Below are 144,179 nucleotides of genomic sequence, written 5' to 3'. Positions count from 1 at the left end.
GGGACGACCTTTCTGCCTGAGCCACCAAAGATTTCCCCCTAAGAAATAAAATTAAAGAAAGGGTTTTTTTTTCTTTCCACTGTGCAGAGGGTCTTCACATAGTCATTAGGGTACAGTCTACTAACCCCTTTGTCACGTTAAGTGTTTGTTTTCTTTCGTCTAAATGTTTTCTCTTTTTCTTCTTTCTTATGCATTGGCGGTTCTCTCTTTTTTCTTCTTCATGTTGCGTCAGCGGGGAGCCGGGGGTCCATCTTTTGGGGGGTTAGTGATTCCACTTTCTCCAACCCTTTGTTAAGCTCCGCTTCATTTACCTCATAGAGGAGGGTTCTCCATGAGTCAGAGGGGACCCCCGGCCAAACCCTTCCATCTGCATGTATGTTTCTTTTGGGATTCTTCTTTCAGGTCTGATGCCTCTATGTGAGGGTCCCCAAGCGGTGGCATCCCTCGTGTTTGTCGGGTCTCCTCAAAGACGGTGGCCCCTCTCCTGTTTGTCGGGTCTCCTCAGCGACGGAACCCCCCTTCTATTATGTTGGGCTTTGAAGAGGCGGAACACCACACATTATATGTTTTAACAAATACTAACTTTATGTTTTCTTTCCGGTTCGCGAGCCTCTTCGTATGTCGGGTAACCTCAGAGACGGTGCCCCTCTTGGTATGTCGGGTCACCTCAAAGACGGTGGCCCCACTCCTGTTTGTCGGGTCTCCTCAGCGACGGAACCCCCCTACTGTATATGTTGGGTCAGGAAGAGCCGGAACCTCTTTTGTGTTATCAATACTAATTCATGTTTTCTTTCCGGTTCGCGAGCCTCTTCGTATGTCGGGTAACCTCAGAGACGGTGCCCCTCTCGTATGTCGGGTCACCTCAAAGACGGTGGCCCCCCTCCTGTTTATCGTGTCTATCGATCAAGTAAATGTTGGGCCTTGAAGAGGCGGAGCCCCTCTCTCCATGTGTATATGTTTACTAACTCTGTCAATAAACACTATCAGGTGGCATAGCTCCGCCCTGTGAAATGAGTGTAGTTGCCATGACATCCAAAGCATATAAGTACCTCCACTGTTTGTTTTCAAACACACTCTCCCTTGACTAAGGTATGTAAACATACCGAAACATTGGGAAGTTGGCTCTTTTGAGCAAAAAATATATATATATTGTTGTGTTGCATTATAATATAATAATATTCAATAAAACAAAATACAATTATTGTCTAAGATTTAAGAAAAGAAAAAAAAGTAACCTAAATTCTACAGTCACCATTCCTATATTAAAAACAATTCTGGCTGCTGAGAGGAGCCCAGAGAGGTTTTGTTTTTTTTCCTCAGAGGAGGCAAGCTTCCGTTATAAACTCCTATCTGTTATTTACCACAGTACTCGCAATGGCAAATTACATCGTCTGATCCCTCACAATCTCCTGCCCCCTGCTGTACTGAGTGAGGTGTTGCATCATTTGGTTTCGCATCCAATTTTCTGAAGGATATTTTTTAAAAAGTGACTAGAAAAAAAAAAAAATCCATTATAACAGTAGGAAAATTTAAATATTTGAACACAGCTGTTTTATCTTCTTATTAGCCCTTGGGGCTTGTCTTGTGCAGGCATTTTTAAAGGTTGAATGGAGGATAACATTGTTGATTGGCTGATGAAGACCCTGTTTGCCATGCTAGATTACAAGGAAAAACTATGTATAAAATCTGAAGGGAGGCCACTACCAAAAATGGACCATTCTAACAAGAACAGGTAATTTCAAAGTGGTTGGTATGAGAGAGTGGATTGGCTTTACTAGGATGTCAAAACATACAGAATTACTTGGTTTCATCCATTTTCATTTACTGTACAAGAAAAGGCCAAGAAATACAGTAATGAAGCTCCTTTTTTGCATGGCAGATTGATGAAACAACAGGTTTGTAGTTGTGCCTCTTCTCACTTAGTCACTGGCCCCACTGGTATAGAACGGTATATAATTATGTTCTTGGTCATTTATTTAAGTTTAGCAAATTAAGTCTATAGGATGTGCTTGATTTTTGTCTGCCTTTCTCCTGCCTTAACAACTTTGTTTAGAAAATATTTTATGTAAGGTGTATTAGTGATGTGGTCTTGAAATCGAAATGCTTTATTAATGCTGCATAAAGTGCATTTTTAAACATACACCGTCAATGTGTAACAGTTAAGTTTACTAGAATAAACTGTGATGGGTTACTGTTTTCTCTTCTCTGTTGGCTAGTGGAGAAAATGTGTTTAACAGCCAAATTGGGGTAAAACGTTAAGAAGATATGAAAAGTGTTGTCAGTCAGAATACAACAATAAGATTCTACTGCTGCTGGGGGCTTAAGGGGACCCCAAACCCTCTTCCTTTTTTCTGCCTTCCTATTTTTTTTTGGCCACCAGCCACCACTGATGCAGTTATTTTGTATTGCTTTTAATAATGTGTTTTATTTATTTTCAAAAAGAAAATGTGTTTACATAAAATATTTGTAAACAAAAAAACAGGTACAAGAGTGGCGATTGCTTCCCGTTTTTGAAAAGCAGGGTTGGCACAAGTCATTTTTCAGATGTTATGACTGAAGTGCTAGATGCAACCTTGAAGAATAACCATGTAATATTTAACCTTGTAATTGCCTTCCACTGACACAAGCTCAATTATGCCATCATTCAAAAAGATCGTAGCAGTGTCCTGTACTGTAATATGACTATATGGCACACAAAACTATTTAGCAGGGAAATTCATGTTAAATAAAAAAAAATGTACATTATTGTAAAAAGCTCTTAATTAAAAACAATATCCTTGTGTAAAATAGCTTACAGAGATTATGGCATGTGTGGTGGGGCTGAGGCCTGCCCCTCTAAAATAATATATTTGTGTTGGGTGGGGGTGGGGGTGGTGGTGGAGGTGGAGGTGGAGGTGGAGGTGGAGGTGGAGGTGGAGGTGGAGGTGGAGGTGGAAGTGGGGGTGGGGGTGGGGGTGGGGGTGGGGCTGGGGGTGGAGGTCCCGGTCATAGTCCCATGAGGAACCAGGGTGAGACCGGTATCTTTAAGACAATAGGTAGGGATTATTTTATAGGCTTTTTAATCCTACCAAAGTTTATTTAGTTGATGCAGGGAGAGCGTTACTGAAGCGGGGCCTCCCTTTTAGTGGGAGTAGTGCTCAGTCTGAGCTTGGCCACCTTTTGTTTCTTAGTATTTTTTGTACAGTGTTTTGTTTTTGGAATTTGTTATTCATGTACTGCATTGTGTCTGTCCTCCTCCACTAGGGCTACCAATGCTGGTACCCTAGTGGTGGCCACCAACCCTGCAACTGCCTGTAAATAAATACAACCTGGATGCCTGAGCAGCGTTTCAACATCACACTCTCTGTCTCGTCTATCAGCAGACACCCACACAGTAACAGAACACCCCTGTTACAGCATGATTTTCATCATGTATTTCTTATTATGCTAGATAATGAACTATTTGTCATTTTGCCAATACCTCTGGTTGCATTTGGTATAGTCAATGTTGTTATGATGATCCAAAGTTGTAATGGCATTTAATGAAAGCCTAATGAGTTAAAGGCTTTTTGTTTACCATTATGCAGTCAAGCTATAAAAACATCTTCTAGTTCTTGCTAAGCATTCTTTAGTCCATGCCACCATTAACACCATTAGATATTTATGTTGATTCTCAAACAATTTATATATATATATATATATATATAATGCATGTACTGTAAATGTGTATCCCATAATTTAAAAACTCAATTCTGTCCTAAATATTATAAATTATATTGTAAATTATTCAATGAATGTTTATTTGTTTTGAATGTTATACAATCTGTAGCATGTATTTAACAACGTATGGGTCAACACATGAAGCACTCCAGCTGCTTTGGTGTCCTCAATACGTTTGTCTGCTATTAAGGCAATCAGCTGAATATATTACATTATATGAGCCACATGCGTTATGAAAAACTAAGTATGGTTTTTGTGCTGCAGCAGGTTTACCCAAATATGGGATTTAGATAGTAGGCTACTCAAATTTCATTAAGATCGCTACATTGTGCTTTAAACATCAGTGTAGGAAACATTTCAATCCCATTTATTTGCAAGTTCTTTGCAGTGCAAACATATTATAGGAATTATAGTTGATGAAATACTGGAATTCCATAAATCTTGCAAATGTAACTGACTACATGAAAGTAAGGCATTCAGACTAAGTGCTTTCTTCTAATTCATGGGACAATGGATCGCTAAAAAGCTTCTCTAGCTTATAGCGAATAAGGGGAATAATGTGCTTGTGAAAGGGAGTGTTTAAAGGTTAGGGTCTTCCCTTGGCACGCTTGGATCCTGCGCTGCCGGGCCTTCAAGGTGGATGCATCGCTAAAGGTGGAGGAGGAAGAGAGGAAGGAGGAATGAAAAGCAAGACAGGAAAAAGGGGGTGTACTGGGGATTACACAGAGAGATTGACAGGGCGTCGGCAGGGGGAAGGAGTCCTTGCTGAGACTCAAACTCAAGTTATTCAGTGCTTCAAAGTCTTGTCATTTGCAGGTGACACCTAAAATGATAGTGCTTTATAATTTAGTGGTTTTATAAGCAAAGTTATAAAAAGAAATACTGAAGCGACTATACAGCAAAAAAAAAAAAAAAAAAAAACAGCCCATTGCAAAATAATAATAACAAAGCCCTTTGCAAAGCATAGAAAGATATGTTTTATCCTTTGCATCTTTGATATTTTCATGTTTGGTGACTGCTTTATGCTTAGACTTTTCTGTCCTTGGCAGTAAGAGCAAATGCAATTCATGTAAAACTAGTCTTAAGTAGCTTCTATCATGGGTACCTACTAAGAACAAAAAAGATGTCAAGCTTGTATCCAAAAATGCATTCCATTAGTATAACAGGGAATTCTAGGTCTCCTATATTATTACTGCGGGCTACCGACCTTGGCACCAGAATTCAGCGGCCATGTATAGCGTTAAAGTAAAATCTCTTAAACCTAATTTGTAGGGCAAGATTTGTTTCACAGAATCAAAAGCCTGTTGGTTCCATGAATTTGTTCAAAAAGACAAGTATAGGCTTAATATCAGCTTGCTGCAAACTTACAGAAAAAGTTACAAAAGATGCCCGGATGGATCAGCATCTGCTGAGGCATTTGTTGAACTTGTATGGGCTACCAGTATATTGGATCAATAACAAAAAATATAACATTTGGTACTGTCCCTGAGGAATTTGGTTTCAGGTATTATTATTATTATTATTATTATTATTATTATTATTATTATTATTATTATTATTAGAACATTATGTAGTGGGAAATGAAGGGTAGCCTATTGTAGTTTAACTACCGGTATTTTGAAAATGTACTGTACCAAACATTTTGACTGGACATTTTTTTTTATTTTAGCTCCACTCGTAGATTACCATAAGGATCAGAATTGCAGAAGCTTCCGTTCTGTAGGAAACCTTGGATATATGATATATGCATGTGTATAATATGTATATAAATACATAGTCAAAAAATGTTTAGCAAATAATGCATGGCTAGTGCAAAGTGCTGTCAAAGTTATTTTTTATTTTTATATTATTATTTTTGGGGGTATTTGTGTAAATCTATTTCTGGATTTTTGGATTGTTCCCTTGCTTTTTTTATTGCATTTTTTGGGTGGCTAAATAAGACAGGCTGCAATCGAGGTTCTTCAACACAACTTAAAATCTTCTTGTAAACCCAGTTTAATAAAGTTGCACAAATTCAGTTATTATTATTTATTATTATTTATTTCTTAGCAGACGCCCTTATCCAGGGCAACTTACAATCGTAAGCAAATACATTTCAAGTGTTACAATACAAGTAATACAATAAGAGCAAGAAATACAATAACTTTTGTTCAAGTGTGACAAACCACAATTCAATAATACAGCAGATAGTGATAGTTACATTAGGATATGATTAAATAGTGATAGTTACATCAGGATATGATTAAATACAAAATACTACAGGTTAAACACTTGGCAGATTACAGCATTCTGAAGTACAGGATTAAATGCAGTAAAATAGGGGGCAGATAAGAGCAAAATAAAGCACATTTAAATGAAGGGTGATAGTGTCCCAGGATACAAACAGAGGAGTTCTACAGGTGCTGTTTGAAGAAGTGAGTCTTAAGGAGGCGCTGGAATGTGGTCAGGGACTGGGCAGTCCTGACATCTGTAGGAAGGTCATTCCACCACTGCGGAGCAAGGGTGGAGAAGGAGCGGGCTCTGGAGGCAGGGGAGCGTAGCGGAGGTAGAGCCAGTCTTCTAGTGCAGGCGGAGCAGAGAGGTCGAGTGGGGGTGTAGGGAGAGATGAGGGTCTGGAGGTAGCTGGGTGCAGTCTGGTCAAGGCATCTGTAGGCTAGTACAAGAGTCTTGAACTGGATGCGAGCGGTGATCGGGAGCCAGTGGAGCAAGCAGAGTAGTGGAGTAGCGTGGGCGAAGTGAGGCAGAGAGAACACCAGGCGGGCAGCAGAGTTCTGGATGAGCTGGAGCGGACGGGTGGCGGACACAGGGAGGCCAGCCAGGAGGGAGTTGCAGTAGTCTAGGCGGGAGTGTACCAGGGCCTGGACCAGGAGCTGGGTAGCATAGTTGGTGAGGAAGGGTCGATTCTTCGGATGTTGCTGTCTTCCAAGGCCAGAAGACAGAAATTTAAATATACCCTCCCGTATTTTAATATTAATTGGACCATTTGAATCTTGAGGGAGAATTTGTCACCTTAAAAGAGAACTACATGCCCAAAAGGTACTACCAAAATACCATGCCAAAAAGGTGTGACTTATTTTTATTTTTGCATGTAAACCAAGCCATAGATGATGGATCTAACAAAACATGACATTAACATGTTAAAAAAAAAAAAAAAAAAACTGTATATAATTACCAATTTTCTATGTTTCTGGATATTTAGAGGTAATTGTTCACCGCACACATAATACCACAAGTCAACCAGAAGACCTGTAATATTGCAATAAGAGTGCATAAATCTTTTGTATTTGTCTGAAAAGGTTTATTGATTTGAGAAACATTGTACTTGATGGGATATGATATACAGTACATTGCCTCACGTAAAAAGGCAGACTCAAATATGAAAATGTAATATAAAGGGAGCAGCTGCCCAGTTTAATGGATGAGCTTATTTTATTTATTTATTGTTAATTACAAGCTCTAGATAAATTATTCAGAAACCTAAAGTATATCGGTGCTTTCAGAGCAAAGGAAATGGACCAGACCTCCTCTAATATTGACTCACAAAGTGTTATATGCAGTAGTGCAGTATTACATTTTAAATATTCTGATCTTAATCTTTACATTACAGACAATAAGTCTATTGATTACAGACGCTTTTTCCCCCACAGTGAAGGCCATTTGCGGATATCAGCAACTGTCATTCTGAGAAATGCACTATTGCGGCTAGTTTATCATCTTGTGCAATGAGAGGCTTCCAGAGCTTATCTCACCAAATTTTGGCAGCCTAAAAGCCAATATGTAATTCTAATTTTACAGAAACATTAAAAGATTACTTGACTTGATTAAATATGGATTTATAAGGGGTTATTCTCTACTAGTTGAACCTAGAATAAGATGTTTCATAACTATGATGACCAGTAAAATGTAGTACCACTTTCTATACAATTAAAAATTACATTTTATCTTTTTTATTTTAATATTTTATTTTATAATATAAATTGCATGTATATTTCCTGTTACTTATTATTTTACTATTATTTTTGCAACCCTGACAGAAAATAATCCTTAACCAATTATTTTGATAATAGTTTTCAGTTGGAGTGTGAGTAACGTGGTGTACATTTGCAAGTGTAGTTGCAAGTTGCTTACATACTAAGACTAATAATAATACTATCTTTATATAGCGCGTTTCATAGTGGACCACCATCACAAAGCGCTTGACAGAGATAGGCTGTGAACTGTGCATTATATGCAGAGTCACTTACAATAGGACATTGATTTAACAAGAAGGTTAAGTGACTTGCTCAGGGTCACACAGTGAATCAGCCAGTGGCAGAGGTGGAATTTGAACCGGGGATCTTCTGGTTACAAGCCATGGACTTTAATCACTCGACCACACTGCCTCCTATAATATATGCATATACAATCTGTAGATATATATATATATATATATATATATATATATATATATATATATATATATACTGACACTTGCATATGCAAAATAAAAAAAGGAATGTGTGAAATATGGAACATGGAACTGAAAGCTTAAATCGGAATCAAAGGTATAGCAAAATATTCAAAGAGCATTTGCAATAGTAAAACTCATTGACATACACCACAATATAATGTAGCCCAAAGTATTGGACATTGCTTTATATTACTGCAAGGCACAATAAGAGGCAAGCTTTTAAAAGTGAAGCCTCAGAAATATGATCGCATTAAGCTATAACACTGGTCTGTGAGTCATTTAAAATCTACCACAACCATTTTAATAGTGGGCATGTACATGCATTTATACTTACTTTGACTTTATGTTTTTAGTTAAATAGTAGGATTCTGAGCTATTTTCTTTGAGAAGCATTTGGTTGTAAAACATTACCTTGCTTTTAATTGAACATCAGCCTTTTAATGGCACACTGGATTACAAACTGGCAAATACAATGGTTGTGTACTAAAAGACTATTTGAGGAGTGTTGGCAATATTCACAGAAGTTTATTCCCAGCCTCAGCTAAAAGAAATCCAACACAGTGATTTAGAAATGAAATGTGTGGGGGCTGCTTGTACACCCAAATAGCAAAATAATATCGATATACTTTTTTAAAAAATTGAGATGGAGACTACACCAGATGTTAGTAGGATACATATTACTGGTACTAGTTTATACTTTTCTTTATTCTCTGGGATATAACACAATCAAATAAATACAAAAACTGTACATTATATTAAAATGTTCTTAGAAAACAAATACAGTTCGTTCTTAATGTTTTCTATCCTTTTAAATCAAAATGAGTGTTGCTGAGCAGATATGTGTAGCACACAGCTAGAAGCATTAGGAACTATGGTTTTGCAAAAAATCAATACTTACTATTGGATATAAAATTAATTTGATGACCACTGTGAAAACACAAGCTGCTCCAACCATTTCTCACGCCATTATTGATTTTCTTCCTTCCATTTCTATGAAGTAGTATTTCCTGATAGTTTGAAAAATTCCCTCTGTTAATACTCTGGGCAGTGGACAGAGAGATGATAAGCAGATTTGTTCTTGGGATCCTTCAAGAAGCTGCTTGATAAGATTCTGGGATCAATAAGCTACTAACAACCAAATGAGCAAGATGGGCCGAATGGCCTCCTCTTGTTTATAAACTTTCTTATGTTCTTGTCAAAACCAAGAAACGGTCATGTGTTTTTTGGGGGTCCACAAACTGTACTTACATCTTACAACAGGCCATAAAGATAAAGGCACTCTTATTTTTTTCTTTTTTGTTTGTTTGTTTAACATTTCTATACATATATAGATTCTACATTTCCTATCAAATACCTTTAGGGTTTTCTTTAAAAAAACAAAAATAAAACAGAGGTGTTCATAAAAAAACAATTTAAACCTAAAAAATAGATAGTTTTGGCTGGTACTCGACAACCTAATTTTAATGCTGTGATATACCCATTAGAAATGTTGAAACTTAAAAATGTCCAGCCAGTTATTAATTATTGACCTTTAATTATTGATTATTGCATTTTTTTAAATTACTGGGAATGTACAGTACTTGTATGTATTGTACAATTATAACTGATCCAAAGCTGCCATTTTACACACAGATTAATTAAAAATGTTTTCTTTTTTTTTTCCAGGACCCCCTTGTAAATAAGGCCTCCATGTAAATGGCTAAATACATACAAACACATTAAAAATAAATACATCAGTATAATTTCTTATAATCGAACATTAAAGCTTTGGTCCCCCAGAGGTTTCCTGCTCTCTTTTTGGGAGGAAGTTTTTCCTTCACCTGGTGGAACCCTACCATATTTGGGTGATATCCGGTGACTCTACAGTCTTCGTCACAGTGGCATGGCTCACCATTAAATGCACCCTTCCCTATCATTTTGTACATTATTTGCATTTATTTTAATAAATGTTATGCTGGAGGTATATTTTTCTGTGCTGCGACGTCAGATGGTGGCATTCCATACAGCCATAGAGATTGAAACACACTGTTTATTAGCTGAGGCGTCCACTAATCAACAACTTTCATGCCATTACTTCAGATGGGGAAAGGATCTAAATATTTCTACCCTTTAACTCTATGTTAATCCTGCTGGTGTTTTCCCCATGATGATTTATTTACCCACCTTTTATCATAACTGAATACAAAAAATACAGTACACTGTTTTATCAATAAAATATACATCTTGGTTTTTTATCATATATTTTTAATCCAATTGTCATCAAACATAATGTAATGTATTAAATTGTTGTTGTTAATTGTTATCTAAAAACCTTTTTAAATGTTCTGATACCACTTGCAGTAGTAGCATCTAAGTGAATATTCATTCAGGTGAAGGTATGATTCCTGACCATAGACAAATTGACAATTCATTGTTTCTATGCATTTTAAACAGAATACAGTAGAAGCCTAGGTTTTCCACATCGCTTGTACAGCTTCAAACGATCAATATACTATGCCAGAAACAAGGTGGAAGAAGTCCAACCAAGTTAAACCATGTTATATTCCATGATATAGTATAATGTACAGTAGCTCAACTTATTTGTGTCATATAATAAAATTAAGCTCCATAGGATATTGGAGTGGAAAGAGAGGGATGGAATATGTGTAAATCACTGCTTAAAATATTAATAATGGACATTTTCATTTCAATTTAGGTTTACCTGAAAAAGTATACACTTTTTAAGCCATCAAAGGCAGCATGACTAAAAATGTAGTGCCTTCATATAATCACTCTTCCTGTATTGTTGCTGGAGAGTAAATAAACTCAAACAAAGTCAATCAGAATCAACCCAAGTGTGCGTGTTTCTGTGCGCTGAAAAAGGGTTTAATTTTAATGCAAAATAATAAGGAAACTATTTAAAATACTGCTGCTTAGATGTACGAGTTGGCCTTTTTATTATTTTGTTTTATTAAATTTATGCAAAGCTTTTTTTTATTTTATTTTTTTAATTGGACACTTTTATGACAAAGATGTATTATTATTATGCATACTTAGCCTTTTCTTTATTCACTTTGCAGGCAGAAAAGTCATTGGAGACCATTTATTCTTTTGCAGGTTATTAGCCAGCTTGCTCACTTAGTGTTTTCAGTTGTAATTCTGCTGCCTAGACTTTTACTGGTATCTAGGGCTGTTCAGTAGGCAATACCAGGGCTTATATAATACAATTTAGAAATTAAAAAATGCAAGCATTTCTGTACTATTAATTTGTGATCTAAAGAGAAAGGTTGATATGTGGCTTGCCTGAGAGCCTCCTGGATTTGGCTTACTTATTTTTACCATCACAAGTAAATGCTACATCTTAGAAATGTTTCAATCATGTTAAGAATGTGTATCTTTTAGTTACAGTGTGTCATGTGCCACGTATGTTTTAGTTAGCATTCCAGAGGAATACTTGGCTGGTTCAAGGACCATCCTTCTCTGTCTTTCTCATCAAATTTTCCTTGAATTTACCAGTTAGTTGTTGCATCCTAATTTTATAACCTTGACTCCCTGGGTACTCTATACATTTAATGAAATACACTAATAAATCTAAAATTCTACCAGAGCAAGCAATCTTGCTGCAGACTCAGCTCTCTCAGTTGACTTTGGCACAGACCAAATAAGATTTGTGTTCCGCCGTAGGAAGCATTTACTTTATCGGAAAGCATATTACTGCTGGCATGTAAATTGAAATCAGGAGTATGACTAATTTGTTCTGTTATAAGGTGGAGGATAAATTAATTGAGGGACAAGGAGACACAGTGGCGGGTGCTTCAAGAATTACAGGTTAATGCAACTCATATTATGTCTGCTAGATTTTAAAGCTTGTATACAACAAGTGACATTTACAAGAAAATATGTTGCTTTTCAGAAGAACACAGATTTATTTGCTGAGGATAAAGGTGAAAAAAAGATAAATGTGTTTTGGAGTTTTGGACATTGGCTTGCCAGTTTGCTGAATAAAGGTTCGATCATCATGTGTCCTTACTATGACACCACAAGCGTAATACAGTAAAAACTACTATTTGTGTTTCTTATAAAGCAAACTATGAAAAAAGTTTGAGTTTGACATTAAACAGGGGACATGCTGTGTGTTTGAGAAGGTGTAACTGAGTGTTTTGATGGGGAGAGTCTACATACAGTATATATGAAATCCATGGATAAATGGAATGATATTCTGACTGTAACTTATCATTAAAATCACTTATAATGACTGAATAGACTGTAGACAAAGCAATTTTCCTGGAGGATAATTTACATTCATTGACTTCAATTAAAATTCTCTGTCTACCCAAGGAATGGTCAATCTCGGTCGAGAGAGGGAACAGTGACACAAGATGATACAGACTTTTTTTTGGCTCTTGTCCTTTGTGGCACTCTATAGCACTCGAAGATTTCACCATAATAAGAACCTCATACAATTAAATTTGGTATGTTCTGGGAATCAGGATTTGGCATATATATATATATATAATATATATATATATATATATATATATATATATTGTGAGGGAAATAGGTGATATTCCTTTAAGAAATGGTGGCCGCAACAAAAAACTACACGGCCCAGACTGCCTAGCGCCAACAGAGCAGAGTAATCGGGGTGTTGTTTGGGGAAGCACCGCCTGATTTCTTTGCTGCATACCGGAGTTTGCTGGAGTTCCTGCTGTTACTTTTGTCTTGTAAGTACTGCTGACACACCGTAGTTAGTTTTAGAAAGTATAGTTTAGTTCAAAGAACCGTTTTGTGCATTCGCTTTTGTTTATTTGTCGGTTTTCTGTAAAAATACAGTCAGGTTCAAACGTTGTGTGTTTGTTTTGTTTGCCTGCGTTATTTACCACGGTGAGGCAGAAGAACCAAGGTCCGCTGGGCCGGAGCGAACCTGTGAAAACCTTTTGTTTGTGTTGTATGAAGAACGGGAAAAGAAAACAAAGACACCACGACCGTAGAGGGGGACTGTGTATTGTATGTACCACACTCATCACCCAGTGCCTCACTGTTCCTGGAGTGGGAGCCATTTCCCCAACCTTCCTGTATTTCACTGTTCCTGGAGGGGAAGCCATTTCTCCAACCAACCTGTGTTTCACTGTTCCTGGAGGGGGAGCCATTTCCCCAACCGACCTGTGTTTCACTGTTCCTGTAGGGGAACCCTTTCCCCAATCTTACCTGCTTTACTGTTCCGGGAAGGGGAGCCATTTCCACAGCTTACCTTCCCTTACCTGTGTTCCTGGACACGTCATCCAGGGGAGCCTCCAACCTTCCCTTACCTGTGAGGCCGGAGTGTCCCACGAGGGGGGAGCCAGTGGCTGGGACCAGTGTAACCGTCTCCTCTTCATCACCTACAGTTAGCTAGGGTCAAAGAAGTGAGCTAGTAAGTAGCCCGTACAGGGCGTGTCCTGACTATAAACATGATGTTTGTAAATACTTGTAAATAAAAAGCAACTTACCTGTGAATGCAGCGTGTCCTTCTGATCCATACCTGGGGAAAAAGCACGCCCTAGTGGTTAGTACAAGTAGGTTCTTTCACATATATATATATATATTGTGAACGTTGCGCTTACGGTTTAGGTGTTTTATAAAAGAGCAAGCAGGAAGCCAGATGAAGGAGAACAGGAATGTGTTTTAATTGACCGCAAATCAAAGAGAAAATAAAACCACTCCAAATTAAATGATGCCCGCAGGTTGGGCCAGTTAGTAAATGCACAGTCCCAATTCAAACAAGCAATTGTAAAAGAAAAGAAAACCTAGCCCACTCATCAGGGCCCTATCTTATACTTCTTCAAGGCTAACTAAAGATCTGAGGTTGGCTAATCCAAGCTCACATACCACACGTATAGAACTGAACATTCCCGGCAATTTTCACCAGCACAATGATCTTTAGGGTCTGCAGCATTTCAAACCTCCCGTACAGATTTGACACTGTACACAGATTAGTCATAGTCAATTATTCATTCAGCCCTATAGTAGTTTCCTTCTTTTGTTTCCCAAGTTTAATTCCTTTCTTCCCACAGGATTCCCAGGTAAGTAACCAATGCTGTCCAAAGTCTCTGTTTTGTCTTTTCCCTGTTTAGGGTTCTGGCGCCATCTGCTGGCCAGTATTAGTTATCACAGTCCTTAATAAAGAAAAACTCTTAACCCTTTGCAGTCAATTTATTAAGTGCGCGTCAGGTCCAATTTATTTTCACACGTGCAGTTAATTCTAGACACGCTGTTTAAAATTTTTCCACAGTCAAACGGGTTTAAAAGGCCCTGAATATCAACAAAGCACTCACTAGGCATCTCCAGCCCTGCCCCACCCTTTCATTCGCTATAGCTTTCACATATTCTAAGAAATAAATAATAATAATAATAATAATAGTCATACATACCGATCAATCATCTCCTGATCACTCGTTTTATCACCAAACGCCTCAATAATGCGATCCAAGTCATTATTTTATTACTATAACATCTCAAAAAAACTCTGTCAGATGCCAGGGGCAAGTATGACTATTCATGAGATACACCCTTTTTTTTCGGCTTGTCTCGGCTCCTGTTGCTCCCACTCGGCCATTGAATGGTTTTCTCGGCTTTTTCCGGAGAAAAAACGACTAAAAACCTGTTTTTTTGCGTTTTTTTGATGATGTCGGATAGGGTCCGACATTGGACCTGATAGGAATAATTGCAATGTCGGACCAGGTCCGACATAGGACCGTTGGTTTGTTGTCTTTTGTTAAGGTGCATTTTCCTTTTACAGGCAGGGACAACAACAAAGTGTTTCACTAGGCTCAGGCTTCTTAGTAACAAATGGCTGTTCCTAAATCCACATGTTCTCCTGACTGAAACAGACGTAAACGACCAGGCAGCAAATGCAAACGGGAGCTTGGAATCTTCGTCTTACAGACCAACGTCAATCCTAGTTTACTGAGGCAGACTTTAGCGTTTAGCCAACCTGCCGTTTAAAATGCTGTTTAAAATATTAAAACCTTGTTACATTTAACAGTTCTACATTGTAGCAAATTATTTAATAACAATGTTAATATCCCCAGTTATTTCCATTGTTGTTTTATTTTTACATCCCTCCATTTGCTACTATATATATATATATATATATATATATATATATATATATGAAAGAAAAGGTTTTTAAAAAAATATACACAAAAAGTTTAAAAGATTAAACCATCTTTTATTTTCAGGACGTTTCGGGCAAAAGCCCTTCAGCTGTTTAAAAAGAAAAGTAAACACAGTGCAGTAAACTCGTTGTTATTTAAGAATTGTAATTATACCAAAATTCTATGGCTGATGTCATGATTATTAGAATAGAATATTCATTCCCAGAGGTTCCAAAGTTCCCAGTTTGAAGATAAATTCTCATTCCTTTGTATCCAAGCAACATTTGTACCATAGCACTGATTGATCACACAGACTGTGATGTCTTCAGCAGTGTGATCATCACTGTTGAAGTGATAGGCTACTGGAAATGCAGTGGTGTTAATGCGAATGCTTCTTAAGTGTTCTACAAACTGGTCTGCTAAACACCTTTTAGTTTCCCTACATTTTGTGATACTATATTGTGCTTGCTGTTTTATTTTCCTTGCTGTAAACTGTATCTAACCATTATACTTCTGTTGCAGGTTTTGTAATTTGTTGGCCCCAACAGTACTCTCGACTCAACTGTGCAACAGAGCATTATGAAACCCTTTTCAGGTTAGCCTGGCTGTGCACAGCACACAGCATCTGTTCAGAGACATCCTCATCACTCTTTTCATAATTAGCTAAATGTGTTATTGGAAAATACAGAATCTAACAGTTGTAGGGGTGGGTATCTGACAAGGGATGCTAAGTGCAATCTAAACTACTTCTATGATCCAGTGGGAAGACAGGCAACAATTACAATATTATAAGTTTCAGTAAAATGTGATATTGCTTTTTTATACAATATTTTCTATATACTGTTTAGTCATCTTTCTTGATTGATCAATACACATTTGTCTATTTGTTTAACATATGTCTTTCCATGTTTATCTAAAATAGGCATGCACTAATATAGACAATGCATACTGTATATTTAAAATGCTATTTATCCAGGAGACCGATCTCATTAAGAATGAAGCCTGAGTGCAATTATATAATGGAATTACAGTCAAGAAAATCTAACAAATACAGACGTGCTCAAATTTGTTGGTACCCTTACAGCTCATTGAAATAATGCTTCATTCCTCCTGAAAAGTGATGAAATTAAAAGCTATTTTATCATGTATACTTGCATGCCTTTGGTATGTCATAGAATAAAGCAAAGAAGCTGTGAAAAGAGATGAATTATTGCTTATTCTACAAAGATATTCTAAAATGGCCTGGACACATTTGTTGGTATCCCTTAGAAAAGATAATAAATAATTGGATTATAGTGATATTTCAAACTAATTAGTTTCTTTAATTAGTATCACACATGTCTCCAATCTTGTAATCAGTCATTCAGCCTATTTAAATACTGTGCTGTTTGGTATCATTGTGTGCACCACACTGAACCACACTGAACATGGACCAGAGAAAGCAAAGGAGAGAGTTGTCTGAGGAGATAAGAAAGAAAATAATAGACAAGCATGGTAAAGGTAAAGGCTACAAGACCATCTCCAAGCAGCTTGATGTTCCTGTGACAACAGTTGCAAATATTATTAAGAAGTTTAAGGTCCATGGAACTGTAGCCAACCTCCCTGGGTGCGGCCGCAAGAGGAAAATCGACCCCAGATTGAACAGAAGGATAGTGCGAATGGTAGAAAAAGAACCAAGGATAACTGCCAAAGAGATACAAGCTGAACTCCAAGGTGAAGGTACGTCAGTTTCTGATCGCACCATCCGTCGCTTTTTGAGCGAAAGTGGGCTCCATGGAAGAAGACCCAGGAGGACTCCACTTTTGAAAGAAAAACATAAAAAAGCCAGACTGGAATTTGCTAAAATGCATATTGACAAGCCACAATCCTTCTGGGAGAATGTCCTTTGGACAGATGAGTCAAAACTGGAGCTTTTTGACAAGTCACATCAGCTCTATGTTCACAGACGAAAAAATGAAGCTTTCAAAGAAAAGAATACCATACCTACAGTGAAACATGGAGGAGGCTCGGTTATGTTTTGGGGCTGCTTTGCTGCACCTGGCACAGGGTGCCTTGAATCTGTGCAGGGCACAATGAAATCTCAAGACTATCAAGGCAGTCTGGAGAGAAACGTACTGCCCAGTGTCAGAAAGCTCTGTCTCAGTAGCAGGTCATGGGTCCTCCAACAGGATAATGACCCAAAACACACAGCTAAAAGCACCCAAGAATGGATAAGAACAAAACATTGGACTATTCTGAAGTGGCCTTCTATGAGTCCTGATCTGAATCCTATCGAACATCTGGAGAAGGCACCCATCAAACCTGAGACAGCTGGAGCAGTTTGCTCAGGAAGAGTGGGCCAAACTACCTGTTAACAGGTGCAGAAGTCTCATTGAGAGCTACAGAAAACATTTGATTGCAGTGATTGCCTATAAAGGTTGTGCAACAAAATATTAGGTTAGCGGTCCCATCATTTTTGTCCATGCCATTTTCATTTGTTTTATTATTTACAATATTATGTTGAATAAAAAATCAAAAGCAAAGTCTGATTTCTATTAAATATGGAATAAACAATGGTGGATGCCAATTACTTTTGTCAGTTTCAAGTTATTTCAGAGAAAATTGTGCATTCTTCGTTTTTTGTGGAGGGGTACCAATAAATTTGAGCACGTCTGTATACAATTTCAGTATAGACACAATTAGTGTTCAGCCATATATATATATATATATATATATATATATATATATATATATATATATATATATATATATATCAAAATCAGCAAAAAAAAAGCATGAAGGCTTAAATAGACTATTATAATATTTCAAAAGAAGAAATGTTGAAGCATTGAAACTCTGATTTAAAATAAACACATAAACGTGTATGGAAATAGTAATAATAACACCGTGTAACAATTATTTTTTTATTTTTTTTTGTTCCTGGGTAGTAAGTGTTATTTCCTAATTGCTTATGCCTCAAAAGTATAGAAAATGGCTATTATTCCCCACAAACTTTACTTTTGTGACCAGGACAGTGATATTTTGAAATGTACCTATTTTCCAGAACATTCCAGATAGATTCAGTGCTGAGTAAACTTGGAGTAACTTCTAGAACTTTCTAGAACTTTCCAGTAATATAAATAGTAGTATAAATACAGGGGCCTTAAGTCCACCAGTTCAGTTTAGTTCCAGCTGCCTAAGTGGATACATATCTGCATTTTTCTGAGATGGCATCAAGAGGCTGCAAGCATCCGGCAGACGCATTTTGCTATGTCTGCGGCCAATTTATCAAGACAAGAACGAAAAAGTACTCCGTGGAAGCATCTGCTAAGATGTGTGAGGCCTACAAGGCATATTTCGGCATGCCTGTCAGGGATCAAGACAAACCCTGGGCACCTCATTTCACCTGCGAGCACTGCAAAAAAACTCTGGAAGGTAAGATGGACAATTGTTGCTCGGAATTTTATGTTATAAAATGTGTTAATTTTTAAAATTGTAAAAGTTTTTAATTTTAAAATGTTTTACAATTTTCAATGTTATTGAAAAAATATATCATATATGAAAAATGTTGCGAGAATCTCTTACACATTAGTCATGTGTGAAATAAATGTATTTTTGTAGGATGGTACAGAGGGGAAAAGAGAGCCATGAAGTTCGCTATCCCAAGAATTTGGCGGGAACCCACTGACTACTCAAGCAACTGCTACTTCTGCATGGTGGACCCTTCCAAACGTCGGACTGGCAAGAACGCACCTGCTATCACGTATCCGGACCTTCCTTCATCCATCGCCCCGGTGCCACACTGCCATGAGCTCCCCGTACCCACTCCTCCAGACAGAGAGCAGCCGTCTTTAGAAGAGAGCAGCAAGTCAGAGAGCGAGGAAGACGTTGTAGATCTGGATGACAATTTCAGAGGTGGAGCTGAGGAGAGAAACCCATACTACCCCAACCAAAAAGACCTCAACGACTTGATTAGAGATCTTGGTCTCACCAAGTCCAATGCCGAGCTTTTGACGTCTAGGCTCAAGCAGTGGAACTTGTTGGATGAAAGTGTGCAAGTCGCAGATCAGAGGAAGCGTCGCCAACCTTTTTCCAGCTTCTTCACCTGTCAAGATGGGCTCTGCTTCTGCCACAATGTGACCAGTCTGTTCGAGGCAATCGGAATCGCCTGTAACCAGAATGAGTGGCGCCTCTTCATTGACAGCTCATCCAGGAGCCTCAAAGCCGTGCTGCTCCATGATGGTAACAAGTACCTGTCTCTTCCCCTGGCTCACTCGGTGCACCTCAAAGAGGATTACAACAGCATCAAGACCTTGCTGGACGCCTTGAAGTATGATGAGTACGGTGGGGAGGTCATAGGAGACTTCAAAATGGTGGCATTCCTGATGGGTCTCCCAGGCGGTTTTACCAAGTTTCCCTGCTATCTTTGCCTTTGGGACAGCAGGGACACCAAGGCGCACTACCACAGGCGGGACTGGCCACAGCGGACCGAGTTCTCTGTGGGGAGGAACGTCGTCAAGTGGGAGCCACTGGTGGACCCCCGGAAGGTGCTGATGCCACCACTGCACATCAAATGGGGCCTTATGAAACAATTTGTCAGAGCTCTAGATAAGGAGTCGGCAGCCTTCAAGTACCTTCAAGACTTCTTCCCTAAGCTGTCTTAGGCAAAGGTCAAAGCCGGTGTCTTCGTCAGACCATAGATAAAGAAGATCCTGGAGTGCAATGAATTCCCCAAGAAGCTCACTAGTAAGGAGAAAGCGGCTTGGAACAGCTTTGTCGCAGTGGTTCGGGACTTCCTGGGCAATCACAAGGCCGAAAACTATGTGGAGCTGGTTGAGACTCTGGTGAAGAACTACGGCACAATGGGCTGTAGGATGTCCCTCAAAGTCCATATCCTTGATGCTCATCTTGATAAATTCAAGGAGAACATGGGAGCGTACTCGGAGGAGCAAGGCGAGCGCTTCCACCAGGATATACTGGACTTTGAACGCCGCTACCAAGGACAGTATAACGAGAACATGATGGGAGACTACATTTGGGGGCTGATTCGTGAAAGTGATTTACAGTATAATCGTAAATCTCGAAAAACTACTCACTTCTAAATCTTTTGTAGTCATTTTTGTATTACTTTAGTATAAATACATGTTAATTTGGATTCATATGTTGTTTTTTCTGACTTTATGTGAATGAAAAGACACAAATTCGCCCGTTTTCTCATTGGAAATAGGTACATTTCAAAATATCACTGTCTGATCACAAAAGCAAAGTTTGTGTGGAATAATAGCCATTTTCTATACTTTTGAGGCATAAGCAATTAGGAAATAACACTTACTACCCAGGAACAAAAATTGTGTTACTTAGTGTAATCTTTCTTAGCACGGTATATTATTGACTAGCATTTGTAACAGGATGGAGGCTGGGCACAAACCGACAACCCCATGCATGGCAAGCGAGCATCTTAACCACAATGCAACACTGTCAGGCTCATCAGCATTCGTTGTTTTAGAGCTTTTAATCTCCTCCCATCTCACCAACATGGGACAGGACACAATCCTTAATGGCAGTGTATCACACAACATTGCCTGTTACACATAAACGCTTTATATGGTACTATATGTGATTATATCTTTCTCATATTTGATGTGTTTTTCAAGGGATTATGATAAACCTGCCCTAGGACTGTGTGAAGCAGGCTAAGAACTAGAGATCTGCTTAATACTTTCAGAAACCCAAGCACACCGCAAGAAAAGGCAATTAAGCTAATGTAAGTTGGGTGTCACAAGGTTGTAGATATTTAAAGAGTTGAGCAATTTACCGTCTGGAAAAGGAGGAGAGCTCTTGCATAAAATGTCCCCCAGTTCAGATTTATTATGCTTTTAGTTGTGTTATATGTGATACAATTAGCAGGAGGTGCCAATAAGGCATTCTCTCAAGGACGTGGTCATCTCTTGCCATCTGTCATTAATTGCATTGTCCTTTACGCAGTAAGCTAGAGGGGAAAAAGTTCTGCTAGAGCTGCAAGACACATGCCAGCACAATCACAGACCCTGCTGCCTTGCATTTCAAAAGAGCCTGTCCAAAAATACACATTCATGTTTGAATTTCTACCCTTTTGACATGGCACATGTTTCCACTAAAATTGAAGATACAGTAGCTTTGCATTGAGCTGCCAAATTTATTTTTAAATGCACTACTAATAAGAGGGATTTCTTAGTTTCATTTTCATTAAATATTTTGCCACTGACAAGTCGGGATATAGCCCTGTAAAACAAAAATACCCAGAAGCCTTGCTTTCCCAACCCCATATTTTATACCAATTTTGTAAAGGGGTTTCATTTTCAGTGGAAACCCCAAATCTGCTGCATTTTTTCCACCTTTTAACCCGTTAAAAAATATACTTCTATTTACTCTGTTTTACCAACTGGCGGATTGCATTTCATGAATAATTTTCTGCGGTTCTTAAGTAAGTAATGAGCATTTAAACGACACAATGCGCCACAGAAATGGTTCCACTTTAAATGCATTAGCACTGTTATATAAGCACAACTGAAACCAGTCTCAAAACAGCAGAAAACAACGAATCAAAACACAAATGCAAACATATATATTGTATTTTTTTTTTTTTCTTATTATTTTTGTATGTAGGCTACACTCTTAAGAAAATCTGTAAACTTGCAGGACAGTGCAACTCTGTAATATTACCAGATTGTTTTGAGTGAATGTAAATTGCCACGTATATAATATTTTGGCATTTACCAATAATAATGTGTATGCAAATATACAAATGATCATTGCCATTTATTACTCTGGCAGCCAGAAGCACCCGACTCTGTGGGTGATAGAGCATCCCAGGGACGTGCATCAGTAACTTTTTATAGGCTAAAAGAAAAAAAACAAACATGCATATTAAAATGATTTCAAAGAATTCCTGTCTCCCTTTCATTTTTGTCTGAAACAGCTCCTCATATGAGAAACGGTGCATGTATGCCTACTTTCTTTATATTAATAAAGCAGCACCTCAGTTTGCCGTATTTGTGACGAGCTGATTTTAGTATGCGGTGCCGCTGAGAATGTACAGATGTTCTTTTTAGGACATTTTCAATAAGCGTTCTATTCAAGCTTCTAACACGTACACAGTGTCAGTCTGGACAAGCTAGCGCAAGTCAATCTGTGGTGCTTCGGACTGTCCTTGTCAATGATGACTGTAAATAAAATACAACTGTTCAGCCTGTTTTTACAAGTAAACATTTATAAATTGCAGTATTTAAATGGATCACAACAGGATACAATTTGTTTGCTCTAAACATTTTATGGTAAGCATGTTGTAAACATTGAAAAAACATATGCAAGATGCCACAGTTAAATCAGATGAATTATAATAATAATACATTTAGCATTGTTTTGCACTTAACTTTTTCCTCTTAAGAATCAAAAAGTTATAATAAAAGCAAACGGTAGCCTCTTTTTTAAAACTTCTTTCTGGTGTAAAATACAAATGCCCTCATTGTAGCGTAACCTACAAGGATGGCTGTCGGGGTGACCAGGAAATGAAACCACAACACAGGCAATTGCGGGGTGTAACTGAAATACAGTGGCACTCAGCTTTTATTTAACAAAATAATAAAAGACTTAAACAAACTCAAAATAAATGGCACCTGGGCCAAAATAAACAAACACGGAACACAAATAGTAATAAGTAGTATGCTGGTTACAAAAACAATTGTTATATCCTGTAGTAATAGTTTTTACAACTCGTTTTTGTTCTGCTTGTACACACTCCTCCGTGCAGCCAAAGCTGCAGGTCTTTTATATTATGGCCGGGGGATTAACTGGCTATTAATTAGCTTATTACCACTCTGCCATAGTTTGCACAAGTTTAATACATCCACGTGGCTGTCAGCTAATTATTATTATTATTATTATTATTATTATTATTATTATTATTATTATTATTATTATTATTAATTATTTCTTAGCAGACGCCCTTATCTAGGGCGACTTACAGTCGTAAACAAAAATACATTTCAAGAATCACAGTGCAAGTAATAATACAATTAAGAGCAAGATAAAAATACAATGACTTTGGTTCTAGCAAGTACAAGTATATGACAAAATACGATTCAATAACAGAGCAGATAACAGTGTCAGTGATAGTTTCATTAGGATATAATTAAATACAAAATTCTACAGATTAAATAACACTTGGCAGATTCATTATTTAGCTGATCAGCCACGTGTTCTCATGAGAAGTACTAAATCACACAAAACAATAACACGTAATGGCAGATGGCATTTCCGCCTGTCCTACATTAAAACAATAATAAGGGTTTTTCGCCATCATATAAAAATACATTATTATTATTATTATTATTATTATTATTATTATTATTATTATTAATAATAATAATAATAATAATAATAATAATAATAATAATAATAATAATAAACCAATATAAAATAACACAAACACACAGGGGTGGGGTGTACCCCATCACAGACACAAAGAGAATATTCATAGTCTTTATGGGCGCACAATTTTCCCTCCCTAGCCTGTGAGAGCGCAAAAGTTAATGAAGTTCTCCCCATATGTTCTAAACCAGGATTCAAACCAGCAAGCTCAAGGCCACGAATATTAACATGAAGCCACTCGGTTTATCCAAAACGTTAAAACTTCATAAGAAATTCCAGTCATGATAGATTATTGTATTATGCTGCATGGCAGCAGCAAGAGATGCCTCAGGCTGAAACCGGTACGTCTAAGTGCCAGATGGGGCCTCATTCTGTTCCAGCAGGCTGCCAGGGCCCTGCAAGACTATGTGGAATGGTCCCTTTGAGAATGAAGAGAAGCTGGTGACTTGATTTTATGCTGAATGGTCTGACATCTAACGAACTGGAAAGCTGGTAGTGTTTCTTCTGCAAACAACAAAAGGCATCAGGTGTGCCATCCGAGTTAATTGGAGATGGAAAGGTGAGCATCAACACATAATGGAAGCAACCATGCAAAACAAGTTAGGACAACAGAAAACAGAATGCAACAGATATCTTTAAAAGAGGATGTTGCAAAGTACAAACAAAATGACAATAAACATTTGCTTCAAAGACAATTCAAACCCCTTTACCTTATATCGTCTTTTGCAGCGTTCTAGTAAATGGCAGTACATCTGTGCATCTATATTTGTTTTCTGCTGTAGTTTCTATAAATTTCAAATCTTATACAGTATTATAGTATACAGTTGTACTGTAACGCATTGCCCAACTGCAGACATAAAGATTGATCCCCCACCTTCACCATTACACACACTACACGGAGAGTCTGCGGAAGCCTATCAGTATAAAACTATAAATAATATTTTATGAGTATCCTTAGTATGCAGGAGCAGTTCAACAGTAAATAATTTACTAAATAATAGTGAATTCAAGGATAGGATGGTGGCGCATCAGTTTTCATTTAAATAGTTACGTTGTCAGACCATTTAGAACTAGGATAAATGAAACCTTCATAGAATCATCTCCAAATACATGCCCATCTTCCATGCTAATATGTTGTTTATTTAATATGATTACATATTTTTTTGTATTCCAAACTGTCAATCTACATCAGATACTGATATAGTTTTTATTTACTATGCAATAATTTACTATGTATTTTGTGTCTATTATTTACCTAGGAAATTGACATAAAACTGATAACCTGTTGTCTCATAGTTTCGAAATACACACAGAAATACTAATTTTGACATTTGCATCTATATACAGTAGGCTGCAGACTTAGGAACTCACCTACAGCAGTCTGGTAGGCTGCCACATGAACAAAAGCAGCAGAAGCAGAAATAGAAAAGCATCAACCAATACTAGAAAGGTTTAGAGAAAAGAAAGGTTTTAAGGGGAGCATTTGGCTTTATCTCTGGGACTATTTGTTGCATTGACTTTTTTTTCATTGTTTTTTTTTTTTACATCATGATTGATCCAAAACGACTTTCTTTCAAATTTTATTGAGCAATAAGCATTCATTTAAAGATGTGCTTATTACATTTTGAACGTGATCTGATCAAAAGTGACCAACTAGTGGTGATGTTATTCCATATTATGCTGATGGACGCAGCAATGATGCATCAATCCAGGACAGCCATCTGAGGAGTGATGTTGCTGGGTTGCAATCGTGGGTTACTGACCATGGCTCCAGAAACTTTATTGAGGCTATGTTTATGTGTGGAATTTTTGTGAGCTGTTACTTTTCTTAACTGCCTTAGCGAGACATGACAAGATGAAATATAAGGACACGGCTGTTTATGACAAAAGTAATTTGTATTTTTTTCACAAAATCTTGTTGGACACTTAGCACTGACTTACAACTAAGTTTACCAGCAGTACGTTTACATGAGAGCTAAATGAAAGCAGACAAGCAGCCTCAATGTAAATTAACATCTGGCTGTAGACAACCTACCATCTCCATGTCAGTGATGTTTTCAAGCTTAATGGGTTTTGATATATATTTAAGGGTGCTGTGCCTAGGTTATGGAACACAGTATTTAAAATTAAAATTGAGATACCTGTCTAAATTGCTGCTTTGCATACCTTTTGACAATGCGTCATTAAGCAGTACTCATACCTGCCATCCTGTGAGTGGCTCTATTTTAAGATGTGAGAAGAATAAGCCCAGGCATCTAATGATCCTTGCATAAATAGTCAGAGAGCATCCTTCAACAAAGTTTTAGACAGCTAGAAAGACACATTTTTGACTTGCTGGTGGAAGTTGACAGGCCTCATTTGCTAAATAAAGTGGTGGATGTCAATTTAAAATAAATGTAAATTATCACCTTTCTCCTCTTTCTAATTAAAGCTTGATTTATGCATCTAAGGTAGTGACTCCTGCTAAACATGGGTTGAATTGCATTTGTCAGAAGTAGGATAAAGCACTGGCAGCACTTTATAAGCGATGTGGTAGCTATATCAAGACAAAACATAAAGGATTACTGCTAGGAACAAGCCTTTTTGGCAATAGCACATTTTTTTGTCTGAAGTGGTAAAGGGTAACAGCTGTTGATAATAGAACATGTTATTTTTTTTCAGCCCATAAAGCCAGCAGCGGTAAAGACTTAAGCTCAGGCTATGAGAGATCTAGGAAATCTTATTGCTGCAGTTAAAGCTTTCTGCCAGTATCAATGTGCGTGTCAGAGCCACCCTAGGGAGCGCATGCTCGGCTGGTGTCAGAGAGGCATTTCCATCTGCACTCCGTGGGATGGTTGCCAAGGCGATTTCTGTGTTACTGTTCTAGAAAATGAGCAAGGTTGGGGGGGAGGGGGGGGGGGCCGTGTCTCTTACTGACTTAGTATGGGTCCTTTAACTTTGTCTATTTCACTCAAGGTAAAATTAAAAAGGGGCTGGATGGAGGTTTAATTAGGTTAATTCAGAACAGGGTTAAAACTCAGGACCCCCCCCTCCCCAAACACTAATTTTATTTTATTTTAATTTAATTTAATTTAATTTAATTTAATTTAATAAAACTTGTGGTGCATTAATAGGAATACATATTAATACAAGAAGAAAGGATTTTATTTTAGGTTGACTTTCAAAAATCTGTAAATATTAGAGACAGCTTATGATTTGTAAATATTATGAAATGGTTTGTACATTATAAGGGGATTATAAAAAGAATGCAAATAAATGTTTTCCTAATGTGCTGGGAATAGACTGCAGCAGTTTGCCATCTGTGTCGCTTCACATAATCTGGGCATTTGAATTGCAGATCGGTGTAGTTAAATATAAAAGGGAATAATGGAATTTAACTTTTGGAATAATTTAAAGAAAATTAGAGGTGTGTTTAGCAAGATCATTCTTATGTGTAAGAAACTGTCTGTTAATTTAATAGCGCATAAAAAGATGTTACCCATTGTGTTAGGGGTCGTGGCTTACCCGATGACAGACTGGGAAAAACACATGGTGAGCAGAGGATTTTGGCTTTAAAGGTCAGTTGTCCGGGTAGCATGGATGGTTTTGGTCCTTTGGCTTCTCAGCAGCCTCAAGGTGTGTCAGTTGACCCCTTTCATTGTGAAATGCTCCTCTAAGACACATCCCCAGCTGCTTTTCTCCAATACCAAACATAGCAGGTAGCATATGACATAAGGCGTGTCTGACTCCAATTCAAAACAAACAAACATAAAGCCTGAACGAAAATAAACAAAACAAAAACATTCCTATTTCATGTGCAGGGCTTCAGCCCTGCAACACCCACTTAAAACAATCTTATTGACTGGTTTATTGTGTAACTGATTGCTTGTTAAAACCATAAAGAGTTATAATTAGGAGGCTGTGTCGTCCAGTGGTTAAAGCAAAGGGCTTGTAACCAGGAGATCCCCAGTTCAAATCCCGCCTCAGCCACTGGCTCTTGTGCTCCGTCTTTTGGGTGAGACGTAATTGTAAGTGACTCTGAAACTGATGCATAGTTCACACACTCTAGTCTCTGTAAGTCGCCTTGGATAAAGGCGTCTGCTTAATAAACAAATAATAATAATAATAAAGTATGGTATCAGGGCATATTATGATAGTAAACAAGATTTTTTTTTTGAATGCTTTAATGGCCAGGAAAAAAAAAATAGAAAAAACAAACTAAGGAACATAAAATAAATATGGCACAAGCAATACTTTAAATAGAAGCATGATCAATGGGAATCCCTGTCTACAGCTAATTAAGGATGTACTTGGTGTAAAACCATCATCTGAGTATTGCTTCATTTAAGTCATACAATAATTCTAAGAAGTCTGTTTCCCAATCCATTCTGGATTTTATCCATTTGAAAGACTGTTATCTCCCTGTACACTTGACGTGCCCAGTAGTAACCACTTAATACATTTATTCTAGCAAACGTTCCCCTCACCCTCTCTGCCTTCAGGTCACTTAACGCTCACACTGGCAGTGTCTCAATTTCATCAGTAAGTCGACATTGTGTTGACTTTGCATTTGCATTTTCAATCTATGTCCAATGTTCGTATGAATATGTGTTTATGTATTAAAAGTTGATTTGTACTGTTGATGTTATGAGCGAGTTGCCGAAGCTCGGCAGTTCACAAAGGCCCAAGTCATTCAGTGGGGGGCCAGTGACATTATACAGACAGCAAAGTCACGTTAAATGTTTTTTTGTCTTTGTCTTCTGCCCACACGCGCCATTTAAGTTTTGGATTTCATATTTACCAATAATGTTTCAATAGTAATAACTGTTTGTATAATCAACAGTTTATTTGATTATACCTAAAAGTTCAATAGGAGGTTAGGAGACTATTATAAAAGTTTGGAAACAGCATTTATTATGTTAACCATGAAGAGTGTGACAAACAGACTGACAGACAGACACAATAAGGGGCCGCGTTTTTTATGAGGACCGTAAAGATGACCTTACTCTCGATAAAGTTATTTGTTAATCATGACTTTAATTATATGTTATTGGATACATTATTTTTTAGTTTTTCTTTTATGAAACACTAACCCTATTCTCTAAACACCTTCAATTTATCTTGTAAATTTAGTGCTCATGAAAGGTGAGTGACAATAGACAGCTAAACTAATTTTACTGGAAAATTGAGCTGGTTATGAACCCGGGTGTCAGATAGAAATGCATTAAAGACAAATGGTGAACCTGCTGTGCTACCTAGCCGCATCAATCCCACTCCTAATCCTAATCTTAATTAAATCAACATTTAATTATTACTGGGACACTGAGAACATTATCTTATTAATTTCTGTCATTTGTTTCATTTTTTTTTTTTAAAGGTTAATCACAAAGAGACAATGATCCGAAACAAAAATACTTGAACATATTTTGGGTTACCAAATAAAGTTAGCAATTCTTGTGAATTTTAGTCTAACAAACTTTACAGATGTCACAATTTGAGCAAATAAGCCACAGTTATCCTGCTGTTGAAAAACTGTTTAACAGCAAGCAAGGGGCTTGTTTGAACAAAAATGTGTTGTTAAATACCCATAAAGCATTTATACACGCAGTGTTGTGTAACATCATTTCCACAAGTCAAGCTGTGGTGGTGATCAGTTTGGTGTGAAACAAAACCGTTCTGAATGTACAAAGTGCCTAAGTACCACATCATATGAGGTTGACTGGCTTATCCAACAATAAAGTGAAGACAATAGTGATGTAGGTTTGAAGTCAGGGAAGATCATAAGAAACAGATACAACAGATATAATAAATCCTGGGGAGCAATTAACTGAACTTAAATAAAACGAGCTGAATGAGCAGGAGAATAAGAAAGGAGCATATTTCGTACATTCACTTTACATTCAAAACGGTGACAAAATTTACCAATACAGTAATCAGTAGCCTAGCCTACTACTGTATAAGCAGTGTCTTTGATATTGAAATCTATGTGATATAGATGTGGACGGAACCTTGTATGATCGCAGGGCGTTTTCCATTGTTGTAGTACCTCGGAAAGCGCCTGCATTGCACTTCAGTGATTGGGTGAGTGAGTGCTGGAGTGATGTGCGCAGAGTTAAGGTTTGCTTTTTAAAAGCTTTATTTTGTGCCTCGCAAAACTGGTTTTGTGCTTGGCGTATACTTTAGATAACAGCAGGATCACACAAATTGCCGGTCACTCCCCCCATATTGCACTTTGCATACATTATATTTGTGCACGGTGCAGAACGGATTGTAGCATGCAAAAAGATGTTTGGAATATGACAAATTCTGTGCATTCACGCATAATGGTCATTTGCGATGCACAGATCATGATGCACAGTGCGCAAACCTTTTGAATATTGGGGCCCATGACTTTATTTGCAATTCGGGATGCAGAATACTGAAATTAGGCTTCTCGTCCATCCTTCACACTGTAAATCTCATGATAAGTAGGTTATAGAAGTCACTGTCACCCAAGTAACCTAAGAACTGTGGGAAGCCTTTGACTTTTAACCTCCAAGTCAAGACAAGTATCATTGACCAAGAACCAAAACCATTAATTCAACAATAAGCAGCTAAAGATTCTTATATTTTCAGCAGGAGTTAATTGTGAAAACACTTAGGCCCCAATTGTGATGATGGGGAAAACCTCTAACACTAGGGCAAAACGTATTTTTCCCTGATTTCGATTTTGGTGACGTGGTTTGCCCTGCTGTTTACTGTGTGCGTTAATGCCAGCGGTCATAACTGTAGTGTGTGGCTTCATTTGCTTATTACCTTTGAGTGATTTCGATGATGGCGCAGGCGTGGACAGTTGGATCTCAAACTAGCCAGATAAGGGGATGTTTATTTAAAACGCAAGCGCAGCCAAAGCATTACGAAAAGGGAACAGCAAGAAGTGAAGGAGAACGAGAGAGAACACACTTTGTCAAAAAAATGTTCTATGTTATGTATATTTCTTAGATTTTAAAATAAACCATAAATAATATAGTTGTTGTGGGAACTGTGATGAGGAATGTGTCTTTGTTAACTTTAATATAGACTAATATGGGGAAAAATGCATAAAATATATATCATACTTTATAATTACTGGAAGCAATTTAATTTATTCCAAATGTTTTACATTTGAATATGCACAATTTGCTCAGTGGGGTCTTTTGGTTTCAAGCCACACACAAGAAGAAAATAATCTCTGAAAAAAATTCTTGATCTGGAATACATTATTTCACACAGGTATTTCAGACTTATGTTTTTAAAAGTGTTTTTTTGTTTAGGAAGAATTACCATAAATGAGCTAACCAGGTTTGAAAAGCTTATATATATATATATATATATATATATATATATATATATATATATATATATATATATATATAGTATATATATATATATATATATATATATATATATATATATATATAGCTGAATGCAGAAGGGTATGAGCAAAATAAATAAAAAAAAACTTAAATATTGACAAGAAAATAAGAAAAGTATACAGGCTTCATATATGATAGTTAAATCAATACAAATGATTTTGCACTCAAAATAAATGCAGCAGTTTTCAGGCATATTCTGGGAAATTGCAGAACGGTCTTATAAAAATGTTCTTCAGCTTAAAGTGAAATACTATGAATTGTACATAATACTTACATTTTTAAAAACACAAATTCAGCACTGTATCCCTTCAGCAATCAATAGCAACAGAATAACCAAATGAGCACAAAGCTCTCTCAAGTGTGGTTAGACAGAAAAAGCGATTCAATACTGTAAGGAACAAAGGGTTCAATAAAATTGTGGCAGTGTCAAGAAGGACACAAGGCAAGATTTCAAGGCTAAACTTTTTATTTGTTTTAGTATCAGTTATTGCTTAACAATGTTAATGTCAGCCACAGCTCACGCTTCTACTTGTCGGCTCTTCTCTTTAGCTCTTTTTCTCTCTAGCTCTTTTTATCTTTAGCTCTTTCTCTCTTTAGCTCCTTTTCTTCATTCTGTTTGCCTTTTTTCAGTCCAACCCTGGTATCCAGCTCCCACTCCCTTTTACAGGGGAGCTGGAGGAAGGCAGTGCCTGCTCCAGCCAATCCAGGGCTAGATACCTCACCTGGCAGGAAAGTCCCAGGCTGGAAAGTCCCAGACCGAAAAGTACCAGGCTGGCAACTGTGGTGAAATTCCCCAGCCCAGGGATCCATAGAACCTTCTAAAAGGGAGGGGTCAGAGCCCCAGCCTGACTGAGGGTAACCTCGCTCGGTGGAAAAGTACAGGCTGGGTTGTCCCGTCCACTCCAGCGCGCTAGCCCCGCCCCACAGGGATCAGTATTAGGTCCTCTGCTTTTCCTGATCTACATTAATGATCTAGATTCTGGTATAGTAAGCAAACTTGTTAAATTTGCAGATGACACAAAAATAGGAGGAGTGGCAAACACTGTTGCAGCAGCAAAGGTCATTCAAAATGATCTAGACAGCATTCAGAACTGGGCAGACACATGGCAAATGACATTTAATTAAGAAAAGTGTAAGGTACTGCATGCAGGCAATAAAAATGTGCATTTTAAATATCACATGGGAGATACTGAAATTGAAGAAGGAAGCTATGAAAAAGACCTAGGAGTTTATGTTGACTCAGAAATGTCTTCATCTAGACAATGTGGGGAAGCTATAAAAAAGGCCAACAAGATGCTCGGATATATTGTGAGAAGTGTTGAATTTAAATCAAGGGAAGTAATGTTAAAACTTTACAATGCATTAGTAAGACCTCACCTAGAATATTGTGTTCAGTTCTGGTCACCTTGTTACAAAAAGGATATTGCTGCTCTAGAAAAAGTGCAAAGAAGAGCAACCAGAATTATCCCGGGTTTAAAAGGCATGTCGTATGCAGGCAGGCTAAAAGAATTGAATCTATTCAGTCTTGAACAAAGACTATGCGGTGATCTGAGTCAAGCATTCACAATCCTAAAAGGTATAGACAATGTCGACCCAGGGGATTTTTTTGACCTGAAAAAAGGGCCCTGGGCACCAGCACCTGCCAGCAGTCTTTCTGTCCAGCTGGGGCTTCCCAGCGATGCTGCAGGACTCCCTCCCTCACGGCCAAGCGGGACCACTGTGCCCAGTCCCTTCACAACTGGAGAAAGCCGGGCAATGGCTTCCCAGGACAGGCGCTGCTGCTGTTTCACTCCACTCACGTTATTACAAGAAAAGCAACACTACAAGAATATGATCAGCCAAAATGGTACAGATTAAGAAAAATAGTTCAGAAAATGAAGAAGGATTTTAATATTGTTTCAAAAACTCATGTTTAAAAATGGCTGTGTTTTATGCAACCTCTTTTATTACTGTTTTAGTCTGTTGGTTTTACTCTTTTTAGCCATGATGGAAAAGTGAGTTTTTGTTTATTTTAATCTAAACGGCTGTAGACAGTCTTTTAAGAGGGCACAGTTTTTAGAGTTTTTAGAGCAGAAGCAGACAGGGGTGGTGTTTCTGCAGGAAACACACTCTGATCAGGAGAATGAGGCGGCATGGCGAGCAGAGTGGAGGGGGCTGTGTGTGATGAGTCACGGTGCCAGCACTAGTGCAGGGGTGGCTGTGCTTTTTAAACCAAGCCTAGGGACGGTTTTATTAGACATGGAAGAAATAGAGAAGGGGAGGATTTTAAAAGTAAGAGCCAGGCTGGGCAGTACAGTGTATGTTTTTATTAATAAGTATGCCCCCAACAGAGGGGGGGAACAAATTTTTTTTTTTTAAGAAATTGAAGCTATTTTTAATTTTAATAGTGATGATGTGGTGGTCTTGGGAGGAGATTTTAATTATTCTGTTAATTTTAATATCGATAGAAATAATGATGAACCACATCCTCAGTCCTCCAGAGAGCTGGATGCAGTGTTAGAGTCTAGTGACCTGGTTGACATTTGGAGATGTCTGCACCCCAACTCAAGATAATACACCTGATCTCAGTCCTGCACAAACTGGACATACAGAGCGAGACTAGACCAGTTTTACGCTTCTAAAAATAGTTTAAATAAATTCATTAAAGCAAGAATCACCCCCAGCAGTCTCTCTGACCACCATGGTCTAATTACAGGAATAACCCAATCAGAACCCCACAGAACATATATAAAGACTTAAGACAGTGGTAGGACATTGGCAAAATACAAATAAAATGTTTTTGTCAACAGTATACTGTAAATGCAACCAGGTCACTGAATGCAGCTGTGAGAGAGCTGGAGTCAAAAATCCTCCTCCTAGAGGAAAGTTTAAATTCAGAATACAAAGAACAGACCCTGGAGAAACTCACGCTGGGGAGCTTGCTGGAGGAGAGGGTGAAGGGGGCGATCGTGCGTTCCAGATTTGTGGAGCTGAGAAATATGGATGCCCCCACCAGCTTCTTTTTCAACTGGGAAAGGAAGAGAGCAACAGCTGTGATGTGTCAGGACTCCTGGTGGGAAGGAACTGCACACCCGGGAGGAAATCAGTAGGGAGGCAGTGTGTTTTTACAAGGAACTTTACGATAAACCACTGTGCAACTTAAAGAGCACTGAGCAGCTGCTCCATGGGTTACCCAACCTCAGTGAGGAAGAGCAGATTCAGCTGGATGCACCACTGACCCACCAGGAGCTGACTGCCGCCGTCAAGCAGCTCTCCAATGGAAAGGCTCCAAGGATTGATGGACTGCGAGCAGAATTTTATAAAACTTTCTGGGACATAATGGGGGAGGATTTGCTCTAGGTTCTGAGAGAGAGACTCAGCCACAAGGAACTGGGCAGTGGTTACACTGCTTCCCAAGAAGGAAGACCTTTGCCAGCTTAAAACTAGGAGACCTGTGTCACTTTTATGTTCCGATTTAAAGATTTTATCTAAAACAATGGCCAACAGATTAAAAGCAGCTATTGGAACTGTGGTGCATATGGACCAAACATATTGTGTACCGGGTCGCTCCATTTTTGATAACTTGTTTTTAATTAGAGACTTTTTTTTATCTGTAAATGATATTTGTGATTTTAATGTAGGACTGGTCTTCCTGGACCAAAAGAAGGCATTTGATTGAGTCGACCACATCTACTTGTTTAAAACCCTGGAGGCCTTCGGGTTCAGCCCTGGTTTTATCTCCTATATTCAGCTTTTATATTCCAACATTTTTAGTATTTTAAAGATCAACAATGGGCTGAGTCAGCCCTTCCCAGTGTGCAGGGGTGCAAGACAGGGCTGTGCTGTACTCGCTGGTCATAGAGCTGCTGCTGTATCTGCTGAGGGTCAGGTTGGCTGGCTGGACAGTGTCCTCCTCGCCCTTCACACCCTCCCCTGCTGCAGTGAAGGTGTCTGCCTATGTAGATGATGTGACTGTGTTTGAGAGTGGGGATGCAGATGTCCGAGCACTGCAACAAAGTCTAAATGAGTTCTAGAGAGCATCGTCTGCCCGAGTAAACTGGGCAAAATGTAGCACCTTCCTGTCGGGCAGCTGGGATGACGGCACCTCTCCTGTCCTGCCTGAGGGGCTGGAATGGAACATAACAGGCTTCAAAGTGCTGGGGGTGCCCCTCAGAACAGAGAACTACATGAGGAAGAACTGGGAGGGCCTGCTGGACAGTGTTAGGGGGTGGCTGCAGAGGTGGAAGGGACTGCTGGCCCAACTGTCCTTCTAGGGCCGGGTGCTGGTCATTAACAATCTGGTGGACTCTAGCATGTGGCACAGGCTGGTGTGCCTGGACCCACCCCGAGGCCTGGTGGAGGAGATCCAGAGAGTGCTGCTGGAGTTCTTTTGGAGCGTGAGACACAGTTTGAGGCCGGCGGTCCTGTACCTCCCCACTGATGAAGTGGGGTAGGGGCTAGTCAGCATTGCCAGCAGGGTGGCAGTCAGACTGCAGGCAGTTCAGAGACTCCTGTACACTGGGGAGGAGGCTCATTGAACGAGGCTGGCCTGTTTCCTCCAGTCGGGGTGCTGGGGTTAGGAAAACACCTGTTTTTAATTGAGAACACCAGTTTTGGTAAAGCAGGACTTCCCATATTTTATCAAAGTATTTTAAATGTTTTTTAAACATGCCCTGTTTGAGGAGCTCCTATTTTTTAATCCACTCTTTCCAGTTCAGTTCCTCCAGTCGATGACGCTCTGTACCAGTTTTTTAAAAGCAGGTGTGACCAGGATGGTCCACCTGTTAAACCTTGAGCTCTCATGCTGGCTAACTGCCTCCCAGCTAGCTGTACAGCTGGGCTGGCACTCAGAGAGGCTCGCAGAGAGACTGATGGGTGAGCTGAGGAGCTGCCTCTCCCTGCGGCTCAAGGAGGTCCTGAGGGAGGAACTGTCTAGAGGCACAGAGCAGAGACAGCTTTATTCCCAGGGATGATTGTATCACCAGCAGGAGGTGAGGAAGGAGAGGGGGGTGGAGAGAATGGAGGGACTTTACTTAATTTAGACAGTGTTTAGGAAATTATCTTTCACACAATGAATAGCAAAAATGTATACAAATTGTGTGTTAAAGCCATGGATATAGTAGGCTAAGGGGTCTGGTAGACTCCAAGTGGAGCGCTCACCTGTCTGTAGAGGAGGGACGGAGGCCGGTGTGGAAGGTGCTCTACAAGCTGCCCCTCACCAAGAGAGTGGGTGACCTGCAGTGGAGGATTTTCTACTTCGTTGTGTCAACAGGCAGGTTTCTCCACAGAGTGGACCCCAGCATTAGTGCACAGTGCTTTCTGCTCAGCAGAGGAAACTATTTTTCATGCCTACAGTGAGTGCGAGAGGCTGCGGCCACTTTTTAATTCACTGGGAATCCTGAATGATTTATGGGTTGTTTTTAGTAAAGAGCTTTTTATTCTGGGGGTTCCGTACAGTTTTAAAATGAAAAGCAGGTGTGTTTTAATTATTATTTTTTTTAATTGGACAGGCAAAATTGGCCATTTAAAAGACTAGTTCTGGACTAACCAGTTTGGTGGTTCAGTTTAGGGTGCTTGTGGTCAGCCAGATCAGAGTAGAGTTTGAGTATTTTAAACTGGTCAGTAACCTGGAGAGCTTCCAGGCGTGGTGATGTGTCGGAGGGTGAACTACAGTTTATCTTCTAGTTTTCATTTTTCTTTTGTTTCTTTTTGCTTTACAGTGTTTTTTTCATCTGGTATTAATCTGTTTTTACAGAAAGAAAATGCTGTTTCGTTATTATTGTAGCTTTTTATTATTGTGTTTGTATGGATATTTTATGATCCTTTTACTTGTTTAAAATCTGTTTTTAAGGAAAGCATGCTTATTTTTAGGATTTTATGCTGATGCAATGGGGAGGTTTCGGCTGATCCCCATAGCCAGCAAGAATCCTAACTTTGTTGTGTTTTACCTTATTGTATTTTATGGATTTTAATTGGAATGATTATTAAAAGATCTTAAAAGTCTCTCGGTTTCCTTGTTACAACGAATCAGCCGGACTCAAGTGTTTCCCGAAAAACAATTACGTCTTGGCTGAATCACTGGGTTATTGGAACTGAAAAAATGTCCAGAAAGGATCATTGCTTGTCTGGGTAGTTGTGTTTAGTTTTAAAAAAACGACTACGTTTTAGTAAAAAAAAAAATCCTTACAGAGAAAACTATTTATTTCAAACTATGTCATTTAGCTTTAACTGCAACCTATTTAATAGCCTGAAATTTACTAAAAATTAAAAAGTAGAAGCTATAGTGTAAATGAAATTAAGAATAGTCGATTTCTTACTTAACTTTTTATACGGGATTGTACAGAGCGGATCGAACATAAGTGTAGCAATAATATGTGTTATTTATTCTGCCAGTTCATGTGTCTGTCGCGGGAGCTAGCTCTTCTTCCTTTTTAAACGTTTATGAACTGGCATGGTGCTCAGACAGAAAACTCACACAGTGGCACTGCCAGTGAACACGTGTGATTGAAAATTCCTGGAAGCGCGGTCATATTGAGCTCAGTAACAGCGTCCCTCCCTCTGTTTGCCCTTCATTAACCAATGCAGTATCATACATCTTTCTCGTGGCTTAGTGCTGGTATGTGTACTGTAAAAGAATAGCAACAATAATACATTATGATAATGAATCATTTTCTCACAGGACGAGATTAGACAGAATTAAACTGAAATGTGACAGAACGGGCCAGCTGAAGCTGAACAAGTTTGTGAATAGGTTGTAGATCAGATGTGCTGTTGGCAATGACGGGCCAGCTTACACAAGCAACTTTTGCCATAATTTTTTTTTTAATTTGAGAGGCATTGTGGCAAGCAGCTTGGGCACTGCGGCAATTGCCGTCGATGCTGTCGGTGATTTTGCAACCTGCAAACCAGGGTTCAGTCTATTTGAATTGTGATGATCCTAGTTGTCCGCAATAAAAAAAAAAATTCTATGATAAAAAATATATATAAATCTGCGTTATTCCGCAATTATAATAAAAGGCTAAAATTGAGCATGATTGTGCCAGTGCGCCTTGTTCAACCTTGACCTCTGTGTACCAGAAGCAGTTTTATTGAGTATATTTATGTAAATGTAAAACAAAATTGACTTTGTTGGTGAATATATAAGTGTATTGATTTGGTTATCAAACAAACAAAAAAAGCTTTGCATGGTTTTTGCCCCGCCCCAAGTGTAGAACTAAAAATGATCCAACAGCATAGACAATCTGTGTTTTTCCACGTTATTCTGCAGCAAACGGATTCCTAGGATCCCTGGTGATGAGTGATGATAAAGAAAGTGGATGTAGATACCAGAATACACAATCCTAGTTGTTAATATTTTTATTCTGAAAAACTATGATTATCATTTTTGTTATCATAACTATATTCGTACCTAGTCAATGTGTAAAATAAATTTTAAATTAGTAACATGTCAAATAAATTATTCTATTATAAAGCAAATAATGGCAATATGGTTTGGAAATATAATAATTATAATTGTGTTATCAGAACTATATTCATGCCTTGAAATTACTGGAAAGAGTTACCAATATTTATTTTTTCTTTTGACACAATACAACATAGCATTTTAAACTATTTTTAATACAGGGGCACACAGTCACACTTGATCATGGCCTCTTTCTGAAAAAAATATTAAAATGTACCTTGGCCAAAAATCAAACATAATAACAATAAACCCTACTATAATTAACAAATACATTATATATATATATATATATATATATATATATATATATATATATATATATATATATATATATATATATATAATTACTTTATTAACCTATAACGGTAAGCTGCTTGACAGTGTAAGGGAGCCAGGGGTGGTGACTTGGACAAAACATTTTATTGTAATTCACATCTTACGAGGTCATTTATGGTAAGCAAGTTAAAAAGGAAGGTATTGGGTTGTTTTTCAAGCAGTTAGAATCCAGGTCTGGTATTCTAGATGGTTCCTTTTTCTTTTATTTAGTTAATTTCAAGAGATTTCTGCAGCAACCTCTTTCGTCAAAGGGCACAAGCCTTAACTACATGATATACTAGCCACACTTGTACATGTATTAATACCATTATAGAGGGAAGAAGACCTACTTTCAGAACTTTAATAATAATAATAAAAATAATAATAATAAGCACAAATTACTTGTACCTGGACCCCCCTGAATTCACTCTTATTCTTTGTACTTTACTTTGATTTATGACCTGTTTTAATGGCATCATCAACAATGTATAAATATATATATATATATTTTTTTATCATCACCCCCTTGGAAAAAGGTTTCTCTGGAGAATCATAGAAGAATTTATTTTTGTCTAAAAACATATCTCAAAAAATCCATGCAATGCTGTAAGAAATATGTACCATAAAACCTGAATTAAATGCCTCCGGCGTTTATTTACAGTATTTGCCGGCAGACCTGGCGAGTATTGGAGACCGGCATTTATATTAGATCACTAGCTTCACATGCTTCATGCGGCCATTGAGAAGCCGCTAACACACAACCTTGTAGCAACATTGTAACTCAATTTAAACATTCCAGCAACTTTGTTAAAAGGTTGGGTGTCAGTGGGAACTTAACAGTTTTGTTTTATAACAAAATTACATTGTATTGTACATCCTCAAGTATAAAGCGAAAGTATTATTACAGTCTTTTTATATGCACTGGTTATATATATATATATATATATATATATATATATATATATATATATATATATATATATATATATATGTACTCGCTTAACACCAAAATTGCTATATTAAGAAACCAATGGCAGGCCTTAGTAGCCCAAATGTTAGACATTAACGAAACAATAGCTTGTGAACAGCTACACTGAATATTATTAATGGATTAGATTTACATTAGCTGCAACAACTAATTTGGTTTTAACATAAATCCGTGATTATGCATCAAACCAAATTCTGAGTATTTTTTAATCAACAAAATGTGTTAAAAAGCTAAACTTAGCTTTCGTGGTAAAATGAAGAGGCTTGTGAACACAAAACATTATTTTACAATGTATTGTTACCTGTTAAGTCTACTGCTCACAAACCTATTTGACTTGCTGAACAAGATTTCATTGCTAACTGTGTAAAAGTGCACTGCGACATGTTTGCTACTCGTGGTGTAGGCCGAAGTCTTAAAGTACCGCAACGCCAATTCAAATATAGTTTTTTCTAAAACAAATGATACAGATTTGCATTTTATTTGTACACTGAACTTGAGGTAACATTTAATGCGTGCGTCTCCCATGCGATTTTTAGGCCCTGTCCAAACTATGCCTTTAAACCGTATTAGTTTAAACCAGCTTAAAAGTGCCAAATACATTACGAAGCATTTAATACCGTACTCGAGAACTTAGATCTAAATTAGATCACATCAGGTAGTGCGGTTTGTCAGAAGTGTAGACGTTGTAATACTGAACTACATGTTTGTGTACCCTCCAATATCTCAAAATGCTTTCTGATATGTTTTGGTGCATGGACATTACAAATACAATATTCAGAAGAGACACATGAAGAAGTTGAGAACGACTATCAATACGGCTGTACCGTATACAATTTCTGAGGCTTGTTGCAAAATGGTGAATCATGGAGAGACGTGATCAGATGTCGAAATCAAGGCACATTGATATCTGGAGCCATGAAATTGGTCAAGGAGAACTTCAGATTCAAAATGAAACACACACATTATGATAAAGTGTACCTTGTGTTTTTAAGAAACAAAGCCATAATATCCATGCTAAGAAGTGCTAGGTCTTCCTTGAGCACAAGCTCTGTATTTGCTGGGTTGCAAAATACAGTGCATGGTGGGATAATGTCATATTAAGTCCCACAGTCCATTGCACTGCTAGGAACTGTAAAGAATTTACAAAGAATATCTGCCGACCAATTTTGAACAATTTAATTTTACACTACATTCAGGATATCTTTTTTTTCTTTCCTGAACCAACCAAATTTGATCTCATCAGATAAAAAAACAGCAGTTCTGGTACTAAGTTGTGAAAAAAAAACAAGCAAAGCATATACATAAATAAATAGTTTATAAAATTACTTACCAGTGTTTTTTATTTATTTTAAACAAATGTGTAGCACTTATTTATGATTTTGTAATGAATATTAAATCTTAAAAGAAAGGGCAGTCGTTCATTCCAAGCCCTGGTCTCTGCACTGACCAATATATAACACTATGTAACACAATTTTTGTTCCTGGGTAGTAAGTGTTATTTCCTAATTGCTTATGCCTCAAAAGTATGGAAAATGGCTATTATTCCCCACAAACTTTGCTTTTGTGACCAGACAGTGATATTTTGAAATTTACCTATTTCCAATGAGAAAACGGGCGAATTTGTGTCTTTTCGTTCACATAAAGTCAGAAAAAAACAACATATGAATCCAAATTAACATGTATTTATACTAAAGTAATACAAAAATGACTACAAAAGATTTAGAAGTGAGTAGTTTTTCGAGATTTACGATTATACTGTAAATCACTTTCACGAATCAGCCCCCAAATGTAGTCTCCCATCATGTTCTCGTTATACTGTCCTTGGTAGCGGCGTTCAAAGTCCAGTATATCCTGGTGGAAGCGCTCGCCTTGCTCCTCCGAGTAGGCTCCCATGTTCTCCTTGAATTTATCAAGATGAGCATCAAGGATATGGACGTTGAGGGACATCCTACAGCCCATTGTGCCGTAGTTCTTCACCAGAGTCTCAACCAGCTCCACATAGTTTTTGGCCTTGTGATTGCCAAGGAAGCCCCGAACCACTGCGACAAAGCTGTTCAAAGCCGCTTTCTCCTTACTAGTGAGCTTCTTTGGAATTCATTGCACTCCAGGATCTTCTTTATCTGTGGTCCAACGAAGACACCGGCTTTGACCTTTGCCTCAGACAGCTTAGGGAAGAAGTCTTGAAGGTACTTGAAGGCTGCCGACTCCTTATCTAGAGCTCTGACAAATTGTTTCATAAGGCCCAATTTGATGTGCAGTGGTGGCATCAGCACCTTCCGGGGGTCCACCAGTGGCTCCCACTTGATGTTGTTCCTCCCCACAGAGAACTCGGTCCGCTGTGGCCAGTCCCGCCTGTGGTAGTGCGCCTTGGTGTCCCTGCTGTCCCAAAGGCAAAGATAGCAGGGAAACTTGGTAAAACCGCCTTGGAGACCCATCAGGAATGCCACCATTGCAGCCTCTTGATGCCATCTCAGAAAAATGCAGATATGTATCCACTTAGGCAGCTGGAACTAAACTGAACTGGTGGGCTTAAGGCCCCTGTATTTATACTACTATTTATATTACTGGAAAGTTCTAGAAAGTTCTAGAAGTTTACTCAGCACTGAATCTATCTGGAATTTTCTGGAAAATAGGTAAATTTCAAAATATCACTGTCCTGGTCACAAAAGCAAAGTTTGTGGGGAATAATAACCATTTTCTATACTTTTGAGGCATAAGCAATTAGGAAATAACACTTACTACCCAGGAACCAAAAAAAAATAAAAGAATTGTTACACAGTGTAATCAATCAATCAATCAAACAATAAAGGTGCTTCACAGGTACAACATAACAGTAATTTATATTACAATAGCAAACATTAAAACATTTAATACAAACATCTATTAAATGCAATATGATGCAGGGTAAAAACATTACTTAACATTAAGATGTGAACTATAGATTATAAAAGTGTGTCTTCAGTCGTGTTTTAAAAACTGCAACTTTTGGTGCCGATTCCATAATTAACTAACTTACTCTTGGTGGTGGAGCGCGAAATTAAAATAATTTGCAAATACTTTATACATTTTTTCGGTTCCAAAAAAAGGCACTCCTAGCCAATGAGTACTGTAGCGATCCGTGCATCTATGTAATTGTGTCTTGTGTACTGGACTGTAATTTATTTTTCAAAACACTGCCTTTAATTTACTGACTCATATCAAAACAAAACAACTCAATTAAGTAGACTGCGTTCAATGCCAATTATTTTCACTCAAAGAAGCGGCACACTGACTGGCTAGCTGATTGCCCTACAGGTTGCTTTGTGCACCTGCTTGCAATTTTTATAGTAGGCTAGTGCAGTTTTGATAGAAACTCATCATTGATTAAGCCTATAGCTTATCATTTTCTTCATTTTTGTTATTTGCCTATTTAAAAAGTTGTGTCTGCTGAGAGATTGTGTTTTACAAAATAAGCGATAGTTTTCTTTTTACAGTGAGAGTAAAGCACTTTTGTAGAAATAGAAAAAAATAATGTTTGAGTGTTTAATAATGTTAAGAAATGGACATGGATTAATAATTCTAATTACAGGTTTAAGGTGAGGTAGATAGAGCAGAAATAGCCTAAACGATGAAAGCTACCAAGCCTAATTATAGGTTTAAAATAGTTCAGCATGGCATTTCCCAGCATTTGAAATTTAAGTTTGTAAAAGTCCTGGAAAAATATTCTGTATAACGACTATGAACCGCCGGTTATTAGCCTGTATTGTATTGTGATGTTCTTTTGTATTTATTTGGTAGTTTAAAGCCGCAAATTGGCGCTGATGACGAGGCTGAGAATGTGCAGGAGAGTGGTATGGAGGACGAGGACGATGAGACAGGATCACAAGAGACAGAAGGCAATTACAGTCAGGAAATTGAAGAGGCATCAGACAGACACACATCGGTCCATACTGGAAGTGATGATGATGGCAACAACCTGTCTGGAGTTCAGTTTGCCACGCCAAAGCCACACCAATCAATAAAAACACCACTAGCTGTAGGCCAACGAGATAAAAAGAAAGTGGCTAAAAAAAAGAAAACCAGTGATGACAACATGTTGGAAATACAAGTACTGAAGAACATGTCGGACAGCCTCAAGACTTTGCAGACCAAGACCAATGATGCAGAAGATGGGATAGACATATTTAGTCGTAACATTTCGCGGAAGCTGAGAATGATTGCAGACCCAAGGCTACAATTCCTGGTTCAGGAAGAAATTGATCGAGTTATAAGCAACAGCTTAAAGCAGTACTGGGGTACTTCTGGAGATGTTGGTAATAACCAGTCATCATCGCCTTCACCTACCCCCCATCTTATTACCCAGGGTACACTAATCGCCCAATGCAATACAACTATGATTCTGCCAGCCAGTCACAGCAGTTTATGGAGAGCGACTCAGATTCCTCCCATCAAAGTTTCACCCAAATGCTAAATTTATAATTTCTCAATTTAATCCTGATTCTCAGGTTTAATATAGACCCTATGTTAAAAAAAAACATTCTTATAACTTTCATATAGGTAGCTGAAGTCATATCTGCATATCCAGTTTGTGCTTATATGTGTGTATGATATTACACTTTCAGATTGCAGACTGTTAAACTCTGTTTTCTGTATTCCATTAAAAAAGGTGCATTTCTAAATGAGTCAATAACCTTTGTCACAATACAATTTATTAAACAACCTTAATATCATAATCTTAATTGTACTGTGATTCTTGAAATGTGTATTTTTTGTGACTGTAGTTGCCCTGGACAAGGGCATCTGCTAAGAAATAATAATAATAATAATAATAATAATAATAATAATAATAGCCTATATGATAAATCAAGAACAAAAATATCCATTCAGAAGTGATAATGAAGCCGGAGAATTTTTAATGTATGTATTTTAAAAGAAACATAGTTGACCTGTATAAAATTAAAATAATATTTTCATTACAATAAAGCAATATGGAAGCAAAGTGATTGTAGGGTTAATCATTTAAATTGTGTTTCAAAGCCTAATTAAAAAAAAAAAAAAAACGTTTAAAAAAAAAAAGGGGTGGGGGTGGGGGTGGGGGGTGGGGGGGGCCCTACATATCAACTAACATTTATCCCATTGCCAAGGCACTGCTCCAACATCTGAATTTACATAATCACACACATAATCTCTCATTGCTTTAGCACGCATAGTTGGATTGTTTCCGCTGGGCAAAGCAGGGTACATGGTCGTGTGTGACTGGGTCTTCGTGATTGCCAGTGTATGAAATACCAGCCTTCACACGTAAATAATTGTGCAGTGCACATGATGCCATCACTATTTTTTCAACTTTGGGTGGTTCTAACGCTATGGGTGTCAAGAACACCCTGAAGCGATTAGGCAACACACCAAACGCATTTTCCACAACGCGGCGGCACGGGAGAGCCGGTAGTTGTAAACTCTCTGTTCAGGTGAGAGGTTTCGGTGCGGGTAGGGTGTAAGGATATATTCCTTCAAGGGAAATTCCTCGTCAGCAACTATGAAGTAGGCAACTTCTCTCTCGTCCCCAGGAAGTGATCTTGGGTCAGGTATATTTGCCGTTCTATTTTGGAGGGATTCCTACAGGGAGCATCCTGCAAATACTCCCCCATCTGATACACGGCCGTTTGCACCCACATCAACGAACAGAAACTTGTAATCTGAATCAACTAGCGCCATCATAACGACACTAAACGAATGTTTGTAATTAAAGTACTGAGATCCAGATCTCAGTGGTGGTCTGACGGTGACATGCTTCCCGTCCAGTGCCCCGATACAATTCGGCATGTTCCATCTCTCCTGAAATCCATTGGTGACTAACTGCCATTCCTCAGAGGGGTTTGGACACTGAAAGTAAAAATATAGGCTACGATTATTTTGTGTAGAAATGTTTTTATTTGTTAATTTTTTAATTTTACTTGTATTTTTTTTATTTTATTATTATTATTATTTAGCTTCACGCAGATACTCAGTTCAAATTAAAAAATGTTAATAGTACAAGTTTCCGATTTCGTGTTTTTTTTTCAAATAATAGACTATAGATAATTTATAATCTTTACCTTGAAGTATGTATCTTTCAAGACGTCATATATGGCCTCGCAGGTTTCTGGTATTATCTTTCCAATGGTGGTTTCACAAAGACGGAATTGATAGGACAAGCTCCTATAGGTTTCCCTTAAAAAATGAAAATAATTTGCATTCAATGTCTGTCATGATTATCAGGGGTTAAATGACTATTTCAAAAGAGGTGGAACTCTGTTTTACAAGGGGGTGTTTAAACCCATAGACCAGTGGTTCCCAACTCCAGTCCATGAGAACCCATGTCTGCTCTTTTCTGTTCCAACTGAGCTTTTACTTAATTGAACCCCGATCTTTAACTAATAATTAGCTTAATTTGACCTTTGTTTAGCTTATAAAAAGTTGAAGATTTCAAGTTCCTTTTACACAATTTTATATGAAACCTGAAATATCCAAAAGCAACTATAGACTTTTTCCCTTATACAGCCCTTATACAGCCCTTATACTGTAGAGGACTAGAGAAATAGAGTTGGTAGGAGGATGATGGAGAGTGATGTCTTAGTTTTCCAGGTTAAGGACAATCTCTCCCCAGGTGATATTGCTGCACGCCAGTTTGTTGTTATCCGCTGAATAAACGGGGTCACCATCTCCGAGTTCATGAAAAAGATCCAGAAAAACTCGGGAGAAGTTGGCAAAACTCCGGTCGTCTTCTGTCTTTAGTTCTACCAAAAGATTGTTGTAACAGCCTTGTTCCAATCTGCGTTGGACCCATGTTCTGACCCATAAACGCTTGTTTTTGTTTGCCTTGCGGCGCTGTCTCCTACGTTTAATCAGCATATACGATGCCATACATAATGCAAGGGTCGTAAGGTGCTCATCGCAAGATGCCATGTTGGGAAAGTTAATAAAAAAATGTATAGCGGGCAGGGTTAATTAAATTAGTACACACAATAATCATCAGGATTCAGTTGTGGTCAGTTCTCTTCAGTCTTGGCAGTGTGCGACATCCCGTTGGGAAAAAACTCAGTTGTGATGACTGACTAAAACTTAGCACAACTGATCGTGGATTTTCTGAGATGAGTATGGTCAGCTTGAGTCGGGCTGTGTGCAGCGGGATTTACATGTTCCCATGTAATGCTACAACTGTTTAAGTAAGGTGTGTGTATTGTTTTTATTTACATTTGTTTGACATCCTGACCACTTGTGTGCACTATTAAATTGCAGTCCACTGTGCTCTGTTTCCAAGATGGCTTCACATGTACCTGTCAGAAGAACTTCAGAACTACATTTCCCATCACCCTCATCATACATACGTGAGCAGGGGGGTGATGGGAAATGTATGGTAGTTCTGAAGTTCTTCTCAACGGTACATGTGAAGCCATCTTGGAAACAGAGCACAGTGGACTACAATTTAATAGTGTAAAAAAGTGGTTAGGATGTAAAATGAAAAATAATAAAAACAATACACACACTTTACTTAAACAGTTGTAGCAATATATGGCAACATGTAACACACACACCCACACACACAAAATAACTGTTCCCCCCTTAATACTTATACATGTGTGCATGAATGTCTTCCTCTGTCATTTATTCTTGATTTTTTTTTGGAGCTGTAGAATGAAACGGTGAAACTGTGTTCAGAGATTATCTAGATTATGAAAACAAACAAATCCATCATTTTACCACAACATTTTAAAACAAATCTAACCAGGCTTAAGGCTGTTTTTATTTCCGCTGCATATGAAAAAAGATAATCTCTAAAAATGGACCATTGATATTTCTGCAATACCTTTCATTACACGAATTTGAAAGAACACATTGCAACTTCATAACATTAGCAAGTTTCTACAAAGCATCTACCGTAACATACTTGAAGTATATTCATAAGCATGCCTACACTATGCCCAGTTAAAATAAAAGTATTGTTAAAGTGCAGTACTTATCAGCATATTAGTAAATGTTATATTTATAGTATATTTCAGAATACTACTTTTGTGTAAGGAACCATCACATTGTTTACTACAAAATTAGTATTGTAATAGTTGTCATCGCACAGAATAGACACTAATGGAGTTAGAATGATTGTGATTTTTGCGAGTGGAAATCTAGGCCAATACAAAACTGACTGAATGGGGCACAAAAAAATTGAACATCATCCCAAAACTGTCTCTTTCACACAATTACTCCTCTGTAGTCTGTATATTATAAAAAATAATTGTATGATTTAAAAAAAAAATCATATAATTAATTTTATAATATAAACTACAGGAAAACTATGATATAGTTTTTGGGACGATGTTCATTGTTTTAGTGTGGTCAGCAGTTGTTCAAACTGAATTTTTGAATGACAGCTAATGGCACTGAAGTTACTAATGTAAATAGTTATCTTTGTGCCTGTATTACTTCAGAAATATGCAAATGAAAAAAAAAAATCTTTACATGCTGCTAATTGTGGAAGCTCAGTAGGAAATATTACATATTTAATACCACTGGATTACACAGATCTTGTGTTACTATTTTGGTTCTGACTATGAATGGCAATTTAAATGTGTGAATGTATTTGCTATTTTTAAACTGGATTAATACTGCGTTCACCTACCATGTTTTTTACTTAACATTGAATATAAAATTAAACAAAAATTATTTATCGATTCATTGTCTCTTTTAGAAATATGTACACGGTATGTGTGTGCTCTGATCCTTATTTTTTTTTGTATATCATACCTTATTCAATAAATGACTTCCTCTTTTTCCAAAGTTTGTCTTCGTTGTTTAATTTAGTTCTTATCACAGCTTGATTGCGCTGTTCTCTACATTAAATTTCTGTCTGATGTGCTCTAGGAATAATAAAAAATAATATTATTATTTTTAAAGCCATAGAATGATAATGGTTAATAAACAGGGTATTTAAACAATATACATAACAATATATATGGCACATACAAAGAATGAATAATCTGAGAAATGTCATTTTATATAGGTAAACTTCATAGCCTAGGTATTGCATAACTACTTTACATTTTCATGTTTTAAAGAGTTAGTTGAATATCTATCAACCTTTTTTTATGACATTAAGAATGAATTCTTACCACCTTTGTAGTTTTTAATACTAAATAAGTACAGTCCCTATGTTTTTTTCCACCTATGTGGGGCTTACCAAATAAGCAGCCCTTAATATCTCATGCACAGGGGTGTCAGTACTAAAACAGGGAATGGTAGTATGGCCTAGGCTGGGACCAAATCAAAACTTTGACCCACCCGCTAATCACAAACTACCAACCTGGTACTGATGGCGACTTTATTGCTTGTCAGAGGGATATTGCTTCTACCCCAGAAGGAACCCGCCATTTGTACTGGGCTAGTAATGGTCAAAGTTTTATTTTTGTCCCAGCCCTAGGCCCGGACCAAAGCAAAATTTTGACCCACCCGCCAATAGCAAATTACAAGCCCAGTACAAATGGCGGCTTCCTTTTATTGAAATTCATGGCTTCAATTATGAAAGGTATACCTGTATGCATTGCAATTTACATATAAGACTGATTTAATAATTGTGTACTTATTATAATGATAGATAATGATGATGTATTAGATCATTTCATACAAAAGCTACAAGTAAAAGTGTATATTTACCAATTACTTTTTCCCATTGTATTGGTTGGAAGCTGTGGTTTTATCCGGTCTTCCTTTGCATTGACTGCCTTCCTTCCATTCAAGAATGTGTAGCCAACATTTCACGTCCAAATACAATTACCATAAGTTCCGCTGTGAATTTTTTTGTAGTCTGTTGCTTGAATTCTACTGTACAGTGATCTTTTCACTCGAAGACCACCAACAAGGAGTATAATTTCTTCCTCCTAAAATATTGAATACATAGTAAATTAATATTTTACTTATCAGTAACTGATTTTTTAAATCTCTTTAAATCAACAATTTAAGAACTAGCAGAAAATTATGAAATGGGTCAGTTAAGCAGTTCATTAAAGTCTTTAAGAGCACAGCTGTAACATTTTCAGGCCTCAAGTACCAAAGTTGTCCCCTTTTGTCATAGATTCTTATTATTAAATACAAAAAATATAATTTTTATTAAAACACTGTAACAGCAATGATTACATCCATATAAGAATATGATTATAAGAAACAAATCTCAGTACATAACATACAATTAATCAAGAGTTACATTAAGAAAGCCATTGCCAAATATGCTGATAAGTTTAAATTCTTTCAAATAATTTTTTAGGTCAATTCTTCTTTATCTTAAATGTCATGAAATTGAATCTCTCTACTCCCATCTAAAATGAAAATGGATAGATTTCGGATGGAAACACTGTTTTTTATTATTATTCCAAATTCTACAAGCTGAAAATTCCAATACTACCCCAATACATAAGTTTATGCATTTGCAGAAATCTTTATGTGTTGCACTAGGGTTGACTTTGCATTTCCATTCTAAAAATGCAACAAATGCCTTACCTCATTGTGCTTTCTTTTGTGACACCTTTTAACAGAATCCATAATCCGACAGTGTATTGCTGCTGAATTAGATTTTTTTTGTTTTCTTCTTTTTTTGGAGTGTGGCTTCCTACATCAAGAAATCAAAATATCACTATATTTCGTAAATGTTTTCCACAAAGATTAATGTCATGGATTAATTCTTGGAACAAAAATAAGCAGAGGGCTGGATGTGCTAAAGTTGCCATCACTGTCAAAGGTCTGCATTTCTGTTTTAGGAGCAAAGTTACTAAAACAATTTAGCACAGATAAACTTAGTGTAAAGTGATTAATTAACGTTTCTGTAGAAATCTATACTTACCTCAAGCAAACTATAAGTTGTGCTTTGTCCTTTCTTTTAGGGCCTACCGTTCCCCAACTCCTCAGGCATTGCAACAACTGGAACATTAGCAATGCTGATACCTCTTTCAATAGTTTTTTGTAGTTGTACAAGTAAATTTCGATCATCTGAATAATATATATATATATATATATATATATATATATATATATATATATATATATATATATATATATATATATATATTTAATTATAGATGATTTAGGTTAATACTTTTGTTCAAAGTGTTTTAGTGTGACTACTAAAGAAATCTGTTACAGTGAAATATGCTAGAAACATACATGTGTAAAACAAACAAAAAGTAGGCTAAAAGCTGTCTACTTTGGAATATGTTTTTTTTTAAATATATATAATATAGCCTACAGATAGAGTGATTATATATATATATATATATATATATATATATATATATATATATATATATATATATATAATGTATATATATATATATATATATATATATATATTTAACAGCATGTTGTGTCTGTTGTTCCTTTGAGATTCCTCTGCATTCTTAACTTGTTCCGTCTCCAATTACTACCTCGTACCACTGTATTTGAAAAAAATGAAAGCATGTAACACTGACAAAAATACCCAACACTTCTGGTATACAGTCACATGGGATGTTGACTTTCAATCCATTCCCACTATAGCGCTTCAGTGCTACCATAGCATTTCACACAAGAGTTAACCCTTAGCGGTCCTATGTCGGACCAGGTCCGACATTACAATTTTCCCTTTCCGGTCCGATGTCGCACACTGTCTGACATCATCAAAAAGACGTAAAGCACAGGTCTCTAGTCGTTTTTTTCACTGGAAAAAGCAGAGAAAACCATTCAATGGCCGAGTGAGACCGATAGGAGCCGAGAGAAGCCGGAAAAAAAGGGGCGGATCTGAGTACTACACATAGCATCACCACAGAGATAACACCGACATAAACAAATAAGATAGCTGCTTCCGCATCCAGCGCTCAAAGAATATCACAGACATTTGCAGAGCTTTTTGAGATGTTATAGTAATAAAATAATGACTTGGATCACATTATTGAGGAATTTGGTGATAAAACGAGTAATCAGGAGATGATTTTTCAGTATGCACGACTATGAAGAGGTATGTGAAAAATACAGCTAACAAGGGGTGGAGCGGGGCTGGAGATGCAGTACTGGGTGTCCTGTTGATATGCAGTGCCTTTTAAACCTGTTTTACTGTGAAAAAAAATACTTTTAAATAGCGCGTGTGAAAATAAATTGGACCTGATGCGCCTGAGACGTGCTGAATAAATGGAACGCTAAGGGTTAAGACAGTTCAGTGCCGTCTCATAAACACCTTGAGACGGCATAAAATGTGACGGCTCTGTGATGGTATTGGGAGAGCAAAATGCCGCATCTGAGCTGTCATAACTCGTCTGTGTGAAAGGGGTATTAGAGTAGTACTGTAGTTTGCAATAGAAGCCCCTAATTATTATTTGTTTATTTAGCAGACGCCTTTATCCAAGGCGACTTACAGAGACTAGGGTGTGTGAACTATGCATCAGCTGCAGAGTCACTTACAATTACGTCTCACTCGAAAGACGGAGCACAAGGAGGTTAAGTGACTTGCTCAGGGTCACACAATGAGTCAGTGGCTGAGGTGGGATTTGAACCGTGGACCTCCTTGTTACAAGCCCTTTTCTTTAACCACTGGACCACACAGCCTCCTAATGTTCTCTTCCTCACAAGGACGACTGACTAAAATTAGAAATAAAGATATGAAACTGTAATTTATTGTGAAGAATCAACAACAAGTGGGACACAATCATGAAGTGGAACGAAATTTATTGGATATTTCAAACTTTTTTAACAAATAAAAAACTGAAAAATTGGGCGTGCAAAATTATTCAGCCCCCTTAAGTTAATACTTTGTAGCGCCACCTTTTGCTGCGATTACAGCTGTAAGTCGCTTGGGGTATGTCTCTATCAGTTTTGCACATCGAGAGACTGAAATTTTTGCCCATTCCTCCTTGCAAAACAGCTCGAGCTCAGTGAGGTTGGATGGAGAGCATTTGTGAACAGCAGTTTTCAGTTCTTTCCACAGATTCTCGATTGGATTCAGGTCTGGACTTTGACTTGGCCATTCTAACACCTGGATATGTTTATTTGTGAACCATTCCATTGTAGATTTTGCTTTATGTTTTGGATCATTGTCTTGTTGGAAGACAAATCTCCGTCCCAGTCTCAGGTCTTTTGCAGACTCCATCAGGTTTTCTTCCAGAATGGTCCTGTATTTGGCTCCATCCATCTTCCCATCAATTTTAACCATCTTCCCTGTCCCTGCTGAAGAAAAGCAGGCCCAAACCATGATGCTGCCACCACCATGTTTGACAGTGGGGATGGTGTGTTCAGGGTGATGAGCTGTGTTGCTTTTACGCCAAACATAACGTTTTGCATTGTTGCCAAAAAGTTCGATTTTGGTTTCATCTGACCAGAGCACCTTCTTCCACATGTTTGGTGTGTCTCCCAGGTGGCTTGTGGCAAACTGTAAACAACACTTTTTATGGATATCTTTAAGAAATGGCTTTCTTCTTGCCACTCTTCCATAAAGGCCAGATTTGTGCAGTATACGACTGATTGTTGTCCTATGGACAGAGTCCCCCACCTCAGCTGTAGATCTCTGCAGTTCATCCAGAGTGATCATGGGCCTCTTGGCTGCATCTCTGATCAGTCTTCTCCTTGTATGAGCTGACAGTTTAGAGGGACGGTCAGGTCTTGGTAGATTTGCAGTGGTCTGATACTCCTTCCATTTCAATATTATCGCTTGCACAGTGCTCCTTGGGATGTTTAAAGCTTGGGAAATCTTTTTGTATCCAAATCCGGCTTTAAACTTCTCCACAACAGTATCTCGGACCTGCCTGGTGTGTTCCTTGTTCTTCATGATGCTCTCTGCACTTTAAACGGACCTCTGAGACTATCACAGTGCAGGTGCATTTATACGGAGACTTGATTACACACAGGTGGATTCTATTTATCATCATTAGTCATTTAGGTCAACATTGGATCATTCAGAGATCCTCACTGAACTTCTGGAGAGAGTTTGCTGCACTGAAAGTAAAGGGGTTGAATAATTTTGCACGCCCAATTTTTCAGTTTTTTATTTGTTAAAAAAGTTTGAAATATCCAATAAATTTCGTTCCACTTCATAATTGTGTCCCACTTGTTGTTGATTCTTCACAAAAAATTACAGTTTCATATCTTTATGTTTGAAGCCTGAAATGTGGCAAAAGGTCGCAAAGTTCAAGGGGGCCGAATACTTTCGCAAGGCACTGTATATATATATATATATATATATATATATATATATATAATATATATATATATATAATTAGACATGTCTACTGGCGCCAGAATTTATTGTTGCTGGTGCTGTATGAGGTACCCTGATGCTAGAATCTAAATCCATAGCTCCATTTGCACTCCTTGAAATAATACTGCTTTAGCATAATTACCTGCCAATAAGAAGGTGCTCCAATTTGTCTTACAAAATCATATCCTTATGCTACCCAATAATTTTTCTCCTTCAGCCTAGCCAGTAAAATATTGCTGTCTTACTGTTCGGTAAACAAAATGCATGATTTCTTCTTTTTTTTTTTAAGTATGATATGGTTAGGTCACACAACAAGTTTTTGATTGTTTCTTTTTTTTTTTTAAAGCGTGGGGCTGGTGTGCTAAAACTTGAAATAAAAAAATTAAAAAATACGCAAAAAATCATTAAATTTCATTTAGTTATCTATTTTATTTTAATATATCTATATATTTTTTTTGTCAATTTACTCTTCTGATTTACATAAATCGCTGTACTACACCCATCAGAGGTTTGCTTAACGTAGCAGTACTGTAACTTGGTGACCATGTGTAAAATAATTTGTCATGATTTAACATCAGAGAACATCAGTGAACTGCATTATTCACTACAGTCTAAACTATCACAATTTTAGAATATAGCCCACCACCAGTGTAAAACGCACTCCGATGCATTCTACACACTTTTTGTCATTCCTGTAGAGTTTGTTGCATTAGATGCTCCTATGGATAACACTCACTATTTTTGCGACCCTGGTATCGGTTCTTAACACTACATTCCTGCATACTTCACATAGCAACAAGCAGTATACAATAGGCTACTAACTCTCCCTGAAAGATCATCCACTGTATTGGATTTCATATTAAGATGAGGTAATGTAATCTAAACACTATTAAATATAATCATTTAATATTCAAGAAACCATTATATTTAACGTTTTTTCTTAAATACTTTAACAGGTCTGTCATGTGACTTATTTTTATTCAGGCTTGCAAAACAATGTCACAATAATCAGTCATGTCTACATAGTTGTATCTTAGTTTGCATGGATATAAAACTTTTAATTAAATGTGAAATGTAGCTGATGTATTTTATGTTAACTTAAAAAAAAATGCATCACACTAATTAAGCCATAGAATCCAAAGAAGAGTATGGATGCCCTCACCGCCCGCTCTGTGTCCCAGGAAGGTGACTTCTCACTGCATGAAGCGACACTTGTCCGGATGGAGCTTCAAGTCAGCTGCCTCCAGCCATTGCATCACCTCATATAGGGAGTTGAGCGCAGGTCATTCAGGTACGCCAGGCAGTGTTGCTCCGGGATCCTGTTCAGTACTTTCTCAATCAGACACTCAAATGTGGCAGCAGCATGACAGAGATCGAAGGGCATAACTTTAAACTGCCACAGCCCTCGACCAATGGAGAAGGTAGTCTGGCCAGGCTGTAGGGTTGAGAACCACCTGCCAGTAGCCATTTTTCAGGTCCAGCGAGCTGAACCAAGATGAGCCAGCAACCATGTCCAGGGACTCATTGATGCAGGGCAAGGAGTATGAGTCCTTGCGGGTAACCTCATTCAGCCACTGGTGGTCGACACAGAACCTCCATTTTCCATCCTTCTTAGGAACCAGGACAGCAGGTGCAGTCCACGGGCTGTCAGACAGCTCGATGAGGCCTGCCTCTCGTATCTCAGGACCTTTTCAGCTTTCTTGCCGGGCTAGAGGCAGTCAACAGGGCCACAGCTTGACTGGTACTGCGTCCCAAGTGTAAATGTTGTGCTGCACCAGGTCAGTCCGGTCCGCCTCATCCGGTCTGGTTGCAAAGCTGTGTCGGAACACCAGCAACAGTTCCCGCAGCTGGACCTGCTGCTCCGGGCATACCCCCTGTCAGCGGAGGTGTCAGACTGCGTTCACTCCCACTGGAGTGGTGCCTTGGTTGACAGGTCGCTGTAGCATTGCTGGGCTGGTATGCTAGGAGGTCGCTGGATGGCTGTGGAACTTGTCGGACCCTGTGGGGCCATCCTGGGGGGTTGGCAGTTTCCCCCGATTTGTCCACCACAAAGGCTGGGTTCTTCCTGAGGACACCTGGCACGCTGAGAACCAGGTTATTTGTCTGCTTGTTGAAAGATACCTGGCCGCACCAATGCCACACTCAAACCAGTGTCCACCAGGGCTGTGAATGGGACAGGAATGTGCCAGAAGTCCCTCACTGCTCTGCGGGCTGGTGCAGGGTACAGGTGCGTTGTCAGCTGCTTCTGGGACGAGCTGGGCCCCACCCCACCAGCGGTGCTTTTGGGCTCTCCCATGGTGTGACTGCAGTACTTATTTGCTGAGGTTCAGGAATTGGGCCAGCGGTCCTCCCGTCTATGTGAACCTGGAGTCATTTGCCTTGGGGAGACTGCTATCGGGCATTGTGCATGCAGGTGTCCAGACTGGATGCAGTACCAACAGGTGCAAAACTGGGGGCTGGATTGCTGACTGCCCCTGGCTGCCATCGCTATGTACAGGGTGACCACATCTTGGAGCAGGTGTAGCACCTGTGTGCCGCTTTCGGTTTCTGCTTTCGCAGGGCTGTGCTTGGTGGACTGCTGGCCGGCTTCTCGCTGGCCTCTCTTCTGCTGTCACCTCTTCCCATTCCTGCCGCAAGCGCAGTGCAGCTTTCAAGGTCTGGAGCCGCTGCAGCCGCAGGTATCACCTCAGCTCTCCAGTCCCGAGTGCTTCTATGAACTGCAGCCTTGCCTGCTCCTCTTGCTCGGCAGGGGAGGACCTTGTGTAGGCTCAGCGACTCCTATTCAAGCTGAGAAGCGAAGTTGTCCAGGCCCGGCTGCCTCTGGATCGTCAAGGCCCCCCGAAGTGATGTACAAGGGCTTCCTCTAGCACCGTGTAGACCCTGGGGGGAAGATTCAGTAGTACCAGCTGCACACACCCCTCAGTGCTCCGGTAAGGCGGCTCGCTTTCTCTGCCTCGCTCCAGCTGTGCAGCTTTGCCACTGCCACCAGCTGCACATGGATGCCTCCCAGCTGGTGGTTCCATCAAAACTCTGGATCTTTACCGCTCCCGCTGCTGGCGTTGCCCCCTGTTGAGTAATCGCTTCTTGCCACTCTCCGCTGGTTATCTGCTTTGGAACTCACTCCTGCTCTGCTCTTCTTCTCCTCAGCCACGGTGATCTGCTCCTGCAGCCACCCTCGTAGGCCGGTCTCCTGTGCTGACACCCACCCAAGCAGTGCAGCTGTGTCGCCTCTGACTGTGGCTTCCTCTGTGTCTTCCTTTATACTCCATGGATTTCGGTCCATCCCACTCTGAACAAGTCCCACTTCTTTCAAAAGAAGGATCATAGAAGCAGGTAGTACTTCGAAATTAGCAGGTTCTTTTATTTTGTATAAACGGTTAAACAGTACACACAAGCTGGCTTATATAGCCCCGGACCCTTCAATGTTGTAACATTCATGCAGATTAGACAATAGTTCTGTTTGGATATAGTCCAATAGAAAGGCCCAGATGGCCAATCAGGGTGCTTCTGTCATGCCCCCCTCCCCCTCCCCCCTTGTTTCCTGTCAGCCGAGCCCGGCGGTCCCCGGGGCTCTTTTCCCGCGCGCGGCAAAGTCAGCACAGGTGCAGAGTGGAGAAGCACAGCTCTGCTGGTGTAGAAACCAACAAACAAATCTCACCGCCAGCCTCCATTACAATATTAATAAGACTGTTATAGGAAAACAAAAGAGATTTCCTGGATCCTGTAAGTTCATTTCAAGTGCTTCAATGCAACAAACCTGAGCTCAGATTCACTGTTTAACCAACCCTAAACAAAAAAAAATGGTTTTAAATTGCTGGTGGGGATTTCAAAATCCTATTCAATCCTACATGCAACTCAATAGCAACAGCAGCACCCAGACAGAAAAAAAAACAGAATGTCCCATTCTGTTGAATGATCCTGACTCCAATGATGAGTCTCTATTTTCCAAGTCAGATGCAAAGTATGGCTTACCAGGGAGTATTGCATTACAGGGCAGCAACAATAAGTACATCAATATCTATGTGCACTGTTGTTTACTCTCCACTAATAGATGTGCACAAATTCATAATTCCACAGCCTAATGGATGATCCTAAACACAAACCTTCCAGTTTCTACTGAGTTTTCTTGTGTTCCACTGCGCAAAAAAGGACAAAGTGTATTTAGGATTGGAACTGCTTAATTGTGCCAGACTGACTTACATTTGTTACTATAGCTAGGACATAAGTCAAGTGCATTGTGGAGAACAGATTTTAACTGCCACCTTATCTCACAAAATTAAAGGTGGTTGAACCAGTGCTGTCCTGGCTGACCACAGAAGCACTACACCACTGATTATTAATCTTTGTTCAGATGGGACCACCTTTACTTTTGGACCACCTTTACTTTCATTTGGCATGATTCTCCTGTTGAAATATGTTCTTACAATAAATGAAAGAACTATTTAAATCTAGATTATTTCTCAGCAAACACAAAAGATACAGTTATAATAAATAACCAAAAATAAACATACTACAGTATTCCTAATCTCAAGAGTTACTAAATTGCAGTTCATTTTATCCTGCGTTCAGATGTCATGCTGTGCATTGAACATAGGGCACAATAAAAACAAAAACAAAAAATGTATGCTTAGTTGTAGTTTCTGAGTACAAGATCTGTTTTGTGATTTATAATAAGCTAATATTTTTTCAGGTATTTCTTATTATAAGAGACATTATTTCACACAGCTACGTTTTGCGGTCCTCTCGTCGAAATTGCAAGAAATTGCATCTATTATGCAGTAAGAGACTCCTTACACACAATGTATAATCTTACCAATGACTTGCTGAAATGCACGTATGGTACAGGTAAGTCTGCTAAGTGATGTGGTCATTTCACAATCCCCTTTAAATCTTTGTGTGAACTCCAGGGAGTCGCGACCCTGAGTTTGAGAACTGCTGGGCCTATACCTCACTGACAACCCCATGTGTTTCCTCACTGCTGACATGTACCTCACACAAAACACAAAATACAAAATCTGAACACCACCCCAAGTAATTTATTATTATTATTATTATTTATTTCTTAGCAGATGCCCTTATCCAGGGCGACTTACAATTGTTACAAGATATCACATTATTTTTACATACAATTACCCATTTATACAGTTGGGTTTTTACTGGAGCAATTTAGGTAAAGTACCTTGCTCAAGGGTACAGCAGCAGTGTCCCATACCAGGGATTGAACTCACAACCCTCCGGTCAAGAGTCCAGTGCCCTAACCACTACGCCACACTGCTGCCCTTAATCTTGAGTTTGAAATTTGTAATGGATTTCCTATATATTAAAATTGTCTGGGATACACTAATTATCAGCTTGTAGTCTTTACAAGGTTAATGCTATCTGTTTTGTATTCTCAACAGTTCTGCTTTACTGAATGCTATGAATTATGACATTAGGCATTAAAAATCACCATCTCAGACTAACGCAATATAGATTTGCTGTTGCATGAAAGTTTGGGACCTGCATCAGACCTAGGTACAACAGATAAAGTGTAACTAAATTAGTAATGACTGCATGCAGTCCCTTGCCCTTGAAGAATATAGATTTGACATTTGAAGGATAATTGACAAAAAAAGTTTAATGGGTTTGGACAGCTTGCAGCGAAACAGTTTTTACAAAAATTATAATTTCTATATTGTAGTCTTCTGGGGTTGGGCGGGGGGCGGATGGACGGACAGCTTTTTGTTCTATTAGTGTTAATAAAAATCACAGATTTAATTAACACATTCCAATGTGGAGTTTTTGAAACCATCGGTTGCAGTGGCATGCCAACTGTGATTGTTAATCTAATCATTTACACAATAGGTTGTATTCATAAATCATTACTGTGATGTTAAATGCATTGTAGTCCAATGCATCTACTGGTTTGCTAATGGCTTTTAAATAGCACCAATATTTTACATGGCCTAGCTTTGGCTGCGACACTAGCTGTATTATATGTGTTATATTTAAAGCTTCAAAGCAGGCAATATAAGTGTACAATTTGATATATGTGTATTCTTTGGAATTTGTCTTTTTGACTATTATCAAAGAAAGTCACGCAGGCAAACATTTTTGTAAATAATTATACACTTTACTGCATTAAAGGATACATAACTGGCAGGTTGTCAATTCATCCCTTGAAATTTTCACTGGGATAATCCATGGCTCTAGGAGCATCTACACAAACTGAACATGTCATATTGATCTGACATGTGGTTGAATATTTTAAATACCTGCTCCTAGAGCATCCAGCAGCTTCTGCAGTGCCTCTACATATAAACTGATCACGTCATGTGAGCTCCACTATCACAACAACACTTACTCATAACGCTCCTGGATTGTTTCCTCTTAACCAAAATAAACTGTGACAAATATGCAGGATGCTCTTGTATTGCATCTTCTTTAAAATGATTTACTTAAATAGCAAGTAGCTTTTTGTGATGTTTGAAATCCTTCTGATCCCATGTAATTAAAATACTCTGTAAACAATCAAACAAAACAAAATACTAATTAGGGTCGTTTTGTACTAAAATGAAAATAGACTGCTAATTTTGAAGCTTGCATAAAACCTATAATTCCCTTAAATTCTGAACAGGATCATTTGGTAATCTACATATGAAAACACACAGCTAATTGCAGCTTGTGTGAAACACATAATTCAGGGGACTGTACATGAAATAACATGAAAACGAATCTCTTATTTTGCAGCTTCATTTGAAAAATAAAGGTGAGCTCTGCTATGTCAAAAACAGCAATGCCTGGATATCTTAGATATTTCAAGTTTTAATAAAGATATTACACAGATTCTTCATAACTTTAATCAGAGACTGCATTTCAGTTTGACAGTATGAAATAATTAGTATATATAAAAGAAGCTGATCTTATTTGCACTGATAAACAACAAAGTATGATCCAGTATGTTCTAAAACCTTATTTGGGTATCTATAGAACTGTACTCTGTAACATGCCATATTAAGGTGCTGCTTATTAATGGTTTATAAATGCTTTATAAATATATAACAAATGCTTAATGACGATGTTATATAGTGTTAATAAAGCATTATAGATTGGTTATAACCATGCAGCAGCCACAGACAGAATTACAGTTATAAAGGGGACATGTTTTAGCCACCTATTCTATTTTGGGATGTTTAACCATGCAATAGCCATAGACAGAATTAGGTTTTTTATAAAGGGGACAGTTTTTAGCAACCTATTGTACTTTGGTAAGTTTAAACGTAATTCTGTTTATGGCTATTACATGGTTATAAAGCTTTATTAACACTATAACATAGTTATTAAGCATATATTATATATTTATAAAAACATTAATAATTAGCACCTTACAGTGTACTCAGTACTCAGTGTAATTTATTTTTTAAAACTGCAATGGCATGTATTTGTATATTTGCTTACCTGAATGATTCTTCTAAAAATCAAAACCTTATTATTGGGGAAGCAATAACAGTCCGATTACGTATAAAACAGACTTATTATTTGTACTTTATGTGCTTGGAAAGTTTCAGGAAACACAAGGCTGTCTTTGCTGAGAGCCTTATGTCCCTAACAGCTATAGTTTTTTCCCATTACTAAGCCTGCAAACTTTACCATTAGCAAATCTGTTGAGTGGTTCAATAAGAGAGGGGAAAAGAAAACTTAACAACAAAAAAGAAAACTCATATTTATTCCTTAAGGTCAGGCTGACAGATTAATGGAATGGTATTTATCTAGCCAAGTAGTTGCAGAGGCAGATAATAACTTGATTGCACTGGTAATGATCTGCATTAGATACATTCTTGGAAACCATAAAACTCCACAGTGAATGGACTCAATCTTGTTAATATTGATTTCCTTAATGTTAAAAGCACTACCAGAAACACTAAATGAGATATCCCTGAGTCTTCCACTCTCAGATTCCCTATCTCAGCTCAGAGTTTCCAGTTTCAGTGCAGCAAGGAGTATGTGCATCTAATCTGACACCTACTGGGCCAGGATACTGTTTCAGACATTTGAGTAAATCACTGCTGCTTTCAAAAAACAGTGCACAAAGGAGACTAAGGCTGCCACCTTGAAAGGCATAAACGCCTCCGCTAAGTTTACCAGTAATAAAGTAATAAACGTTTAGAAAATCCATAAACTATAAACTAACATTAAGCATCAGAGAGGTCTGTATCATTTTATCCCCAGTGTATTTTTGTATTACGTTGCAATTGTATAAGGACTGAATGGCATTCCGGTTCACTGTTAAACAGCCTAGCTTTTTTTCTTTAGATACTTGCATGCAAGCACTGGTCTAGAAGCGCTTGTTAAAAAACTACAGAGTCCACAATGCATCTGACTAGACTCAACTTCCTGTCACCCATGACAGAAATACCGTATGACATATGTTCTTTATACCACCGATGCTTGCATCAATAAGAACATACTGTATACACATATTTAGTGCCATTGCACTAGTGAGGTTGTGAAGGACTATATTAAAATAAACTGTATTTTTATTGTAATATGGCTTATGGTGTCACTGCACTGATGACGGTCATTCTATCAGTACAGAGCAGCGGAACTTGATTTACAACCTCCCGTAGCCAACCAATATTTTTAATTACTAGTGATTGTATAGGCTTACTAGTCACTAATTCATAAATGAATTTCCAACAAATACAATGGTTCTTTAGTTATTTATCCTATTTTATTTTAATGTGGTAAGTTGTTTTCATGACATACTGGTATCTTGTTTATGCCATGAATGGTTACATTTTCTATAAATAAAATAACAGTAAAAATACTGTTGCTCCCTGAACTGATTTGAAGGTGCTGTACAGTTAACTATTACTTTTTACAAGGCAATAGCTCAGAACAGGCAGTATGAAGCTAGTCCCTTCCAACAGGTGGGCTGGGTGAAGAGAAGTGCATTCTTCATACCCAGTGTGTTCTCAAGTCTTTTTGCAATGCCTCTATTAAAATATCTTCATGTATGTACAAAATGAGATCAAAGTTTACTTCAATTTTAAAATATTTTATATTTTGTTAATATCAGTGTTTTGTAAAGTATTGGTTTTAAAGGATATGCAATGCTTAGCAATATAATGTATTTGCAATGCAGTATGTCACAATGATAAAAAAAAAAGCTCTGGTCACTAACATTCAAGAGATAACATAAAAATAACTAATGGAAATGTAGCCACGAGTGATATAAATTGTATATTCTTCTCCTTGACTGATAGAACATTGTACTGGTGAGGCTTGGTGGTCCAGTGGTTAAAGAAAAGGGCTTTATACCAGAAGGTCCCTGATTCTAATCCCTACTCAGCCACTGACTAACTGTGTCACAACCTCCTTGTGCTCCGTTCTTCGGATGAGACATAAAACCGAGGTCCTGTTGTAAGTGACTCTGCAGCAGTTGTTGATGCATAGTTAACCCCTTAGTTCTCTGTAAGTCACTTTGGATAAAAGTGTATGCAAAATGACTAATTAATGATAAAGACATGGGCCCCAGTTCTCATTAAAAAGGTTTCTTTAAGTACAAGTTTTTTTTCTTTATTCAGCTTTAGTAAAAACTTAAAAATACAGTTCCTTTACAAAGGATATACAATTAGAAGTACACTTTGCTAAACTTGTTATGTCAACTAATGTACCAAGGATGTGTTGCTGTCTTGCAAGGTGGAATGTGCGCTGCAGTACACATGGAATTATTATGTTAAGGAAATATATGTTTATTAACCAAATATATAGAACAGAAAATTATACCAAAAAGCTTATGGCAAATTAATAGAAAAGCTCACTACATATTTCAATGTAGTTACTAATAATAATAACATTACTGGTATCAATTTCATGAAAAGGAATAGGCCTTTTCATGAAACAATTATGCAATATTATAAATAAATATACCAGGTGTTTAATTTTGTTATACTGTGCTAAACGTGTTTCCTTTTAAATATGTCAATGCTGACCCCTACAAAAAAGGTCATGGAATATGAGCTTTAAAAAAACAAAACAAAACAAAAAAAACTCTTGTCCAAGTGGTTAAGGCACTTGGTTAAAGAATACAAGGTTGTTGGTTCATGTCCCGCCTCATAATGAAAATATAACAAGCAAAAAGCATTGGAAAAAAAAATGTGATCGGAGGAGATTACCTTATCTTAATTTGCAGATAATGAATCATAACAGGGTCAAGCCTTTGACATAAAAAAAAAAATACTGAAGGCAGTTTTCCATTCAGAACTTCCATTAAAAAAAATAAACAGATTTCCTTCACGATTACACAAATCAATAATTACAATTTAATTGCTTCTGAAAATGATGGACTAGAGGACAGTTTTCTTCACTGTTCCATAGTTTGCAATTGATGAGTACATTTGTCTTTCTGTGGTCTGTCTTCTAATATTTCTCCTCTGATGCCATGAAAATTAATAGCATGCAAAATGGAGAAATTATACCCACAAAGAAATCACTGTACAGTACCACTGAGGCATATTTATTTCATCTTGGGAAGGTTCAGGGTTACCATTATTTTCCTCTGACATTTCAGACTTGACATTCTATGACATTTTCAGTTTAATATTGCTGATACTCCAGCAGCAGAATTAAAAGTACATCGGAAGGAGGTTCTGCCACTGAGCTCTGCTTTGAATGAGGAGATCAGTACACGTTTACACATAATCTCCACAAAAAAAAGCTTATTAACCAGATTCCTTTTTATTTGTAATGAGCCTATGGTTAAATATATTTGTTACCGCCAGTTTCTTGAAAACAAAACACAATACAATCCCACAATCCCCAGTGACCTTTGATGCACAGTAAGAATTTCCAAGGTTGGCCAGGTTTGGAAAAAAGCATTGAAACGCTCTTCTGATTTCAGCATATAGCCAGGCAGTGGAGACAAGGCATTAGTTCACCATTATGTATACTCTCTCTGCAGGAATTATCCCCATTGGACTATTGATTGAGGCTGTACTGACATTTTCAGTTGATTATTATGGAAAAGTAACATTTTGTGTATACTACAACCAGTACATGGTGTTAATTATTTAAAAAAGATATTATTTGCAAAATATGATTTACTATTTTATATTTAAAATACATTAGTGTCAATCACTTCTAACAACTTACAGCAAATCAGAAAGACGTGTGTGAAAATGTAAATTCTAATTCCAACCTCAAGTGAGGTTTTCTAGGATAGGCCTATAAGGCTTTCCTTATGTTCATTTGAAAGTAGAGAGAAAATAAAGATACATTATTCTTGCGAAGCTTCTTTCCCTTTAAACTACCTTTGGGTTGTAATGATTATCCTAGAACAATCAAAAGCTTTCTAACAAGTAGAGGAAATTGATTAAAATACATAGATGATAATCTGATGTGCTTTAGGTAAGTTTCCAGCACAAATACTTTTACCTGTGTGGTCAGTTGCTTATTTATCATTTGCTCCTGCTTGCCCTGACTCAATTCTGATTAGCTCATTGGATAAAACTTGACTCTGTGACCTTTCTTTTCATTCCAAAATCAAACTTGTCTAATATAGTGGGACTGTTTCTGAATTTATCAGTGGAAGTAAACACAACAGGTATGTAATTTACAACAGTTTAAGCAAGATATGTTGTTTATTTCTCATTTTGAAAGATGAACTGTTGTTTCTCTACCTTTTGATAGGATTTACACTGAAAATCATCCTCATTGTAATTCTGAATCCACCTTGTTACATTTGTATCAACATTTTGTGGCATATACAACCAACCCCACACATATACATTTTGTTTGTTATTATTATTATTATTATTATTATTATTATTATTTTGTCATTTAGCAGACACTTTTATCCAAAGCAACTTACAGAGACTAGGGGGTGAACTATGCATCACAACTGCTGCTGCAGATTCACTTACAATTGGGCCCCGGCACAAAGAGGTTAAGTGACTTGCTCAGGGTCACATACAGTGGGCCCTATTTAGCAAATATGTGCGCAGCCGCTTCCGCTCAGGCAAAAATGACAGCGTTAACGAACCGCTGTGATAGCGCACGAAAACGCGATTTAGAAGTCGGGTCTCATGCGTAGGCTAACATCAAATAGCGAATCATGCGCCTGAAGCAGTTGGCAGATGTCAGTGATTGTTTCTTTGTTGAGACACAATTGCTGCATACATTGTGCTTCAGACAGGAAAAGACAGATGACTTCTAAATATTTGGGAACGTCTCCTCCTCCTCCTCTCTCTTTGTCTGGCCACGTAGAAATCCAGTGCGGATGCCATATTTATTTTATTTCTCATTTTTTCTCTCTCTCTTTTCTTTACTTGCTTCCCTGGTAGTTTCAGCTGTATTTATATTCGACCATCTAATTTCCACAGAGTTTAGACCTGGTTTTCACATGTCAATTGAAACACCGTTGATGGTTTGCTAAATTGCTACATTTGTATGTGAATGAGGACACTCCCCTAAAGTTCAGGCCATGTGAAGTGCTAATGCTGACTTGCCGGGTGGGCACTAAAACACGGTTGCTAAATCACATAGGTGGGCAAAGTCTGTTTGCGCACACGTGCACCTGATTCTGGTGCGCTAACTTAGGGATTTGCAATGGTTGCAAAATAGGTCCCACTGAGTCAGTGGCTGAGCTGGGATTTAACTGGGAACCTCCTTATAACGAGACCCTTTCTCTAACCACTGGACCACCAAGCCTCCTAGTTAGGTGGTTAGTTTACAGAAATAAAGATGAAGATATGGGTGGACAGTTACCAGAAGTATGGATCACCAAAGAATGTATATATTTGTTTACTGAGCACTATAAATCATTAGAAGTAAAGATTTTAAAGATTTAGTGAGTATTCAAATTTTAACATTAGAAATATTTCTGGGGGAGAAAATTCTTGAGAGTGACAAAGTAACATCGTCCACTTAAATTCTACAGGATAGCAATTAAGAAAAAAATTATATTCCAATAGTTTTACTTTTAAAACTAAACTTATGTATTATCTGCTATTGTTCCTATCCAGTTTTAAATAACTTTAGCATAACAGAGGCAGAAGTGTTAAAGGGACTAGGAGCTCTTAAAATAAACAAATCCCCTGGGCCAATAGTACTCAAAGAAATGAAAGAAGTTATTTACAAACTGCTAACCAAGGTCATGCAACAGTCTCTTGACACAGGGTTGTACCGACAGACTGGAGAATTGCAAACATAATACCGATCCACAAAAAGGGAGACACAACCAAACCAGATAACTACAGACCAATAAGCCTGACTTCTATTCTATGTAAACTTATGGAAACTATAATAAGATCCAAAAATGGAAAATGATCTATATTGTAACAGTATCCTGAGAGACAGTCAGCATGGTTTTAGGAAAGGGAGATCGTGTCTAACTAACCTGCTTGATTTTTTTGAGGATGCAACATCGACAATGGATAACTGCAAAGCATATGACATGGTTTATTTAGATTTCCAGAAAGCTTTTGACAAAGTCCTGCATAAAAGATTAATTCTCAAACTGAATGCATTAGGGATTCATGGAAATGCATGCACATGGATTAGGGAGTGGTTAACATGTAGAAAACAGAAAGTACTGATTAGAAGAGAAACCTCAAAATGGAGCGAGGTATCCAGTGGAGTACCACAGGGATCAATATTTGGTCCTCTGCTATTCCTAATCTACATTAATGACTTAGATTCTGGACAATTGCTTTGTTGCAATACTTGTTGTCTGTTCAGTTTGTCTCGTCTGTCTTCTATGTCACATGTATTGTAAGGGGAATGGGTCATGCCGTTACTTAGCATGGGAAGGGGGAGTGAGTGAATAAGTGGGGAGAATGTATGTTGCTGTTTTCGCGGGATGCAGAGCATGGTTGATGAGCGGGTGAGATGAGACAGCGGCGGGAAACGACGGGAGGTTATATAAGGGGGTGCATGAGCCTGGGGACTGGAGTCAGTCCAGCGCTGAACTTGAATGAGAAACTGTGGGTGTGACTGAGCGAACATGTGGGCTGTGACTGTTGAGAATATGCAGTGAACGTGCCAAGACTAAAACGTAGGTTTATTATTATGGTGCCGTGAATTCCGGCCCCTGACAGGAATTCTCTGTAGTTTCAAATAAAACAAACATTTTGAGAATTCAACACCGTCTCCCTGAGTACTACTTCCTGAACATGAAAATGTTACAATATACTAAATGAATGGATGAAGCTCATTATCTTTCAATACAATCAGGATAGTGCATAATCATCATTTACAAAATCGTTTTCATCTCGTTACTTGTTAAAAACTGTAACTTTACTGTATAAAAGGCAGGATTTGAACCCTATCTAGTTATACTTTCACTCCAACTACATAACCACTACACTACACAGATTCACATCTTAACCCTTTCAACAGACTAGGCTACTATTTACATTTACCCTATGTAAACGGCAATACCTTGCCTCAATATAGTTTGAACAATATTGCTATTCCCATAATGTGTGTGTGTGTTATTATCCATTAAGTGAAAAAAGAAGTGATATCTGAAACAAATAGGTCAAGTTATCAAAAGTGCCCAGCCATTTAAAGTGGAGATATCAAAAACACAAACCATTGGGGCAACCTTGCACAGCACAAAGCAAATAGGCACAACTTTAAAACCGATGGGGGCAAAGGTTGCCCCAATTGTTTCTTCTAATTTGTATCAAAAACACAAGCTAAGTTAGAAGAAACAACTGGGGCAAACTTGACCAGCACCAAGCAAATAGGCACAACTGTAAAAGCGGTGGGGGTCAAGGTTGTAACTTCGCTTGTGTTTTTCATGTAAGTTCGATCCTCTTGTATTGTGCCTGACAAATACAAGCCAAGTTACACAGACACAGTCTTACAAATCTATCATTTACTGCTGTATTATTAATACATATTAACAACCCAGCTATATTTGTTTTGTAACCATTACCAAGCTTGTTTCAGTCCATTGTCAATTTCATTGAAAAGAGGGAAAATGTAAATGAAGAGACTACCTGCAATTGGCTGAGGCAGGGTTTCTCTGTGATGTCTCATGGAATACAGAAGGTGAAACATGCGCCCTGATTGGTTGAAAGATCCTGAGCAATCTATAATTACATATATTTAACATTAATATTCCGTCCATTGTTCTGTTAAATTTATTTTTTTTAAAGTATGATAAAGTTTTTTGCTTTTTAAATGTTGCTTTCTGACTGTCAGAGTTTTGTGTGTTACTAGCCCTGAGATTTTCTGCAAAATTACCAAATATATCTTTTTGTGTGCCTTACATCATGCTTTGTATTAGAATACAGTAGGCATTGGCAGTCAGAGAATATCACTACAAATTCCTCAAAATCTGATGTACAATTGTGCCATCATGACTAACTTTGCCTTTGAAACTTTAATGTAAGTGAATCACTGTTGATAATGTAATTTTATATTTCAGTTTCAGATACCAGCCTCGACATCATATCACATGGTTTCCTTGCAAAACAATATCACATACTGATCTAATCATTTCCAGTTAACTAGTAAAGTTTCATGCAAACTCAAACTTCAATTTCAATTTGAGGACATTAACCCTTTGTCAGTTAAAGAGCCAGATATATCACCCCATGTATACATTTCAACAATGAAAACAGAGCAAATCAGTCATGAGTCATTCCATGCTCCACATATTTTTCAGAGGGTTAGCAGAATAAAAAAGATAAGAACATGTAACACAGGCTAGATCAGCAACATCTGATAACCTTTAATCTAGTGAATCGAGTTTTGTTGTGTATTGCTATCGGTACACAGTAACACAATATTTGAGCAATTGTAAACATCATAAATGTACAAGGACAGTAAAAGTATTTATGAAAATGTAATTTGAAGCTACTTACTTTTTAATAGAAATTGTACAATGTCATAATAATTCCAACAAACTAAGGGTCCTATTCACAAAACATTAATGACTGTTATATTTATATAAGGACTGTTTCTTAAAAGCCCATTTCATAAGTTAAATCATGCTTGCAGTAAAATAATGAAACCCTGGTTTGGGTAGTTTATTTGATAGTTTATTATTTTTTCAAACTGCTGTTTTACCTAAGAGAATTTTAAGGAATGTTTTTCAAGGAAAAGCGAATGATGGTCTTAAAATCATGACTGACTGTACTATAGTAACTCAGGTGCATTTTGTCATTCAGTAAATCTGGATAACATGTGGTGTCGTTAATACGCTGTTTGTTTACAGTTCACACATAATGTAACCTTGGAACGCTTGTCCTGCCAACGAGTTTGCAACTAAAATGAAGCACTTAATTAAGTCCTAAATATTGCACAGAGGAATTGATAAACACATTGAAGGGAAACAAAGAAATGACTATGTAGACAATACCATACTAATTAATTTGACATTGGAAAATCTTTTCTTACTGTTTAATGTGCATGGATTGAGTGGCACAGCAGCAGCAGGCAAGCCTTTAGCAGTGCCACACCACCTAGATGTCAAGCTCCTAATCACATTCAAAACTGTCTCTCTGCTAATGGGTGTAATTGATCTGAACCTCATCTAGATTCAGAGGATTAAACTGTGCAAATTGTCCTTGCTCTTCTGTAATAGGACCCCTTTAATGAGACAATCATGAAATTTCACTTCTAATTTCCTCTTTAGAACTTCAAGATGGAAATTCAAGCGAAGTGTTTGCTTTAATGCTAATTTCTGCTATCACAAAGAAAGCATTATCTTTTTTTTTTGGACATATGAGGTACCTGGGGACACAACGGCTTACCGTCTCCTTTATCGTGCCAGTAATAGTGTTTAACATGACAGTATTTCATGTCAATTTACTGTCAAAAACCATCACTCATCGTGCCCTTAGAGACCAACTTTCTCATTAACTTATTATTCATCTGATTCATAAATCTGTATTGTGCCGTTAATTGAACCTTACTGGCATCATAATTAACACGTGCCTCAGACCAGGCAGAGATTGAGATGTGCCTTAACGGTATAATTTCCTAGCATCATTTCTGCATTTAGAAATATGTATTTAAGCCATAGGCGTAATTTACATGGGGACGCAGGGGATATGTCCACCTCACTTTTTCAATGATAGGAAAATGTCCCCCTCACATTGCAGGAGTACTAAAACTTTTATTTCACCATAATTTATTGGTATAATCACTAGTCAGTATAGAAGTCAATGGGAAGAAAAATGGGATCGGATCCGGGATCACTGGCGCCAGATCATGAGATAGTGTTTTATGGTTTGTAATTCACCATAGCTCGTGTTATTTACTAATGTTATCACACTGAGGTTTCTGTCTTTTCTAACTTTTAAATTGAAACAGACCTTTGTGCTTTGTGCAAATAAATATAGACATCAATAAAAACTAAATACATTACCAAGAACTTTTTACACAATTATTATACTAAATTAATGGCAATATATTACTGATTCTAAATTATTTTGTGTGTTTAAATACATCGCACAGACTCTCGCATCTCTATTTATCAATGTTCCAAAAACTCACTAACTAATAAATAAACAATTACCATAACAAACATTATCGTGTTCATCATAGTAAAATTTAGTTCTTACCTGTAAACAGGAACACGTTTAAAGTTTGAAAATCTCTCTGGAGCTTGGTGTTATTTAAATTATTGTCAATACACTGCGGTTTGAGGTTCATGCTACATCTGCATATTTTAAGTGACTGGAAGCTGAAAATAGTTTTAAAAAACACCCTTTTCTTTTAACAAAACAGTACTGGCATCATTTTAATAGCAAAACTGTATTTATCTTATGTATTTCAATTGTGGGGAAACCTCAGTGTTTCCAGAAATATATTTAAAGAGCAATTCTCATCCCTCTCATTACATCTACATTATGCCACACTTGCTCAGCGCTCAACGCTGCCTCAGGGGCCGGTTGTACTGAAGGGATCTGACCCTGGATCCAGGCTCCGATCTGAGCGGAGCATCAGTGCTCTTCGAAGACTAAATTCATGGCTTTGTAATTCCATGACTCAGAAGCGACTGAATAATATAGCTATTTGCCACACTCATCACTCATGACATGTGCCAACAATTTATTATTTTGAATGATTGCCGCAGGAATATCTTTTGATCTTTTAATTAGAAAGGATGCAATGTTTTATTATACTTGTTTGTAACATATTTTATTATTTCAGATAGAATAATCTTCATGCATGCCCCAGCTACAGAAAGTGCCCCCCCCCGCCCCACACACACACACTTTTGAAAAAAAAGTTACACCACTGATTTAAGCCAATAGTAATAATAAAAAAAGTATATGTTTAATTATTCAACAATTATGTAATGTAAGTATTTTGTTATTTGTAACGCAGGGGTGTCAGACTCATTTCGTATGGTGTGTCTGATCTGATACCCTGCCACTTGGCACAAGTGACAATTATATATAAAAATACAAAGACAAACCCAAAACCTCAAAATTATCGTATTTAACAATTATCATACCTAGCATATTTACATCCCCCTAAATAGCACATATTTTGACTATTTCACTCACTGTCACCTCTTAGAACACGTGTGCAAACATGCCAAATTGTCATGTTGCTGTGATTGCTGTAAATCAGCGACCACGTGGGTGAGATGACAGAGCTGGTTCGAGTTACGACACCAGTGATACCAGAAAAAGGTTTTTAGTTCTGATTTAATAAGTTCGATAGTCCTCATGCCTTTATCCGTGAAGAGAAAGGTGGACCAAGCGTGCCATGTGTTTCAAGAGAAATGGCAAATTTCGTATTTCTTTGTGGACATGAAAGGAAAACCAACGTGCTTAATTTGTAAGCAACATATCACTGTTGTAAAAGAATACAACATTAAAAGACACTGAAGCAAACCATGGCAGGAAAAATGATAAATATACAGGAATGTTATGTGAAGATAAATACTCTGAATTGACACAGTCATTGAAAAAGCAGCAATCAATGTTTATGAATGCTTGTAACATGATCCCAGAATCTCATCAAGCAGCTCCTTGAAGGATCCCATGGTGTCAGCTTCAACAACATTACTGGGGAGTTGGTTCCAGACTCCCACAATTCTCTGTGTAAAAAAGTGCCTCCTATTTTCTCTTCTGAATGCCCCTGTATCTAATCTCCATTTGTGACCCGTGGTCCTTGTCTTCGTTGTTCAAGACTGAATAGATTCAATTATTTTAGCCTGTCTGCATATGACAAGCTGTGGCAAAGTGGCTGTTGATTGAAAACAGGTGCAGAGGTGATGCAGTGGTGAAATAATCACACGCCAGGAAACTGTAATCTGTTTGGAAAGGGGTCCTCCTTATAACTCCCGGTCTGGCGACCAAACAATAAAACTCTGGCAATACACACCAATGTGTAAAGCACAGAGGAAACAATAATAAATGGATTGCAGTCCAAATAACAAAGACACGTTATCCGCCCCACAATAATACAAAACACGGTCACCAGTCCGGGTGCGTGCAGTAGTGCTCATGGTGGGTGATAACAATTAAACAGTGACAGTGGTGTAGTGTTGTTCTGGGTAGTGCTGGCCCAAAGCGACAGCTCCGGAGACATGTTAGCCGAATTCACAAAAACAAAAGACAATTACTAACAACGACAAAACAAACAAAACACTCATACACTCTTTTCAGTTTTTAAAGGGATTTCTCCCGGTCCATCCTGTTCCTTGTTTTCTGAACCAAGCGAAGGAAAAGATTTGCGATTCTCCGTCCCCTTTATGCTATCACTCATGACCCCTTGGTAAACGAATGCAGCTGTCTCTACTATCTGCAGCTGCTGCATCATTTACATTCCGGGTCAATACGTTCCTGAAACAGAGTCTCGCCTTCTTTCAGACTGACCGACTTCCCCGCCCGGGGAAAGAACTGTCAGGCCAGCCCGTCCAAAGACTTCTCCTTTCGCTGCTTAGTGCCTTCACAGGTCGGGAGGGAGATTTACAACCAAAACTCATTGTATTTCTGACTTTTAAACCCAGAATGATTCTGGTCGCTCTTCTTTGTAGTCTTTCTAGAGCAGCAATATCCTTTTTGTAGCGAGGTGAGCAGAACACAATATTCTAGATGCATTGTAAAGTTTTAACATTACTTCCATGGATTTAATTTCAACACTTTTCACTATATATAGCTTCCCCACATTGTCTAGATGAAGACATTTCTGAGTCAACATAAACTCCTAGGTCTTCGTCATAGATACCTTCTTCAATTTCAGTACCTCCCTGTGGCAATGTGGCCCGCCCCTGTGTGCATTTCTGTGTTGTATGTTGCGTGTGGTGTGTTAATGTTGGTGTATAGATATGGCTGCACGGGATATAAATGGGTGTGTGCAGCACGAGTTATTTAAAATGTATAGTTGTATTTAAGCACGAGGATTGCACTACACTTCACGTGCATTTAAAGTATTTAATATGTGAGCACGAGGTTGCACATAATTAATTCACGTGCTGGGATTCAAGTGAATAAGTAATTAGTAATTGAATCCCGGCACAATAGTATATATAGATGCACGTTTTACTCACTCGGGGTTGGGTGTTCGGTGAGTAGTGAACGGGAGAGAGGAGGAAAAAGATAAAGTGTAATAATAATAATAATAATAATAATAATAATAATAATAATAATAATAATAACAACAACAACAACAATTGCTATTGCGTGCAAGAAGCACGATACTTGTTTGTTTATTCGTACTCACCGTGTTTGTGTGTCTGTCCGTCCATCGTCTGTGTAGTGTTAATCCGTTTTGTTTGTCTATTTATTTTGGTGCAAGTGCCGTGTCCTGTCTTCTGTTTTGTTTAAACCTTTTATTTTGTTCAATTAAAACACTGAGCACTGCTGCGACTCAGTTTCAACACACTCCACTACTGTCTCTGTGTATTCCTTTCTGGTCTGACGTCATCCACTACAGCCTGCTTGTCACACTCCCATATGGCATTTATAATGCACATTTTTATTGCCTGTGTGCAGTACCTTACACTTTTCTCTATTAAATGTAATTTGCCAGGTGTCTGCCCAGTTCTGAATGCTGTCTAGATCATTTTAAATAACCTTTGCTGCTGCAACGGTGTTTGCCACTCCTCCTATTTAACAAGTTTGCTTACTATACCAGAATCTAAGTCATTAATGTAGATTAGGAAGAGCAGAGGACCTAATACTGATCCCTGTGGCACTTCACTTCGTTCCATTTTGAGGCTTCTCCTCTAATCAGTACTTTATGTTTTCTACATGTTAACCACTCCCTAATCCATGTGCATGCATTTCCTTGAATCCCTACTGCGTTCAGTTTGAGAATGAATCTTTTATGATGGACTTTGTCAAAAGCTTTTTGGAAATCTAAATAAACCATGTGATATGCTTTGCAATTATCCATTGCCAAAAGGAAATTCTAAATCTTGACTTTTGGAGTTGCAAATCTATTTATAATGAGACGCACATTCAGATCTCTCCTGTATAATGAGCAGTAATTTATGCTGTTCGTAAACTTGCAGTGATATTATGGTAGTTGTTCAAAAAGAGCTGTTTAGTACATCGCATGCAAAAATTATACGAAGGATGGAGGCTACGAATTCACAGTATTTACGAACATGTAAGTAATATTTGTACGTAGAACCCTTTGTCTTTATCTTTTGGTGAGTGTTAAATAAAAAATGTATCCGTATCTATTTACATTTTGTGATTTTGTGCAATTTTATTTACCTGTATCTCATACCTGTCAACACTGAGTTTTCAAAATAAGGGAGTGTGATGGGGTACTTCCCGCTCATGTGCATATTATATTTTGTATTTGGTGTATTATTATTTAAAAACGTATTTTTTTAATTTGTATTTAAAAACACGCCAATTTGATATTGTTTTTTACCTCTTGAGAATGCATGGCAACAGCAAGTGCTTATTGACAAACTGGCTGTTGACCACGCAGATGAGAAACCCTGTGCCGAATACACAAGGTAATTAAGGGCCAGTTAACACCTCTGTCACAATATAAAAGACCTGCAGCTGTGGCTGAAGAAGGTTAGTGTGTTCGGAAGTGGAACGAGGGTCGGGAGGTAAAGCAAAGTAAATAGAAACAGTTGCTATACGTGCTGGTTATACACCAGCCAGCACGATACTTGTTTGGTTTCAGTTCCGTGTTATGTTCTGTCTGTTTTCCTTTTGGCCATCAAACACTTGTATAAGTGTTTTGTTCTGTTTTGTTTGAACCTTTTATTTTTTGTTTAATAAATAGTGAGCACCGTAGCGTCTCGTATTTACCCGCAGTTGCCGAGTGTGTGGAATTACTTCCTGTTCTGACATCACCTCTACAGCCAGCCTGGTCACAGGGAGCTTTAGTAAACTGAAATCTTAGTGGCCTGAATTGAAGTGAATTCCTACATAAGACAAAGGCATGCAGCTATTCCACTTTATTACTTGGTAGAATGATAGACTGTGATATGGTCGCATTCTAATTGCTTTTAAAAAGGAAAACTATCAAAACAGAAAAACAACCACGACATGCTTCACAACCAAATTCTCTCTTGGCCCCTGTGGTTCTAATTGTACTGTAATTGTAGGAGACTGATTTGACAGCAGCCAGAATACTTTGTAAACGGGTCCACTGTAGTTGATTTTGCACGAAAGCAAAGCATGCATACACAGTTGGCATTGTTACTTTCATCTACAACAAACCTAAAGGACGGGCTATGGCACCTACTTTACAACAAGAAAAAAAAAGGTCATCATTAAAATAAAAAAGCCAAAATACACAACTATGTGGTATTGCAACAGTAGGCATTACTCTGTACATATGTGACAAATCAATATCATTGTCAGTAACATTCAATTGTCAACTATCTTCTATTTTAAATTAACACACTAGTACTGTATATAAACATATAATCAATCAATCTGGATTTCTAAAGCAATGTTGATGCTAAATATGCAATAGAAACACCTTTCACTATTTGTGTGACTTTTAGACTTTCCTGCAGAATACTTTGCAATTTGTGAGTCGCGGTACATGTCTACTACACATTTGCTGAACTAGTCACAACATGTAAAGGTCTCTGCATATGTAACTTTCTTGATCTCTGTTTTTCCTTTGGCAATGACAGTTATTAATTGAAGTTTTCTGAGCGTCACTGGCTTGTAGGTATTTTTGTGCTCTCTCGTGCTTACCACAAACATCATTCTTGCTCCCACCGTTAAAATCAGTCCTGCATAGTTTACAGACAAAATGCCTTTTTCCAACATTGCTTCAGATTATGTGAGAATATGTTGTTGTCCAGGAAGCTTGAAATTTGCGTAAATATTTTTACCGGGAGGGTTTATCGCATGCGAGAAGTGTCCAAAAAAGGTAAAGTCCTGGTAAATATGGAAGAGTTGACAGGTCTGGTATCCTATTAAATAAAAAAAAATGATATTCTGCGATATTCTGTGGGTCGGATGACATCACTCTGGGGGCCGGATCTGGCCTGTGGGCCGTATATTTGACACCCCTGTTGTAACGCATACATTAAATTGCATTGTTAAGTCGTCTGAACAGGATAGGCTACTTACTGGTTGGAAAATTCCATCAAATTTCATCTTGCCAGTGCTTCTAACAGTACCAACCACATTAACCAGATCAGCTATCTCCTGCCATATTTTTTCAGCCCCAGAACCTTGTATTTCCAGAAATCTGTGTTGACAAGTACATTTTAATAACGCAAGTTACTGGGGAGTGAATGTAGGTTCCCTTTCAATTTGAAGACGACCAACAACAATACTTTTGGGATATGCCTGCAACAGGTCAGGTATTCACTGAGCATTTTATGTCAGAGCTACTGAGGGAATAAGTAGTCACTCTGCGAAGATCACATTCTCTTTTTCTGGTAGTTCCCCTCCACACTCAGTGTGTTCCCCTCCACACTCAGTGTGCGCGGCCCAAAAAATAAATAAATAAATAAAAACCCTACCCTTCAAAAAAAAAAAAAAAAACAACAACCTGTGCTTCCTGTGACTCCATGGATATACTGACCCACCCACCTCGGTGTGTTGGGTCTTAAAAAAAAGGTCCTGAGTCGTTTTCGGGACTTTGTTGTTCCCTTCGGCATGAGGGACTCTAAGTGGGGAGCTGTGTAACGACCCGGCAGTCTGACTTGTTTTGCTGTTCGGATGCGGAGAAAGTATTGAGCACCACAGTGTATACGAACACCACAGTCTTAAATATTCAAAGAAGACAGCTCGAGCTGGCAATAGTAAAAACAGTAGAAGGGTTTGATGAAATAATAGGGGAGTTTCCATGTGTGTTCTAATTTTTCTCAAGACATTGCGCTCGAGCCAAATGAAAAAAGACCCTATACATTTTGGGTTTACATGGTCTCAGTTTATTTTACTCAAGAAGACCCTCTTTTCACCTGACGTCGTGCAAATGAAGGGGAAAGGAGGAGGTCGCTATGCAAATTAGCCATGCCTGGTTGTTTAATAATATGTTTTACTGCTCTTGCCAACAATGTTTTTCAAATGTCCATTGGTGGGGTGGCATATCATTAGTAGTGAATAATATTTCAACTAATTGATCACACGACTTATTCATTAATGAAAAAAGAAAATAATTAACACAGAGGTATATAATGAAACTGTCCAACCCAGCTATTGCAGATCACCATGGCTGAAAACTGGCAGAGATGTAAAATTATAAAGATCTGTGCCAGCCACTTTCCACGTATGCTCCCAAAGCTGTCTGTATTGGGAGCAGTCGACATTTTCACGTGAAATGTGCGTTTCCATGTGAAAATGGGCATGTATTTCCCATGTTTTACGTCATGCTCATAAGTATATGAGATTTTCTCTCTCACAAACCAGATCCTGACAAGCTGTTCTCCCAAACGTGCACGTGCATCACCACTTGTGTAAATAACCACACATGGAAACTCCCCCAATGTGACACATTGAGAATTGTGTGCAAAAAGTTTCTGTGAGAGCCATATGCTGTAACTCGTAAATTATTACTACAGTATTGATCATTATTTTCCTTAAATGTGAAGGTAAATGAAAAGAAAATGGCAAGATGTTTTATAAACAATTTAATAAATGCTGCTGTCTAGAAATGTCTGTTTTATGGATCATTGAGTAATATTATAGTATAAATGATACTAATGATTGTGTAAAAAATTAAATGACATTTAAAGGAATGGATAAAAGATTAATCAAGGATGAGAAACTATCTAGACATAGCAACAAAAAAAAAAATTCTACCGATGTTATTATATTAATATTACATCACAACATCGAATGCCAGTAGAGAAAGCAATTACTAAAAGGACAGTTACCAGCAAGGTATTTATCAATTATTGTGTGAAATAAGTTTTCTGTTTTTGCAGTTTCACCCTGCTTGCATAGTAGAAGGGACAAGTTAGTACTTTTTTAGGTAGAAAATGGTTGTTATGGCTGCTAAAAGCTCTCTAGGTGGTTTTCTTTCATACACCAATGCACTCTCCTGTGATATTGATGATTCAGTCTATGGACCAAGTTGAGTCATGTATGGAAATCTGAGCCTGGGATCACAAAATACTGCATTTCTATTTTTTTTTTTTTTTATTAAGAAACCACAAAGGAAGAATATTCTATTTTGGTCTTGTTCAGGGTAATTAAAGAGGCTGTGCCCCATAAGATTGGGGGGGGGGGGATATCTGTGTTGACTATCTGGCGCATGCGTGGTACTGCAGGAAGGGGGCAGTAGCCTTGTAGATCCACCTGTCAGTCATGGCAGTGACACTGAGAGGTGGGGAAGAGCTGAGTGGCTGAGAGGCGGGCCTTGGGGGATTGCTCAGCACATAAGTACTGCACTTGGTTATGCATTCTGGTGGCCATGATTGGGAATACACAGAGATGCTGGCTGATAAGGCCAGTGTAAACATAGACCAGGCAAGAACGCCAGTGGTTGAAGCGAGAGACCAAAAAAGGCAAGCACGGCTGAGGAAGACAACCAGCAATAAATAAACCATTTATTAAAATATATTGTTACATACCCGAGGGGACGTGTGTAGTGACAGGGGAACCTTTGCCACCCCAGTGTATAGTGCATAACAGCATAGGACGGAGACCGGCTTAGCGGCAGTGGGGGCACTGCGTAAGCAGCACCTTTATTTTGTAGTTTTATTACTGTGTTTTATTTTACTTTTCATTTCGTCTTTTGTTTTCATTATTATTTTCAGCACCTGTAAGTTCGCCGGCATCAACCGGACTGTATACCAGTGTTGGTAACTCTGTGGTCCTGACTACCATTGCCGGTATTCAGGCAACGGACAACAGTGCCCTCTGCAGGACAAAATAAATCAGTGTGCCGGAGCAGCGTTTCAACTGCAGTTCTGTCTCCTCTGTGTCAGTGAATTAACCACCACCCTTCCACACGTGGTGTCAGAGAGGGATTCACTAGCACTGCCTACCCAAAGCAGTGCAAGAGCAAAGAGGCAGAATGGACCCGCAGCAATTCGCCGCTATGATGAAAAATTACCCCAGACGGGGGAAGTGCGTCACCGGTTGCTCATTCCTCAGCCCTTTAAGGAGGATTTGTTGCTGCTCGCTCACGCTATTCCCGTCTGGTCATTTGGGAAGGGACAAGACCAAAGTAAGGCTTGTGACACAGTTCTATTGGCTGGGGCTGGATGGTGACGTCAGGTGTTTTTGAGAATGCTGTGGGGAATGTCAGAAAGCTTGCCCTAGAGCCATCCCACGAGCTCCACTGGTGCCATTGCCCCTAGTGGAAGCTCCGTTTGAGCGTATTGGATATGTGGAGTAGTCAGGGCAGCAATGTGGAGTAGTGGTTAGGGCTCTGGACTCTTGACTGCGGGTCATGGGTTCAGTCCCAGGTGGGGGACACTGCTGCTGTACCCTTGAGCAAGGTACCTAGATTGCTCCAGCAAAAACCCAACTGTATAAATGGTTAATTGTATGTAAAAATAATGTGTAAAAAATAATGTAATTGTATGTAAAAATAATGTGATCTCTTGTAACAATTGTAAGTCGCCCTGGATAAGGGCGTCTGCTAAGAAATAAATAAATAAATAAATAAATAATAATAATAATAATAATAATAGATATAGTGGGACTGCTAGAAAGGAGTGCAGCAGGATACACACACCTATTGGTCATTTTGGATTATGCTACACGTTATCCAGAGGCCATTCCCCTCTGATCTGCTCGTGAAGGTTTTCTCCCGAGTGTGGATCCCCAAGGAAATACTGACGTACCAAGGCACCAACTTTATGTCCTGGCTAGTCAGCGGAACATGTAAACTTATGGGATTAAGATCATTAGGACCTCGGTCTTTCACCCCCAGACCGTTTTAATAAGACCCTCAAAAACATGTTGCGCAGATTCATTGACAGTGACGTGCGCTACTGGGACCAGCTGATCCCTCCCCTTCTCTTTGCTATCAGAGAGGTACCTCAGGCTTCTACGGGGTTTTCACCATTCAACCTGCTGTATGGGTGGAGACGGCGTTTTCGACTTCCTTCGGGTTGTACCAATTCAGGACCATGCCCTTTGGGTTGCACGGAGCACCAGCCACTTTCCAGCAGATGATGGATCACATCTTGTGGCCCTATTAGCAGTACGCCGCTGCTTACATAGATGACGTGGTTATCCACAGTGAAGAAATGGTCAAGTCAAGTATGGCTTCACCGAATGAAGGATATCAATGCCAGAATCATATGGTGGTACTTGGCCCTGCAGCCCTATGCCTTCAGAATGAAGGTGGTGCCATTCTGAGGGGGAAGATATGTAACATGGGGAAGATCTGTGCTGACTCTTCTGGTGCATTCATAGTGCTGCAGGAAGAGGACATATTTTCATAAGCTGCTGTATCCAACTTTGTGAATTAAACTTTTGTTTTTCAACTATCTGTAATGATTTATTTCATAAAGCTTGCTCTTTATTAATGTTGTAATTTGAATGTATTACACTGTTATGCCTATGAAACAAATGTTTATAACCTTAGTTACCTTAGTTGGATTGCTCTTGTATAACTATTCGTAATAGTGGGGGAACAGGATTGTGTGAAGTTCCTGGTCCGCACCCTGCCGTGTCTGTCCATTCAATTCAATGAGCTGAGACATCAAACCATTACAAGCACATGACTCTATGTTAATGGTGCATGCCATTAGCAGGTGAGGTCCAAGCTGTAAAGTATAGTAGCTGCATGTGCACCTCCAGAAACTATGATGGTGGCAGATTAGGCCTGCCAAATAATTGTCAGCACGTTTGTCAGAGTATTGATCTAGTACAAGCTGTTAACAGTCAACTACCAATGCAAAGTTGACCTTTATGTAATGCCAAAAGGGCACTAACAACTGATAATTGCCTGGATACTCAGGTACAATGTCAGACATGCTGAAGTCATTGGCTGGAAGCACTGTGGATCAATACCTTGGCTTGAGTAAGTCCAGCACTTTTGTAGACACATAATACTATGAAAAATAATAGAGTTCTGTGTATGGTGTAATTATTATTATTTTGTATTATTATTAAGCATGTAAGTAAAATATTTACTATATATTTCTACAAAAACATATGCAGTATATTAAATACAAGCACAATGAAAAAATGTCATGTAACTACATAATGATGAGATTATTACAATACATTTGTACATTACAAGTAATTAATTACATGAATATATTTTGCTTTAAAACATATTTGTATTATTAGCAATAGCAATAATATCTCAGGTCACCCTTTTTTCTGTTGAATATATTTCTGTTCATTGCTTTTATTTTACACTCCGGTTTGGGATACGAATACATACATTCAGCAGATTAAAAAAAGATTTCCTGGTACCTAATAACTTCATGTGTCCAATGGTCAAGCAGCAACCAGACCAGGTGCAGAGGGTTATCACTTCAAATATACGGAACTAATTAAAAAAAAAAAGAGATATAATGAGCATAATAAAATGTGAACTAGTAAAATGTAGTTAATAATGTTATTTAGTCATTGGTTAGCACTCCTTTAATGGAAATGTATTTAGTCATTGGTTAGCACTCCTTTAATGGAAATGTATTTAGTCATTGGTTAGCACTCCTTTAATGGTTTCTATATTTTTTTTATTAATCATTTTATGACATCTCCAAGGGAGTCTTTCTAAATGTATTACAGTACATACTTTATAACACCCTTTGTACTTTCTGACCTTTAGTGCAATGCAGTGTAACCAGTAGTGTAGCTGTCCAGATATTTTTTTACAAGCATTGATCTCTCATTAGCTAAGCTTTTTATATATTACAAGTTACTCACGGCCAGTTACACAGCAAAATGAATCCACATTTCAAAACCTTTTATACAGTAGATGTCAATTTTCTACTGTCAATACTTTTTACTGTCAAATAGATCATTGCTCTGTAACTGAAAAGCAGTTAGCTTTCACTTTCTCATCAGATAACACTGGGTCTTGGGGGGATTTGCATTTGGCAATTTAGTCTTACCAGTTCTTTGGAGTTTCATAATCATGCGTACAGAATTATTTAAATACTATTGTAAGCAGCTTCAAAAATTAGCTTCAAGCTTTTTTTTTTTTTTTTTTTACTGGATAAAAAAAACAGTTTTTTTACTGGAACAACAGTATTGATTTATTAAAATGTTTTTTTCGAAATCTGTTTTTACATGGCTTTCAAGTTGTCTTTATAAGTGCTGTGAATGAACAGAATTCCTCATTCCATTCAAATCATATGACAATGTGGCCTTCCAACTCTGCCAGCCCCACCTGCCCAACATGTATATATATATATATATATATATATATATATATATATATATATATATATATATATATATATATATATAGTGGGAACTTCGGTTCCCACAGGAAGGGGTTTCTCACAGGCGGAGGTCGGACACGATCATGAGACCTCCTGCTTTGAAGCATAGCATTGATACCGCTGTACAAAAGAGCCGGGCTCCATTGCAGGAGCAGATATTGGGCTTATATGTTAATATTTAGATTGTGTCACTTACCAGCCCTGACCCCTACCCCAGTGCAGGCTACAATATATATATATATATATATATATATATATATATATATATATATATATAGTAGAACCTCATTTATCTGCGCCCCGTTCATCCGCAACTTCAATTATCTGCGGCTCCCCGACGAGTTTTATATTTGAATTACAATACATTATACACACACATAAAGACGCATGCATCAGTCTAAACGATGTGGAGTCAACGTCATGGCCGGAGTGCTGCAGATGCAAGGATTCATGTCTTGGTAAACAGCAGAAGGATTCTGTAAAATGAGTTCTCCTGAAGCAGTTACTTAATGAAGCCCAGCAAACATATTTTGTCTCACTGAAACAAAAGACTATAGCCCCTTTCACACTGGCACTCCTACCCGGGTCCAGACCTGGGTCCTGGCTAACCGGGTCACAATCCTGTGTAGTGTGAAACCACGTACCTTGGTTGGACTCGGGTTAACCCAGTGACCCACCTCAGGATGTGGGTTGACACGCTTTGACCCGGGTTGAGCGAGACTGTTCGTGAGCCGACGCATAACAAACAGCCACGTCTGCACTTCCGCAAGGAATGTTTCTGTTTAACCTGTTTAGCCATATTTTTGTTGATTGAGACACAGCATGAGCCAGATTGAAGCAGAGAAGTAGAAACATTTGCTCTAATTAAAAATGTGGCTGACGGTTCAACCCAGAGAAGCTTAGATGGAAACTTCAGTAACAAGCTGCTTCTGAGGCATTGATATGCGCATTGTGTACTTGCGTCTGTCACCCAGGACAACCCTGCTTTATCAAAAGCAGTGTGAAATCACGTAGCCGACCTGCATGACACTGGGTCCTGCCCGGGTAGGTTCTGACTCGGGTAGATCATGCCAGTGTGAAAGGGGCTTATGATGGACTTTGTCAAGGTTCAAAAGAATTATTTTAAAAAAGCTGTTACAAAAAAAAAAAAAACACTTCTGTTGGCACATATTTTGTTGAAATGAGTTAAGACAAGTTTAAATTGCACAGCAGGCTTGTTTATTTAGTTAAAAAAAATGTATTTTGTTTGAAATCCCAGAAAACTAGCAACACTTAGCTACCATTATTTAATATTAATGTGTGGAATAAATTAGCGCTAATACCTTGTGGTATTTCTAGCTGTGCTAGCCACATGACTTATAGGAAATTGTGGGCTCTGATGGGCTGAATAGCTTATTCCCATCACAAAATCAAAATGTCTTATGATCTTGTAGCTTTGTAGCATTTTTTATTAGTATTACTCTTTTTTTACAATTTAATCAGGCAGAGAAAGAGTGCGTGCGAGAAGGCTTTGCGTGTCAGTTCATATCTGGTTTGTTGTTGCTACACACACACACTTCTTACATTTTCTACAACATCCAGAACGATCCTCAAGTCTGCTGCCATATATATATATATATATATATATATATATATATATATATATATATATATTTCAGGATTAAGTTTTGATGTTAATTTTTTTAAATGTACATCACCATTTTTGATTGCATCATACTTAACTTTAACTCAATAGATTATTATTATTATTATTATTATTATTATTATTATTATTATTATTATTATTATTATTATTATTATATCATACATTTTATCACCAAGTGTTTGTATTTTTCAAGTTAAGGCTAAGTATATAATTTTATTTTGTATACTATTTTATACTGTGCTGTTTTTAAATGTGGTTAGAAATAATTTAAATTATTAGATTTAAATTAATGATAATATTAGTATTAAATAAGTAATTTTCATCAGGATTAACACATTTCTGTAAAGAAAGTAACATATTCAACCAAATCAAAGTTTAAAGATCATTCAACCAAATAAAAACATTGTTAGGGCGGCAGCATTTCTGCAGCCTGTTCTGAAGCCTTTAGTACAGTGTCAGTATTCCCTGCTTGCTAGCAATGGAATACAGAAAAAAAAAACACTGTTTCCTCTACTCCCACTTAAATTCCAGAAGCGTCTGGCCGGCTCATTGCACAATGGGATATGTCTAGGATCGAGTGAATTTACGTTCAGACAACCAAGACCTTTTCTTTCATGATTTACTGTTTAATAAATGTGGCATATTAGCTACTCATTTCAAGCTTGTATCACGATAGACAAAGGTGAATCATATCGTATTGTAAAGTATCGCGATGCATCGATACACTATGAATCGTCTCACACCTGCCCCTTAGGAACCGATATTCAGGAATATTGTTTCCCCTATTTTTTTATCAAGGTTATCTTTCTTTGCATATACAGTATTTTTCTATATCCATGAACTTTCAACTAAAATCTTAACCCTAACCCGAAACTTGTTACATCCAGTCTCACCTACAATACGTCATAACAGCCTGGAAAAATTGCTCACATTTACAAGCCTTATACATGCATAATTTACATAAAACAGGATAAATATCAAACATGCATGGTGGGGGGGCGACAAATGTTCACTATTGGGAACAAATGTTCGTTCCCTTGGGGATACAAATATTCACTGAATATTTGTTCTTGGGGTAATAAATATTTATGGGATCCAATATTCTCTTATTTCGGGAACTTATGGGAACTCTGGATGGTCAGTTCAGTTAAGCATCAGTAATTACTTCCGAGACCTCCCAACCCACTACATATAGGAGACACATCATTATCCCAGGTACAGTGAGCCTTAAAGGGGAAAGGAAACAGCAGGACTTTTTGTGTTAAAATTATTCATCAAGTACTAAAGATAACATTTCCCACTCAAACACCCTTGTATTTATCATATAACACAATAAAAAGTGAAAACTACGGCAACCGGCACTTAAATGTTGCTGTGTTCTGCCATATTGACAGTTTTCCCGTGACGTCACTGGTTGGAGCGCTCGACCGGTGGGTTTGTAAGCAAAATCTCACAGAGCACTGGAACTAAGTGACTTTGAAGAGCTAGAATCTATTGGTAAAAAACTTTCCAGTGCTGTATGAATTTAAGTCAATCATAGAGCGCCAAATAGGCCCTATTGAAACTGAAAAAAGGATTCAGATTCCTGGGAATCTGTTCCAGATAGTGAGAGAGATCCGGATCCTGACAGAACAGCACACAATTTCTAGTGCAGCTGCTGTAACTGCACAGTAATGTCGACCTGTAAGGAATGTGTTTGTTGTTTTGAAATTCCTCGCATACAGCACAGAATTCCTGAAAAATTGTCAGGCCAAGTTCTACCCTGCATCATGCAAAATGCCAGTTTTAAAATTGTGTGCCTGGATAGAGAGGTCCTGGATACTGCTAAGCTGCTTTTACAGACATCCGAGCTGACTCTGTACGACCTATCGCCAGCAGGTAGCCTGTGTTTGTATTTATGTGTTTAATTCTCGTAAATGTGGAATTTACCATTTTCTTATGTGTGCTTATTTTTTCTGTTTTTTTAAATTATTATTCTGTGTGTAATGTGTGATTGCACCTTGATGTCGTGCCTCTTCACATGTCGGTTAAACAAGTAATACTGGTCTAAATGCTTATCCAGTGAGTATGAGGTCAGTGATGTTGCCAGAGGTTTTATAAAAACCCACAGCTTCATTTTATGGTCACAATGTGCAGCATTCAGTCAATAGCTCTATATCAAGGAGGAATGCAATGCAGTATTTGAGGTACGGTACCTGGAAAAACGTGTATTTCAATGTTTTGGGTATGATATGTCTTCACATTGTGAAGCAATTACTTATAATCCCGGTCACATTGTGTCAATGTAAACATAACATTAGCATGATAACACAGTGACAATAAAGTTAAAATCTCTTTGTACTGTCCACTACTTTTTGTAATTTGTTGTGAAGAATTTTGGGACAGAACCTAAAAACAAATCAAATGGGCTGACTCAATTTTTAAAATAAAAATCTACTCATAGTCCAGGAGACCACAAAACGATTTTAGAAAAGGTATCCCAATACTAATGTACAAACTGATCTATTTGTTTACTGATAACATTGCACTTTCCTTTCATCAGGCGTTTGTTAATTATGTCATTACAATCTAGCGACATCCTTTTTTAACTGTATGCATGGAGACATTGTGATTTCGTATTATTATTTTCTATAGATGGCCCAACTATCAGGTGGTTTCAAACCGCATTGATCATGCATTATTTATGTTGTGTGTATAGGGTAATAGTGGGAGCACTATACATTAGAAAAAATGCTGTGGGTGAAACCGCATTGTAAAACCAGTCAGCTGAGTTTAGAAGGTACAGAGCTGACTGTGCTCTATAGCTGAGTCCATTCAGAGTTCTGTTTAGCAGTGAATGGAGTCAGTACTGTGTGTGTATTGGAAACTGCAGTTCAGTCAATGTATAGCAGTGCAGAGAATAGGACACCTGAGGGGCTGGCCTTTGCCTGTCAGGGGGTTGGTAGCTCTGGGGTGTAAAGAGGCAATTGGCTTGATCGTGGGATCGGAGGAGGCTCTTTAGTTCTCCTGAGCCGTTGTGCGGATTGCTGGGGTGAAGGAACATAATTGGGCATTTTAATTTGGGGAGGAAAACAGTGGTAAAATAATTAGTCAGACTAAATTTTAAAAAAAGCAGTGTTTGATTATGTTATTATGTATGTGTACACAGTATGGTTCTGACACTGCTAAAGCAACGACTACTTTTAACATGCAGTCTTTAACATTCTGCACCATACTCTGTGTGGTCTCCAAACATGTGTAAATGTATTTACAATCGATGTTGGGCCAAAACTGGTGAAATACATTATAAATTATAAAACATGTGAAACCTACTTTGGCTGATTTGCTCTTGTAGTAAAATGACAAAACAGCTTTGTGGTAGATGTATTGATAGGAAGCCCTAATTCGAAGGCCTCAAAACATAAAGCTATATAAGGAAAAAACTGAAAATGCATACAAATCACCTCACTATTTAAAATATTTAAATAAAGCATACCAAGCCTTTCAGATTTAATGACACACAGAAATGTCACTGTTGTTGGCCTTGGACAATTAATCCATACAGTTCATGTTTAATTCATCTGATATTTAAAAATGTTTAACATTATTGCATTTAGATCAATTTCAGCCTTTTGCAATGCCAAGCTTCCTTTTTAAATTTAAATAATACTGTCTCATGCCCAGTTTTGCTGTCCAAATTAACTAAAAAGTTACCAGAGAGGAATATTATGTTAGAATATCAAGCTGAACCATGCTGTTACCAAGAGTGCAAAAAACAAATGGAAGAGCAGCATTTTCCCATTTTTACTCAGAGAAAAATGTAGTAATAATATGGAATCTTCTTATTGGTGAGGAGTGATAAAACTACTGCACCATTAAAATAATTGAGCATAGTCAAATTTAAAAATGTATACTATAATACCAGTAATAATACTAATAATACTAATACTACTACCACGACTACGACTAATAATAATAATAATAATAATAATAATAATAATAATAATAATAATAATAATAATTACAGCTTATCAGTCTTGGTGTATTTTATTTGATGGATCAACACATTTTTCTGGATGGTGGGGGCAGTTATAACATACTGTGGGTTATACTTATTTTGTTGTAACACATAGTAATATTTAGACCCCTTTTAGAGCTTTGTCTGTGGTAATCAACAGCATTTTAACACAGAACTGTTGGATATCTTGCCTTCTTTGATCAGTATTTTAAAAAAAGCACTCCTTATTTGCCCTTTTGGAAAAAAAAGCTAGAGGATCTATGAAACTTTACATTTCACAGACTCTGAGGTGATTTCTTAGAAATTGAATGTCTCTTTTAAATTGTATGTGCACTTTCTTCCTCTGAGAAAACACCCTGCTGACCTAGGAGTATGTGTTGACAGGCAGAGACTGTGGGGATAATGTGCAGCTGCTCCGGTCTGCCTCTCTCAGCAGGTGTTTTCATTAGAGAGACTTGTTTGGAGAGCACAATAGAGAAGGTGGTAAAACAAGGACATTTATTCACGAAACTAAATAAAAATGTAAAATGTTTAAATGCAAAGCAATCAAACCTGATTGTTTGAAATTGAAAATAAATGACATAACTAAAAGAACAATTTATTTTGTAAGTGGAGACAATTTCTAGAGGATACTGAATGATCGTTTGAGGTACATGTTGTTTTTTTTTTTATTCGCAGCAGGAGGGCGAGTGGTTTATATAAGGACATCCTCCTAACGGAAATAAAAACTGTCAACAGACTATGCATGCTTCGATATGGTCATTTCGAACCCTTTACAACTGTCTTTTTAGATAGAATCTCGAACTTAGTCTGTCAATTTGTAGCCTTTGTTGTTTCCTACTGTTACTGGTGTTAATGAAGGGGCTACAGGATGTTCGGATAAGTCAGACGCAGGCAGATCGGTAACTGGAATTTCTTAATTAAACTCGTTCTCAAGAAAACAACAACAGAAATTATTTCAGACATTTAATGTTGTTATAAAACACAAATTGGCGGTGGTATTGTTTGAACTACCAAAGAATAGCTCTGTCCTGATTTTCAGAGGTACACCACAGGATTGGAATATAAACAAAGACACATTCTAAACTAGTCCTGATAAGCATGGTATCCCACTCAGGTTATCACACTCGAGTGGGATGAATTAAGCAAATATTGCATATACAGTGCTCCCTCGCTATAAGGCTCTCAATTATAACGCGCCTCGGATAGAATGCTCCTACAGCATGTCCCCCAATTCCCTATACTAGTGATTCATGCAATATTTCAAACTGTAAACAACTTCTCAGTCTAATTTCTGTTTCTGTCTATCCCTTGTGATACAGTATCTGAATTGAAGAAAAGCTGCGCTGGCACTTTATAACACAGACATCTTATTCACCATTTGTTTTATAACTAAATAAATATTAGGCCTATTATGTGGTTATCTTTCCTGATGTATTTACTTTTTTGCTGCGAGAGGAGCTAAAGGTTTCTCCCGGAGCCAATTCCCTCTTCCCCTCTCCCGACCCGCTCTCCTTCTCACACTTGGTTTGTTTGTCTGTCGCTTCGAACTGAACTCCCGACCGCCGTTTAGCCAGGATATTTATAGCTTAAAAACTGCTGCTTAAAATGATCCACAAGTGGGATTGTTTATTTATTTATTTATTTTTTGTAAAAAATATAGCGTTGATTACATGGTGCTCTAGCATGGTTAATTCACGGAAAGTTACACTTTTGCTTCACTATATGTGCATTATAGAGAGGGAGTTATTTTATTTTGTATTGTAGTCAAATGTGTGTTGTTATGTGTCCCTCGGCGCCCCCCACCCCCCTCCCCCACCCCCTCCCTCGTTTATAACACTCTTCAGTTATAACGCTTATACTGTGTGTCCCCCGAGACCCGCGTTATAGCGAGGGAGCAGTGTAGCATTAGGTTTAGACAGTAAAAACATATTTTCAGAGCATAAAAGTAGTAGAGCATAACAAATGTTAATGCATCCAGAGCCAAATGCTCCAGGAGCATCTACTGTACATATAATTCTAATCCAAATTCAAATCACAATTTTACCCCAAACGTTTAGCTTAATCCTGACAATAAAGTCACTATCAGATTGTAAAATTGCTATTCAGTATCTCAGCACATTGATTGTAAGATTATACTCTGTATGACAGATGCCATTTGAGGCATGTCCCCTAATTTAGGACTAGAGTAATCGATAATCTGCTCCTAAACAGGATATACCAACCACAGTCTCCTGCTAAACTGTGTCTCCTGGCAAATGAGACACATGTTGTTGATTTATCTCTATGTAGCCAACCATCAAGGAAGACTACTTTTTTCAGCTTCAAATACAGCAACTTAAGTGCTGGCAAAGAAGGAACTGTGTATGACATGTGGACTCTGAAAGGCGGTTGTGATTCTTAAGTGCTTGCTTTTATTCTACTGTAGCCTATGCTTTAGTGCTGCTGTCTGCAAGTTAAATTAAACACTTTAGCTTGACAATCCCACCAGATAGAGAGATAGAAGAGTACTTCACATATTTTAAAATAGGGCATTGTTTGATATTTATTTTTGGTAAATGTGAGGCAGGGTTTTGAATTTTGACATATAGAGAACCTTAGACAAAGAGAGATTATGTTGAACAACATGACACAAATTAAATATGTATTTCATGTAGGTAAAACATTAATTGAAATTCAAAAAATACTGCCTGCTTTAAAGTGGAAAAGCTATCAAGAGTCTGAAAGCCAAGTGCCTGAGCCAATGAAAAATCTTCTTTACACTGTACAGCCAATCAATGACAGTAAGAGAAGGTATTTTAACTTCCTTAATTAGGAAAATTTCATTTTCTTTTCAAACGCATAGCAGTTTTTAAGCATCTGTAACAAGGCAGAGGCTGGCTGGCAAAAACAGGCGACTACACACATGGCAAGCAACCCATGCTTGTCTGTTTTTGTGGTTATTGAACTTTTAAACTCATCTCACCAAGGTCAGACTCCATAATGGCAGTCCATCACACATCACTACTATTTCTTTAGACAAATGCAAGGCCCTTTGAAAATCACAGATTAAAAAAAAATATATATTAATTCATGGCAGTGTCACAGATAAAGTATGCGGAATGTACACGGAACTATTTTATAAAATTATGCGTACAGATTATATATATATATATATATATATATATATATATATATATATATATATATATATATATATATATACACACAGTGCCTTGCAAGTATTCAGACCCCTGACCAATCCTCTCATATTACTGAATTACAAATGGTACATTGAAATTTCATTCTGTTTGATATTTTATTTTAAAACACTGAAACTCCAAATCAATTATTGTAAGGTGTGTCACAAAGACGGCCGGAGTGGGTGGCGTCAGACCAGAAGCAGGGAGTAAACAGACAGAGACTTGGGGTTTTGGTGGAGCTGAGCGAATGGTTTCGCTCAGCATTTAATAAAACAGCACAGAAAATAAAAGGTTTGAAACACAAAAAACACTGGACACGGCACTTGCGCCAAAATAAACAGACATACAAAACGGACTAACACTAAACAAACGGTGCACGGACAGACAAACAAACACGGTGAGAACAAACACTTATATTTACGATCTTTCTATTTACTTTACTTTTACTCCTCTCTCTCTCACCCGTTCTCCTCTTCCGAACACCCAACCCTGAGTGCAAGAAATGTGCGTCTATATATACTATTGTGCTGGGATTCAATTACTAATTAATTATTCACTTGAATCCCAGCACGTGAATTAATTCTGTGCAACCCCGTGCTCACATATTACATTTAACCAGCACGTGAAGTGATTTGTGCTCTCCTCGTGCCTAAATACAAATCTACACTTTTTAAATACACGTGAAACACAGACCCGTTTATATCCCATGTACCAATCTATACACCGACATTAACACACGCATCCATACAACACATAACACAAATGCACACAGGGGCGGGGCGCATTGCCACAGGTGACATTGGTTTTATGTTGGGAAATATTTTTAAGAAAAATAAAAAACTGAAATATCTTGCTTGCATAAGTATTCAACACCTGTGCTGTGGAAGCTCCCAGTTTACACCGATGAAAGAAATTGCCCTAACAAGGACACAATTACCTTACCATTGGCCTCCACCTGTGAACCATTAAAGTTGCTGTCACATTTTCTGGATAAAAACCCCACTGTTGAAGGATCATTGGTCAGGCTGTGAATCTGAAGGAAAATGAAGACCAAAGAGCATTCTACAGAAGTTAGAGAAAGTAATACAAATGCATAGATTAGGGAAAGGGTACAAAATAATATCCAAGTGTTTGGATATCCCAGTGAGCACAGTTGGATCAATAATCAGGAAGTGGAAGCTGCATCACACCACCCAGGCACTGCCAAGAAAAGGCCGTCCCTCAAAACTCAGCGCTCAAACAAGAAGGAGACTTATGAGAGAAGCCACAGAGAGGCCAACAATCACTTTGAAGGAGCTACAGAGTTCAGTGGCTGGGATTGGAGTAATGGTGCACTAGTCAACCATATCAAGAGCTCTGCATAACACTGGCCTGTATGGGAGGATGGCAAGAAAGAAGCTGTTACTCAAAAAGTACCATCTGAAAGCATGTCTGGAGTTTGCCAGAAATCATGAGAGTGACCCAGCTGTGATGTGGAAAAAGGTTTTGTGTTCAGATGAGACCAAGATAGAGCTTTTTGGCCAAAACTCAAAGCGCTACGTGTGGCACAAACCTAACACTGCCCATGCCTCAAAACACACCATCCCTACAGGGAAGTATGGTGGTGGCAGCATCATGCTGTGGGGATGCTTCTCATCAGCAGGGACTGGGCATCTTGTTGATTTCCATTACATGAGAGTAGATGTTAAAACTTCATGCTGATTTGAACTCGGCTCTCGCCAAGATAAGCACCAACTAAGACGTAGCTTTACAGTAAACTAATGTGATCCATATGTGTCTCCATCCATTTACGTTTCCTTCCATATGATGATGTAGATATCCTTCTGTCTGGTGTTAATGGCTGAAGTGTAATGCTGGCTCCAGGGATCAGCTTATTTTGCCTCCCTGGCGCATCAGCACACACTGCGATGCTGGCTCCAGGGATCAACCACAGTGCGGCCTCCCCAGCGCATCAGCATGACAACCGTCTGGATTGAGCTAAGTAGGGTACATCTCTGGGGTCTTCAAGTGGGCACCTTCCATCCTCAGTGTTTCGTCGACTAGCCCACGACACCTCAAGAGGGCTCGACGGTGATTCTGGCGTCCCAGCATCACCCCCCTCCGCCCCCCACTCAACTCAGCCCAGCTTACTTACCTGTACATCAGTGTTTCTTTCTTTCTATTGTGCTTGAGATCCCCAGCCAGAACCTTTCCGTCTCAACCACAGCCAGTTGCTGCTCCTCTCTGCTGCTTCAGATAAGTTCTTCACTGTGCGACGCAACTCTTGGCCATTGAATCCGACGTCTCTGAGAAACCGGGTTGTAGAGTTAAAATTGAAGGAAGAATGGATGGAGCAAAATACAGGGAAATACTGCAAGAGAACCTGCTTCAGTCCGCTAAAAAACTGAAGCTTGGGAGGAAATTCACCTTTCAGCAGGACAATGATCCCAAGCACAAGGCCAAAGCAACATTGGAGTGGCTCAAGAACAAAAAGGTGAATGTCCTACAGTGGCCCAGTCAAAGTCCCGATCTCAATCCCATTGAGAATCTGTGACACTATTTGAAAATTGCGGTCCACAAGCGTCGTCCAACCAACCTGAACAACCTGGAGCAAATCTGCCAAGAAGAATGGGCCAAAATCACTCCGATACTGTGTGCAAAGCTGGTACATACTTACCCCAAAAGACTTAAAGCTGTTATTGCAGCGAAAGGTGGCTCTACCAAATATTAATGTGTGGGGGTTGAATACTTATGCAAGCAAGATTTTTCATTTTTTTATTTTTCTTAAAAATATTTCCCAACATAAAACCAATGTCACCTTACAATAATTGATTTTGAGTTTCAGTGTTTTAAAATAAAATATCAAACAGAACGAAATTTCAATGTACCATTTGTAATTCAGTAATATGAGAGAATTGGTCAGGGGTCTGAATACTTTTGCAAGGCACTGTATATATATAAAAAAGGGGGTAAGTTTCCTTTTTTCTTGTAATGCATTTTTATGATGATATATTTATAATAATAAGTAAGGTTTTATGTTTATTTCCCCAACATCTACCTTTATTTTAATATCTATTTTCAGAGTTAAATCAATTAACAACAAAATTACTTTGTGGCTTACTTTTAAGCTAAAATAGTTGAATATGTTTTGGTCATTGCTGCAGTTTAATAAAGAAACATGATTCAAAAAAGCTCATTATAGCACTACATTGAGAATTGTGAGCTATGAACATAATTTGTGTTCAGACAGGGGCAACATAATTGCGTGGTAAAATCAACAGACAACTCAATGATGCAATTTTCTAACACAGTGCATTGTTCAATAGAGTTATTTTAACACAATGTGTTGTTTGTTGATTTTACCACAAAATTGTTTTGTCCCTGTTTTAACATAATTTGTTTGTTTGCTAAGTGTACATTTATATGGCCCACCATATAATTTCCTTACCCTGATGTGGCCCTCAGTCCTAAAAGTTTGCCTACCTCTGCCCTAGACGCAATTTGCGGTCCACTGATGGACTCTTATGTGTCCCCAGGACCAGAATACGAACTGTAGGTGATCTGGCCTTCTATTCCTATGTCCCTAGGTTGTGGAATGCCCTTCCCAAAGAAATTAGGGACTCCTTGGGTGTTTTTAAATCTCGCTTTAAAACGTATTTGTTTGAACTGGCTTTTTTCAGATTTAGTGTTTTAATATTTTTCTTATTGTTTATTTTTATTTTGTGTTCTTCTTTGTGATGGCGCTTTATAATGTTAAGATTATTATTATATTATTATTCAATGGTTTGGACTGAAGTGTAATAATGAAGCTTTTAAACTGTGTTACAATGAACCACATCTCTGACAAAATCCTCAACCACACAATTATGATGACCAAGTTGGGTGTAAATTAGCTTTTAAGCAGTTCGCATTAATCAACAAAATGACATCCCATTCGGTTTTAAAATCCACTCCCAACCTTCTGAAATCATGATTCACCAGTTCTTTTATTCCTGTAATTATCTCCCACTTAACTTGTGAGTGGAACATTTTAGTTTTCAATCACCAGAGCTGGAGGGAATTATATGGGCCTGATTGACCTAGCGGTCGGCATCTACCTCAACAGCTTAAAAAAATGAAAAAGTGCCCATAAATTGGGAAAGGCTATTTTGGCTTTGGATAGAGGCTGGTGTATATTCCCAGTAGGGTCTCATGGAAAGTGATGCAATTAGCTTACCACTACAATTAGTAGTCTTCCTTTCTGAGGCTTGTTTATTGGTGCATTGTCAATTTTCATATATTTTGTCAAATCAATGTCATGTTCCTTCACAGCCTATCCACCTACACTGGCTTTGATTCCTGAGTTGTTTTCTGTGTTAACAATGTGTTCCATCTGCAGTTATAGGTTCAAGGGTCTGTTGATGTTAAAAAAAACAGAAGTGTATCTAAAAAAAAACGGCCTCTTATGTCATTAAATAAGAGTCCTGTGTGGTGTTATACTTTAATAAACTACACTGATTCCTGTGTACTTTAAAATGTGGTGGTTCTGAAAAACATATTTTAATGATACAAATAGCAATTGCTTTGCACTATATTAGCAGTGTTTATATCAATTAAATAGTACCGCCAGTACAGTAACTATGGATGGTGAAAGATTAAAAATGTACCTTTGGCTTCACTTTGACTGGTTATTCCAAATTCCTGCCACACTCAATGGCATGAGATATGATTTATAGAGATACAAACAAATTATTTATGGCATTCAGATATATATATATATATTGTGAGATAGCGGTTTGTGAGAGACAGCAGGGAGGGGGTTAAAACCTCCCTGCGAGAGAATGCACCTTTTGTTAATTGTTTGGATTGGTTGCTTTATTGTTTCATTTAATTTGCTAATTGTTTTGTTAATTGTTTTATTGTTTAGTTTAATTGTTTAATTGTTTTATTATTAATTATCATCCGCACCTGGGCGTTATTGGAAAATTAGATCCAGGTACGGGGTTTAAAAGGAGAGCAGTCAGTCTGCTCGAGGCTGCTGAGTAGAAGGAGGCAGAAGGAAGGTGCTCTGCTTCCGAGCAGTCCTGAGAGTAAGTGCTTTGTTAAGCGTGTTAGTGTTTGTTCGGTGGTGACAGGTAAACGGCATAGCCGTCCTGCAAGTTAGTCAGGGAAATTACCTGTATAGTAAGTGCTCCAAAACGGAGTTAGGTTTTGTTTTGTATTTTGTTTATTTTGGTGTTTATTAAAAGTAGTGCATCTGCGCTTTAAAAATTTTTTGACGTGTTGGGTCGTATTTTTAAAGGGGCACGAACCCGAGTGAGTGCAGCTGGTTCACATATGGTGTCAGAGAGTGTGGGAGCCCCTACGACCCTAGAAATGGAGAGCATCGAAGAGTTGATAGACAGAATCAACCGCAATGCTGCTGCTCAAATAGAGCAGTCTGTGAGATACGAGAGGTGGGCAATGGAGATGGGGTTGGCACAGCAGAAGAGACAGAAGCGGGAGCCAACCGAGCTAGAGCGGTTGATCCAGGCATGGAAGCTGCTGCTGCCAGAGCCCAGAGGGGAGGAGCTGCCGCTGCCAGAGCCCAGAGGGGAGGAGCTGCCGCTGCCAGAGCCCAGAGAGGAGGAGCTGCCGCTGCCAGAGCCCAGAGGGGAGGAGCCGCCGCTGCCAGAGCCCAGGGAGGAGGTGAAAAGCATACCTCCACCACAGCCCCGATCACCACCCCTACGGTCCAATTCGGCACCGCTGCATCCAGTCCTTCACCCCTTGCTCCTGGACATCCTGCCGGTCTTCCTGGACCTCCCTGTGCTGGACCTAGGGCCCAAGAGTCTGCAACACTGGCCACAGCTCTGCCCCTGGTTCCCTGCTCCACTCTTCCCGAGCAACCAGACGTCGCTGTTGCTCCCCCTGTTCGCTGCTTCGCTTCCCCTGGGTGAGCGGACATCGTTGCGCCGGTTCCCAGGGGAAGATCTCTGCCCAGTGATGCATCCTCCAGTGCCCCGGTCTACGCTCCGGTTGCCCCTGTCGAACCGTTGGGTTCCCTTGTCGTCGGTGCGCAGTCCTTACCTGGCGGGGCCGGGATGTGGACCGATCCACCCTCAAGTCCGCCCGTGGAAAAGGACATTGATGGACTTGAGGGTGTGGTTATGTTTTAAGGGGGGAGGTGGCCGTCTCGTGGCCTGTGTCTTGTAAAGACAAGGGGAGGGATGTGTGAGATAACGGTTTGTGAGAGACAGCAGGGAGGGGGTTAAAACCTCCCTGCGAGAGAATGCACCTTTTGTTAATTGTTTGGATTGGTTGCTTTGTTTCATTTAATTTGCTAATTGTTTTGATAATTGTTTTATTGTTTAGTTTAATTGTTTAATTGTTTTATTATTAATTATCATCCGCACCTGGGCGTTATTGGAAAATTAGATCCAGGTGCGGGGTTTAAAAGGAGAGCAGTCAGTCTGCTCGAGGCTGCTGAGTAGAAGGAGGCAGAAGGAAGGTGCTCTGCTTCCGAGCAGTCCTGAGAGTAAGTGCTTTGTTAAGCGTGTTAGTGTTTGTTCGGTGGTGACAGGTAAACGGCATAGCCATCCTGCAAGTTAGTCAGGGAAATTACCTGTAAAGTAAGTGCTCCAAAACGGAGTTAGGTTTTGTTTTGTATTTTGTTTATTTTGGTGTTTATTAAAAGTAGCGCATCCGCGCTTTAAAAAACTCAATTTCTGACGTGTTGGGTCGTATTTTTAAAGGGGCACGAACCCGAGTGAGTGCAGCTGGTTCACAATATATATATTGTTGTAAAATAGGATATATTGTAAAACCATGATTTTCACATTACAAGCATAACTGTTATCACTCAAATGACAATTTGGAAATTTCTCAGCTGTATATTCTCCAAATAGAGGCACATTTCTAGTACTGGTCATTTTCCTTGTTACGGCAGTAAAGGTATGTGCAATAATTTTCTTAAAGATTATTTTACACACTTCTGTGTGAAATAATTTATTGCTTTCTTCAGAGCAACCCCAAGTAGAATCCCCTTGTAAAACTATTGTGTCTCCTGAATATTAAATATGACACAAGCTACACTGCTATGTATGTCTGGTTTTCCATATCCCTGTACGGATCTGGTCTTGCACTGCTGTAGGTGATAGCTGAAACTCAGAGGGGGCTAGAAGAGATTTCGTTTTCCAGCTCATCAGTCATGTGAGAAGAAATCTGGAGCAGTTTAGGGATTGAGAGTAGTTCCAGTTCTTAAACAATAGGTTGTATTTTTTTTTTTTTTAAGAACCAGTACCTGTCAGATGAATTAGATCTTTCTGTTGCTTTCCTATCTTCCAGTGTCACTTGAAATACTTTTCAGCGTGTTTCATAAATGACTGACTTTAGGCAACTTTTATCTCTCCCGTATCTTGACCCTGCTTCATCTTTTTGCAGCCTGAGCCACAGCTCGGATCTCGCAGCTACTTTTAAAAGATGCTGGATCTGCGCAGGCAGTGCAGGTGGCTGTGAGGAAAGCTTTGCTGTGCGCACCCACTAGTACATTATCTGCACTACAATAAAAGTACCAGTTTTCTCAGATAACTAATATGCCCTATTTTCCAGACGTACTTAGATCTTAGTTTGACTGTACATCAATACAAAGGTTATATTGTGATAGTAGCTCTATAAGACAGTTTCTACCCTTATTTGAAATATCAGGATTTTAAAACTCTTATTTCTTGATTGGAAAGAAAACCCCTGGTAATTTTACAAAACAACACACCCTAGGGTTTTTATTGAGGATTTAAAAAGCACCAAATAACTTAACAAAAACAATTGTGATAAAGATACAGTAACTGGTGTTTTTTATTTATTTATTATTTTAGGCATTCGTATTAGTAAATTGCACAAGTTCTTGTTATTTGGTATCTGCTGTATTATTAGAGTTACACTATTCAAGTATTACCATTGTACTGTGTTTTGCATGGTTACCATACTTTTCACATGGTTATATAATGCATTTATCATAGTTTACCCTGGATTGCCATCTTTATTAATATACTTTACCATACCTCTCTGTGCTTCACAAATCTTACATATGCTTTACCATGCTTTAATTGTGCTTCATTACACGTTGCTACTGCATGCTTTTACTATTATTTTCTTCCCCAGCTATACAATCTACAACAAAGATTGAATATTGCTTCTATTTTCTGATGCAGGTTTCTGAGGTGTGGCGTGAACAGACACGAGCAATTATATTGTGGGACACTGCAGGGATTTAAAATAATGTTTATCAAAGCTTTTTGTTTTATGTTCTAGATTTTAACTGGCATGCTTATCTTTTTTTCTTTTTATAAATAGTGTACGTGGCCCAATAGAATCTCAGAGGTGTAATCATTGAATTTCCCAGTGGTGCCTGCTTGGCTAAGCAGTTTTAGTACAACAAATCAATTTTGCATTACCTCCTTCTAGCTGTGAGTGCTCATGGTGTGGGGGCCATGAAAAATGTATCGACCTAAAAATGCAAATTGCAGTCAAAGTAAATCTTTAATCTGTGGATGGGCCCTTGCAAGGACAATGTCAGGAGAGGTGGTGGCACGTGTTTGTTCACCTTCTTACCTTCTAAAAAATGTAATTCTCTGGGTTTTTTTTTCTCACAGAGATTGACTCTGCAGCTGGAATTTCAATGGAGGACCTTCAGAGCAAACACATGGAATGGAATTAAGGTAGTAGGTTAAGGTAGATCACTGTCCTAGAAGTGAAATCATCTCAACTCAACTGATTATATGAGCTCACCCATTCTGTTTATTAGTGTGTGTGTGAGAGAGAGAGAGAGAGAGAGAGAGAGAGAGAGAGAGACACACACACACACACTGTGTGGTTCTTTTTGTATAGTTTGTGTTTAAAGCCCGTTTTTGTGTTTGTCTTTTTGGTTGGCCATCGTGCCTTTTGTTTTGTGTATTTTGTTTAATTAAAAGACTTTTATTTTCCCTGCACATCCTGACTCTGAGTCTCCTTACCCCGGTCAGCCTGTCACAGATGTTAATTTCAGGCATTTGAAACTGTCCTAGTACTAAACTTTAAATAAAGATGATGTATAGTATTGGTAGTTCTTTATGTAGGTCTCTGTAACGGGGTAGTGTCACAGCCCAGGCTGGTTAAGCGCCTATGCGCACATTTATTAACACTAACAAAACAGGAACAAATAAACTAGGCATGAGGGCCAAAATAAAAGGTTTAAACAAAACAAAACATTTGCCTTTACTGACCAATTTATCAAACAATACAAATACAACCACACACCTAAACACCAACTCACTCCAAACTCCCTTCCTTCCTGTGATTGCTGGCCAAGGCAGATTTAACCCCATCCCTGCCAACCTTACATGCCCAAACACACACTATTTACAGTAGCAGGGCTTCTGTCCTGCCACAGTCTCTTTCCCACTTTCTATATTTCCATTTGAAAACACTTTACTAAATATATGCTTCAATGTCATCACAGAACAAGTTAGCAAAAACATATTTTGTCATTCCAAAATGTTATGTATTATTCGAGAGATCTTACAAATAGATACAGATTTTATACTGACGAAGTGTGCAATTTACGGAAATTTCCTTAAATGTGCATTACACTGTAATAAAGTCAATGACATGAATATGGTTTCAGCCTTGTTTTTTTTTTTAAATATATACTTCAATGATTTGTACAATTTAGAATTAAGCATTCTATGAAATGTAATTTTAAATTGAAATACCCATTGCCCATTCATGCATATGTAATGTGCTGTGTTAACGAAAGCAGACTGTTTCCATAAGCAATAGAAAAAGACCTTGAGGTTCAACTGTGTATAATTGCTTTTTTATGATCTGTATGGTATTTAGGCACTAAGCAAAGCATCTATCAATTAACAAAAAGAGTCAACTCAGAACAAAATGGCTTCAATCTTATAAAGATGTGATGTACAGTATAAAGAGATAAACAAGACACAATCTGGAGTAACTTGGCCTGCGTCCCAATCCAAAATGAATGGCCAAGCAGCAAGACACAATTAGGCCTTCTTGCATAAGTTGTAGCTAGTGCAAAAGAACCATTATCAGAAACAACACTTGAGTATTAAGATTCACTTAAAGTGCTACTTAAGATGAACAGAGTTTATAACAAAAACATGCAAACAAGTTATGTGTTTTGATTGGGGATATGAGCTGGTTTAATGAATATGCATGACAACACGCACAGCTTAGCTGTGCACTTCTTACGCAGTATTATCACTTGCCCATTCATATAGTAAATATGTTCTTTGCTTTTTTTGGTTTAATTTAATTTAATTTAATTAGGCATATCATTGGCTTATGACCTCCTGTGCCTCATTTCCATTGTTGGCTTCACTCCCATGGTCCCAGTCTCACTATAGTAGAACATAGCAGTGAGGCTGATGTGCCAAACATGAAGGGATACAAAGGTGTGTGCTTTTTATCCAGATGCTTTTTTTTTTTTTTTTAGCAGTGCACAACAGCTGTGGGGTAAATCTTCAAATACCATCCATAACTATTAAACACTAAATAGTGCTAAATTTAGAAATAGTAAAAGAAACTTTAATTAATATAATTAATTTAATGACTAAATACATGCAAAATTAATGTAATGTGCAGTGGTACCCCCCAAAAAATAATAATTAACTAGCTATGAACCTCAGTCTTGGAATTCACCATTGCAAAAAACAATTAACGTTTCACCCTGCAGTTCTGCATGTATCTGTCCTAATACTTATTAGAGGATTATGTACATTGTATATCCTATGTAAAAAGACAAATATGGTTATTAAATCTTGTATTGGTATTACTGTTACAGTATTCCGTTTCCGCTATCTGCCTTCATACAAGTATAAATTCATTGTTATCTCAACCAAAGTGAATTATTTACAGTGGAAAGGAAAATATATTATTTGTATTCCCGTTAAAGTGCTAGAAGCATCATGGCATTAGTGTGGATCATTACTGTGAACTGTACCACATAACAGTTTTTGAAATCAGTAATGAGACTGGCTATGTTTGCCTCTGACAGACCTCCACTGACAATTAAGAGATACAGATGCTCCACCGTGGTATCAGGTTTATGTTTTATAGCTAAAATGGACACTTTATTAATATGGAAATTAGCTCTCTGTGGTTTAATTGGCTACCATTCTTAGTTCAATTAAGGAATGAAAATATTCTTACTGAACATATGTATATATATATAGGACAGGATGTAAGGTGGCTCTTAGCCAAGGACGGTTTACTTGGCGCCATGACCAGGTGCTGCGATGTTTGGCCTGAGCATTGGAAGACAAGCGTAACATGACCAATAAGTTGCCACCTGTTCCATCAAAACATTACACACAAAAGACAACATTCCTTCGCCCAGGAGAGCAACCACCAAGAAAAGGTGTTAAAACCAATCCTCGCCCAGGACAACTGGAAGCTGCTAGAGACTGGAAAATGCTGGCAGATGTTGGTCAACGGCTTATTTTTCCACCTGAGATTGCCACCACTAACCTTCGACCAGATATTGTCTTGTGGTCTGGATCACCACGCCTTGTTCACCTGGTAGAGTTAACAGTGCCATGGGAGGATGCTGTAGATGAGGCGTATGAGAGGAAGAAACTGCGGTATGCTCAACCAGCCACTGAAGCGGAACAGCGAGGATGGAGAGTTCGGGTTTACCCAGTGGAAGTGGGTTGTCGAGGATTTGTGGCACACTCTACAACCCGGTTTCTCAGAGACGTCAGATTCAGTGGCCAAGAGTTGCGTCGCACAGTGAAGAACTTATCTGAAGCAGCAGAGAGGAGCAGCAACTGGCTGTGGTTGAGACGGAAAGATTCTGGCTGGGGACAGGTAAGTAAGCTGGGCTGAGTTGAGTGGGGGACGGAGGGGGGTGATGCTGGGACGCCAGAATCACCGTCGAGCCATCTTGAGGTGTCGTGGGCTAGTCGACGAAACACTGAGGATGGAAGGTGCCCACTTGAAAACCCCAGAGATGTACCCTACTTAGCTCAATCCAGACGGTTGTCATGCTGATGCGCTGGGGAGGCCGCACTTTGGTTGATCCCCGGAGCCAGCATCACAGCCGTTGTGTGTGCTGATGCGCCAGGGAGGCAAAATAAGCTGATCCCTGGAGCCAGCATTACACTTCAGCCATTAACACCAGACAGAAGGATATCTACATCATCATATGGAAGGAAACGTAAATGGATGGAGACGCATATGGTTCACATTAGTTTACTGTAAAGCTACGTCTTAGTTGGTGCTTATCTTGGCGAGAGCCGAGTTCAAATCAGCATGAAGTTTTAACATCTACTCTCGTGTAATGGAAATCATTATATATATATATATATATATATATATATATATACAGACGTGCTCAAATTTGTTGGTACCCTTACAGCTCATTGAAATAATGCTTCATTCCTCCTGAAAAGTGATGAAATTAAAAGCTATTTTATCATGTATACTTGCATGCCTTTGGTATGTCATAGAATAAAGCAAAGAAGCTGTGAAAAGAGATGAATTATTGCTTATTCTACAAAGATATTCTAAAATGGCCTGGACACATTTGTTGGTACCCCTTAGAAAAGATAATAAATAATTGGATTATAGTGATATTTCAAACTAATTAGTTTCTTTAATTTGTATCACACATGTCTCCAATCTTGTAATCAGTCATTCAGCCTATTTAAATGGAGAAAAGTAGTCACTGTGCTGTTTGGTATCATTGTGTGCACCACACTGAACATAGACCAGAGAAAGCAAAGGAGAGAGTTGTCTGAGGAGATCAGAAAGAAAGAAAGTAAAGGCTACAAGACCATCTCCAAGCAGCTTGATGTTCCTGTGACAACAGTTGCAAATATTATTAAGAAGTTTAAGGTCCATGGAACTGTAGCCAACCTCCCTGGGTTCGGCCGCAAGAGGAAAATCGACCCCAGATTGAACAGAAGGATAGTGCGAATGGTAGAAAAAGAACCAAGGATAACTGCCAAAGAGATACAAGGTGAACTCCAAGGTGAAGGTACGTCAGTTTCTGAGCGCACCATCCGTCGCTTTTTGAGCGAAAGTGGGCTCCATGGAAGAAGACCCAGGAGGACTCCACTTTTGACAGAAAAACATAAAAAAGCCAGACTGGAATTTGCTAAAATGCATATTGACAAGCCACAATCCTTCTGGGAGAATGTCCTTTGGACAGATGAGTCAAAACTGGAGCTTTTTGGCAAGTCACATCAGCTCTATGTTCACAGACGAAAAAATGAAGCTTTCAAAGAAAAGAACACCATACCTACAGTGAAACATGGAGGAGGCTCGGTTATGTTTTGGGGCTGCTTTGCTGCGCCTGGCACAGGGTGCCTTGAATCTGTGCAGGGCACAATGAAATCTCAGGACTATCAAGGCATTCTGGAGAGAAACGTACTGCCCAGTGTCAGAAAGCTCTGTCTCAGTCGCAGGTCATGGGTCCTCCAACAGGATAATGACCCAAAACACACAGCTAAAAGCACCCAAGAATGGATAAGAACAAAACATTGGACTATTCTGAAGTGGCCTTCTATGAGTCCTGATCTGAATCCTATCGAACATCTATGGAAAGAGCTGAAACTTGCAGTCTGGAGAAGGCACCCATCAAACCTGAGACAGCTGGAGCAGTTTGCTCAGGAAGAGTGGGCCAAACTACCTGTTAACAGGTGCAGAAGTCTCATTGAGAGCTACAGAAAACGTTTGATTGCAGTGATTGCCTCTAAAGGTTGTGCAACAAAACATTAGGTTAGCGGTCCCATCATTTTTGTCCATGCCATTTTCATTTGTTTTCTTATTTACAATATTATGTTGAATATGGAATAAACAATGGTGGATGCCAATTACTTTTGTCAGTTTCAAGTTATTTCAGAGAAATAATTGTGCATTCTTCGTTTTTTGTGGAGGGGTACCAACAAATTTGAGCACGTCTGTGTATATATATATATATATATATATATATATATATATATATATATATATATATATATATATATATGTATATATACTTCTAACCTTGAGAACCCACCATCTGTTAAGAACATTTCCAAACTTGCAGACATTTACCCTGCTAGTGTCTAAATCAAAAGCCTGGCAAGATTTCTGAAAATTAGTCCTGGGCTTTCCTAAACTTTAAGGGATAATAGCAAATGAACCATGTGTTCTGGTACCTGCAGCCATTACTTTACACAGACAGATCATCATGGCATGTGCACTGTGGCTTATGAAAGCAGGAATGGCCGACTTCCAGGAGAAAGGTAAAAACAGAGGATGGAACGATTTTTGATGCCATGACCTATTTTCATTTCACAGATTTACTCTGTGGGGTAATGGGCTCTGTATAAATGCAGGTGCATTTATTCTGTATGAATAATTTCTTCTTCTTCTTCTTCTTCTTCTAATAATAATAATAATAACAATTAGAGCATGATATATATTTTAATCTTATGCAATCTTACACAAGTACCTAGATCAGCCACAGTGTCTTTATAGAAATTGGAGCCAGAGTCATTTTGTGATCTGCCACTTTGGCCAAGTCTGCATTTCTTTTGCTGGTAATTCACAGCCATGATAGATGGTGCTGGCGCTTACTAACATAAAGTAGACTGCTGTTGATATAGCCAGCATTGCATATGTCTGAGGCAGGTAACTACAACTAAAGAGCAGCTCCTAAATTCATAGTAAATTCACCTTAACACATATTTATAAAAAAATAAAATAAAATAACAGTATTTGAGTAACTGCAGTAAGAACCATTTATAGTGATTGCAAACAGATAAAAAAAAATGTAACATTAAAAAATGTAACATTAAAAAAAAAAACTAAACAATGTAATATGAAGCTATTTTTGTGTGCATGGGTAGTTAATCGTCAGTAAGCATTGTGTAGTTTATTTTTAGTGCAATCCCTGACAAAAGGGAACGATATAATTGTTAAGCATCAAGCTCTCCTCAGCTTGGACATCAAACAATGCAAATTTACTGCCTTCCTACCACCAAAGCCAATTACTGAAGATCATTTCATGCATGGGTAGATGTGATCTTTCCTTTTTTTTTTTCTCCTTCAAACACAAAGTGGTACCAGGAATAGAAGTACAGCAATGTCCAACAGGAACGAAGGCATATGTAAGCCTTGATTTAGCAGAACATAGTTGCTGCATTCAGATATAACCTGATGACTCTTTTCAGTGGTGTAGCCAGGATTTTGTTTCTGTGGTGGATGGAGATTTTTTGCAAATGGGCAATAACACTGGCGTAACCTGGATTTCGTTTTGGCGGGGGGAGGGGTGGGAGGTGCTGACGATGGTGATGGATCAAGATTTTTGCACATGACTGATAATTTTTTTGGTCCCACGTAGTAATTTCGGAGGGGGGGGGGTTAAAACCCCTAACACCACCCCCCTAGTTACGCCACTGACTGAGTGCCAGACAGTTCCATTATACTGCAGTAAACTACTGTAAAAAGCGAAGTGTATTAAAATAGTGAATAATAAAATCGTGGTAAAGCACAGGGTATGTTAATTTACAGTAAATGCATAGTAGAGGTCTTTTACACAGTCAAGTGAGAGATACTTATCTAGCCCACCTGGTAAGGAAAAAGCTAGAAGATTCATTTAGATTTGGGAAGCGGCTTGCTTTAAAATAAATGTCCTGATCCTCTTTCTACAACGTGCCTAGAAATCTCAACAATGGAACCTATCCTATATCCTATCTCTAATATTGTGCGCATGCTCTGAGGCATGTCATAACGTGTTTCTGAAGCAAACTCTGAAGAATTGGGGTGGAGTTTTGAATAGGACTGGAGAGAACGGAGCAAATTGAGGCAGAAGAAACAAGCTGAATGGGAGAGAAAGGAAAAGAGCTGAGCTGGAGAGAATCGAGCATCTGGCGCGTTGCAGTCTGCGGGCGAAAAAGACGAGATTCCCAGGATTAGAATATTTATTATTTAAGTTGCAGTTTGTAAACTTAAAAGAGGAAAAAATATATACTTACCATGGAGCCAGCATTTCCACAGTTCGTTTGCCTTGAGAATGGATCCTGTTCCTGTCTGGAGTGGCACATTTAAATACTATCCAATACACAACCTGAATTACTGGATGCGTAGTTTGAGTTTTCATAGAGAAAGATTGCTTTTGATTTAAACATTTGGTGGGGAGAAGGGAGAAGTGCTTACAGCATAGTGGAATACTGTTTTGAATCAGGATTTATTTTTTCTACGAGGAATTATTGTTTATTAAAGGAGGGGACATTAAAGGAGGGACATTGATTTAACTCTCTCACTGCCCGCAGTGACTAAAGTCACTCACCCACTGCACATTCTATACTGCCTGTGGTGACTATAGTCGCCAGAAACGCGTTGATAGTTTTTTATTTCATTTTCTGTCTAATCAAATGCTTGTTGCTAGTTAAAATGTTGCACATTCATAAAAATACACGTCAAAGTAATCGTTTGTATTTTGTTTGGAGAGCATATATCACAATGTCATGATCTAAAATAGAGTTGTAGTAAGCGATTGAAAAGTGGAAAGAGACCGAGATATAAGAGATAGCTGAGATTTGCTTTTGTTTAACTGGGATAGCGACAGTAATGAGGAGTTTGAGGGATATACTGAGGAAGATGTAGAAGGGCCAGAAGATGTAAACAATGGTGAGGAAATGGAAAGACTCAGAGGAGTTAGTGACAGAGAGGGAGGAGACAGCCAAGCTGACAGGAGAAGAGGGGAGTGGCACAAAATGACAGGCAGGGAGAGAGAGAGTGCTGTTTACGACCCCCTGTTTAAAGTCCACCCCCTTCTGGATAAATTAATTGAAAATTTCCAAAGAGATTATGAGCCCTTACGAGATTTAGCTGTGGATGAGTCAATGATATCTTTCCGTGGATGACTCTTTTTTTTAGGCAGTTCATTCCAAACAAACGTCACCGTTTTGGAATTAAAAATGTTGTCCTCACTGACTTGCACACAAACTACACTTATGCTTGGGATGTGTACACTGGAGGAGCATATTCCTATGATAAAGATGAGGGAATTGGTTACAGTGTAGTCATGCAGCTGCTGAACACCGCAACACTGTTAAGAAAGGGCCAAGTAGCGTACACCGACAACGTTTACACTTCCCCTGCTCTCTTTGAGACACTGCACGAAAAAAACACCGGCGCATGTGGCACTGTCAAAGTAAATCGAAAAGGCATGCCACAGGAATTCAAAAATAATAAAATGAAGCCAGGAGATCCCCCGTTGTTTTTGGAAAAAGGGCCTCTTTTAGCTACAACTTTCAAAGATGCGGGAACAGTTACTTTGCTTTCTACCGTGCACAACACATCTGTGATTTCGCAAGGGGCCAGAAGAGTTTCGAGTAATCCAAAAACCAAAGAGCATTGAGGATTATAATCGATACGTGGCAGGTGTAGACAGAGCTGACCAACTCTGCTCTTATTACAGCTTTGAGCACCGCTCTGTCAAATGGTACCACCGCGTATATCACCATGCAAAGGAGGTAGGGTTAGTGAATGTGTTCATCATTTTTAAGAAAAGCACAAACTCAAATACGACAACTGTTGAGTTCAGAGAGAGGATTGTGCAGAGGCTCCTGAACAGGGTTACAGCAAGAAACGCAGTACCAGCCCCAGTGATGGAAATGCCAGGAGTGCAACCTAGACTGTTAGGGAGACATTTACTGGGACAGCATGAAAAATCAAAGCATGACTGTAAAATCTGCTCTGACAGAAAGAGGATGTTCACATCAGGGAACTAAAATTCAGTCTTTTACTGGAAAACCTGCTCAGATCAACCAGCGCTATGCCCAGCCCCTTGCTTTGAACTTTACCACACAAAGTTAATCTATAAACAGTGACAAGTAGGTTTACACTGAAACATCAGCCAATAATTAATTAATAAGAATAAGAATGTCCAAACACTAAACATTACGTTTTTTGTTTATAAAAATGTCTATTCCTACACTGAAGTAAATACTAAAGAAATAAAACGTCAATATTAAATATTAAATACATTGTACAAACATTTGCCTAATGAGTAAACAGTAAATTTGAAAAAAATCATTAATATGCATAAAATATTATGTGAGGAAAACCTGACATTTGAGAAAAAACAGCAATTCATACATAAATTATAGTGGCATATGTAGCAACACTGATCTGATTATAATATACTTATAGGTGAAGATTTAGTGACAGTGTGCAATATTTTGACAGGGAGAAGACAGGAAAGGAAGAGAAGAGCTTTTTTTGCAGGTCAGACTCTTTTAGAATGTTGGCGGCCATCTTGGTTGGACAGGCTGGCAGCACAGTGTTCCAAAGCAGGAAGGCAGTGAAAGAGTTGAGACATTTTTGTTTAAAGGGAAATAGAAGACATTGATTTGACCGGGGCATTTTCTGTTTAAGAAGAAAAAAGGGACATTTTCTGTTAAAAAAATATAACTCTAGTTTATAAAAGAACACATAATACATAATTTGCAGAGATATTAATAAGTAATTGTAATTCTTTACTAGTTCTATTTCCTGATTATTTGGTTTTATATATTTCTTCTGAAGGGCGTACAGTAGAAGATGTACAGCGCGTGGTGACGGAGCCCTGCCAGCCAACTCCCATGACAGAAGCTCTTAGTGAAGCTGTGGGCAAGGTGCTCAAGGAAGCCATGCGCCCGCATTGAGACCAGCCCCTATAAAAGACTCCACCCTTTCAGTGGGATTGTCCCAACCACTGCTGGTGAGGATGACTTTACTCTTGGCTGGACCATGCAACACAGATGTTACCTGAGTGGCTAGCCGTGGAGGAATAGAGAAAAGTAGACTTCCCCGGTTGAGAGTGGAACAGTTAATTAGAGGAGTCATATATGATGTCCTGATAATTGTTAATTTGCGCCTCCGGGAGCGAAAAGAAGACCCACCAGAGAGGAAGAATGGGGAGACTGTCATTTGTTCAGTGGAAGCTAATGTACCAGGGAAGGTGACACCTTTGGAGCAACAGTTAATTAAACAGTTGTGTTATATGCAAATGCAAATGGACAGGATGCAAGCATTCTTGAAGGCTTTTCAAGATACCACAGTGGTGGAGAGCTCTCCCCAAGAGGCACCGGCCCAAAGGCCCATTGGGAGGACACCACCATTTCTAAATGATATTATCTGCTACAGGTGTGGGAAGGCTGGACACAAAGCCCATGACAGAATCCTAACTACCCAGAGGGAGCATCAAAGCACTTCAGCCGAGAACAGAAGACATCGGGGAAACGCCAGTGGAGGCCAGTAAGGGAGCAAATTTTCACCTCCTCCGAGCAGAAGCTCCCACCCTATGGAGAGAAACCCTGTTGAGACATTATAGTTAGAACCTGGACCACCTCTGGGAATATTAGGCCCAGAAACTGTTTTTAAAGTTAAAGTAAATGGCCACCCAGGCCATGCCATACTAGACAGCGGATCACGGGTGACCATCATACCTCACTGTTTTTAGCAACAGCACCAGTCGGATGTACCACTGCAGGCCCTAGAAGGACTCACCCTGTGGGGAATGAGTGAGTACAGCTACCCATATGATGGTTACATTGAACTGGAAATTTAGTTTCCCAGAGAAGTAGTAGGCACTCATCCTACTATAGAAACTTTAGCATTGGTGTGCCCTGAACCTCCACATCACCAGGAATTGCCAATCTTGTTAGGGACAAACACTAACATGTTTGCTATTCTTGGACAATTGTGTCAGCGGCTAGAAGTTGCCAAGGAGGGCGATCACCCCCCTATCCACACATTGTTTCTTGCTGCCTATCAGAAGAGGAAGAACATCAGCAAGCTATGGATAAGGTGATTGGGACGGTGAGATGAGTTTCCAACCAGCTGTTGATGTTGCCACCTATAGCAGAGGGTCTAATTGAGGGAATACTGGAGATTTCTACCAGAGAGAAGCCTCAGGTTGTGGTAGTGGAGCCCTCTCTGACAAGTGAGCTACCAAGCCAGGTGCTGATAATGGGTAGTGTGTTTACAGTTCAACCTGAGAAAGCCCATAGAGTGAACTTGCACGTGAAGAATGAGTCTACTCAGTCAGTCACACTGCCGCCCAAAATTAAGATAGCAAACATGTGATCTGTAGATTTGGTGACCCAGACACATCCAGACAGACAGATTTGGTGACCAACACTAGACCCTGACCTCTTTGACTTTGGTTCCTCACTTGTCCCTCAGCATTGGAAAGAACGGCTCCAGCGACGGATGACAGAGAGAGCCAATGTGTTTTTGTGCAGCGAATGGGATGTAGGATGTGCAAGAGGGGTGGAACATAACATTCGCATGAGCGACACACATTCTTTTTGGGAAAGATCCCTCTGTATTGCCCCTGCAGATGTGGACAATGTGAGGCGCCACCTACAGGAGGTTATCAGATGCCAATGGGGAAGGCTGATAAAGAGAAGACAGCTTTCATTTGCCCATTGGGTTTCTATCAGTTTGAAAGGATGCCTCAAGGAGTCACTGGAGCTCCCGTTACATTCCAGAGGCTCATGGAGAAGGCAGTAGGAGACATGAACCTCATGGAAGTGTTAGTCTACCTCTACGACCGATGTTTTTTTTTTAAAATTAGTCGTCGCCAATTTTTTTCCCCCGGTTTTCTCCCCAATTTAGTATGCCCAATTATTATCTGTATCCTCGGCTAGCACTCATCATCTGGCCCAAACCTACCAACTTGAAGACACTCCAGTTGTTCCTTGGATTCTGTGGTTACTACCGGAGGTTCGTGGAAGGTTACTCTGCAGTGGTGCGACCTCTCCATGAACTAACTTGAGGGTATGCTCCAACCAGGAAGACAGGAAGACAGGAAAGCAGCTGCGGGCTCGAGAAGGGGTATCCTATCACCACGTCAATGAGTCCTTTTGAGAAGGAGACCAGTGCACCAGTCCTTGCGTTTGCGGACCCACAGAAACCACACATACTTCATGGAGATGCCAGTTTGAACGGTTTAGGTGCAGTACTGTATCAGGAGTTTCCTGAAGGCTGGAGGCCTGTGGCCTATGCAAGTCAAGGCCTTTCTTCCACCGAAAAGCGATATCCTGTACATAAGCTAAAATTTTTGGGACTGAAGTGGGCTGTGGTTGATAAACTCCATGATTATCTATATGGAGCAAAATGTCTTGTGAGAACCAACAACAACCCCCTCACTTACATCAAGACAGCAGCCAGACTGGATGCCACGGGTCAACGGTGGTTGGCAGCACTGTCAGCTTATAATTTTCAGCTCCAGTATAGCCCTGGGTGCACAAATATATATATGCAGATGCACTGTCGAGGCACCCTCACTTATGCACTGTGGAAGAGAGTGAATGGGTTGAAGTACCTTCTCTGGTGGTGACAGCGACCTGACAGAGTCAAAGTGGACTTTTTTCCTGATCGGTTGGGAGTTTCCTCCAAGGCCCTGCCAGCTGCGTATGTAAACTTCACAGACTTGGATCTCTCACAACTGCCTTAGCTCAGTCCACAAGGTGTTTGCACAGCTCAGAGAAAGGATCCCCTTCTCGACAAAGTAATTTCTGCCTTGGAAACTGGGAAGAAGCCTGCCCCAGGTTCAGGAGCCCCCTGGAAGAAGTGATATGGTGGAAGATGTGGGGCTCATTGGTTTTGAAAGATGGCATGCTGTATCGTTGCCGTAAGACCAATTTGCCTTTGGGTCGTAAACAGCTTGTGTTACCAAGTGAATACCGACAGCTAGCTATGAAGTCTCTACACAACAACATGGGACATTTGGGCATTGAGAGAACTCACGATCTAGTTCACACCCGATTCTGTTGGCTGACATCGAGCGGCACTGTAAATCCTGCCCCAACTGTGTACAGCGTAAAACATTGCCTAAACATTCCGCTCAGCTAACCGATATCATGACTGAAGCACCCTTGTAGCTAGTCTGTATTGATTTCTTGAGTTTGGAAAATGACTCCAGAAACATCAGCAACATTTTAGTTGCCACAGACCACTTTACTCAGTATGCCTAAGCTTACCCAGCAAAGGACCAATGAGCTAGCACAGTAGCAAAGATCTTATGGGAGAGATTCTTTGTCCATTATGGCTTACCTCAGAGGATCCACTCAGACCAAGGGAGATATTTTGAAAGTAGACTACTGAAAGAACTGCTGGATGTCGCAGGCATCAAGAAGTCTAGGACAAGTTCTTACCATCGACAGGGAGACCCTCAACCCCAGAGGTTCATTCGCACTCTGTTAGACATGTTAGGGACTTTGAATCCAGTGCAGAAGACGAAATGGTGTACGCTTACAATTGCACACGGAATGATGCTACTGGTTATTCGCCTTATTATTTGATGTTTGGAAGAGAAGACCAATTAAAGGAAGCTTATCACCTGGCCAAGCTAGCAGCCACTAAGAATAACCTGGGAAACAAAACCTGGTATGACAGAGCAATCCGCTACTCAGAATTGCAGCCTGGTGATCATGTTCTATTGCGGAATCTAGGAATTCCCGGGAACCATAAAATTGCTGATCGGTGGAAACATGAGCCATACTTTATTGAAGAGAACGAACGTACCGAGTCAAGCCAGAGGACGGTAAGGGGCCAACAAAAACCCTTCATCTGGACCATCTGCTACCGGTAGGGCAGCTAGTTGAAGACTTCACCCTTCGACCCCCTGTTGGTCTGAAAGAATTTGCAGACATGCTTCTAGAGGAAAAAATGGTGTCACAGACTTCTCAGATCTATACTATCCAATACACAACCTGAATTACTGAATTACCTGAATTTTCATAGAGAAAGATTGCTTTTGATTTAAACAGATTGCTGTAACAGGACTTGTATTTAACCCTTAGCGGTCCATTTATTCAGCGCGTCTGTTTATATTAGACGCGCTGTTTAAAAGTATTTTTGTTCACAGTAAAACAGGTTTAAAAGTCACTACATATCATCAGGACACTCAGTACTGCATCTCCAGCCCCGCCCCACCCCTTGTTCGCTGTATTTTTCACATACCTCTTCATAGTCGTGCATACTGATAAATCATCTCCTGATCACTCGTTTTATAACTCCTCAATAATGTGATCCAAGTCATTCTTTTATTACTATAACATCTCAAAAAGCTCTCCAAATGTCTGTGATATTCTATGAGCGCTGGATGCGGAAGCAGCTATCTTATTTGTTTATGGCTGTGTTATCTCTGTGGTGCCGGGGCTATGTGTATTGCTCAAATCCGCCCATTTTTATATATATATATATATATATATATTTTGGCTCCAATCGGTCTCACTCGGCCATTGAATGTTTTTCCAGAGAAAAAACGACTAGAGATCTGTGCTTTACGTCTTTTTGATTATGTCGGACAGGGTCCGACATCGGACTGGAAAGGGAAAATTGTAATGTCGGACCTGGTCCGATATAGGACCACTAAGGGTTAAAGAAAGAAATACAGAAGGAGCTATAATTTGTTTTGAAGATATAATCAACAAGTGTGGAAAAGACGAGGCTGTGTTTTTTGTCTCTACACGGAGAGAAATTCTTTTGTTTTGTTGGTTGCATGGCATGAATGACACATCACCGCCATCTGGTGGGGAGAAGGGAGAAGCGCATACAGCATAGTGGAATACTGTTTAGCAATATTCAGTGTTGAAACGGGATTTATTTTTTCTACAAGGAGTTATTGTTTATTAAAGGAGGGGCATTGATTTAAAAGAGACATTTTTGTTTAAAGGGGAATAGAAGACATTCATCTGACCGAGACATTTTCTATTAAAGAAGAAAACAGATAACTTTAGTTTATGAAAGGGAAACTATTAATAAAGTGTTAATAAAATGTTTAGTGTAGAATGTGATGTGGATAAATACAACCTGCATGTTGCATCCCATTGCATTGTGTAAGTGTGAGTGAAAGTAAACAGTGCTTGAGATTTATTATTTGATTCTGCTTAACACTTTCTCCAACAAGCATTATTTCTCCCAATTATTTTTCATTGTGAATAAAAAAGTTATATTTGAATCTTTAATGTTTAATTGCATGCTCTCTTAAAGGTAACACAAAATAACACAATACATAATTTGCAGAGATATTAATAAGTAATTGTAATTCTTTACTAGTTCTATTTCCTGATTTTTATCAGTCGGACTCAGTAAAGGAAGCATCGCTACGCTATATTGTCATTGATTCATGCATGTTGGGTTTTGGTATTCTATATTTTAAATTATATAGGTCAGAAGGCTTGGTTAGGGAAATACACCACAGTTACCCATTATTATTAATATAGAACCCAGGCCCCATAGCTTTCCCTGATAAATAAAATAAGTAATCTGGGAGAAGTGGGGTTACACTTAATTACATTGGAAGTCATTAGGTATATTGACTGTGAGATTTTAGGGCTCAGATAGGTCTTATATAATACCTGTGGAGCTGACAGTATTTGACAGTATTCTATAGAAACAAAGCCAAATATTTCCTCCAAACACATTATAATTTTTTGAAAATGTAATCACATAGCGATCTATCTGTGTGAGAGTCTTTTGTATGCATAGCTTTGTTTCCCTTTACAATTAAACTAATTATTGTTTATCTTTAGCAAGATAATAAAGATTGTTTTCAACAGACTGAGCAAAAAAAAAAAAAAAATGATTGATTAAATAGACTCAAGGAAAATGCTTCAGAAAATATGTATTTTTAGTAAATTAAGACTTGAAGGCTTCCGTTCAACAATTAAGGTTCTATAATGGTTTAAACAGCCCTTTCACTCTTGATTTATTGAGCCTCTTACTAAAATCATTGAATGCAATGGAAATACAATGAATAGAGGTCAATGTTAGAACTGGCGTTATTCTGTGTATTCTGGCGTCCCAGCATCACCCCCCTCCGTCCCCCACTCAACTCAACCCAGCTTACTTACCTGTACATCAGCGTTTCTTTCTTTCTATTGTGCTTGAGATCCCCAGCCAGAATCTTTCCGTCTCAACCACAGCCAGTTGCTGCTCCTCTCTGCTGCTTCAGATAAGTTCTTCACTGTGCGACGCAACTCTTGGCCACTGAATCCGACGTCTCTGAGAAACCGGGTTGTAGAGTGTGCCACAAATCCTCGACAACCCACTTCCACTGGGTAAACCCGAACTCTCCATCCTCGCTGTTCCGCTTCAGTGGCTAGTTGAGCATACCGCAGTTTCTTCCTCTCATACGCCTCATCTACAGCATCCTCCCATGGCACTGTTAACTCTACCAGGTGAACAAGGCGTGGTGATCCAGACCACAAGACAATATCTGGTCGAAGGTTAGTGGTGGCAATCTCAGGTGGAAAAATAAGCCGTTGACCAACATCTGCCAGCATTTTCCAGTCTCTAGCAGCTTCCAGTTGTCCTGGGCGAGGATTGGTTTTAACACCTTTTCTTGGTGGTTGCTCTCCTGGGCGAAGGAATGTTGTCTTTTGTGTGTAATGTTTTGATGGAACAGGTGGCAACTTATTGGTCATGTTACGCTTGTCTTCCAATGCTCAGGCCAAACATCGCAGCACCTGGTCATGGCGCCAAGTAAACCATCCTTGGCTAAGAGCCACCTTACATCCTGTCAAAATGTGCCTTAATGTTGCAGGTGATGAACACAAAGGACATGAGGGAACCTCTCCTACCCAGAGGTTTAGGTTATGTGAAATGATTTAGAGATATCTCTAAATGATAATTTGACTTGCCATATATTCCCACACATTTATTCTATGGTCTAGTTTGTGTGTCCCACGCCAGTTTTATATTCAAGTTAGATGCCTTGTGTTGGAACTGGCTTGCATTTTTACTATGTATATTTGCTTTTTACTTCCAGAAGCCTTGAATTGAACCCAGCATACAGTAGATCACAGTTCTCAAGGGCAATCGTTAGGGTTGGAATTGAGCTACTTTGGTGAGGCTGGATGTCCCATATCTTTCATGGGCACTAAAGTCACAAACATAAAGGGGAATAACAGTTTACAGTGCACACAGTCAGCAACGGGCATAAAAGCTAGTTCACTGTGTCATTAAAATCAGAAACATAGAAGCAGGTTTATGAGATAGTAAAATAATGAAATATTGGTCCCAGTAGTAAATGGACATTGGGATTCTCATTGGTGCTGAGACCTAGAATACATTTAAGTTCAAGCTTCAATCATTATAGCCCTACAAAAACTATTGGTTTAAATGAATATGGAGACGAATGATGTATCTGAAATGTGTATGTCCTATTTAGGGATTTAAAAAATAGAATTTATGGGATATTATACATTACAATTTATGTCTGAATGTCAGATGTTATTCTCTTACTGCCACCACAGCACAGAAGCTATGTTGAGGGGTGTTATTGAATTCGGTCATTCACATTCCACTGAATTGGTGGAAAGAGGTTGGGGGACTTCATCTACAATGATGTGTTTCATCTTCCAGAGTAGTCAAGGGAACCGGGTATACCATGAAAACACACTCCACACCAAGGCAATGCCAAGACAGGTCCTATAAAGTGGCCGTGTATGTACTGTGTTCTTGTAGTGAACAGGTGACAAAAAAGCAACTGTAAACAATTTGTTGAGAATAAGTAATTATGACATTATTGCTGATAACTCTACCATTTTCCCCTTGACTTGGCCTTTAATTCATTAGATTATCTGTTAAAATAATCATATCCCATTTCTCTCTCTTTTTTTTTTTTTTTTTTTTTTTTTTTTTTTTTACCTGATTAGAGATTTTTAACTATTTTTCCAGAATGGTCATCTTTCAGCCTTGCTCTCTGCAGCCTTGATTAGAATAACAGATATCAAGGGGAAAGGTTTGGGTGTTTTAATGTAAACAATTCAATGCCTCGATACCAGATGTGAGATAAAAAGATGAAAAAGTACCTGGGTGCGCAGATTTAAGAACATGTATCTGGTTCTGGATTTTTTTTTTACCTGTGTCTACCACTCATTTATTTATGTATTTGCTGTATTTATCTAAATGTTGTCATATTGCTAGAGAACCTAACCCTGTAGAAATGTATCTATAGAGACATGCTGTTGGAAGCAAAATGTATTTAAAACATATTACATCTCTTGCTTTCCCAATCATACATATTTAAATAGTACACTGTACTACCTCCTGATTTTAATATCAGACGTATGCAAATTATACCCATGACAATGCACTGTTCAATCCCTAGATTTTCATGTGACATACCGTTATATGCGGATGTTACACTTAACAGTGTTCTGTGCAGGAACTCTTAAAGGAAAAGGCCAGAGAAGTCATGGTCGGTTGCAGTTGTATATATCACTTATTGATCTTTTGTCACTTACACCCATGTGAAGTGTAATGGGATCTAGTGTCCATCTAGGAGTGGAACTGTTCAGCCTGTAGAGGTCTAAAGGGGGGTTGTATAGCCTAACGGTAAAATATACATCTCAGTGGCAAGTATTAAGACAATCTAGTTCATTTTTACAGAAAATAGCATAAAGCACAGTTTGCTTTGATGTACCATGTATTTATGTAAATGGAGCTTTCAGCACAACAAGCAAAGTAAGGTAAAATACGTAATCTTTGGACCTCATCTTTTGTAATATACCTGCTTTAAAAAAACTCTAACCTAAGCTTGCATGCTGTTGAAAAATAAGCTTGTATACATCTGTGCAGTAATCAAGGTACAGTACTGTAGCAACCTGATTCCATGCTCAGAAATAGTTCAAAATGCAAATATTATGGGCCAGATATTCAAAGATGTATGCAACTCTGCTTACATTGCGAATATCTTATAAATATTCACAAGTCTGTGAAATCCAACAGTTGCAGGGAAATTGCTAATATCGCGAGGCTGCGGACATGAATAAATTAAAATTAATCTAAACAGGAAATGAACTATACGCAAGTGATTTAGATGTATTTGCATTCGAGGTGAGGTTTGAAAGAAAGAATAATCTAAGGGTGAGAAAAATAAGATTTGACAAACAATTGCAGATAAAGTAAATGCTTTTTCAACAATACCTCGGGATATACAGCAGGTGATATTAAAGAAAAAATATAATTTGAAATATAGAGCTAAACAAAACATTTCTTAGATTTGAAAATCTGCCAAATCCACACCACTTGGAAATTAGAATCAGGGATTGTGATTTTTCAGAAGCTCAGAACAGTGATTTTCAATAATGGGAGATTTACTACTGTTCATGGAGATCACGATAAGTTGCTGTGAAGTTGGTTTTATTATTCATTTTGTTTTTTGTTTTCTTTTGTATTTTCATAACTATACAGGTATGTCATGGCCAGCCCAATCTCCAGACCTGAACCCTGGGCTGAACACTGCCCCCCCCCCCCCCCCCGAACCAGCAGCCACAAAGGTCCGGGGACGCGGAAGTATGATCCTTCTTCTTTCGACAACCCCCCGAACCATACAGCTGAGGGCCATCTAGCCGGAATGGGAATTAAGTCCGAGAACTTACCCCGGGAACCTTTTCCTCTCGGTTGTATGCTCGACTTCTTTCGATAACCCCCCAGAACGCATACAACCACAAAGGGCCACCTAGCCGGAATGAAGTTAAGTCCGACAACTTAGTCTCGCGGCGGGTGTTACGCCGAACATGGTACGCTCGTCAATTTCGACAACCCCCAGGACGCAACACGATGACTAAGGGGCGTCTAGCCGGTATAGGTGGTAGGTCCGGCACGGACCCGGAAGGCACACACTACAGAGGAACGGACGCAGATAAGGTAGAAGCTGGAGACCCAACCACCGGGGAAGTCGCTTCAAACATAGTTCCCCTCCTGCCTGATGCCTCCAAAGAGGAACGGACAAGAACAAGGAGGGAAAAGTGAGAGACTTAACCACCAGGGAGGTCCCCCCGACATAGCTCCCATCCTGCACAAAACCTCCAGGGAGGAACGGACACGGACGAGGAGGGAGAGGTGAGAGACCCAACCAAATGGGAAATCACCCCAACCTGGATCCTGCCCAGCACGAGACCTCCAAGCCCGGGTCTTTTGTATGCTCACTATCTTTCGACAGCCCCCCAGATGCATACAACGACAAGGGGTGTCTGGCCAGTATATGTGGTAGGTCCGGCACGGATTATAGACCAGGAAGGCACACGTTACAGAGGGACGGGCATAGACAAGGAGGGAGAAGTGAGCGACTTAACCATAGGGGAAGTCACCCCTCCATGGCTCTTGTCCAGAACACATTGATGTGTTCTAAGCATCCTGGGAAACCTGGAATGCCTGCTTTTTGTATTGAAGTGTAATGAAGCAGTTCTTTAATAGGTAAGTTGACAATCTCTGAGCAATAATGCTGAAGAAAATCTTGCCTTCTACGTTTAATAGGGAAATAGGGCAAAACTGACTGATGCTTGTAGAATCTTTTTCTTTAGGTATAAAGACTCCACCTGCTCGGCGCCATGCTCTTGGTACAACCTGTTTTTCCCATGCCACTTTCATCAATTTCCACAGGATTCGTAGAACTCCTGAAGCACTCTTGTACACTCTGTACAGAACTCCATTAGGCCCTGGAGATGATGAAGCCCTTGCTTTTTTCACAGCTTGCTCTAGTTCTTTCCACTTAGGTGCACAGTCCTCCATTTAGTATTCTGGTGGATTGATAGGTGGGATGTTTGACAGAATTGACATAGGCTCCTGCCTTTTTGAATCTGTATGTGTTTCCTCCAAGTATCTCTCCAGGTCAAACTTAGATGCTTTTAGTGTGCCATTCTTCTCACTGGTGAATAACTTCTTTACAAATTTGAATGGGTCTTTATAAAAGTTAGTTCTCGCATGCTCCTTCTTTTTGTAGCGTTTCCGTAGGCGCTCTGCTCTGCACAATGTTGCAAGCTTATCTTTTATGACCCTTTGTAAGAGATTGAGTCCCTCCTTCTGACTTTGTTCTGCTCTTCTCCATTGCTTCTTCAGCTGTCTCCTTTCTCTAACTAAGCGTTCAATCTCCTGCTGCCGTCTAGACTTTCCAGGAATAGTTTGTACTTTTTCCTTCCTTTTTTCAACTCCTGTGTGTTTAGAAACAGGTTTTCCTCTAGAATTTCCCTGTATTTGGCTCCATCCATCTTGCCCTCAATCTAGACCAGTTTCCCAGTCCCTGCCGATGAAAAGCATCCCCATAACATGATGCTGCCACCACCATGCTTCACCGTGGGGATGGTGTTCTCAGGGTGATGAGCAGTGTTGGCTTTGCGCCACACATAGCGTTTTGCGCTGAGGCCAAAAAGTTCAATTTTGGTCTCATCAGACCAGAGAACCTTTTTCCACATGTTTGCTGTGTCTCCCACATGCCTTTTGGCAAAATCCAAACGGGATTTGATATGGGTTTTTTTCAGCAATGGCTTTCTTCTCACCACTCTTCCATAAAGCCCAGCTTTGTGGAATATCCGGGTTATAGTTGTCCCATGGATGGTTTCTCCCATCTCAGCTGTGGATCTCTCCTTCAGAGTTACCATTGGCCTCTTGGTTGCTTCTCTGACTAATGCCCTCCTTACCTGGTTACTGAGTTTTGGTGGACGGTCTTCTCTAGGCAGAGTCGCGGTTGTGCCATATTCTTTCCATTTTTTAATAATGGATTTAACGCTGCTCTGGGGGATGTTCAAAGTTTGGGATATTTTTTTATAACCCAACCCTGATTGGTGCTTCTCCAGAACTTTATCCCAGACTTGTTTTGATAGCTCCTTGGTCTTCATGATGCTGTTTGTTTAGATATGCTCTCTAACAAACTGTGGGGCCTTCCAGAAACAGGTGTATTTGATCTGAGATCATGTGACACTTTAATTGGACACAGGTGGACTCCATTCGACTAATTATGTGACTTCTGTAGGCAATTGGTTGCAGCAGAGCTTATTTAGGAGTGTCACAGCAAAGGGGGTGAATACTTATGCAATCAAGACTTTTCAGTTTTATATTTGTAAACAAATTTTGAAAAATATGTAGACTTTTTTCCCCACTTCGACATTATGGACTATTTTGTGTAGATCAGTGACAAAAAATCTAATTTAAATCCATTTTAATTCCAGGTTGTAACACTACAAAATGTGGAAAAGTCCAAGGGGGGTGAATACTTATGCAAGGCACGGTATATATATACCCCCTCCCATATCATTTTCAAAATTTTCTTATTTAAACATCCAGTAAAGAAAAGTTAAAGAAGAACTTAAAGAAAAGAAACAATTTAAAAACATTTTTAAATTCAAGCATTAGAATTGTAGTACAGATGCCTTGGTGAAATGGTTTGGTTTTTAATTCTCCCAGCATTTTTGTAAGATCTTCTTGTTTTTCTCTGCTGGTAACAAAGATGGCCAGTGGAACTCCATGCCCATGGACATTCCTAATCAGGAGAGTATACAGTGCATATCCATATGCAGTTACACTGGAATATGTGGCATCAAGAAAAAAAAATTCTTCCAGATTTTTTTCATTTATTCTCTTTGCCGTGCAGACTGCAAACACAGGATGAGAGGGATTCCATTTGCTCTAGAAAGCGATTGGTAAAACAACACATCATCCTTCAAAACTGTGTGGACAAGCTTATTTACACTGCATGCATCTGCAGGGTCCCACCTCTGTGAAGTCATCCACCAATGTCTGAGAGCACTGATGTCATCTGGTGTGAGATAGTACCGTCTGTCAGCAACATCAAAATGTCCATGCATTTCGGCCCACTCTACTGCTTTCAATAAAATGTCACTGTTCGTCATATTTAAAGACAACCAAACTTCAATAAGGGTCAGGAGTGATGGGTCAGTAAGGTTTACTCTCTGTTCATCAATATTAGGAAAATCATGGCCATCATGCTGCAACTTCTCTCGCACCACCAGTGCTAGTTTAGATCCCTCAGACAATACTTGGAAAGATATGTAGGCACCGAAACCATTAGCCCTAGTAACTGTCGGGTTACCAGAGGATGAGCCAAGTGGTTTTCAGTGATGTTGGAAATGTTTAGTTTTGTAATCATTTGAGAAAAAATACCCTTATTTTCTTCTAATGCATTTTGAAGTCTATCTTGAACATATTTAGGAACCTCATCCATAGAGTTTAATAAGAAAAGGCTTTGAGACACACCTTTCTTCTCAGACCTTAATGTCTTTTCTAATGATTTAAAGACGAATCTCCATTTAAGACACCTGAAAAAAAGGTAAATGTCAGGACACACATAGGGCATAAATATAAATGTAGTTTGTGAAAGTCCATATTATTAACTAAACATGTATCACAGTAACAACTATTAATTAACTAATATAGTTTGCAGAATAGACTTAATATTTAAATATGTTTTTTTGGAAAGCAATTATTATTTCAAAATACTTAAATATTACTACAGTAGTTGACAACTATTAACAATCTGAGTTACAATGCAATATCCCTGACAGGACAAGCCCACAAAATACCCCTGACAGGACAATTGCACACAATATCCCTCACAGGACAAGCAAGGTAATTTTTACAGCACTATATCAGCAAATATCCAGCACTACTTTCTTTTTTATTTATTTATTTTAACCAGAACTATTCAGAATGTAGCTCATAGTGCTTTCGTCACTGACACCCACTTCTTTAAAGATTATTGTAGCGTTTCAGGCATTCTAAATTGGGTGAAATATACAGTAGCTTGGTGTCTTAAAATATCTCTGCAGGACTTTCCCGCACTGAAAGTTGCAGACCTGTTGGAGCAACTTGGAAAATGCGCAGTTCCCGCAATCCCGCGCTGAAATTCAATCCCTGATTATGATTGTTTATGTATTTAAAATGACGGTGAAAAGCCCTTTTGTTTAAATGTATGCGGGCGGACGAAAGCCATCCGCTATTTAATATTGTGTTGATTCAGCGGGGAGAGGGTCAACTTCCTCTCCCCGCCTTCACGTGTGGAATGCAGGTATTCAGGAGATAAATGATCGCTAACCTGCCCACATATGGTGTCATTGTGGAATACAGTGCCTCCGGAGGAGTCAGGTCAGGAGCAGTAGTGCAGGAAGGCCCAAGTGGGAGGCGCCTGAGCGCCCAGCGCCCAGAAGGGGAGAGCCCGAGCATCCAGCACCCAAGAGGGGAGAGCTGGTGTGTCCACAGCCCAAGAGAGGGGAGCCGGTGCATCCGCAGCCCAAGAGGGGAGAGGCCGAGTGTCCAGAGCCCAAGTATCCACCAGCAGGGGTAGATTACCTGCTCTTCCCACCGCCACCAGCAGGGGTAGATTACCTGCTCTTCCCACCGCCACCAGCAGGGGAAGACTATCTGCTGTTTCCGCCACTACCACAAGAGGGAGACTACTTGCAGCTCCCACCTCCACCACACGCGGAAGGACCAGGACTTGATGATGGCATTCCTCAGCAGCCACTGCATAGGCTGCTGAGGTGAGCACGGAGCAACACAGCCCGGCCACAGCGCCCGCAAAGAGGGCCAGCACTGCCAGAGTGGCCCACCCAAGCATCAAGACTGGTTCTCACTACATGACCAGGGGGAGAAGTGGAGCTCCTGCTGCCGCCTTCTTGGCCAAGGGCTCCCCTCCCGGCTTCACTTCCCGGGGGACCGCATTCCCTGGGGCTGCTGAGTCTGCAACGCCTAAGGTGCAGTGCCTGCATTGCCTACGGCTGCTGAGCCTGCAATGCCTGGGGAGGCCTGCTCGCCATTGCCTGGGAATGCTGAAGCCGCGCCGCCCGGGGATGCCGGAGCTGCTTCGCTTGGGGTTGCTGCCTGTCCTGCTTCTTGGCTCAGGACATTTTGTGGGACTTTTGGGGTTTTAATGGGGGAAGTGGCCGTTGAGGCCATATGTGCTTAATGGGTGAAGTGGCCGTTGAGGCTTTTGTTTAAATGTATGCGGGTGGACAAAAGCCATCCGCTAGTTAATATTGTGTTGATTCAGCAGGGAGAGGGTTAACTTCCTCTCTCTGCCTTCACGTGTGGAATGCAGGTGGTCAGGAGATAAATGAATGCCAATTGTCTCATTAGCTCCTGACAACCTGCTATATAAGGTCTCGCTCTCAGAGTGTGTTAGTCTGAGTTGGAGAGAGACGTGTTGCATGTAAACTGTAAACGAATGCTGTTTACTTTGAACCATTCTGAAGATACTCGTATTCTTAAGTTTGTGTAAACACATGTACACATTGTGATGAGTCTCGGTTTCCTGCTGTGAATAAGTGCCACTTGTCTCTTCTTCCCAGAATCCTTGAGCAGACCTTGTGTAAAATGGTCACTGGGGATCCTTTCAGACTCAGCTTGAGGCCCCTCCAGTAACAAAAAAAAAAAATATATAGGATCTATTTGTAAAGTTTTAGTGGCATATACAGTTAGAACATATATATTTACTATCTTCATCCTAGTTTAGGGTTAAAATTAATACAATGACACTTTGCTTATGATAAAAATAAAATATATAAAGAAACTTTGCTGCATGCCATTCCTTTCTTTTTTAAATGCATTTCTGGATGCCAGATGGTTCCAGTTTTGTTGTTCAATGATAAAGATTTTTCCATCTGTCAGCTCAATACTAACTTAGTTTACATGCACTTAGAGCCAATATCATTACAGTACTTCTTAGGCCAGTAATGTCCTGGAACGTAATAGCAACCACAGCATTATCTTAGAAAGCCTAGAGGAAGTATTTATATGCTGGCACACATTAAAACTTCTATAACAAAGACATGACATTTCCACATTGTGGCTGTGTCATAACACATACATAATTTAATGAAGGAAACGTCATTACTAATAAGGCTGATGCAATGTCATCTGGTCTCCAATTACCTAATTGTGTTTTTATAGGTGTATCTATCATATATACTGTGTATATGTTACAATCCTAAGATGATCAGAGTGACCCTGTTGGCTTGGGTTTCATTACCATGTTTTTAAAATAATAATAATAAAATGATTATGCTAGCATCAAGCAAAACCTTAAAATGCTAAAAAAAAGAACTGTGCAAGGATAAGGAAGGATTTCATGAATCCCTTACACAAATCTTGCATAATCCTTGCAGAACTTGCATCATGAACCTTGTGTATTTTTTTTGGTAAGGGGTGCCCATCTGAAATCTTGTCGGATGTGTTATCCCTGCCAACATTCCCACACCCACACTGTTTACAGTCAGGGGTGCCCATGTAACCACCATGGTTACCCCTGGGCTTCTGTGAGGGGGTGGCCGTTTAACCCCCTTTCTACTCCCTAACCCCATGACTGCCCCTATCGGGGCTCCTCTACAGAGGAGCGGGGGCAACACTGGCGCTGGACACTCCGTCGGGGGCGACGCTGGTGTTGGCGATGGCGGTGCTGGATATTCCATTGGTAGGCATGGCGCAGAGTACTCCAGCAACGGCAGCGCAGGCCATGGCACGGGGTATGTCGCACGGCTGTCCGACAGCGACAGCGCAGGACACGGTGCGGGGCTCTCCAGCAGTGACAGCGCAGGTTGCAAGAAGGGGCTCACCAACCAAAGCAGCATAGGTCGCCGGACGGGGCTCTCCGGCAGGCCGGCCGCAGGTCGCAGGACAGGGCACTCCGGATGTGCAGGCTTCCGCTGTGCTCCGCATAGCATATGTAACAGTAACTGAGGGTGGCATGGGCGTTGCACTTTGTTTCTGCTTCAGCTACTGGAGACAGCAGGGCCTCTCCTTCTGGCACTGGAGAAGGATCCCTCTTCTTGTGCATTGGAGACAGCTCCCCCTTCTTGGGCATTGGAGATGGCTCCCTTGCTTGCCTTCGGGAACGGTTACCCCTCCCTTTCTTCCATACTCAGGCAGGCAGCTGTTCCTTTTCCTCTTGGAGGGGGCAGCAGGCCAAGGAGTGTCCAAACTCCCTCCAATCTTGGTCCTCGAGGCAAGTGAGGAAGGTGCCCAGGCTGCCATACCCCAGCCTTGGGAAGGAGGAGGGGGTCTGTCTTCTGCGTTTCAAGGCCTGCGTTTGGAGCGCCTTCAGGCGGAGCCACTCCTCAGCCGACTCCACATCCCTCGTGAAGGCCTCCATGAATTGCAGGTCTTCATGGGCACACATCTCGGAGGTGCCCAAGCCCCGCACCATGGAGCCCCTTCAGCTTCCAGACAGCATTGTTGGGCATCCCAGTCCTCATTAAAGTCCGTTTTTTAAAAACTGCAGTCCTGCTCTGAGTCTCTAGGGGGCGCCCTCCCACTCTCACACCAAATATAGCAGGATAGCGTCAATAACAAGACTCAGAGCCAATCAAGCTGCAGTTTAAAGTGCTGGTGTGCTTTATTGACAAACAGAACCATGGGAACAAACAAACAGGCACGATGGCCAAAATAAAAGGCTTAAACAAAGCAGTACAGTACAAACACAGTTGTCAGGCTGGGCATTCGCCTTCACAGACCAAGTTACCAAATGCAGAGCGCACACGCAGTTACCTAATCACCTTAAGTCCCTTCTCCAGACTCAATTGTAAAGCTTTTATGTGTGCCTGATATGCCTTTAGTGCTCCTTTTATGACTTTCGTTTGTTGGATTTTGATGGCATTGCTAAATTATGACAATTTAACTGATCAAGGTACTGGTATCATGGCAGTATCAGATAGATCCATTTCTTTTTATTTTAATGTGATGCATTCTAGCTGTGTGTTCCTTGATACTTTTGTCTTTACATAAAGGGCTTTTCACAGCAACTTTTATATTAGTAAATTGTCTTTACTTTAAAGTTGTTTCAGATGTTTACTTGTAAGAAAGAAATGTCTCACACAGCACAGTCTGTCAAGTGCTCTATCTGATACATAGGGAAGCTTGGAGTATTGCTGACAGAAAATCCATTAAAATGCTATACTCTGAATCTAGCATTGCAAACATGAGCACAAGCATCCTTGGCTCAAAGGGCCTGAGATTTATTGCAGTTCCATAAAGACACACAAGCTGTGTAGTGCGCCAAACTGAGAGATTACTTTTAATATTTTAAAAAATAATAATAAAAATAAAAACCATTCATCTTTATCTAGCCTTGTAACTTGGCTAATATAAATCTCAGAAAAAAAGATTATGGCACTTTAAGGGATTTTGTAATTCCAGATACAAATAAAATGTACATGGTATTTCTTACTGGTTCTATTTTATTTTTTCACTGGGAGTGTTTAAGAGTGACAGGTTAATGGTAACCAGCTTTACTGGGATATTAGAAATGTTTTGAGAGCTGGATTGAGGCCACAGATATGCTATAAACTGAGTTTTTAAAAAAAGTCACCATGATGTGGTGACTGGAACATAAAATGATATGAATCTAAACAACAAAAATAATACATTATTTAGAATAACTGTGCTTTTTAAACCCTTACACAGTTACTCTTTAATGCAAGTGTTACCAGTGTAGAAATGTGTTTGCCTTGCTTTATAAGTAAACACATTGCTTAAATCCCCTATAAAGTCTGTTTTATCAGTGCAATTTTTTAAATGTTATGGACCTTTAGAAGTAAGTCACCAGCTACTGAATTCATTCTGCACTAATGTGGACTAACCACCATAAATGTTCTAGATCTGTGCTCTGCGATGTCTCAGATCATCCTGAAGAAATACTGAGCATAGCCTTCTGTGGTACTTAATTCAAAACGGTAACATAAGTATCCACTAAAGACTGTTTCATTTTTAAATACAAAAGTATCTAATAGTTAAGTAATTTATTTATTTGTAGTTCTGATTGTATAATGCAAACTTGCATATGAATCTGAGTGGAATATTTTGTCTTTAATTTTCTGTTTTTATATGTGAAAACAATCCATGTTAGTGTCACAAAACAAATAGTGCGTAAGATACTGTGAGAGGGTAGTGGGTGGAGCTTTAGGGAGGGACCAGAAATGACAGCACACAGGAGCCGGAAGTGTCGTTTAGTCCTTGGAGCCCTGTACCATCAATGGTAACAGGCAGGATTTTATTTTAACACACAAAAAATAGAACAGTCCAGCATTGCAGAAAATAAACAAGAAAACCACCTGGAATACCAGCAATGGTAAACTCAGGTTTAAAAATAAAAAGAATAAACAAAAACGTCTTGTTACAAAACAACAACAAAGGAAGCACTGGGTTTCTCCATGCTACTGCAGTGTGTTTCCTCTCACCGCCTCTTGGCTCCCTTCCACGGATTACTGGCTTGTCCTGGGCTTTCCTCACTGCGGCAATCCACCAAAGTTTCCCAAAGTTTCAAGCTTCTGTGAATTACAGCAGTTTAATAAAAACAAAACAACAAAACACAGCGCGTGTTTTCAGTTCAGGACAGGGAGCCGAATGGCAAAACCATACTGCTTAAATACTGCCAAGTCCCGCCCTGCAATCAGCATGCTGCCTCACGTCAGCCAACCGACGAGAACAGCACAGCTGATTGCAATGATGGGACCTGACGGCCGCATGGTTCCACCTTGGTCCAAGATGGTCGCCTGACCCGGAACTTCCTGTATGGTCAGAGTTCAGCCTCCTGACCCAATCACGGTCAACCCTACACAGCGCTGCCGGTGGTCGGGAGGGCGAATTACGACAGGGACTCCTTTCAATCCTGTCACAGATACCTTCAATTATATTAGTGTTTTGTGCAGTAGTCTCTGCGTATAGGTACACCTCCTAAGGGAACACCCTTGTGGTTAAACAGATTTTTCCCATTGTAAATGCTCCAGCTAAAGGAACAGGAACTTCGCTTAAAAGAACACCTTCTTGGCACCGATAGCGATTCCTTCACAATGGATACAGTACTAATCTTTACCCTGGTAACTCATCATCATCAAACTTAAATTAAAATGGTTTATTTAGTCTTTTCAAAAGCGACTTGTTATCACTTGTTATTGACATTTGTGGACTCGAGGGTGGGTGGTTGTGTTTTAGGGGAGGGGGTGGCCTTGGAATGGCTGATCAGTGTTGCACACTTGAGGGGGAGGATGTGTAACACAGCAGGGAGGGGGTTAATATCCTCCCTGCAGAAAACATGTGCGTATGCACATTTTGTTTAATTGTTTTGTTAATTGTTTATTGTTTAATTATCACCTGCACCTGGTAACTATTGTAAATTAATGCCAGGTGTAGGGTATTTAAGATGTGCAGCCTGTCTGTACGGGGCTGCTGAGTAGAAGGAGGTAGATAGTGTGCTCTGTCTCCGAGCAGTCGTACCAAAATTAAGTGCTGTGTGAAACCTGTGTGTTTTTTGTGTGACAGGTAAATGGCTTAGCCGTCCTGCGAGTGAGTCAGGGATTTACCTGTGTAGTGAGCTAGGTGTTTATTTCTGTTTGTGTTTTATTTTGTTAGTGTATTAAAAATAGCGTAATCGCGCTATAAAAAATCAATTTCTTGTGTCCTGGGTCTGTATTATAGGAGCAAACGAACGACCGTGAGTGCCAGCCTAGTTACAATATGTATTTATTTATTGATTCATATTGTGTCTGGTGGCTAACTCCGTCTTAGAGAACACTTCAGCTATAAGAACACTTTGCTTGCTTCCGAGGGGTGTTCTCTTAGCCGGAGACTACTGTACTAGTTTTGTTAAATATGATAATGCTTTTCTCCTTTAAAAAAATAGGAGCTAATTAAAGACTAGAGTTACAGCTTTGAAGACATACCCCTGAGCCTCCTGCTGAACTCTCTGCAAGTGCTGTTCCACTTACCTACCCAGCTCTTTGAATGGCTCAACCCCAGATTCACCAGCCAGCCTATCACTCCACATTACTATATATTTTATTTCACTCTTTCTGCAAACACCTTTGGTTCGGACAAATTCAGTTAAAACAGAGCTATATGAAGCAGTTCAAGAAAATGACCCCGACTGTTCATATCTGTGATTATGCTGATAGTGGGTCATTGCTCATTCCTTGTTGTGTCATACAGTACAGTAAAGCCAGTAGGTGAAGCTATACGGTTCTCTCAGCAACATTAAGTGTAGTCAGTACTCATGTTATATGGGGACATGACTTTAATCAGGTTTAAGAATCCATGCACATATTTCCTTATCTCACCCCCTAGCCCCAATAAAACTACAGTAAAACTTCACTATTAAGACCAGTGGCCTTACTACTGAAGGCCAGGTTTACATTTTTGTGGCAGAATGGAACATACTTTTTGATTTTTGATTTCATCACACCGTCATCGCACTACACTTTTCTAGATTTTGGCAATGGGCATTCCAAACATGGAATGTCTGGAGGGAATAGGCCAGTGCCTGTTCAGTACAATTCATATTATTCCATAGGTCAAATATGAATCAAATTCAAGGGACAAATTGAAGAAACATCATCTTACTGAGACTGAAATATGTTTCCATATCTCCTGTAATCCCATTACAAGTCTGGTGTTAAGAAATGCTTACTGTACAACTTCAGAACAAAGAAGGCAAGTAGGAGGGGTATCCATAAAACAAAGCACATAGTTTAAAAAAAAAAGAGTAATATCATTCTAAAATCTTACAAAGTTGTTGGGAACACCCTTTAAAATGTATGACATCTTGTATACATGACACTTGTATTCAAATGTATGACAGTGTATAATTAAGGCCTTAATTACTGTAAAATGACACCCACTGGCATTGCACTTTGAAGTTGGTTTTAAACCCATTTCAAAATAAAAAAAGCTAGGGTCAAGTGGATTTTTTCAGGAATAATAGCGCTACTATCATAGTGATCTGCCTCTTGTAAACATGTTCTTCTATTTTTATAGTTCTTATTTTTAGTAGTTTTTTTTTTTTTTAATCTAAATTAAGTATGCAAATGTGTTACATCACATTGCATTCAAGTTTCCAGAGAGTTTGATAGTGTTAAGCATGCTGGACTGGTAATATAATATTGGGCTTGAAACTTGGAATTACTGATGATGGCCTTAATATCATAGGTGGTTTCACATTGAAAGCAAATCTATATAATAATAATAATAATAATAATAATAATAATAATAATAACAACAACATAGGTAGGGGCCTGAATTGGGAGGTAGCCTTAGGCAAAATATTACTGTAGTACTGTATCAAAAGAGTGGATTTTGCCAATATATATACACATTACTGATTAGATGTTTTGATTGATGGTCCTGTATAAGCTTATTGTAGCCAGCTCTTGGTATAGTAACAACAGCTTTATTAGCGAGACATTTTCCATCTCAATACAATACAATTTAAAGCAAAAATGCTGCATGTCATACAGAATACACTTGAGTGTATATCAATATACTATGTAATACAAAAATGAATATAAAAGCATATTTAGGTAATTGTAACCTCTTTTCAGTTGGCTGGGGGTGGGGTGGGGTGGAGCTGACATCAAAATACATTTAAACATGCAAGTTCTTATAAAGAAATGTATTCCCAACTGACAAGTAAACTAATCTGTGACCTTTTAAGGAAAAAACTAAACAAAAACAAGCGCATTATCTATGAGGCTCCATTAAATTGTCAGTTATGATGGATGCTGTTCCGTTCCCACATTAACTGGAACATTAGGAGTCATTAGTTCTTAAAGATGTGCTCATGAGATCAGAGAACTCCCAAAGGGTTTACTGCATAGTTAGACAACAAGGGGAGGCGTTATTATTCCAAGCAGCATGCAAGGAGAGTCTTGCCCTTCCAGCTAACAGGAGGGCAGTGATTTGCAATTCAGCACAGAATACGTTTAGGCACATGTGGGGTATTCTGATCTGGATTATGGTTAAATATTAATCTGAAACCAATAAATAAACAAAAGTGTCTTCGCATCGAATACGCAAATACACAGGGTAAGGCATACAAATACAATTTAGAAACAACTGTTGCTTTGCTTAGGTTTGACTGGTGGAATCGGAGGATTGTCTTCCTGATTAGGTTTTAGTGCAGTGGTGACATTCAATTACAGCAGGGAAAAAATGGTGTTGAAATTGATTAAGAAAAACGAAGCATAAAAAATAAATCCCTCTACCCAACCACTGTACAGTATTTCTATTAATAATCTCCAGATTTAATGCCATATGGATAGCAATTCCAACTGTACATTGCAACAATAATGTATTTGAAATAGTGTTGATTCTCATTGCTGTTGAGGGGTAGATGTACTAAAGTGCTGCAGCTGTCAGAATAGTTGCAAACGAGTTGGAAGTCTAGGGTGAAATGTACTAAACAAGCGCAATGCTATTGGCCACTTGTTAGGGAATGTTTTGCGGCAGCAGTTCAACCTTAGATGAATATGTAATTATGGGCGTTCCTGCATAGATTCGCAAAAATGGGGTGGAGAGTGCAAATCAGGGTCCTCAAATTTTATAATGAGATGTACTAAAGCTGCCAGCAATTGTGACACTTATAATTGCATCAATTTGTTAAAAACTTTTGAAAGCAAGTTTTAAAACAGTCACAATTGTTGCTGGCATTTCCCAGTCCACTTTTTCTCTTGCATTGCCAGTTATGCTCAATGCATTTTTGTATAGGACAGACAGGCAGGACATAAGAGGCTGAGGGGTAGCACTATGCATCAAAAATAGTCTTGAAGCCCAGGTGTTAAATCTGGAATAAAAAAACAACAATGCAGAATCAATATGGGTCCAAATAAATGGACAAAAATTCAAAGGGCATAATAGGGGCATGTTATAGACTGCCAAATTCAGATACCACAACATGGTCTCATTTGAAGTGTGTTTTAAAACCCCCAAAGTAGACAAATCAAAATCTAAAACAAAATGGCCAAAAATGGCTTAATGGATCAATTAAAAAATATTCAGAGAAAAAGGCACTTTACAGAGCATTTAAAAAGGGACCAAGAACAAAGTACAGAGAAAGAGTACTAGAAACTGCAAGCACAAGTCAAAAAGGAAGAAAGGCCAAGAGAGAGATAGAAATGAGCATTGCCAAGGGGGCTAAAACCAATTCCAAAAAGTGTTTCCAATATTATAACAGCAAAAGAAAATTCATTCAAGGAGGAAATAAAATGTCCAAGAGATACAAGTTTTAAATAACTTTAGCATAAGAGGCAGAAGTGTTAAAGTGACTAGGAGCTCTTAAAATAAACAAATCCCCTGGGCCAGATGAGATCCTCCCAATAGTACTCAAAGAAATGAAAGAAGTTAATTACAAACCGCTAACCAAGATCATGACACAGGGGTTGTACCGACAGACTGGAGAATTGCAAACGTAATAGTGATCCACAAAGAGGGAGACGAAACTGAACCAGGTAACTACAGACCAATAAGCCTGACTTATGTAAACTTATGGAAACTATAATAAGATCCAAAATGGAAAATTACCTATATGGTAACAGTATCCTGGGAGACAGTACGCATGGTTCTAGGAAAGGGAGATCATGTCTAACTAACCTGCTTGATTTTTTGGGGGATGCAACATCGACAATGGATAACTGCAAAGCATATGACATGGTTTATTTAGATTTCCAGAAAGCTTTTGACAAAGTCCCGCATAAAAAGATTAATTCTCAAACTGAATGCAGTAGGGATTCAAGAAAATGCATGCACATGGATTAGGGAGTAGAAAACAAAGTATTTATTAGAGGAGAAACCTCAAAATGGAGCAAGGTAACCAGTGCAGTACCACAGGGATCAGTATTGGGTCATCTGCTCTTCCTAATCTACATTAATGACTTTGATTCTGGTATAGTAAGCAAACTTGTTAAATTTGCAGACAACACAAAAACAGGAGGAGTGGCAAACACCGTTGCAGCAGCAAAGGTCATTCAAAATGATCAAGACAGTATTCAGAATTGGGCAGACACATGTCAAATGACATTTAATAGAGAAAAGTGTAAGGTACTGCACGCAGGCAATAAAAATGTCCATTATAAATACCATATGGGAATTACTGAAATTGAAGAAGGAATCTATGAAAAAGACCTAGAAGTTTATGTTGACTCAGAAATGTCTTCATCTAGACAAGTGGTTCCAACCTTTTTTCCTTGGAGCCCCCCCTACTTGTATCTAAGAAAAGCTGAGCCCCCCCACACACACCAAAAGAATAAAGTGATTCATTCCAAATCTTTATTGGCCAAAATTTACATCAATTATAGTTTCTTTCCTTTTCTCTTTGGTTCGCCCTGGTTATCTTTGTGTATAATTAACTGTAGGCCTATACACACATATTGTTACCAAAAGAATAATAATGATTCATTATCAGCGTAATAAGTGATTAACAGCACCTATATAGCTCTGTCCTAGATCTCCCTCAGACCAATTAAGTGAAACGGGGCAATTTGTTGCATACACACAAGCACATCATGTGAACACTGGTTTTGACACAGCTATAATGTATGTGTTATAAAAATAACAATAAGTAACAATAACAAACAGTAAGTTACAATCAATAACTTTTTCCTTCCTTAAACTAATGGCCACCTTGGGCCTGCATACCTCTGACCAGGGATGGGATGTCAGGTGTGATGCTAGTGACAGCCAGCCTAAAGTCCTGGTGGACATCGAGCCTGTTACGGGCTTTTGTTTTTATTGTTACAAGCGAGCTGAAGGCCATCTCAGACAGGTACGTAGTGCTGAATGGTAGAATAACCCTTGTAGCTGCATGTTTGGCCAGTCTGGGTGCAACAGCGTGTCCTTTGACAATCCAAAACTTTTTGTATCCGTTCTCATGGAAATATTTCTTTGACACAGAATCGGCTTGAAGGTCAGCAAGCTCATCTTCACAGCCAAGGTATTCCACGTCCTCGAGACTGAAAATGTAAGGGTCCATCACCCACGATTCCTTTGATAAGTATTTGTCAACATCGGCAAAACGGGATTTAATTTCCTCCCAAAGCATGTTCATGTGCCGGGTAAACTCAGTGCGTAAAGACGCAGGCACAGTGCCACCAGACTGTTTCATCAGCAGTGGAAATTGTTGTAGCTCCCCTTTTGACATTTTTCCAACTCTGTACTCCAGTTTCCGCACAAAAGCGTCGAGAGCGTCTTTGCACTGCATGACGTTTGATTCAGGACCCTGCATCCGCTTGTTTGTCTCATTGTAGAGAGTGAATGTATCCGCTAGGTATGCCGTTTTGATCCAAAACGCATCAGTCAGCTGTTCGCACAGTGGTCGATTGTGATCTTGCAAGAATTACTTTATTTTTTCCTGCAGTTCCAAAAAACACACAAGCACTTGTCCACGCGACAACCAGCGTACCTCTGTGTGTAACAGCAGTGTTTGATGCGCTTCATCCTCACACAGCTGGGCAAACAGTCTCTTGTTAGTAGGGCGAGCCTTAATGAAGTTTACAACTTTAACAACAGTTGCCAGGGTGTCTTCCGAAAGTTTTTTACTGGCCAATGCTTGGCGATGTAGCATGCAGTGGAAAATTGCGCACCCCGGGGCTTTTTCCTTCAATCGGCTGTTAAATCCCTTGTTTTTGCCCATCAACGCTGCAGCCCCATCTGTGCAGCATGCAACAATATTCTCGTAGGGCAGATTGTTGGATGAGAGATAAGAGTCCATAGCTATAAAAATATCTTGGCCTGTTGTTGTTGTGGCTAGATTGGTAGACATAAGAATGTCTTGTTTCAAGTCATCACCGTCAATATATTGCACATAAACGATGAGCACGGATTCGTCTGACACTGTTGTTGTTTCATCCAACTGAATGGCAAAGGGAACATTCCTAAGCTTCTCGTGCAGCTGGTTTTGACAATCTCCAGCCATTTTATCAATTCTGTCTTTGACAGTGTTGTCAGAGAGTGGAATGGTTCTCACTTTATCCACCACCTGTGGGCCACACAGCCTCTCTACAATTTTCAGGCAGGCAGGTTTGATTAGCTGCTCTCCAATATTGTACGGCTTTTTAGCCTTGGCAATTAATAGCGAACATTCAAATGATGCCTCCGTGGCTCTGTGTAAATCACTGCCTGCTCTTTCAAATGCTTTTCTGATGTCTGTGGATGTTTTGATAATGCCAACTGCTTCTTCCTCTCAAAAAAATCCTGACCTTCACCAATAGTCTCCTGGTGTTTTGTTTCCTGGTGTCGTTGCATTTTGCTTGGCTTCATGCTGTCATTAGCTAGCTTCTCGCCACAAATTACACATTCTGGCCGAGTCCTGTCCTGTCCTTCAATAAAACCCAAGTTAAGATAACTCTTGAGATATAGCCTTACTTTCTTTTTTGATGATGAGTCATCAGCACTTTTACGTTTCTGAGACATGTTGTTTTATTCATAAAATAGTGATGCTCTGACTGCAGGAAAAACGAGCTGCTAGCTGAAACTGATTGAGCGTGGGTCATTGACGTGCACACATTTTTTTTTTCGGGGAATTACCGCTTTTACGCTTCTCTGCCATTATTATTATTTTTTAGATTGGCCTTGGCATTGCAAGCATATGATTTTTAATAACATTTTAAAATGTATTAATTTTACAATTGAATTATAGTGGAACATTTTATGCATGTTTGACCTCAAAGCAAATGAGATCACGCGACCCCCCTGTGAACTCTGGTGCCCCCCTAAGGGGGGCGAGGACCCCAGGTTGGGAACCACTGATCTAGACAATGTGGGGAAGCTATAAAAAGCCCAACAAAATGCTCGGATATATAGTGAAATGTGTTGAATTTAAATCAAGGGAAGTAATGTTAAAACTTTACAATGCATTAGTAAGACCTCATCTGGAATATTGTGTTCAGTTCTGGTCACCACTCTACAAAAGGGGTATTGCTGCTGTAGAAAGAGTGCAAAGAAGAGCGACCAGAATTATTCTGGGTTTAAAAGGCATGTCATATGCAGGCAGGGTGAAAGAATTCAATCTATTCAGTCTTGAACAAAGATATTGTTGAGCAGTAAGGTTGAGCAGTAAGGTTGCCCTCAATCTGCACCAAAGGCATTCTTGTGTTAAAAGAGATTGCTCCCCACAATATCACACTTCCACTGCCCCACTGGTTGGCTTGAACAACGCAAGAGTCAGCATAAAGCTCATCACGATGTCTCCACACACATAGTCTTCCGTCAGGTCTGTCAAGGGAAAAACATTCATCATTGAATAAAAAACTCCACCACTCTCTCTGCTGCCACCTCAGATGTTCTCTGGCACACAGAAGATGGCGATTTCATCTCTCAGCTGTCAACATGTTACCCCTGGAAGGCCTCCGAGCATGCAAATCATTTTTATGCAGATGGCGAGCTACAGTCATTCTTCTGATGCGCGGGTTATTTCTTCCTGGAATTTCTTGTGCTGTAGCCACTTCACTCTGAAAACAATTACGCAGATGTATCAGTCGGAGGTGATGGTACTGGGCTGGTGTGGTGACCCTCTGCCTTCCAGGATGTGGCCTCTCCCTCACAGAGCCGGTTTCCTGGTTTCTCTGGACTAGTCTGCTGATTGTTGAAACAGAACATCTCATTCTCCAAGCAACTTCTCTCACAGACAGGCCACCTTCAATCATGCTGATAGCAACTAGGCGATCTTCATTACTCAAGCGGGGCATGGTCGTATCTTTCGCTGTTCTTACATTCATTAAAATCATGTATTTTCGAATCGCTATTTATACCGATTCTTAATCAACTAATTTTGGCAATTTTAACTCAAATAACAAACACTGAACACCTGCCGTTTTTATGAAGTCACATGACTTGAGCTCAGTATTTTGTTGTCCCAAGGAACAATACAACTCAAATAAACAATCAACAAACCTATCTGCTAACTCTTTAAAATGTAAATAACATTATGTATGTGCCCAATGAGCTATTGATGTAAAAAGACTGTTGCATCTTCATTGTGCATCAGTATAGTTCCAAAACCAATGTTGCATCCTTGAATAGACATGCATTACGAGCAAGGAACTGTTCAGTCATTTGTCAACTAGAAATAAATAATTGTCCTGACAATTAAAAAATAATTATACTTTGCTAAGCAATGTCAGATTGTTCATAGAACCGTATGTCCATTTACCCAACCAGCAGCAAGTGAAGGCTGCTGTTCCATCAGATGCAACACAAGGAAAATCTAGAATTCAACTCTTACCACCCAACTGTTTTGAGGCCCTAGGCATAAATTAAAATAGTTCCTTCAGCGTTTGTTCAATGCAGAAAGATTTCATGACATCTGACCCAGAGGGAAGTATTTTGGCCTATTGCTTTTCGCCATCTGGCATGTTTACTTGGAGTAAATGTATTGGGTCAAGGATCAACCGAGGCATGTAGAGAGAGAATGCGTTTGCGCCAAGTATAATAGAGAATGAATAGGTGAGGTTCTCTGAATGCACAAGTGCTTTTTTCCTGGGGGCTGCAGCAACAGCAGGAATTCATCACAGCCAGACAGCAGGTCAATGGCTAGTATTGAAGCAGCTCTTGAATCTGAAAAGGTCTGCCTAATTTGAAGCTGAACCTGTTACAAAATTAAACTGCTCTCAAATAAAGTATTTGCTTACTGTATTATTAACATGCAATTAGCATATGATTATTTTAGACAGTAGCTGGAATTTCCAGCAGCTTCTAATTTGTAATGCCCAGTGATGGTATAGGAAGAGGTAGTACAAGACAAAGACTACCTGTAATATTGTTTCTTCGTAGTATGGTGAACTCCACCCACCAGTAGAACTCCTGGTCTCCATATGTTTAAAATTTGTATTGCTTCAAAAAAAATGTTATAATAAAACTAATAATTTAGAAAAATAATTCTCTTCTTTACTTTTTGTACTTCTTTTGGAGAAATTTTTTCCTTTCATTAAATCATTAGTTAAAATTATTAATTTACATGATAGATTTTCTATTTTGTACTGGAACTCTTTACTTTTTAAAAAAAAAAAAACTTTTGTTCAGATTTTAATGTATTCCCACCAGTCACCACTAAAATCATATAAAAACTTAGTATCCAGCCAATTTTTAAAATACACCTCAAATTATGTGAACAAGTTTTTGCCTTCCAATAATGAATTGTTCATTTTCCATACTCCTGTACCATGGTTACTTTAAAAAAAAAAAAATTTATTTCCGTTCTTAATGACCATACTGTGATCTGAAAAGGGAACCGGTGCAACTAATATTTTGGATAAAAAGAAAAGAATTGACATAAAAGCAACCTATTCTGCTTTGATAATTCTCTCTACTAAAGGTAAATCCAGGAATACTGGGATTTAAAAATCTAACATCGTCCTTGCACCATGAATAAAATCATTAATGCCCTTTATATCTGTAGGTGGGATCCTAACCTTTGATGACTTATCAATGCTTTCAGCTATAGAATTAAAATCCTCAATGAATAAAACCTGAAAAGCAGAGAATAAAAATGGAAATTTCAATTTAAAAAGGTGTACTCTTCTGGCAACCTCAGCATAACCATACCAGTTTACTAATCTATATGTTGTAGTGAACCTTACGCATGTTAACTATTAAAATCCGGCCAGGAACATGTTCAGGCTGTTTTTAAAACCTTGAAACAGAATGACAATTCCATCTGCCCTGATTTCAAACTTGCCCCTAAATTGAAATAAATGAAGGTGTAAATGAACCATCCTTAGCTACAATTAAGAATGGTGCTTAAATACCCGCATGCGCGTCAAATAATTGTATTATACTAAGAATGAATTGCAGCCAGTCGCTATTTTTTTCTGTTTGTTAAAATTCAATCGCCCATATTATTCTGCAAATACAATCACATCATTGTCTCGTTGCTCTATCGATAAATTAGCTATTCGTTCATTAAGATCTGATCAGAAGCAGCTGATCAGTGTGAATTGTTTGCTGCGCCCAAGCAATTCCACCACAGCAGGATTAATCTCAGCAAAGGTGGAGCTCATTTAAACGTGAATTACTTTCAATTTAGGGGAATTTTGAAATCCCGGTCTGTCTCAAAGCGTCCGGTTAATCTGGAGCCATATGGTAACCCTACTTTTAGCCATTGCAGCCACAGCTGCTCCAGCCTTTATTTCGGTCTCTGAGGGTTGCACTTGTTCTTCTGTCAGTGCTGGATCGTGCCTCGCCTCAACTGATGCTTCAGGAAGGAGGTCTGTTTTCTCTGCTCTTTTGCATGTTGGTTATGAAACAGCCACTCCTGTCGGGGTCCTGTCGCCCCGTACCTGGCTTTGAGTGTTCTCATAATCTGCTGCATTTCTTACCTCAGGCTGGGATACTGGAATGACCTGGAAATTGTTCCACTCCTGGTCCGTCATCACTTCCTGGTATCTCTTCCAGAAACGGTCCAGGTATTGTGGAATTGTGAGGCTGATGTCAAACTCTTTGGTTCCTGACAGGTGAACAAGGGTGAATACTGTTCTGGGCGACAGACCCAGAGACTCTTTCAGCAGTCTTTTGCCTAAGAGTTCTCTTGACAGGATATAATCCACGTCCCCAGTGTATCTGATACATACCACATTTCTTGTTTTCAGGGCAGAAGCCTGTCTCGCTGTGCCGGCTCCCCCGGTTACTACACTAGCAAATGAACTGGGACCTGCCATCTAACAGTCCCAGACCACTTCAAAACAACAAAATAAACAAAGCAATAAACTACTTTATTTTTTCCTTTTAGGAAAACTTTACTAAAATGTTACCAATTAAGTAAATATACATTTTCAATAGTCTGTTTAAAAATCATGTACTAATATGAATTGTAATTCTGTGTTTGTATGTAAATATTTAACATCTTTCTCACAATTAAAACGATGTATATGACATTTTTGGTATAGACTGCAGGTATAGACTACTGAGAGCTTGGTTGAAACAAAATCCAGAAGACCCAGTAGCTCTCTAAGACCAGGGTTGGAGCCCCTAGACTAGAGTATCATAACTTTGTATGGGGATTTGAAAAAAAAAAAAAAAAATTGTTCTACGAAGCATCCGTAACTGGAATCTGTAGATTTTTTTGTTCCTGTAGAATGTACTAAAGGACTATGCTATGCAAAAATGAACACAGCAAATATGTTAAGGTAGGTGCATAACGATTTCTGTTCAGTTTTCAAGTTTCCTAAAATTACATGTAGATTAATTAATTAAGTTTTTATTATTGTGCATTTAAATATGTTATAAACTGATAGTTCCGTGATTTCATATTGAAGTTCAGTAAAATAATGAATGTAGCAGAATGCATTCTGTTAATGGTAAAGTCATATTTAATGTAAGGACTGGGAATTGTCATACAAGTGTATATAAATATTTCTGAAAAATAATTTATACAATTAAGCGTGTTACACTTGATAATGTAAGACCAGAACTAACTACTAATATATTGCTGATAATAATCTTTTATGAAGTGCTGACTACACAAACTACGGTTCAGTCAATTTTACACTTTGGCTTACATGGATCCATTTTTGCTGCCCTGCTAATGGCTGAAATCCATTTTGCCCTCCTGTCTAATTCTGGAAATAGTGGCTCAGCAGACAGGAGGGCAAAGTTGTTCTCTTCTGTTGATGCACCCAACAGCACAACACACATCTGACATTGTAAAATCAAAAGTTTAACGACTGCACTTAGTTAAGTTGTCTTGCTGTGCTGAAGTCACATGAAAAACCACAATTGGACAATATATCGCTGTAACAGGGGTGTTATGTTACTGTTTGGGTATCCACTGAGACGAGAGAGACACAGAGGGTTTGTTTAAGTTTAGGTTTTATTTAAATCAGAGCCAGTTGCAGTGGTTGGTGGTCACCACTAGGGCACCAGCAATGGTAGCCCTAGTGTGAAAGGATATACACAAACACAGTGTACATAATACAAAAATACAAAACACAGTGAGGAAAAAACAGCTACAAAACAAAAGGTGACCAAGCTCGGGCCATGCGCTGCTCCCACTAAAAGGGAGGTCCCGCACCAGGAACCTTCTCCCTATATACACTAAACTTTGGTGAGATTGAAATTCCATAAATTA

Source organism: Acipenser ruthenus, chromosome 2 (genome assembly GCF_902713425.1).
Source record: "Acipenser ruthenus chromosome 2, fAciRut3.2 maternal haplotype, whole genome shotgun sequence".
Lineage (NCBI taxonomy): Eukaryota > Metazoa > Chordata > Actinopteri > Acipenseriformes > Acipenseridae > Acipenser > Acipenser ruthenus.
The sequence above is the reverse complement of the archived record's forward strand: the minus strand, read 5'-3'. Positions refer to the sequence as shown.